This window comes from Tetranychus urticae, chromosome 1 (genome assembly GCF_039701765.1).
Source record: "Tetranychus urticae isolate SD_2017Ah chromosome 1, NJAU_TeUrti_SD_1.0, whole genome shotgun sequence".
NCBI classification, from domain to species: Eukaryota; Metazoa; Arthropoda; class Arachnida; order Trombidiformes; family Tetranychidae; genus Tetranychus; species Tetranychus urticae.
Genome location: NC_142958.1, coordinates 7,184,054 through 7,326,114, shown reverse-complemented (window position 1 = coordinate 7,326,114; position 142,061 = coordinate 7,184,054). Strand labels below are relative to the sequence as shown.

Here is a 142,061-nt window from a genome sequence, read left to right as displayed (position 1 = left end):
GCTCGTGGATAGTTTTCTGGTGGGATAGCTCGTCCAGAGAGAGAGGACGAGCAAGAGAGAGGACGAGAAAGAGAGAGAGGACGAGAAAGAGAGAGAGGACGAGAAAGAGAGAGAGGACGAGAAAGAGAGAGAGGACGAGAAAGAGAGAGAGGACGAGAAAGAGAGAGAGGACGAGAAAGAGAGAGAGGACGAGAAAGAGAGAGAGGACGAGAAAGAGAGAGAGGACGAGAAAGAGAGAGAGGACGAGAAAGAGAGAGAGGACGAGCGAGAGAGAGGACGAGAAAGAGAGAGAGGACGAGAAAGAGAGAGAGGACGAGAAAGAGAGAGAGGACGAGAAAGAGAGAGAGGACGAGAAAGAGAGAGAGGACGAGAAAGAGAGAGAGGACGAGAAAGAGAGAGAGGACGAGAAAGAGAGAGAGGACGAGCGAGAGAGAGAGGACGAGCGAGAGAGAGAGGACGAGAAAGAGAGAGAGGACGAGAAAGAGAGAGAGGACGAGAAAGAGAGAGAGGACGAGAAAGAGAGAGAGGACGAGAAAGAGAGAGAGGACGAGAAAGAGAGAGAGGACGAGAAAGAGAGAGAGGACGAGAAAGAGAGAGAGGACGAGAAAGAGAGAGAGGACGAGAAAGAGAGAGAGGACGAGAAAGAGAGAGAGGACGAGAAAGAGAGAGAGGACGAGAAAGAGAGAGAGGACGAGAAAGAGAGAGAGGACGAGAAAGAGAGAGAGGACGAGAAAGAGAGAGAGGACGAGAAAGAGAGAGAGGACGAGAAAGAGAGAGAGGACGAGAAAGAGAGAGAGGACGAGAAAGAGAGAGAGGACGAGAAAGAGAGAGAGGACGAGAAAGAGAGAGAGGACGAGAAAGAGAGAGAGGACGAGAAAGAGAGAGAGGACGAGAAAGAGAGAGAGGACGAGAAAGAGAGAGAGGACGAGAAAGAGAGAGAGGACGAGAAAGAGAGAGAGGACGAGAAAGAGAGAGAGGACGAGAAAGAGAGAGAGGACGAGAAAGAGAGAGAGGACGAGAAAGAGAGAGAGGACGAGAAAGAGAGAGAGGACGAGAAAGAGAGAGAGGACGAGCGAGAGAGAGGACGAGCGAGAGAGAGGACGAGCGAGAGAGAGGACGAGCGAGAGAGAGGACGAGCGAGAGAGAGGACGAGCGAGAGAGAGGACGAGCGAGAGAGAGGACGAGCGAGAAGATACTGAGGAAGATGAGAGAGGACGAGAGAGGACGAGAAGAGAGAGGACGAGAAAGAGAGAGAGGACGAGAAAGAGAGAGAGGACGAGAAGAGAAGAGAGAGAGGACGAGAAAGAGAGAGAGGACGACAAAGAGAGAGAGGACGACAAAGAGAGAGAGGACGAGAAAGAGAGAGAGGACGAGAAAGAGAGAGAGGACGACAAAGAGAGAGAGGACGAGAAAGAGAGAGAGGACGACAAAGAGAGAGAGGACGAGCGAGAGAGAGAGGACGAGCGAGAGAGAGGACGACAAAGAGAGAGAGGACGAGAAAGAGAGAGGACGAGAAAGAGAGAGAGGACGAGAAAGAGAGAGAGGACGAGCGAGAGAGAGGACGAGCGAGAGAGAGGACGAGCGAGAGAGAGGACGAGCGAGAGAGAGGACGAGCGAGAGAGAGGACGAGCGAGAGAGAGGACGAGCGAGAGAGAGGACGAGCGAGAGAGAGGACGAGCGAGAGAGAGGACGAGCGAGAGAGAGGACGAGCGAGATGATATACCTGAAATTGAATGATGGGATAGTTTTCTGGTGGGATAGCTCGTCCAGAGAGAGGACGAGCAAGAGAGAGGACGAGAAAGAGAGAGAGGACGAGAAAGAGAGAGAGGACGAGAAAGAGAGAGAGGACGAGAAAGAGAGAGAGGACGACAAAGAGAGAGAGGACGACAAAGAGAGAGAGGACGAGAAAGAGAGAGAGGACGAGAAAGAGAGAGAGGACGACAAAGAGAGAGAGGACGAGAAAGAGAGAGAGGACGACAAAGAGAGAGAGGACGAGCGAGAGAGAGAGGACGAGCGAGAGAGAGGACGACAAAGAGAGAGAGGACGAGAAAGAGAGAGGACGAGAAAGAGAGAGAGGACGAGAAAGAGAGAGAGGACGAGCGAGAGAGAGGACGAGCGAGAGAGAGGACGAGCGAGAGAGAGGACGAGCGAGAGAGAGGACGAGCGAGAGAGAGGACGAGCGAGAGAGAGGACGAGCGAGAGAGAGGACGAGCGAGAGAGAGGACGAGCGAGAGAGAGGACGAGCGAGATGATATACCTGAAATTGAATGATGGGATAGTTTTCTGGTGGGATAGCTCGTCCAGAGAGAGAGGACGAGCAAGAGAGAGGACGAGAAAGAGAGAGAGGACGAGAAAGAGAGAGAGGACGAGAAAGAGAGAGAGGACGAGAAAGAGAGAGAGGACGAGAAAGAGAGAGAGGACGAGAAAGAGAGAGAGGACGAGAAAGAGAGAGAGGACGAGAAAGAGAGAGAGGACGAGAAAGAGAGAGAGGACGAGAAAGAGAGAGAGGACGAGAAAGAGAGAGAGGACGAGAAAGAGAGAGAGGACGAGAAAGAGAGAGAGGACGAGCAAGAGAGAGGACGAGAAAGAGAGAGAGGACGAGAAAGAGAGAGAGGACGAGAAAGAGAGAGAGGACGAGAAAGAGAGAGAGGACGAGAAAGAGAGAGAGGACGAGAAAGAGAGAGAGGACGAGAAAGAGAGAGAGGACGAGAAAGAGAGAGAGGACGAGAAAGAGAGAGAGGACGAGAAAGAGAGAGAGGACGAGAAAGAGAGAGAGGACGAGAAAGAGAGAGAGGACGAGAAAGAGAGAGAGGACGAGAAAGAGAGAGAGGACGAGAAAGAGAGAGAGGACGAGAAAGAGAGAGAGGACGAGAAAGAGAGAGAGGACGAGAAAGAGAGAGAGGACGAGAAAGAGAGAGAGGACGAGAAAGAGAGAGAGGACGAGAAAGAGAGAGAGGACGAGAAAGAGAGAGAGGACGAGAAAGAGAGAGAGGACGAGAAAGAGAGAGAGGACGAGAAAGAGAGAGAGGACGAGCGAGAGAGAGGACGAGCGAGAGAGAGGACGAGCGAGAGAGAGGACGAGCGAGAGAGAGGACGAGCGAGAGAGAGGACGAGCGAGATGATATACCTGAAATTGAATGATGGGATAGTTTTCTGGTGGGATAGCTCGTCCAGAGAGAGAGGACGAGCAAGAGAGAGGACGAGCAAGAGAGAGGACGAGAAAGAGAGAGAGGACGAGAAAGAGAGAGAGGACGAGAAAGAGAGAGAGGACGAGCAAGAGAGAGGACGAGAAAGAGAGAGAGGACGAGAAAGAGAGAGAGGACGAGAAAGAGAGAGAGGACGAGAAAGAGAGAGAGGACGAGAAAGAGAGAGAGGACGAGAAAGAGAGAGAGGACGAGAAAGAGAGAGAGGACGAGAAAGAGAGAGAGGACGAGAAAGAGAGAGAGGACGAGAAAGAGAGAGAGGACGAGAAAGAGAGAGAGGACGAGAAAGAGAGAGAGGACGAGAAAGAGAGAGAGGACGAGAAAGAGAGAGAGGACGAGAAAGAGAGAGAGGACGAGAAAGAGAGAGAGGACGAGAAAGAGAGAGAGGACGAGAAAGAGAGAGAGGACGAGAAAGAGAGAGAGGACGAGAAAGAGAGAGAGGACGAGAAAGAGAGAGAGGACGAGAAAGAGAGAGAGGACGAGAAAGAGAGAGAGGACGAGAAAGAGAGAGAGGACGAGAAAGAGAGAGAGGACGAGCGAGAGAGAGGACGAGCGAGAGAGAGGACGAGCGAGAGAGAGGACGAGCGAGAGAGAGGACGAGCGAGAGAGAGGACGAGCGAGATGATATACCTGAAATTGAATGATGGGATAGTTTTCTGGTGGGATAGCTCGTCCAGAGAGAGAGGACGAGCAAGAGAGAGGACGAGCAAGAGAGAGGACGAGAAAGAGAGAGAGGACGAGAAAGAGAGAGAGGACGAGAAAGAGAGAGAGGACGAGCAAGAGAGAGGACGAGAAAGAGAGAGAGGACGAGAAAGAGAGAGAGGACGAGAAAGAGAGAGAGGACGAGAAAGAGAGAGAGGACGAGAAAGAGAGAGAGGACGAGAAAGAGAGAGAGGACGAGAAAGAGAGAGAGGACGAGAAAGAGAGAGAGGACGAGAAAGAGAGAGAGGACGAGAAAGAGAGAGAGGACGAGAAAGAGAGAGAGGACGAGAAAGAGAGAGAGGACGAGAAAGAGAGAGAGGACGAGAAAGAGAGAGAGGACGAGAAAGAGAGAGAGGACGAGAAAGAGAGAGAGGACGAGAAAGAGAGAGAGGACGAGAAAGAGAGAGAGGACGAGAAAGAGAGAGAGGACGAGCGAGAGAGAGGACGAGCGAGAGAGAGGACGAGCGAGAGAGAGGACGAGCGAGAGAGAGGACGAGCGAGAGAGAGGACGAGCGAGATAGAGGACGAGCGAGAGAGAGGACGAGCGAGAGAGAGGACGAGCGAGAGAGAGGACGAGCGAGAGAGAGGACGAGCGAGAGAGAGGACGAGCGAGATGATATACCTGAAATTGAATGATGGGATAGTTTTCTGGTGGGATAGCTCGTCCAGAGAGAGAGGACGAGCAAGAGAGAGGACGAGCAAGAGAGAGGACGAGAAAGAGAGAGAGGACGAGAAAGAGAGAGAGGACGAGAAAGAGAGAGAGGACGAGAAAGAGAGAGAGGACGAGAAAGAGAGAGAGGACGAGAAAGAGAGAGAGGACGAGAAAGAGAGAGAGGACGAGAAAGAGAGAGAGGACGAGAAAGAGAGAGAGGACGAGAAAGAGAGAGAGGACGAGAAAGAGAGAGAGGACGAGAAAGAGAGAGAGGACGAGAAAGAGAGAGAGGACGAGAAAGAGAGAGAGGACGAGAAAGAGAGAGAGGACGAGAAAGAGAGAGAGGACGAGAAAGAGAGAGAGGACGAGAAAGAGAGAGAGGACGAGAAAGAGAGAGAGGACGAGAAAGAGAGAGAGGACGAGAAAGAGAGAGAGGACGAGCGAGAGAGAGGACGAGCGAGAGAGAGGACGAGCGAGAGAGAGGACGAGCGAGAGAGAGGACGAGCGAGAGAGAGGACGAGCGAGATGATATACCTGAAATTGAATGATGGGATAGTTTTCTGGTGGGATAGCTCGTCCAGAGAGAGAGGACGAGCAAGAGAGAGGACGAGCAAGAGAGAGGACGAGAAAGAGAGAGAGGACGAGAAAGAGAGAGAGGACGAGAAAGAGAGAGAGGACGAGCAAGAGAGAGGACGAGAAAGAGAGAGAGGACGAGAAAGAGAGAGAGGACGAGAAAGAGAGAGAGGACGAGAAAGAGAGAGAGGACGAGAAAGAGAGAGAGGACGAGAAAGAGAGAGAGGACGAGAAAGAGAGAGAGGACGAGAAAGAGAGAGAGGACGAGAAAGAGAGAGAGGACGAGAAAGAGAGAGAGGACGAGAAAGAGAGAGAGGACGAGAAAGAGAGAGAGGACGAGAAAGAGAGAGAGGACGAGAAAGAGAGAGAGGACGAGAAAGAGAGAGAGGACGAGAAAGAGAGAGAGGACGAGAAAGAGAGAGAGGACGAGAAAGAGAGAGAGGACGAGAAAGAGAGAGAGGACGAGCGAGAGAGAGGACGAGCGAGAGAGAGGACGAGCGAGAGAGAGGACGAGCGAGAGAGAGGACGAGCGAGAGAGAGGACGAGCGAGAGAGAGGACGAGCGAGATAGAGGACGAGCGAGAGAGAGGACGAGCGAGAGAGAGGACGAGCGAGAGAGAGGACGAGCGAGAGAGAGGACGAGCGAGAGAGAGGACGAGCGAGAGAGAGGACGAGCGAGAGAGAGGACGAGCGAGAGAGAGGACGAGCGAGAGAGAGGACGAGCGAGAGAGAGGACGAGCGAGAGAGAGGACGAGCGAGAGAGAGGACGAGCGAGAGAGAGGACGAGCGAGAGAGAGGACGAGCGAGAGAGAGGACGAGCGAGAGAGAGGACGAGCGATTGGCATAGGATGTTCTATAAGGTATGTGATACCTTCATATTTTTCTTAAGCGTAAACTGCTATAAGAACTGGAATTTCATCTGCTGCACGACTCACTTTATTAAGTGCCATTGTACCAAAGAAAGAAAATAAGGAAGATGATATACCTGAAATTGAATGAAGGGATAGTTTTCTGGTGGGATAGCTCGTCCAGAGAGAGAGGACGAGCAAGAGAGAGGACGAGAAAGAGAGAGAGGACGAGAAAGAGAGAGAGGACGAGAAAGAGAGAGAGGACGAGAAAGAGAGAGAGGACGAGAAAGAGAGAGAGGACGAGAAAGAGAGAGAGGACGAGAAAGAGAGAGGACGAGCGAGAGAGAGGACGAGCGAGAGAGAGGACGAGCGAGAGAGAGGACGAGCGAGAGAGAGGACGAGCGAGAGAGAGGACGAGCGAGAGAGAGGACGAGCGAGAGAGAGGACGAGCGAGAGAGAGGACGAGCGAGAGAGAGGACGAGCGAGAGAGAGGACGAGCGAGAGAGAGGACGAGCGAGAGAGAGGACGAGCGAGAGAGAGGACGAGCGAGAGAGAGGACGAGCGAGAGAGAGGACGAGCGAGAGAGAGGACGAGCGATTGGCATAGGATGTTCTATAAGGTATGTGATACCTTCATATTTTTCTTAAGCGTAAACTGCTATAAGAACTGGAATTTCATCTGCTGCACGACTCACTTTATTAAGTGCCATTGTACCAAAGAAAGAAAATAAGGAAGATGATATACCTGAAATTGAATGATGGGATAGTTTTCTGGTGGGATAGCTCGTCCAGAGAGAGAGGACGAGAAAGAGAGAGAGGACGAGAAAGAGAGAGAGGACGAGAAAGAGAGAGAGGACGAGAAAGAGAGAGAGGACGAGAAAGAGAGAGAGGACGACAAAGAGAGAGAGGACGAGCGAGAGAGAGAGGACGAGAAAGAGAGAGAGGACGAGAAAGAGAGAGAGGACGAGAAAGAGAGAGAGGACGAGAAAGAGAGAGAGGACGAGAAAGAGAGAGAGGACGAGAAAGAGAGAGAGGACGAGAAAGAGAGAGAGGACGAGAAAGAGAGAGAGGACGAGAAAGAGAGAGAGGACGAGAAAGAGAGAGAGGACGAGAAAGAGAGAGAGGACGAGAAAGAGAGAGAGGACGAGAAAGAGAGAGAGGACGAGAAAGAGAGAGAGGACGAGAAAGAGAGAGAGGACGAGAAAGAGAGAGAGGACGAGAAAGAGAGAGAGGACGAGCGAGAGAGAGGACGAGCGAGAGAGAGGACGAGCGAGAGAGAGGACGAGCGAGAGAGAGGACGAGCGAGAGAGAGGACGAGCGAGAGAGAGGACGAGCGAGATGATATACCTGAAATTGAATGATGGGATAGTTTTCTGGTGGGATAGCTCGTCCAGAGAGAGAGGACGAGCAAGAGAGAGGACGAGAAAGAGAGAGAGGACGAGCGAGAGAGAGGACGAGCGAGAGAGAGGACGAGCGAGAGAGAGGACGAGCGAGAGAGAGGACGAGCGAGAGAGAGGACGAGCGAGATGATATACCTGAAATTGAATGATGGGATAGTTTTCTGGTGGGATAGCTCGTCCAGAGAGAGAGGACGAGCAAGAGAGAGGACGAGAAAGAGAGAGAGGACGAGAAAGAGAGAGAGGACGAGAAAGAGAGAGAGGACGAGAAAGAGAGAGAGGACGAGAAAGAGAGAGAGGACGAGAAAGAGAGAGAGGACGAGAAAGAGAGAGAGGACGAGAAAGAGAGAGAGGACGAGAAAGAGAGAGAGGACGAGAAAGAGAGAGAGGACGAGAAAGAGAGAGAGGACGAGAAAGAGAGAGAGGACGAGAAAGAGAGAGAGGACGAGAAAGAGAGAGAGGACGAGAAAGAGAGAGAGGACGAGAAAGAGAGAGAGGACGAGAAAGAGAGAGAGGACGAGAAAGAGAGAGAGGACGAGAAAGAGAGAGAGGACGAGCGAGAGAGAGGACGAGCGAGAGAGAGGACGAGCGAGAGAGAGGACGAGCGAGAGAGAGGACGAGCGAGATGATATACCTGAAATTGAATGATGGGATAGTTTTCTGGTGGGATAGCTCGTCCAGAGAGAGAGGACGAGCAAGAGAGAGGACGAGAAAGAGAGAGAGGACGAGAAAGAGAGAGAGGACGAGAAAGAGAGAGAGGACGAGAAAGAGAGAGAGGACGAGAAAGAGAGAGAGGACGAGAAAGAGAGAGAGGACGAGAAAGAGAGAGAGGACGAGAAAGAGAGAGAGGACGAGAAAGAGAGAGAGGACGAGAAAGAGAGAGAGGACGAGAAAGAGAGAGAGGACGAGCGAGAGAGAGGACGAGAAAGAGAGAGAGGACGAGCGAGAGAGAGGACGAGAAAGAGAGAGAGGACGAGAAAGAGAGAGAGGACGAGAAAGAGAGAGAGGACGAGAAAGAGAGAGAGGACGAGAAAGAGAGAGAGGACGAGAAAGAGAGAGAGGACGAGAAAGAGAGAGAGGACGAGAAAGAGAGAGAGGACGAGAAAGAGAGAGAGGACGAGAAAGAGAGAGAGGACGAGAAAGAGAGAGAGGACGAGAAAGAGAGAGAGGACGAGAAAGAGAGAGAGGACGAGAAAGAGAGAGAGGACGAGAAAGAGAGAGAGGACGAGAAAGAGAGAGAGGACGAGAAAGAGAGAGAGGACGAGAAAGAGAGAGAGGACGAGAAAGAGAGAGAGGACGAGAAAGAGAGAGAGGACGAGAAAGAGAGAGAGGACGAGAAAGAGAGAGAGGACGAGAAAGAGAGAGAGGACGAGAAAGAGAGAGAGGACGAGAAAGAGAGAGAGGACGAGAAAGAGAGAGAGGACGAGAAAGAGAGAGAGGACGAGAAAGAGAGAGAGGACGAGCGAGAGAGAGGACGAGCGAGAGAGAGGACGAGCGAGAGAGAGGACGAGCGAGAGAGAGGACGAGCGAGAGAGAGGACGAGCGAGAGAGAGGACGAGCGAGAGAGAGGACGAGCGAGATGATATACCTGAAATTGAATGATGGGATAGTTTTCTGGTGGGATAGCTCGTCCAGAGAGAGAGGACGAGCAAGAGAGAGGACGAGAAAGAGAGAGAGGACGAGAAAGAGAGAGAGGACGAGAAAGAGAGAGAGGACGAGAAAGAGAGAGAGGACGAGAAAGAGAGAGAGGACGAGAAAGAGAGAGAGGACGAGAAAGAGAGAGAGGACGAGAAAGAGAGAGAGGACGAGAAAGAGAGAGAGGACGAGAAAGAGAGAGAGGACGAGAAAGAGAGAGAGGACGAGAAAGAGAGAGAGGACGAGAAAGAGAGAGAGGACGAGCGAGAGAGAGGACGAGAAAGAGAGAGAGGACGAGAAAGAGAGAGAGGACGAGAAAGAGAGAGAGGACGAGAAAGAGAGAGAGGACGAGAAAGAGAGAGAGGACGAGAAAGAGAGAGAGGACGAGAAAGAGAGAGAGGACGAGAAAGAGAGAGAGGACGAGAAAGAGAGAGGACGAGCGAGAGAGAGGACGAGCGAGAGAGAGGACGAGCGAGAGAGAGGACGAGCGAGAGAGAGGACGAGCGAGAGAGAGGACGAGCGAGAGAGAGGACGAGCGAGAGAGAGGACGAGCGAGAGAGAGGACGAGCGAGAGAGAGGACGAGCGAGAGAGAGGACGAGCGAGAGAGAGGACGAGCGAGAGAGAGGACGAGCGATTGGCATAGGATGTTCTATAAGGTATGTGATACCTTCATATTTTTCTTAAGCGTAAACTGCTATAAGAACTGGAATTTCATCTGCTGCACGACTCACTTTATTAAGTGCCATTGTACCAAAGAAAGAAAATAAGGAAGATGATATACCTGAAATTGAATGATGGGATAGTTTTCTGGTGGGATAGCTCGTCCAGAGAGAGAGGACGAGCAAGAGAGAGGACGAGAAAGAGAGAGAGGACGAGAAAGAGAGAGAGGACGAGAAAGAGAGAGAGGACGAGAAAGAGAGAGAGGACGAGAAAGAGAGAGAGGACGAGAAAGAGAGAGAGGACGAGAAAGAGAGAGAGGACGAGAAAGAGAGAGAGGACGAGAAAGAGAGAGAGGACGAGAAAGAGAGAGAGGACGAGAAAGAGAGAGAGGACGAGAAAGAGAGAGAGGACGAGCGAGAGAGAGGACGAGAAAGAGAGAAAGGACAAGAAAGAGAGAGAGGACGAGAAAGAGAGAGAGGACGAGAAAGAGAGAGAGGACGAGAAAGAGAGAGAGGACGAGAAAGAGAGAGAGGACGAGAAAGAGAGAGAGGACGAGAAAGAGAGAGAGGACGAGAAAGAGAGAGAGGACGAGAAAGAGAGAGAGGACGAGAAAGAGAGAGAGGACGAGAAAGAGAGAGAGGACGAGAAAGAGAGAGAGGACGAGAAAGAGAGAGAGGACGAGAAAGAGAGAGAGGACGAGAAAGAGAGAGAGGACGAGAAAGAGAGAGAGGACGAGAAAGAGAGAGAGGACGAGCGAGAGAGAGGACGAGCGAGAGAGAGGACGAGCGAGAGAGAGGACGAGCGAGAGAGAGGACGAGCGAGAGAGAGGACGAGCGAGATGATATACCTGAAATTGAATGATGGGATAGTTTTCTGGTGGGATAGCTCGTCCAGAGAGAGAGGACGAGCAAGAGAGAGGACGAGCAAGAGAGAGGACGAGAAAGAGAGAGAGGACGAGAAAGAGAGAGAGGACGAGAAAGAGAGAGAGGACGAGAAAGAGAGAGAGGACGAGAAAGAGAGAGAGGACGAGAAAGAGAGAGAGGACGAGAAAGAGAGAGGACGAGCGAGAGAGAGGACGAGCGAGAGAGAGGACGAGCGAGAGAGAGGACGAGCGAGAGAGAGGACGAGCGAGAGAGAGGACGAGCGAGAGAGAGGACGAGCGAGAGAGAGGACGAGCGAGAGAGAGGACGAGCGAGAGAGAGGACGAGCGAGAGAGAGGACGAGCGAGAGAGAGGACGAGCGAGAGAGAGGACGAGCGATTGGCATAGGATGTTCTATAAGGTATGTGATACCTTCATATTTTTCTTAAGCGTAAACTGCTATAAGAACTGGAATTTCATCTGCTGCACGACTCACTTTATTAAGTGCCATTGTACCAAAGAAAGAAAATAAGGAAGATGATATACCTGAAATTGAATGATGGGATAGTTTTCTGGTGGGATAGCTCGTCCAGAGAGAGAGGACGAGCAAGAGAGAGGACGAGAAAGAGAGAGAGGACGAGAAAGAGAGAGAGGACGAGAAAGAGAGAGAGGACGAGAAAGAGAGAGAGGACGAGAAAGAGAGAGAGGACGAGAAAGAGAGAGAGGACGAGAAAGAGAGAGAGGACGAGAAAGAGAGAGAGGACGAGAAAGAGAGAGAGGACGAGAAAGAGAGAGAGGACGAGAAAGAGAGAGAGGACGAGAAAGAGAGAGAGGACGAGAAAGAGAGAGAGGACGAGAAAGAGAGAGAGGACGAGAAAGAGAGAGAGGACGAGAAAGAGAGAGAGGACGAGCGAGAGAGAGGACGAGCGAGAGAGAGGACGAGCGAGAGAGAGGACGAGCGAGAGAGAGGACGAGCGAGAGAGAGGACGAGCGAGATGATATACCTGAAATTGAATGATGGGATAGTTTTCTGGTGGGATAGCTCGTCCAGAGAGAGAGGACGAGCAAGAGAGAGGACGAGAAAGAGAGAGAGGACGAGAAAGAGAGAGAGGACGAGAAAGAGAGAGAGGACGAGAAAGAGAGAGAGGACGAGAAAGAGAGAGAGGACGAGAAAGAGAGAGAGGACGAGAAAGAGAGAGAGGACGAGAAAGAGAGAGAGGACGAGAAAGAGAGAGAGGACGAGAAAGAGAGAGAGGACGAGAAAGAGAGAGAGGACGAGAAAGAGAGAGAGGACGAGAAAGAGAGAGAGGACGAGAAAGAGAGAGAGGACGAGAAAGAGAGAGAGGACGAGAAAGAGAGAGAGGACGAGAAAGAGAGAGAGGACGAGAAAGAGAGAGAGGACGAGAAAGAGAGAGAGGACGAGAAAGAGAGAGAGGACGAGAAAGAGAGAGAGGACGAGAAAGAGAGAGAGGACGAGAAAGAGAGAGAGGACGAGAAAGAGAGAGAGGACGAGCGAGAGAGAGGACGAGCGAGAGAGAGGACGAGCGAGAGAGAGGACGAGCGAGAGAGAGGACGAGCGAGAGAGAGGACGAGCGAGATGATATACCTGAAATTGAATGATGGGATAGTTTTCTGGTGGGATAGCTCGTCCAGAGAGAGAGGACGAGAAAGAGAGAGAGGACGAGAAAGAGAGAGAGGACGAGAAAGAGAGAGAGGACGAGAAAGAGAGAGAGGACGAGAAAGAGAGAGAGGACGACAAAGAGAGAGAGGACGAGAAAGAGAGAGAGGACGAGAAAGAGAGAGAGGACGAGAAAGAGAGAGAGGACGAGAAAGAGAGAGAGGACGAGAAAGAGAGAGAGGACGACAAAGAGAGAGAGGACGAGAAAGAGAGAGAGGACGAGAAAGAGAGAGAGGACGAGAAAGAGAGAGAGGACGAGAAAGAGAGAGAGGACGAGAAAGAGAGAGAGGACGAGAAAGAGAGAGAGGACGAGCGAGAGAGAGGACGAGCGAGAGAGAGGACGAGCGAGAGAGAGGACGAGCGAGAGAGAGGACGAGCGAGAGAGAGGACGAGCGAGAGAGAGGACGAGCGAGAGAGAGGACGAGCGAGAGAGAGGACGAGCGAGAGAGAGGACGAGCGAGAGAGAGGACGAGCGAGAGAGAGGACGAGCGAGAGAGAGGACGAGCGAGAGAGAGGACGAGCGAGAGAGAGGACGAGCGAGAGAGAGGACGAGCGAGAGAGAGGACGAGCGAGAGAGAGGACGAGCGAGAGAGAGGACGAGCGAGAGAGAGGACGAGCGAGAGAGAGGACGAGCGAGAGAGAGGACGAGCGAGAGAGAGGACGAGCGAGAGAGAGGACGAGCGAGAGAGAGGACGAGCGAGAGAGAGGACGAGCGAGAGAGAGGACGAGCGAGAGAGAGGACGAGCGAGAGAGAGGACGAGCGAGAGAGAGGACGAGCGAGAGAGAGGACGAGCGAGAGAGAGGACGAGCGAGAGAGAGGACGAGCGAGAGAGAGGACGAGCGAGAGAGAGGACGAGCGAGAGAGAGGACGAGCGAGAGAGAGGACGAGCGAGAGAGAGGACGAGCGAGAGAGAGGACGAGCGAGAGAGAGGACGAGCGAGAGAGAGGACGAGCGAGAGAGAGGACGAGCGAGAGAGAGGACGAGCGAGAGAGAGGACGAGCGAGAGAGAGGACGAGCGAGAGAGAGGACGAGCGAGAGAGAGGACGAGCGAGAGAGAGGACGAGCGAGAGAGAGGACGAGCGAGAGAGAGGACGAGCGAGAGAGAGGACGAGCGAGAGAGAGGACGAGCGAGAGAGAGGACGAGCGAGAGAGAGGACGAGCGAGAGAGAGGACGAGCGAGAGAGAGGACGAGCGAGAGAGAGGACGAGCGAGAGAGAGGACGAGCGAGAGAGAGGACGAGCGAGAGAGAGGACGAGCGAGAGAGAGGACGAGCGAGAGAGAGGACGAGCGAGAGAGAGGACGAGCGAGAGAGAGGACGAGCGAGAGAGAGGACGAGCGAGAGAGAGGACGAGCGAGAGAGAGGACGAGCGAGAGAGAGGACGAGCGAGAGAGAGGACGAGCGAGAGAGAGGACGAGCGAGAGAGAGGACGAGCGAGAGAGAGGACGAGCGAGAGAGAGGACGAGCGAGAGAGAGGACGAGCGAGAGAGAGGACGAGCGAGAGAGAGGACGAGCGAGAGAGAGGACGAGCGAGAGAGAGGACGAGCGAGAGAGAGGACGAGCGAGAGAGAGGACGAGCGAGAGAGAGGACGAGCGAGAGAGAGGACGAGCGAGAGAGAGGACGAGCGAGAGAGAGGACGAGCGAGAGAGAGGACGAGCGAGAGAGAGGACGAGCGAGAGAGAGGACGAGCGAGAGAGAGGACGAGCGAGAGAGAGGACGAGCGAGAGAGAGGACGAGCGAGAGAGAGGACGAGCGAGAGAGAGGACGAGCGAGAGAGAGGACGAGCGAGAGAGAGGACGAGCGAGAGAGAGGACGAGCGAGAGAGAGGACGAGCGAGAGAGAGGACGAGCGAGAGAGAGGACGAGCGAGAGAGAGGACGAGCGAGAGAGAGGACGAGCGAGAGAGAGGACGAGCGAGAGAGAGGACGAGCGAGAGAGAGGACGAGCGAGAGAGAGGACGAGCGAGAGAGAGGACGAGCGAGAGAGAGGACGAGCGAGAGAGAGGACGAGCGAGAGAGAGGACGAGCGAGAGAGAGGACGAGCGAGAGAGAGGACGAGCGAGAGAGAGGACGAGCGAGAGAGAGGACGAGCGAGAGAGAGGACGAGCGAGAGAGAGGACGAGCGAGAGAGAGGACGAGCGAGAGAGAGGACGAGCGAGAGAGAGGACGAGCGAGAGAGAGGACGAGCGAGAGAGAGGACGAGCGAGAGAGAGGACGAGCGAGAGAGAGGACGAGCGAGATGATATACCTGAAATTGAATGATGGGATAGTTTTCTGGTGGGATAGCTCGTCCAGAGAGAGAGGACGAGCAAGAGAGAGGACGAGAAAGAGAGAGAGGACGAGAAAGAGAGAGAGGACGAGAAAGAGAGAGAGGACGAGAAAGAGAGAGAGGACGAGAAAGAGAGAGAGGACGAGAAAGAGAGAGAGGACGACAAAGAGAGAGAGGACGAGAAAGAGAGAGAGGACGAGAAAGAGAGAGAGGACGAGAAAGAGAGAGAGGACGAGAAAGAGAGAGAGGACGAGAAAGAGAGAGAGGACGAGAAAGAGAGAGAGGACGAGAAAGAGAGAGAGGACGAGAAAGAGAGAGAGAGGACGAGAAAGAGAGAGAGGACGAGAAAGAGAGAGAGGACGACAAAGAGAGAGAGGACGAGCGAGAGAGAGGACGAGCGAGAGAGAGAGGACGAGAAAGAGAGAGAGGACGAGAAAGAGAGAGAGGACGAGAAAGAGAGAGAGAGGACGAGCAAGAGAGAGGACGAGAAAGAGAGAGAGGACGAGCAAGAGAGAGGACGAGAAAGATAGAGAGGACGAGAAAGAGAGAGAGGACGAGAAAGAGAGAGAGGACGAGAAAGAGAGAGAGGACGACAAAGAGAGAGAGGACGAGAAAGAGAGAGAGGACGACAAAGAGAGAGAGGACGACAAAGAGAGAGAGGACGACAAAGAGAGAGAGGACGAGCGAGAGAGAGAGGACGAGCGAGAGAGAGAGGACGAGAAAGAGAGAGAGGACGAGAAAGAGAGAGAGGACGAGAAAGAGAGAGAGGACGAGAAAGAGAGAGAGGACGAGAAAGAAAGAGAGGACGAGAAAGAGAGAGAGGACGACAAAGAGAGAGAGGACGAGCGAGAGAGAGGACGAGCGAGAGAGAGGACGAGCGAGAGAGAGGACGAGCGAGAGAGAGGACGAGCGAGAGAGAGGACGAGCGAGAGAGAGGACGAGCGAGAGAGAGGACGAGCGAGAGAGAGGACGAGCGAGAGAGAGGACGAGCGAGAGAGAGGACGAGCGAGAGAGAGGACGAGCGAGAGAGAGGACGAGCGAGAGAGAGGACGAGCGAGAGAGAGGACGAGCGAGAGAGAGGACGAGCGAGAGAGAGGACGAGCGAGAGAGAGGACGAGCGAGAGAGAGGACGAGCGAGAGAGAGGACGAGCGAGAGAGAGGACGAGCGATTTGCATAGGATGTTCTATAAGGTGTGTGATACCTTCATATTTTTCTTAAGCGTAAACTGCTATAAGAACTGGAATTGCATCTGCTGCACGACTCACTTTATTAAGTGCCATTGTACCAAAGAAAGAAAATAAGGAAGATGATATACCTGAAATTGAATGATGGGATAGTTTTCTGGTGGGATAGCTCGTCCAGAGAGAGAGGACGAGCAAGAGAGAGGACGAGAAAGAGAGAGAGGACGAGCAAGAGAGAGGACGAGAAAGAGAGAGAGGACGAGCAAGAGAGAGGACGAGAAAGAGAGAGAGGACGAGAAAGAGAGAGAGGACGAGAAAGAGAGAGAGGACGAGAAAGAGAGAGAGGACGAGAAAGAGAGAGAGGACGAGAAAGAGAGAGAGGACGAGAAAGAGAGAGAGGACGAGAAAGAGAGAGAGGACGAGAAAGAGAGAGAGGACGAGAAAGAGAGAGAGGACGAGAAAGAGAGAGAGGACGAGAAAGAGAGAGAGGACGAGAAAGAGAGAGAGGACGAGAAAGAGAGAGAGGACGAGAAAGAGAGAGAGGACGAGAAAGAGAGAGAGAGGACGAGAAAGAGAGAGAGGACGAGAAAGAGAGAGAGGACGAGAAAGAGAGAGAGGACGAGAAAGAGAGAGAGGACGAGAAAGAGAGAGAGGACGAGAAAGAGAGAGAGGACGAGAAAGAGAGAGAGAGGACGAGAAAGAGAGAGAGGACGAGAAAGAGAGAGAGGACGAGAAAGAGAGAGAGGACGAGAAAGAGAGAGAGGACGAGAAAGAGAGAGAGGACGAGAAAGAGAGAGAGGACGAGAAAGAGAGAGAGGACGAGAAAGAGAGAGAGGACGAGAAAGAGAGAGAGGACGAGAAAGAGAGAGAGGACGAGAAAGAGAGAGAGGACGAGAAAGAGAGAGAGGACGAGAAAGAGAGAGAGGACGAGAAAGAGAGAGAGGACGAGAAAGAGAGAGAGGACGAGAAAGAGAGAGAGGACGAGAAAGAGAGAGAGGACGAGCGAGAGAGAGGACGAGCGAGAGAGAGGACGAGCGAGAGAGAGGACGAGCGAGAGAGAGGACGAGCGAGATGATATACCTGAAATTGAATGATGGGATAGTTTTCTGGTGGGATAGCTCGTCCAGAGAGAGAGGACGAGCAAGAGAGAGGACGAGAAAGAGAGAGAGGACGAGAAAGAGAGAGAGGACGAGAAAGAAAGAGAGGACGAGAAAGAGAGAGAGGACGACAAAGAGAGAGAGGACGAGCGAGAGAGAGGACGAGAAAGAAAGAGAGGACGAGAAAGAGAGAGGACGAGCGAGAGAGAGGACGAGCGAGAGAGAGGACGAGCGAGAGAGAGGACGAGCGAGAGAGAGGACGAGCGAGAGAGAGGACGAGCGAGAGAGAGGACGAGCGAGAGAGAGGACGAGCGAGAGAGAGGACGAGCGAGAGAGAGGACGAGCGAGAGAGAGGACGAGCGAGAGAGAGGACGAGCGAGAGAGAGGACGAGCGATTTGCATAGGATGTTCTATAAGGTGTGTGATACCTTCATATTTTTCTTAAGCGTAAACTGCTATAAGAACTGGAATTTCATCTGCTGCACGACTCACTTTATTAAGTGCCATTGTACTAAAGAAAGAAAATAAGGAAGATGATATACCTGAAATTGAATGATGGGATAGTTTTCTGGTGGGATAGCTCGTCCAGAGAGAGAGGACGAGCAAGAGAGAGGACGAGAAAGAGAGAGAGGACGAGCAAGAGAGAGGACGAGAAAGAGAGAGAGGACGAGAAAGAGAGAGAGGACGAGAAAGAGAGAGAGGACGAGAAAGAGAGAGAGGACGAGAAAGAGAGAGAGGACGAGAAAGAGAGAGAGGACGAGAAAGAGAGAGAGGACGAGAAAGAGAGAGAGGACGAGAAAGAGAGAGAGGACGAGAAAGAGAGAGAGGACGAGAAAGAGAGAGAGGACGAGAAAGAGAGAGAGGACGAGAAAGAGAGAGAGAGGACGAGAAAGAGAGAGAGGACGAGAAAGAGAGAGAGGACGAGAAAGAGAGAGAGGACGAGAAAGAGAGAGAGGACGAGAAAGAGAGAGAGGACGAGAAAGAGAGAGAGGACGAGAAAGAGAGAGAGGACGAGAAAGAGAGAGAGAGGACGAGAAAGAGAGAGAGGACGAGCGAGAGAGAGGACGAGCGAGAGAGAGGACGAGCGAGATGATATACCTGAAATTGAATGATGGGATAGTTTTCTGGTGGGATAGCTCGTCCAGAGAGAGAGGACGAGCAAGAGAGAGGACGAGAAAGAGAGAGAGGACGAGAAAGAGAGAGAGGACGAGAAAGAAAGAGAGGACGAGAAAGAGAGAGAGGACGACAAAGAGAGAGAGGACGAGCGAGAGAGAGGACGAGAAAGAAAGAGAGGACGAGAAAGAGAGAGGACGAGCGAGAGAGAGGACGAGCGAGAGAGAGGACGAGCGAGAGAGAGGACGAGCGAGAGAGAGGACGAGCGAGAGAGAGGACGAGCGAGAGAGAGGACGAGCGAGAGAGAGGACGAGCGAGAGAGAGGACGAGCGAGAGAGAGGACGAGCGAGAGAGAGGACGAGCGAGAGAGAGGACGAGCGAGAGAGAGGACGAGCGAGAGAGAGGACGAGCGAGAGAGTGGACGAGCGAGAGAGAGGACGAGCGAGAGAGAGGACGAGCGAGAGAGAGGACGAGCGATTTGCATAGGATGTTCTATAAGGTGTGTGATACCTTCATATTTTTCTTAAGCGTAAACTGCTATAAGAACTGGAATTTCATCTGCTGCACGACTCACTTTATTAAGTGCCATTGTACTAAAGAAAGAAAATAAGGAAGATGATATACCTGAAATTGAATGATGGGATAGTTTTCTGGTGGGATAGCTCGTCCAGAGAGAGAGGACGAGCAAGAGAGAGGACGAGAAAGAGAGAGAGGACGAGCAAGAGAGAGGACGAGAAAGAGAGAGAGGACGAGAAAGAGAGAGAGGACGAGAAAGAGAGAGAGGACGAGAAAGAGAGAGAGGACGAGAAAGAGAGAGAGGACGAGAAAGAGAGAGAGGACGAGAAAGAGAGAGAGGACGAGAAAGAGAGAGAGGACGAGAAAGAGAGAGAGGACGAGAAAGAGAGAGAGGACGAGAAAGAGAGAGAGGACGAGAAAGAGAGAGAGGACGAGAAAGAGAGAGAGAGGACGAGAAAGAGAGAGAGGACGAGAAAGAGAGAGAGGACGAGAAAGAGAGAGAGGACGAGAAAGAGAGAGAGGACGAGAAAGAGAGAGAGGACGAGAAAGAGAGAGAGGACGAGAAAGAGAGAGAGGACGAGAAAGAGAGAGAGGACGAGAAAGAGAGAGAGGACGAGAAAGAGAGAGAGGACGAGAAAGAGAGAGAGGACGAGAAAGAGAGAGAGGACGAGAAAGAGAGAGAGGACGAGAAAGAGAGAGAGGACGAGAAAGAGAGAGAGGACGAGAAAGAGAGAGAGGACGAGAAAGAGAGAGAGGACGAGAAAGAGAGAGAGGACGAGAAAGAGAGAGAGGACGAGAAAGAGAGAGAGGACGAGAAAGAGAGAGAGGACGAGAAAGAGAGAGAGGACGAGAAAGAGAGAGAGGACGAGAAAGAGAGAGAGGACGAGAAAGAGAGAGAGGACGAGCGAGAGAGAGGACGAGCGAGATGATATACCTGAAATTGAATGATGGGATAGTTTTCTGGTGGGATAGCTCGTCCAGATAGAGAGGACGAGCAAGAGAGAGGACGAGAAAGAGAGAGAGGACGAGAAAGAGAGAGAGGACGAGAAAGAGAGAGAGGACGAGAAAGAGAGAGAGGACGAGAAAGAGAGAGAGGACGAGAAAGAGAGAGAGGACGAGAAAGAGAGAGAGGACGAGCGAGAGAGAGAGGACGAGCGAGAGAGAGAGGACGAGCGAGAGAGAGGAATGTTCCAGGTTTGTGGAATTTGAAACTACGTTTTCCTCTAACTGTGGGAGAGAGAGGACGAGAAAGAGAGAGAGAGAGAGGACGAGAAAGAGAGAGAGGACGAGAAAGAGAGAGAGGACGAGAAAGAGAGAGAGAGAGAGGACGAGAAAGAGAGAGAGGACGAGCGAGAGAGAGGACGAGCGATTTGCATAGGATGTTCTATAAGGTGTGTGATACCTTCATATTTTTCTTCCAGAGGTTTATCACTATTGATTGAGGCTTCGTAACTATTGTCTGTCAATACAAAACCGTTTCAAAGCCTGCACGTTTAATTCTGGACCATGAAGGCCGAACTGTTGATATTACTGGTAAAGAAGTTACACTGACTCATCGTATGCCCAAATTAAAAGCAAATATTAGAGCTCAAAAAAACAAAAAATTAACCCAACTATTAACTACCCAAGAAGTGTACTGTAAATTTTACGATCCGCGGGTTGAAACCAAATCCACAGTTAGAGGAAAACGTAGTTTCAAATTCCACGAACCTGGAACATTTGAGACTCTTGGGCAGAAAAATCGTACGCAAGCAAAATTGGAAATACTACAAAAAGAAATAGCGTAAACTGCTATAAGAACTGGAATTTCATCTGCTGCACGACTCGCTTTATTAAGTGCCATTGTACCAAAGAAAGAAAATAAGGAAGATGATATACCTGAAATTGAATGATGGGATAGTTTTCTGGTGGGATAGCTCGTCCAGAGAGAGAGGACGAGCAAGAGAGAGGACGAGCGAGAGAGAGAAGACGAGCATGAGAGAGAGGACGAGAAAGAGAGAGAGGAAGAGAAAGAGAGAGAGGACGACAAAGAGAGAGAGGACGACAAAGAGAGAGAGGACGACAAAGAGAGAGAGGACGACAAAGAGAGAGAGGACGACAAAGAGAGAGAGGACGACAAAGAGAGAGAGGACGACAAAGAGAGAGAGGACGAGAAAGAGAGAGAGGACGAGAAAGAGAGAGAGGACGAGAAAGAGAGAGAGGACGAGAAAGAGAGAGAGGACGAGAAAGAGAGAGAGGACGACAAAGAGAGAGAGGACGAGCGAGAGAGAGAGGACGAGCGAGAGAGAGAAGGCGAGCGAGAGAGAGGAATGTTCCAGGTTCGTGGAATTTGAAACTACGTTTTCCTCTAACTGTGGGAGAGAGAGGACGAGAAAGGGAGAGAGGAAGAGCGAGAGAGAGGACGAGAAAGAGAGAGAGGACGAGAAAGAGAGAGAGGACGAGAAAGAGAGAGAGGACGAGAAAGAGAGAGAGGACGAGAAAGAGAGAGAGGACGAGAAAGAAAGAGAGGACGAGAAAGAGAGAGAGGACGAGCGAGAGAGAGGAATGTTCCAGGTTCGTGGAATTTGAAACTACGTTTTCCTCTAACTGTGGGAGAGAGAGGACGAGAAAGAGCGAGAGGAAGAGCAAGAGAGAGGACGAGCAAGCGAGAGGACGAGCAAGAGAGAGGACGAGCGAGAGAGAGGACGAGAAAGAGAGAGGACGAGAAAGAGAGAGGGCGAGAAGGAGAGAGAGAAATGTTCCAGGGACGAGCGAGAGAGAGGACGAGAAAGAGAGAGAGAGGGCGAGAAAGAGAGAGAGAAATGTTCCAGAGACGAGAAAGAGAGAGGGCGAGAAAGAGAGAGAGAAATGTTCCAGAGACGAGAAAGAGAGAGGACGAGAAAGAGAGATAGGACGAGCGAGAGAGAGGACGAGTGAGAGAGAGGGCGAGCCAGAGAGAGAGCGAGAAAGAGAGAGAGGACGAGAAAGAGAGAGGGCGAGAAAGAGAGAAAGAGAAAGAGAGAGGACGAGCGATTTGCATAGGATGTTCTATAAGGTGTGTGATACCTTCATATTTTTCTTCCAGAGGTTTATCACTATTGATTGAGGCTTCGTAACTATTGTCTGTCAATACAAAACCGTTTCAAAGCCTGCACGTTTAATTCTGGACCATGAAGGCCGAACTGTTGATATTACTGGTAAAGAAGTTACACTGACTCATCGTATGCCCAAATTAAAAGCAAATATTAGAGCTCAAAAAAACAAAAAATTAACCCAACTATTAACTACCCAAGAAGTGTACTGTAAATTTTACGATCCGCGGGTTGAAACCAAATCCACAGTTAGAGGAAAACGTAGTTTCAAATTCCACGAACCTGGAACATTTGAGACTCTTGGGCAGAAAAATCGTACGCAAGCAAAATTGGAAATACTACAAAAAGAAATAGCGTAAACTGCTATAAGAACTGGAATTTCATCTGCTGCACGACTCGCTTTATTAAGTGCCATTGTACCAAAGAAAGAAAATAAGGAAGATGATATACCTGAAATTGAATGATGGGATAGTTTTCTGGTGGGATAGCTCGTCCAGAGAGAGAGGACGAGCAAGAGAGAGGACGAGCGAGAGAGAGAAGACGAGCATGAGAGAGAGGACGAGAAAGAGAGAGAGGAAGAGAAAGAGAGAGAGGACGACAAAGAGAGAGAGGACGACAAAGAGAGAGAGGACGACAAAGAGAGAGAGGACGACAAAGAGAGAGAGGACGACAAAGAGAGAGAGGACGACAAAGAGAGAGAGGACGACAAAGAGAGAGAGGACGAGAAAGAGAGAGAGGACGAGAAAGAGAGAGAGGACGAGAAAGAGAGAGAGGACGAGAAAGAGAGAGAGGACGAGAAAGAGAGAGAGGACGACAAAGAGAGAGAGGACGAGCGAGAGAGAGAGGACGAGCGAGAGAGAGAAGGCGAGCGAGAGAGAGGAATGTTCCAGGTTCGTGGAATTTGAAACTACGTTTTCCTCTAACTGTGGGAGAGAGAGGACGAGAAAGGGAGAGAGGAAGAGCGAGAGAGAGGACGAGAAAGAGAGAGAGGACGAGAAAGAGAGAGAGGACGAGAAAGAGAGAGAGGACGAGAAAGAGAGAGAGGACGAGAAAGAGAGAGAGGACGAGAAAGAAAGAGAGGACGAGAAAGAGAGAGAGGACGAGCGAGAGAGAGGAATGTTCCAGGTTCGTGGAATTTGAAACTACGTTTTCCTCTAACTGTGGGAGAGAGAGGACGAGAAAGAGCGAGAGGAAGAGCAAGAGAGAGGACGAGCAAGCGAGAGGACGAGCAAGAGAGAGGACGAGCGAGAGAGAGGACGAGAAAGAGAGAGGACGAGAAAGAGAGAGGGCGAGAAGGAGAGAGAGAAATGTTCCAGGGACGAGCGAGAGAGAGGACGAGAAAGAGAGAGAGAGGGCGAGAAAGAGAGAGAGAAATGTTCCAGAGACGAGAAAGAGAGAGGGCGAGAAAGAGAGAGAGAAATGTTCCAGAGACGAGAAAGAGAGAGGACGAGAAAGAGAGATAGGACGAGCGAGAGAGAGGACGAGTGAGAGAGAGGGCGAGCCAGAGAGAGAGCGAGAAAGAGAGAGAGGACGAGAAAGAGAGAGGGCGAGAAAGAGAGAAAGAGAAAGAGAGAGGACGAGCGATTTGCATAGGATGTTCTATAAGGTGTGTGATACCTTCATATTTTTCTTCCAGAGGTTTATCACTATTGATTGAGGCTTCGTAACTATTGTCTGTCAATACAAAACCGTTTCAAAGCCTGCACGTTTAATTCTGGACCATGAAGGCCGAACTGTTGATATTACTGGTAAAGAAGTTACACTGACTCATCGTATGCCCAAATTAAAAGCAAATATTAGAGCTCAAAAAAACAAAAAATTAACCCAACTATTAACTACCCAAGAAGTGTACTGTAAATTTTACGATCCGCGGGTTGAAACCAAATCCACAGTTAGAGGAAAACGTAGTTTCAAATTCCACGAACCTGGAACATTTGAGACTCTTGGGCAGAAAAATCGTACGCAAGCAAAATTGGAAATACTACAAAAAGAAATAGCGTAAACTGCTATAAGAACTGGAATTTCATCTGCTGCACGACTCGCTTTATTAAGTGCCATTGTACCAAAGAAAGAAAATAAGGAAGATGATATACCTGAAATTGAATGATGGGATAGTTTTCTGGTGGGATAGCTCGTCCAGAGAGAGAGGACGAGCAAGAGAGAGGACGAGCGAGAGAGAGAAGACATGCATGAGAGAGAGGACGAGAAAGAGAGAGAGGAAGAGAGAGAGAGAGAGGACGAGAAAGAGAGAGAGGACGACAAAGAGAGAGAGGACGACAAAGAGAGAGAGGACGACAAAGAGAGAGAGGACGACAAAGAGAGAGAGGACGACAAAGAGAGAGAGGACGACAAAGAGAGAGAGGACGAGAAAGAGAGAGAGGACGAGAAAGAGAGAGAGGACGAGAAAGAGAGAGAGGACGAGAAAGAGAGAGAGGACGACAAAGAGAGAGAGGACGAGCGAGAGAGAGAGGACGAGAAAGAGAGAGAGGACGAGAAAGAGAGAGAGGACGAGAAAGAGAGAGAGGACGAGAAAGAGAGAGAGGACGAGAAAGAGAGAGAGGACGAGCGAGAGAGAGGACGAGCGAGAGAGAGGACGAGCGAGAGAGAGGACGAGCGAGAGAGAGGACGAGCGAGAGAGAGGACGAGCGAGAGAGAGGACGAGCGAGAGAGAGGACGAGCGAGAGAGAGAAGACATGCATGAGAGAGAGGACGAGAAAGAGAGAGAGGAAGAGAGAGAGAGAGAGGACGAGAAAGAGAGAGAGGACGACAAAGAGAGAGAGGACGACAAAGAGAGAGGACGAGCGAGAGAGAGGACGAGCGAGAGAGAGGACGAGCGAGAGAGAGGACGAGCGAGAGAGAGGACGAGCGAGAGAGAGGACGAGCGAGAGAGAGGACGAGCGAGAGAGAGGACGAGCGAGAGAGAGGACGAGCGAGAGAGAGGACGAGCGAGAGAGAGGACGAGCGAGAGAGAGGACGAGCGAGAGAGAGGACGAGCGAGAGAGAGGACGAGCGAGAGAGAGGACGAGCGAGAGAGAGGACGAGCGAGAGAGAGGACGAGCGAGAGAGAGGACGAGCGAGAGAGAGGACGAGCGAGAGAGAGGACGAGCGAGAGAGAGGACGAGCGAGAGAGAGGACGAGCGAGAGAGAGGACGAGCGAGAGAGAGGACGAGCGAGAGAGAGGACGAGCGAGAGAGAGGACGAGCGAGAGAGAGGACGAGCGAGAGAGAGGACGAGCGATTTGCATAGGATGTTCTATAAGGTATGTGATACCTTCATATTTTTCTTAAGCGTAAACTGCTATAAGAACTGGAATTTCATCTGCTGCACGACTCACTTTATTAAGTGCCATTGTACCAAAGAAAGAAAATAAGGAAGATGATATACCTGAAATTGAATGATGGGATAGTTTTCTGGTGGGATAGCTCGTCCAGAGAGAGAGGACGAGCAAGAGAGAGGACGAGAAAGAGAGAGAGGACGAGAAAGAGAGAGAGGACGAGAAAGAGAGAGAGGACGAGAAAGAGAGAGAGGACGAGAAAGAGAGAGAGGACGAGAAAGAGAGAGAGGACGAGAAAGAGAGAGAGGACGAGAAAGAGAGAGAGGACGAGAAAGAGAGAGAGGACGAGAAAGAGAGAGAGGACGAGAAAGAGAGAGAGGACGAGAAAGAGAGAGAGGACGAGAAAGAGAGAGAGGACGAGAAAGAGAGAGAGGACGAGAAAGAGAGAGAGGACGAGAAAGAGAGAGAGGACGAGAAAGAGAGAGAGGACGAGAAAGAGAGAGAGGACGAGAAAGAGAGAGAGGACGAGAAAGAGAGAGAGGACGAGAAAGAGAGAGAGGACGAGAAAGAGAGAGAGGACGAGAAAGAGAGAGAGGACGAGAAAGAGAGAGAGGACGAGAAAGAGAGAGAGGACGAGAAAGAGAGAGAGGACGAGAAAGAGAGAGAGGACGAGAAAGAGAGAGAGGACGAGAAAGAGAGAGAGGACGAGAAAGAGAGAGAGGACGAGAAAGAGAGAGAGGACGAGAAAGAGAGAGAGGACGAGAAAGAGAGAGAGGACGAGAAAGAGAGAGAGGACGAGAAAGAGAGAGAGGACGAGAAAGAGAGAGAGGACGAGAAAGAGAGAGAGGACGAGAAAGAGAGAGAGGACGAGAAAGAGAGAGAGGACGAGAAAGAGAGAGAGGACGAGAAAGAGAGAGAGGACGAGAAAGAGAGAGAGGACGAGAAAGAGAGAGAGGACGAGAAAGAGAGAGAGGACGAGAAAGAGAGAGAGGACGAGAAAGAGAGAGAGGACGAGAAAGAGAGAGAGGACGAGAAAGAGAGAGAGGACGAGAAAGAGAGAGAGGACGAGAAAGAGAGAGAGGACGAGAAAGAGAGAGAGGACGAGAAAGAGAGAGAGGACGAGAAAGAGAGAGAGGACGAGAAAGAGAGAGAGGACGAGAAAGAGAGAGAGGACGAGAAAGAGAGAGAGGACGAGAAAGAGAGAGAGGACGAGAAAGAGAGAGAGGACGAGCGAGAGAGAGGACGAGCGAGAGAGAGGACGAGCGAGAGAGAGGACGAGCGAGAGAGAGGACGAGCGAGAGAGAGGACGAGCGAGAGAGAGGACGAGCGAGAGAGAGGACGAGCGAGAGAGAGGACGAGCGAGAGAGAGGACGAGCGAGAGAGAGGACGAGCGAGAGAGAGGACGAGCGAGAGAGAGGACGAGCGAGAGAGAGGACGAGCGAGAGAGAGGACGAGCGAGAGAGAGGACGAGCGAGAGAGAGGACGAGCGAGAGAGAGGACGAGCGAGAGAGAGGACGAGCGAGAGAGAGGACGAGCGAGAGAGAGGACGAGCGAGAGAGAGGACGAGCGATTGGCATAGGATGTTCTATAAGGTATGAGATACCTTCATATTTTTCTTAAGCGTAAACTGCTATAAGAACTGGAATTTCATCTGCTGCACGACTCACTTTATTAAGTGCCATTGTACCAAAGAAAGAAAATAAGGAAGATGATATACCTAAAATTGAATGATGGGATAGTTTTCTGGTGGGATAGCTCGTCCAGAGAGAGAGGACGAGCAAGAGAGAGGACGAGAAAGAGAGAGAGGACGAGAAAGAGAGAGAGGACGAGAAAGAGAGAGAGGACGAGAAAGAGAGAGAGGACGAGAAAGAGAGAGAGGACGAGAAAGAGAGAGAGGACGAGAAAGAGAGAGAGGACGAGAAAGAGAGAGAGGACGAGAAAGAGAGAGAGGACGAGAAAGAGAGAGAGGACGAGAAAGAGAGAGAGGACGAGAAAGAGAGAGAGGACGAGAAAGAGAGAGAGGACGAGAAAGAGAGAGAGGACGAGCGAGAGAGAGGACGAGAAAGAGAGAGAGGACGAGAAAGAGAGAGAGGACGAGAAAGAGAGAGAGGACGAGAAAGAGAGAGAGGACGAGAAAGAGAGAGAGGACGAGAAAGAGAGAGAGGACGAGAAAGAGAGAGAGGACGAGAAAGAGAGAGAGGACGAGAAAGAGAGAGAGGACGAGAAAGAGAGAGAGGACGAGAAAGAGAGAGAGGACGAGAAAGAGAGAGAGGACGAGAAAGAGAGAGAGGACGAGAAAGAGAGAGGACGAGCGAGATGATATACCTGAAATTGAATGATGGGATAGTTTTCTGGTGGGATAGCTCGTCCAGAGAGAGAGGACGAGCAAGAGAGAGGACGAGAAAGAGAGAGAGGACGAGAAAGAGAGAGAGGACGAGAAAGAGAGAGAGGACGAGAAAGAGAGAGGACGAGCGAGAGAGAGGACGAGCGAGAGAGAGGACGAGCGAGAGAGAGGACGAGCGAGAGAGAGGACGAGCGAGAGAGAGGACGAGCGAGAGAGAGGACGAGCGAGAGAGAGGACGAGCGAGAGAGAGGACGAGCGAGAGAGAGGACGAGCGAGAGAGAGGACGAGCGAGAGAGAGGACGAGCGAGAGAGAGGACGAGCGAGAGAGAGGACGAGCGAGAGAGAGGACGAGCGAGAGAGAGGACGAGCGAGAGAGAGGACGAGCGAGAGAGAGGACGAGCGAGAGAGAGGACGAGCGATTGGCATAGGATGTTCTATAAGGTATGAGATACCTTCATATTTTTCTTAAGCGTAAACTGCTATAAGAACTGGAATTTCATCTGCTGCACGACTCACTTTATTAAGTGCCATTGTACCAAAGAAAGAAAATAAGGAAGATGATATACCTGAAATTGAATGATGGGATAGTTTTCTGGTGGGATAGCTCGTCCAGAGAGAGAGGACGAGCAAGAGAGAGGACGAGAAAGAGAGAGAGGACGAGAAAGAGAGAGAGGACGAGAAAGAGAGAGAGGACGAGAAAGAGAGAGAGGACGAGAAAGAGAGAGAGGACGAGAAAGAGAGAGAGGACGAGAAAGAGAGAGAGGACGAGAAAGAGAGAGAGGACGAGAAAGAGAGAGAGGACGAGAAAGAGAGAGAGGACGAGAAAGAGAGAGAGGACGAGAAAGAGAGAGAGGACGAGAAAGAGAGAGAGGACGAGAAAGAGAGAGAGGACGAGCGAGAGAGAGGACGAGAAAGAGAGAGAGGACGAGAAAGAGAGAGAGGACGAGAAAGAGAGAGAGGACGAGAAAGAGAGAGAGGACGAGAAAGAGAGAGAGGACGAGAAAGAGAGAGAGGACGAGAAAGAGAGAGAGGACGAGAAAGAGAGAGAGGACGAGAAAGAGAGAGAGGACGAGAAAGAGAGAGAGGACGAGAAAGAGAGAGAGGACGAGAAAGAGAGAGAGGACGAGAAAGAGAGAGAGGACGAGAAAGAGAGAGGACGAGCGAGATGATATACCTGAAATTGAATGATGGGATAGTTTTCTGGTGGGATAGCTCGTCCAGAGAGAGAGGACAAGCAAGAGAGAGGACGAGAAAGAGAGAGAGGACGAGAAAGAGAGAGAGGACGAGAAAGAGAGAGAGGACGAGAAAGAGAGAGGACGAGCGAGAGAGAGGACGAGCGAGAGAGAGGACGAGCGAGAGAGAGGACGAGCGAGAGAGAGGACGAGCGAGAGAGAGGACGAGAAAGAGAGAGAGGACGAGAAAGAGAGAGAGGACGAGAAAGAGAGAGAGGACGAGAAAGAGAGAGAGGACGAGAAAGAGAGAGAGGACGAGAAAGAGAGAGAGGACGACAAAGAGAGAGAGGACGAGCGAGAGAGAGAGGACGAGAAAGAGAGAGGACGAGAAAGAGAGAGAGGACGAGAAAGAGAGAGAGGACGAGAAAGAGAGAGAGGACGAGAAAGAGAGAGGACGAGCGAGAGAGAGGACGAGCGAGAGAGAGGACGAGCGAGAGAGAGGACGAGCGAGAGAGAGGACGAGCGAGAGAGAGGACGAGCGAGAGAGAGGACGAGCGAGAGAGAGGACGAGCGAGAGAGAGGACGAGCGAGAGAGAGGACGAGCGAGAGAGAGGACGAGCGAGAGAGAGAACGAGCGAGAGAGAGGACGAGCGAGAGAGAGGACGAGCGAGAGAGAGGACGAGCGAGAGAGAGGACGAGCGAGAGAGAGGACGAGCGAGAGAGAGGACGAGCGAGAGAGAGGACGAGCGAGAGAGAGGACGAGCGAGAGAGAGGACGAGCGAGAGAGAGGACGAGCGAGAGAGAGGACGAGCGAGAGAGAGGACGAGCGAGAGAGAGGACGAGCGAGAGAGAGGACGAGCGAGAGAGAGGACGAGCGAGAGAGAGGACGAGCGAGAGAGAGGACGAGCGAGAGAGAGGACGAGCGAGAGAGAGGACGAGCGAGAGAGAGGACGAGCGAGAGAGAGGACGAGCGAGAGAGAGGACGAGCGAGAGAGAGGACGAGCGAGAGAGAGGACGAGCGAGAGAGAGGACGAGCGAGAGAGAGGACGAGCGAGAAAGAGGACGAGCGAGAGAGAGGACGAGCGAGAGAGAGGACGAGCGAGAGAGAGGACGAGCGAGAGAGAGGACGAGCGAGAGAGAGGACGAGCGAGAGAGAGGACGAGCGAGAGAGAGGACGAGCGAGAGAGAGGACGAGCGAGAGAGAGGACGAGCGAGAGAGAGGACGAGCGAGAGAGAGGACGAGCGAGAGAGAGGACGAGCGATTTGCATAGGATGTTCTATAAGGTATGTGATACCTTCATATTTTTCTTAAGCGTAAACTGCTATAAGAACTGGAATTTCATCTGCTGCACGACTCACTTTATTAAGTGCCATTGTACCAAAGAAAGAAAATAAGGAAGATGATATACCTGAAATTGAATGATGGGATAGTTTTCTGGTGGGATAGCTCGTCCAGAGAGAGAGGACGAGCAAGAGAGAGGACGAGAAAGAGAGAGAGGACGAGAAAGAGAGAGAGGACGAGAAAGAGAGAGAGGACGAGAAAGAGAGAGAGGACGAGAAAGAGAGAGAGGACGAGAAAGAGAGAGAGGACGAGAAAGAGAGAGAGGACGAGAAAGAGAGAGAGGACGAGAAAGAGAGAGAGGACGAGAAAGAGAGAGAGGACGAGAAAGAGAGAGAGGACGAGAAAGAGAGAGAGGACGAGAAAGAGAGAGAGGACGAGAAAGAGAGAGAGGACGAGAAAGAGAGAGAGGACGAGAAAGAGAGAGAGGACGAGAAAGAGAGAGAGGACGAGAAAGAGAGAGAGGACGAGAAAGAGAGAGAGGACGAGAAAGAGAGAGAGGACGAGAAAGAGAGAGAGGACGAGAAAGAGAGAGAGGACGAGAAAGAGAGAGAGGACGAGAAAGAGAGAGAGGACGAGAAAGAGAGAGAGGACGAGAAAGAGAGAGAGGACGAGAAAGAGAGAGAGGACGAGAAAGAGAGAGAGGACGAGAAAGAGAGAGAGGACGAGAAAGAGAGAGAGGACGAGAAAGAGAGAGAGGACGAGAAAGAGAGAGAGGACGAGAAAGAGAGAGAGGACGAGAAAGAGAGAGAGGACGAGAAAGAGAGAGAGGACGAGAAAGAGAGAGAGGACGAGAAAGAGAGAGAGGACGAGAAAGAGAGAGAGGACGAGAAAGAGAGAGAGGACGAGAAAGAGAGAGAGGACGAGAAAGAGAGAGAGGACGAGAAAGAGAGAGAGGACGAGAAAGAGAGAGAGGACGAGAAAGAGAGAGAGGACGAGAAAGAGAGAGAGGACGAGAAAGAGAGAGAGGACGAGAAAGAGAGAGAGGACGAGAAAGAGAGAGAGGACGAGAAAGAGAGAGAGGACGAGAAAGAGAGAGAGGACGAGAAAGAGAGAGAGGACGAGAAAGAGAGAGAGGACGAGAAAGAGAGAGAGGACGAGAAAGAGAGAGAGGACGAGAAAGAGAGAGAGGACGAGAAAGAGAGAGAGGACGAGAAAGAGAGAGAGGACGAGCGAGAGAGAGGACGAGCGAGAGAGAGGACGAGCGAGAGAGAGGACGAGCGAGAGAGAGGACGAGCGAGAGAGAGGACGAGCGAGAGAGAGGACGAGCGAGAGAGAGGACGAGCGAGAGAGAGGACGAGCGAGAGAGAGGACGAGCGAGAGAGAGGACGAGCGAGAGAGAGGACGAGCGAGAGAGAGGACGAGCGAGAGAGAGGACGAGCGAGAGAGAGGACGAGCGAGAGAGAGGACGAGCGAGAGAGAGGACGAGCGAGAGAGAGGACGAGCGAGAGAGAGGACGAGCGATTGGCATAGGATGTTCTATAAGGTATGAGATACCTTCATATTTTTCTTAAGCGTAAACTGCTATAAGAACTGGAATTTCATCTGCTGCACGACTCACTTTATTAAGTGCCATTGTACCAAAGAAAGAAAATAAGGAAGATGATATACCTGAAATTGAATGATGGGATAGTTTTCTGGTGGGATAGCTCGTCCAGAGAGAGAGGACGAGCAAGAGAGAGGACGAGAAAGAGAGAGAGGACGAGAAAGAGAGAGAGGACGAGAAAGAGAGAGAGGACGAGAAAGAGAGAGAGGACGAGAAAGAGAGAGAGGACGAGAAAGAGAGAGAGGACGAGAAAGAGAGAGAGGACGAGAAAGAGAGAGAGGACGAGAAAGAGAGAGAGGACGAGAAAGAGAGAGAGGACGAGAAAGAGAGAGAGGACGAGAAAGAGAGAGAGGACGAGAAAGAGAGAGAGGACGAGAAAGAGAGAGAGGACGAGCGAGAGAGAGGACGAGAAAGAGAGAGAGGACGAGAAAGAGAGAGAGGACGAGAAAGAGAGAGAGGACGAGAAAGAGAGAGAGGACGAGAAAGAGAGAGAGGACGAGAAAGAGAGAGAGGACGAGAAAGAGAGAGAGGACGAGAAAGAGAGAGAGGACGAGAAAGAGAGAGAGGACGAGAAAGAGAGAGAGGACGAGAAAGAGAGAGAGGACGAGAAAGAGAGAGAGGACGAGAAAGAGAGAGAGGACGAGAAAGAGAGAGAGGACGAGAAAGAGAGAGGACGAGCGAGATGATATACCTGAAATTGAATGATGGGATAGTTTTCTGGTGGGATAGCTCGTCCAGAGAGAGAGGACGAGCAAGAGAGAGGACGAGAAAGAGAGAGAGGACGAGAAAGAGAGAGAGGACGAGAAAGAGAGAGAGGACGAGAAAGAGAGAGGACGAGCGAGAGAGAGGACGAGCGAGAGAGAGGACGAGCGAGAGAGAGGACGAGCGAGAGAGAGGACGAGCGAGAGAGAGGACGAGAAAGAGAGAGAGGACGAGAAAGAGAGAGAGGACGAGAAAGAGAGAGAGGACGAGAAAGAGAGAGAGGACGAGAAAGAGAGAGAGGACGACAAAGAGAGAGAGGACGAGCGAGAGAGAGAGGACGAGAAAGAGAGAGGACGAGAAAGAGAGAGAGGACGAGAAAGAGAGAGAGGACGAGAAAGAGAGAGAGGACGAGAAAGAGAGAGGACGAGCGAGAGAGAGGACGAGCGAGAGAGAGGACGAGCGAGAGAGAGGACGAGCGAGAGAGAGGACGAGCGAGAGAGAGGACGAGCGAGAGAGAGGACGAGCGAGAGAGAGGACGAGCGAGAGAGAGGACGAGCGAGAGAGAGGACGAGCGAGAGAGAGGACGAGCGAGAGAGAGGACGAGCGAGAGAGAGGACGAGCGAGAGAGAGAACGAGCGAGAGAGAGGACGAGCGAGAGAGAGGACGAGCGAGAGAGAGGACGAGCGAGAGAGAGGACGAGCGAGAGAGAGGACGAGCGAGAGAGAGGACGAGCGAGAGAGAGGACGAGCGAGAGAGAGGACGAGCGAGAGAGAGGACGAGCGAGAGAGAGGACGAGCGAGAGAGAGGACGAGAAAGAGAGAGAGGACGAGAAAGAGAGAGAGGACGACAAAGAGAGAGAGGACGACAAAGAGAGAGAGGACGAGCGAGAGAGAGAGGACGAGCGAGAGAGAGAGGACGAGCGAGAGAGAGAGGACGAGCGAGAGAGAGGACGAGCGAGAGAGAGGACGAGCGAGAGAGAGGACGAGCGAGATGATATACCTGAAATTGAATGATGGGATAGTTTTCTGGTGGGATAGCTCGTCCAGAGAGAGAGGACGAGCAAGAGAGAGGACGAGAAAGAGAGAGAGGACGAGAAAGAGAGAGAGGACGAGAAAGAGAGAGAGGACGAGAAAGAGAGAGAGGACGACAAAGAGAGAGAGGACGAGCGAGAGAGAGAGGACGAGAAAGAGAGAGAGGACGAGAAAGAGAGAGAGGACGACAAAGAGAGAGAGGACGACAAAGAGAGAGAGGACGACAAAGAGAGAGAGGACGACAAAGAGAGAGAGGACGACAAAGAGAGAGAGGACGACAAAGAGAGAGAGGACGAGCGAGAGAGAGAGGACGAGCGAGAGAGAGAGGACGAGCGAGAGAGAGAGGACGAGCGAGAGAGAGAGGACGAGCGAGAGAGAGAGGACGAGCGAGAGAGAGGACGAGCGAGAGAGAGGACGAGCGAGAGAGAGGACGAGCGAGAGAGAGGACGAGCGAGAGAGAGGACGAGCGAGAGAGAGGACGAGCGAGAGAGAGGACGAGCGAGAGAGAGGACGAGCGAGAGAGAGGACGAGCGAGATGATATACCTGAAATTGAATGATGGGATAGTTTTCTGGTGGGATAGCTCGTCCAGAGAGAGAGGACGAGCAAGAGAGAGGACGAGAAAGAGAGAGAGGACGAGAAAGAGAGAGAGGACGAGAAAGAGAGAGAGGACGAGAAAGAGAGAGAGGACGAGAAAGAGAGAGAGGACGAGAAAGAGAGAGAGGACGAGAAAGAGAGAGAGGACGAGAAAGAGAGAGAGGACGAGAAAGAGAGAGAGGACGAGAAAGAGAGAGAGGACGAGAAAGAGAGAGAGGACGAGAAAGAGAGAGAGGACGAGAAAGAGAGAGAGGACGAGAAAGAGAGAGAGGACGAGAAAGAGAGAGAGGACGAGAAAGAGAGAGAGGACGAGAAAGAGAGAGAGGACGAGAAAGAGAGAGAGGACGAGAAAGAGAGAGAGGACGAGAAAGAGAGAGAGGACGAGAAAGAGAGAGAGGACGAGAAAGAGAGAGAGGACGAGAAAGAGAGAGAGGACGAGAAAGAGAGAGAGGACGAGAAAGAGAGAGAGGACGAGAAAGAGAGAGAGGACGAGAAAGAGAGAGAGGACGAGAAAGAGAGAGAGGACGAGAAAGAGAGAGAGGACGAGCGAGAGAGAGGACGAGCGAGAGAGAGGACGAGCGAGAGAGAGGACGAGCGAGAGAGAGGACGAGCGAGAGAGAGGACGAGCGAGAGAGAGGACGAGCGAGAGAGAGGACGAGCGAGAGAGAGGACGAGCGAGAGAGAGGACGAGCGAGAGAGAGGACGAGCGAGATGATATACCTGAAATTGAATGATGGGATAGTTTTCTGGTGGGATAGCTCGTCCAGAGAGAGAGGACGAGCAAGAGAGAGGACGAGAAAGAGAGAGAGGACGAGAAAGAGAGAGAGGACGAGAAAGAGAGAGAGGACGAGAAAGAGAGAGAGGACGAGAAAGAGAGAGAGGACGAGAAAGAGAGAGAGGACGAGAAAGAGAGAGAGGACGAGAAAGAGAGAGAGGACGAGAAAGAGAGAGAGGACGAGCGAGAGAGAGAGGACGAGCGAGAGAGAGAGGACGAGAAAGAGAGAGGACGAGCGAGAGAGAGGACGAGCGAGAGAGAGGACGAGAAAGAGAGAGAGGACGAGAAAGAGAGAGAGGACGAGAAAGAGAGAGAGGACGAGAAAGAGAGAGGACGAGCGAGAGAGAGGACGAGCGAGAGAGAGGACGAGCGAGAGAGAGGACGAGCGAGAGAGAGGACGAGCGAGAGAGAGGACGAGCGAGAGAGAGGACGAGCGAGAGAGAGGACGAGCGAGAGAGAGGACGAGCGAGAGAGAGGACGAGCGAGAGAGAGGACGAGCGAGAGAGAGGACGAGCGAGATGATATACCTGAAATTGAATGATGGGATAGTTTTCTGGTGGGATAGCTCGTCCAGAGAGAGAGGACGAGCAAGAGAGAGGACGAGAAAGAGAGAGAGGACGAGAAAGAGAGAGAGGACGAGAAAGAGAGAGAGGACGAGAAAGAGAGAGAGGACGAGAAAGAGAGAGAGGACGAGAAAGAGAGAGAGGACGAGAAAGAGAGAGAGGACGAGAAAGAGAGAGAGGACGAGAAAGAGAGAGAGGACGAGAAAGAGAGAGAGGACGAGAAAGAGAGAGAGGACGAGAAAGAGAGAGAGGACGAGAAAGAGAGAGAGGACGAGAAAGAGAGAGAGGACGAGAAAGAGAGAGAGGACGAGAAAGAGAGAGAGGACGAGAAAGAGAGAGAGGACGAGAAAGAGAGAGAGGACGAGAAGAGAGAGAGGACGAGCGAGAGAGAGGACGAGCGAGAGAGAGGACGAGCGAGAGAGAGGACGAGCGAGAGAGAGGACGAGCGAGAGAGAGGACGAGCGAGAGAGAGGACGAGCGAGAGAGAGGACGAGCGAGAGAGAGGACGAGCGAGAGAGAGGACGAGCGAGAGAGAGGACGAGCGAGAGAGAGGACGAGCGAGAGAGAGGACGAGCGAGAGAGAGGACGAGCGAGAGAGAGGACGAGCGAGAGAGAGGACGAGCGAGAGAGAGGACGAGCGAGATGATATACCTGAAATTGAATGATGGGATAGTTTTCTGGTGGGATAGCTCGTCCAGAGAGAGAGGACGAGCAAGAGAGAGGACGAGAAAGAGAGAGAGGACGAGAAAGAGAGAGAGGACGAGAAAGAGAGAGAGGACGAGAAAGAGAGAGAGGACGAGAAAGAGAGAGAGGACGAGAAAGAGAGAGAGGACGAGCGAGAGAGAGGACGAGAAAGAGAGAGAGGACGAGCGAGAGAGAGGACGAGAAAGAGAGAGAGGACGAGAAAGAGAGAGAGGACGAGCGAGAGAGAGGACGAGAAAGAGAGAGAGGACGAGAAAGAGAGAGAGGACGAGAAAGAGAGAGAGGACGAGAAAGAGAGAGAGGACGAGAAAGAGAGAGAGGACGAGAAAGAGAGAGGACGAGCGAGAGAGAGGACGAGCGAGAGAGAGGACGAGCGAGAGAGAGGACGAGCGAGAGAGAGGACGAGCGAGAGAGAGGACGAGCGAGAGAGAGGACGAGCGAGAGAGAGGACGAGCGAGAGAGAGGACGAGCGAGAGAGAGGACGAGCGAGAGAGAGGACGAGCGAGAGAGAGGACGAGCGAGAGAGAGGACGAGCGAGAGAGAGGACGAGCGAGATGATATACCTGAAATTGAATGATGGGATAGTTTTCTGGTGGGATAGCTCGTCCAGAGAGAGAGGACGAGCAAAGAGAGAGAGGACGAGAAAGAGAGAGAGGACGAGAAAGAGAGAGAGGACGAGAAAGAGAGAGAGGACGAGAAAGAGAGAGAGGACGAGAAGAGAGAGAGGACGAGAAAGAGAGAGAGGACGAGAAAGAGAGAGAGGACGAGAAAGAGAGAGAGGACGAGAAAGAGAGAGAGGACGAGCGAGAGAGAGGACGAGCGAGAGAGAGGACGAGCGAGAGAGAGGACGAGCGAGAGAGAGGACGAGCGAGAGAGAGGACGAGCGAGAGAGAGGACGAGCGAGAGAGAGGACGAGCGAGAGAGAGGACGAGCGAGATGATATACCTGAAATTGAATGATGGGATAGTTTTCTGGTGGGATAGCTCGTCCAGAGAGAGAGGACGAGCAAGAGAGAGGACGAGAAAGAGAGAGAGGACGAGAAAGAGAGAGAGGACGAGAAAGAGAGAGAGGACGAGAAAGAGAGAGAGGACGAGAAAGAGAGAGAGGACGAGAAAGAGAGAGAGGACGAGAAAGAGAGAGAGGACGAGAAAGAGAGAGAGGACGAGAAAGAGAGAGAGGACGAGAAAGAGAGAGAGGACGAGAAAGAGAGAGAGGACGAGAAAGAGAGAGAGGACGAGAAAGAGAGAGAGGACGAGAAAGAGAGAGAGGACGAGAAAGAGAGAGAGGACGAGAAAGAGAGAGAGGACGAGAAAGAGAGAGAGGACGAGAAAGAGAGAGAGGACGAGAAAGAGAGAGAGGACGAGAAAGAGAGAGAGGACGAGAAAGAGAGAGAGGACGAGAAAGAGAGAGAGGACGAGAAAGAGAGAGAGGACGAGAAAGAGAGAGAGGACGAGAAAGAGAGAGAGGACGAGAAAGAGAGAGAGGACGAGAAAGAGAGAGAGGACGAGAAAGAGAGAGAGGACGAGAAAGAGAGAGAGGACGAGAAAGAGAGAGAGGACGAGAAAGAGAGAGAGGACGAGAAAGAGAGAGAGGACGAGAAAGAGAGAGAGGACGAGAAAGAGAGAGAGGACGAGAAAGAGAGAGAGGACGAGAAAGAGAGAGAGGACGAGAAAGAGAGAGAGGACGAGAAAGAGAGAGAGGACGAGAAAGAGAGAGAGGACGAGAAAGAGAGAGAGGACGAGAAAGAGAGAGAGGACGAGCGAGAGAGAGGACGAGCGAGAGAGAGGACGAGAAAGAGAGAGAGGACGAGCGAGAGAGAGGACGAGCGAGAGAGAGGACGAGCGAGAGAGAGGACGAGCGAGAGAGAGGACGAGCGAGAGAGAGGACGAGCGAGAGAGAGGACGAGCGAGATGATATACCTGAAATTGAATGATGGGATAGTTTTCTGGTGGGATAGCTCGTCCAGAGAGAGAGGACGAGCGAGAGAGAGGACGAGAAAGAGAGAGAGGACGAGAAAGAGAGAGAGGACGAGAAAGAGAGAGAGGACGAGAAAGAGAGAGAGGACGAGAAAGAGAGAGAGGACGAGAAAGAGAGAGAGGACGAGAAAGAGAGAGAGGACGAGAAAGAGAGAGAGGACGAGAAAGAGAGAGAGGACGAGAAAGAGAGAGAGGACGAGAAAGAGAGAGAGGACGAGAAAGAGAGAGAGGACGAGAAAGAGAGAGAGGACGAGAAAGAGAGAGAGGACGAGAAAGAGAGAGAGGACGAGAAAGAGAGAGAGGACGAGAAAGAGAGAGAGGACGAGAAAGAGAGAGAGGACGAGAAAGAGAGAGAGGACGAGAAAGAGAGAGAGGACGAGAAAGAGAGAGAGGACGAGAAAGAGAGAGAGGACGAGAAAGAGAGAGAGGACGAGAAAGAGAGAGAGGACGAGAAAGAGAGAGAGGACGAGAAAGAGAGAGAGGACGAGAAAGAGAGAGAGGACGAGAAAGAGAGAGAGGACGAGCGAGAGAGAGGACGAGCGAGAGAGAGGACGAGCGAGATGATATACCTGAAATTGAATGATGGGATAGTTTTCTGGTGGGATAGCTCGTCCAGAGAGAGAGGACGAGCAAGAGAGAGGACGAGAAAGAGAGAGAGGACGAGAAAGAGAGAGAGGACGAGAAAGAGAGAGAGGACGAGAAAGAGAGAGAGGACGAGAAAGAGAGAGAGGACGAGAAAGAGAGAGAGGACGAGAAAGAGAGAGAGGACGAGAAAGAGAGAGAGGACGAGAAAGAGAGAGAGGACGAGAAAGAGAGAGAGGACGAGAAAGAGAGAGAGGACGAGAAAGAGAGAGAGGACGAGAAAGAGAGAGAGGACGAGAAAGAGAGAGAGGACGAGAAAGAGAGAGAGGACGAGAAAGAGAGAGAGGACGAGAAAGAGAGAGAGGACGAGAAAGAGAGAGAGGACGAGAAAGAGAGAGAGGACGAGAAAGAGAGAGAGGACGAGAAAGAGAGAGAGGACGAGAAAGAGAGAGAGGACGAGAAAGAGAGAGAGGACGAGAAAGAGAGAGAGGACGAGAAAGAGAGAGAGGACGAGAAAGAGAGAGAGGACGAGAAAGAGAGAGAGGACGAGAAAGAGAGAGAGGACGAGAAAGAGAGAGAGGACGAGAAAGAGAGAGAGGACGAGAAAGAGAGAGAGGACGAGAAAGAGAGAGAGGACGAGAAAGAGAGAGAGGACGAGAAAGAGAGAGAGGACGAGAAAGAGAGAGAGGACGAGAAAGAGAGAGAGGACGAGAAAGAGAGAGAGGACGAGAAAGAGAGAGAGGACGAGAAAGAGAGAGAGGACGAGAAAGAGAGAGAGGACGAGAAAGAGAGAGAGGACGAGAAAGAGAGAGAGGACGAGAAAGAGAGAGAGGACGAGAAAGAGAGAGAGGACGAGAAAGAGAGAGAGGACGAGAAAGAGAGAGAGGACGAGAAAGAGAGAGAGGACGAGAAAGAGAGAGAGGACGAGAAAGAGAGAGAGGACGAGAAAGAGAGAGAGGACGAGAAAGAGAGAGAGGACGAGAAAGAGAGAGAGGACGAGAAAGAGAGAGAGGACGAGAAAGAGAGAGAGGACGAGAAAGAGAGAGAGGACGAGAAAGAGAGAGAGGACGAGAAAGAGAGAGAGGACGAGAAAGAGAGAGAGGACGAGAAAGAGAGAGAGGACGAGAAAGAGAGAGAGGACGAGAAAGAGAGAGAGGACGAGAAAGAGAGAGAGGACGAGAAAGAGAGAGAGGACGAGAAAGAGAGAGAGGACGAGAAAGAGAGAGAGGACGAGAAAGAGAGAGAGGACGAGAAAGAGAGAGAGGACGAGAAAGAGAGAGAGGACGAGAAAGAGAGAGAGGACGAGAAAGAGAGAGAGGACGAGAAAGAGAGAGAGGACGAGAAAGAGAGAGAGGACGAGAAAGAGAGAGAGGACGAGAAAGAGAGAGAGGACGAGAAAGAGAGAGAGGACGAGAAAGAGAGAGAGGACGAGAAAGAGAGAGAGGACGAGAAAGAGAGAGAGGACGAGAAAGAGAGAGAGGACGAGAAAGAGAGAGAGGACGAGAAAGAGAGAGAGGACGAGAAAGAGAGAGAGGACGAGAAAGAGAGAGAGGACGAGAAAGAGAGAGAGGACGAGCGAGAGAGAGGACGAGCGAGAGAGAGGACGAGCGAGAGAGAGGACGAGCGAGATGATATACCTGAAATTGAATGATGGGATAGTTTTCTGGTGGGATAGCTCGTCCAGAGAGAGAGGACGAGCAAGAGAGAGGACGAGAAAGAGAGAGAGGACGAGAAAGAGAGAGAGGACGAGAAAGAGAGAGAGGACGAGAAAGAGAGAGAGGACGAGAAAGAGAGAGAGGACGAGAAAGAGAGAGAGGACGAGAAAGAGAGAGAGGACGAGAAAGAGAGAGAGGACGAGAAAGAGAGAGAGGACGAGAAAGAGAGAGAGGACGAGAAAGAGAGAGAGGACGAGAAAGAGAGAGAGGACGAGAAAGAGAGAGAGGACGAGAAAGAGAGAGAGGACGAGAAAGAGAGAGAGGACGAGAAAGAGAGAGAGGACGAGAAAGAGAGAGAGGACGAGAAAGAGAGAGAGGACGAGAAAGAGAGAGAGGACGAGAAAGAGAGAGAGGACGAGAAAGAGAGAGAGGACGAGAAAGAGAGAGAGGACGAGAAAGAGAGAGAGGACGAGAAAGAGAGAGAGGACGAGAAAGAGAGAGAGGACGAGAAAGAGAGAGAGGACGAGAAAGAGAGAGAGGACGAGAAAGAGAGAGAGGACGAGAAAGAGAGAGAGGACGAGAAAGAGAGAGAGGACGAGAAAGAGAGAGAGGACGAGAAAGAGAGAGAGGACGAGAAAGAGAGAGAGGACGAGAAAGAGAGAGAGGACGAGAAAGAGAGAGAGGACGAGAAAGAGAGAGAGGACGAGAAAGAGAGAGAGGACGAGAAAGAGAGAGAGGACGAGAAAGAGAGAGAGGACGAGAAAGAGAGAGAGGACGAGAAAGAGAGAGAGGACGAGAAAGAGAGAGAGGACGAGAAAGAGAGAGAGGACGAGAAAGAGAGAGAGGACGAGAAAGAGAGAGAGGACGAGAAAGAGAGAGAGGACGAGAAAGAGAGAGAGGACGAGAAAGAGAGAGAGGACGAGAAAGAGAGAGAGGACGAGAAAGAGAGAGAGGACGAGAAAGAGAGAGAGGACGAGAAAGAGAGAGAGGACGAGAAAGAGAGAGAGGACGAGAAAGAGAGAGAGGACGAGAAAGAGAGAGAGGACGAGAAAGAGAGAGAGGACGAGAAAGAGAGAGAGGACGAGAAAGAGAGAGAGGACGAGAAAGAGAGAGAGGACGAGAAAGAGAGAGAGGACGAGAAGAGAGAGAGACGAGAAGAGAGAGAGGACGAGCGAGAGAGAGGACGAGAAAGAGAGAGAGGACGAGCGAGAGAGAGGACGAGAAAGAGAGAGAGGACGAGAAAGAGAGAGAGGACGAGAAAGAGAGAGAGGACGAGAAAGAGAGAGAGGACGAGAAAGAGAGAGAGGACGAGAAAGAGAGAGAGGACGAGAAAGAGAGAGAGGACGAGAAAGAGAGAGAGGACGAGAAAGAGAGAGAGGACGAGAAAGAGAGAGAGGACGAGAAAGAGAGAGAGGACGAGAAAGAGAGAGAGGACGAGAAAGAGAGAGAGGACGAGAAAGAGAGAGAGGACGAGAAAGAGAGAGAGGACGAGAAAGAGAGAGAGGACGAGAAAGAGAGAGAGGACGAGAAAGAGAGAGAGGACGAGAAAGAGAGAGAGGACGAGAAAGAGAGAGAGGACGAGAAAGAGAGAGAGGACGAGAAAGAGAGAGAGGACGAGAAAGAGAGAGAGGACGAGAAAGAGAGAGAGGACGAGAAAGAGAGAGAGGACGAGAAAGAGAGAGAGGACGAGAAAGAGAGAGAGGACGAGCGAGATGATATACCTGAAATTGAATGATGGGATAGTTTTCTGGTGGGATAGCTCGTCCAGAGAGAGAGGACGAGCAAGAGAGAGGACGAGAAAGAGAGAGAGGACGAGAAAGAGAGAGAGGACGAGAAAGAGAGAGAGGACGAGAAAGAGAGAGAGGACGAGAAAGAGAGAGAGGACGAGAAAGAGAGAGAGGACGAGAAAGAGAGAGAGGACGAGAAAGAGAGAGAGGACGAGCGAGAGAGAGGACGAGAAAGAGAGAGAGGACGAGCGAGAGAGAGGACGAGAAAGAGAGAGAGGACGAGAAAGAGAGAGAGGACGAGAAAGAGAGAGAGGACGAGAAAGAGAGAGAGGACGAGAAAGAGAGAGAGGACGAGAAAGAGAGAGAGGACGAGAAAGAGAGAGAGGACGAGAAAGAGAGAGAGGACGAGAAAGAGAGAGAGGACGAGAAAGAGAGAGAGGACGAGAAAGAGAGAGAGGACGAGAAAGAGAGAGAGGACGAGAAAGAGAGAGAGGACGAGCGAGAGAGAGGACGAGAAAGAGAGAGAGGACGAGAAAGAGAGAGAGGACGAGAAAGAGAGAGAGGACGAGAAAGAGAGAGAGGACGAGAAAGAGAGAGAGGACGAGAAAGAGAGAGAGGACGAGAAAGAGAGAGAGGACGAGAAAGAGAGAGAGGACGAGAAAGAGAGAGAGGACGAGAAAGAGAGAGAGGACGAGCGAGATGATATACCTGAAATTGAATGATGGGATAGTTTTCTGGTGGGATAGCTCGTCCAGAGAGAGAGGACGAGCAAGAGAGAGGACGAGAAAGAGAGAGAGGACGAGAAAGAGAGAGAGGACGAGAAAGAGAGAGAGGACGAGAAAGAGAGAGAGGACGAGAAAGAGAGAGAGGACGAGAAAGAGAGAGAGGACGAGAAAGAGAGAGAGGACGAGAAAGAGAGAGAGGACGAGCGAGAGAGAGAGGACGAGCAAGAGAGAGGACGAGAAAGAGAGAGAGGACGAGAAAGAGAGAGAGGACGAGAAAGAGAGAGAGGACGAGAAAGAGAGAGAGGACGAGAAAGAGAGAGAGGACGAGAAAGAGAGAGAGGACGAGAAAGAGAGAGAGGACGAGAAAGAGAGAGAGGACGAGAAAGAGAGAGAGGACGAGAAAGAGAGAGAGGACGAGAAAGAGAGAGAGGACGAGAAAGAGAGAGAGGACGAGAAAGAGAGAGAGGACGAGAAAGAGAGAGAGGACGAGAAAGAGAGAGAGGACGAGCGAGAGAGAGGACGAGAAAGAGAGAGAGGACGAGCGAGAGAGAGGACGAGAAAGAGAGAGAGGACGAGAAAGAGAGAGAGGACGAGAAAGAGAGAGAGGACGAGAAAGAGAGAGAGGACGAGAAAGAGAGAGAGGACGAGAAAGAGAGAGAGGACGAGAAAGAGAGAGAGGACGAGAAAGAGAGAGAGGACGAGAAAGAGAGAGAGGACGAGAAAGAGAGAGAGGACGAGCGAGAGAGAGGACGAGAAAGAGAGAGAGGACGAGAAAGAGAGAGAGGACGAGAAAGAGAGAGAGGACGAGAAAGAGAGAGAGGACGAGCGAGAGAGAGGACGAGAAAGAGAGAGAGGACGAGCGAGAGAGAGGACGAGAAAGAGAGAGAGGACGAGAAAGAGAGAGAGGACGAGAAAGAGAGAGAGGACGAGAAAGAGAGAGAGGACGAGAAAGAGAGAGAGGACGAGAAAGAGAGAGAGGACGAGAAAGAGAGAGAGGACGAGAAAGAGAGAGAGGACGAGAAAGAGAGAGAGGACGAGAAAGAGAGAGAGGACGAGAAAGAGAGAGAGGACGAGAAAGAGAGAGAGGACGAGAAAGAGAGAGAGGACGAGAAAGAGAGAGAGGACGAGAAAGAGAGAGAGGACGAGAAAGAGAGAGAGGACGAGAAAGAGAGAGAGGACGAGAGAGAGAGAGAGGACGAGAAAGAGAGAGAGGACGAGAAAGAGAGAGAGGACGAGAAAGAGAGAGAGGACGAGAAAGAGAGAGAGGACGAGAAAGAGAGAGAGGACGAGAAAGAGAGAGAGGACGAGAAAGAGAGAGAGGACGAGAAAGAGAGAGAGGACGAGAAAGAGAGAGAGGACGAGAAAGAGAGAGAGGACGAGAAAGAGAGAGAGGACGAGAAAGAGAGAGAGGACGAGAGAGAGAGAGAGGACGAGAAAGAGAGAGAGGACGAGAAAGAGAGAGAGGACGAGAGAGAGAGAGAGGACGAGAAAGAGAGAGAGGACGAGCGAGATGATATACCTGAAATTGAATGATGGGATAGTTTTCTGGTGGGATAGCTCGTCCAGAGAGAGAGGACGAGCAAGAGAGAGGACGAGAAAGAGAGAGAGGACGAGAAAGAGAGAGAGGACGAGAAAGAGAGAGAGGACGAGAAAGAGAGAGAGGACGAGAAAGAGAGAGAGGACGAGAAAGAGAGAGAGGACGAGAAAGAGAGAGAGGACGAGAAAGAGAGAGAGGACGAGAAAGAGAGAGAGGACGAGAAAGAGAGAGAGGACGAGAAAGAGAGAGAGGACGAGAAATAGAGAGAGGACGAGAAAGAGAGAGAGGACGAGAAAGAGAGAGAGGACGAGAAAGAGAGAGAGGACGAGAAAGAGAGAGAGGACGAGAAAGAGAGAGAGGACGAGAAAGAGAGAGAGGACGAGAAAGAGAGAGAGGACGAGAAAGAGAGAGAGGACGAGAAAGAGAGAGAGGACGAGAAAGAGAGAGAGGACGAGAAAGAGAGAGAGGACGAGAAAGAGAGAGAGGACGAGAAAGAGAGAGAGGACGAGAAAGAGAGAGAGGACGAGCGAGAGAGAGGACGAGCGAGAGAGAGGACGAGCGAGAGAGAGGACGAGCGAGAGAGAGGACGAGCGAGAGAGAGGACGAGCGAGATGATATACCTGAAATTGAATGATGGGATAGTTTTCTGGTGGGATAGCTCGTCCAGAGAGAGAGGACGAGCAAGAGAGAGGACGAGAAAGAGAGAGAGGACGAGAAAGAGAGAGAGGACGAGAAAGAGAGAGAGGACGAGAAAGAGAGAGAGGACGAGAAAGAGAGAGAGGACGAGAAAGAGAGAGAGGACGAGAAAGAGAGAGAGGACGAGAAAGAGAGAGAGGACGAGAAAGAGAGAGAGGACGAGCGAGAGAGAGAGGACGAGAAAGAGAGAGAGGACGAGAAAGAGAGAGAGGACGAGAAAGAGAGAGAGGACGAGAAAGAGAGAGAGGACGAGAAAGAGAGAGAGGACGAGAAAGAGAGAGAGGACGAGAAAGAGAGAGAGGACGAGAAAGAGAGAGGACGAGCGAGAGAGAGGACGAGCGAGAGAGAGGACGAGCGAGAGAGAGGACGAGCGAGAGAGAGGACGAGCGAGAGAGAGGACGAGCGAGAGAGAGGACGAGCGATTGGCATAGGATGTTCTATAAGGTATGTGATACCTTCATATTTTTCTTAAGCGTAAACTGCTATAAGAACTGGAATTTCATCTGCTGCACGACTCACTTTATTAAGTGCCATTGTACCAAAGAAAGAAAATAAGGAAGATGATATACCTGAAATTGAATGATGGGATAGTTTTCTGGTGGGATAGCTCGTCCAGAGAGAGAGGACGAGCAAGAGAGAGGACGAGAAAGAGAGAGAGGACGAGAAAGAGAGAGAGGACGAGAAAGAGAGAGAGGACGAGAAAGAGAGAGAGGACGAGAAAGAGAGAGAGGACGAGAAAGAGAGAGAGGACGAGAAAGAGAGAGAGGACGAGAAAGAGAGAGAGGACGAGAAAGAGAGAGAGGACGAGAAAGAGAGAGAGGACGAGAAAGAGAGAGAGGACGAGCGAGAGAGAGGACGAGAAAGAGAGAGAGGACGAGAAAGAGAGAGAGGACGAGAAAGAGAGAGAGGACGAGAAAGAGAGAGAGGACGAGAAAGAGAGAGAGGACGAGAAAGAGAGAGAGGACGAGAAAGAGAGAGAGGACGAGAAAGAGAGAGAGGACGAGCGAGAGAGAGAGGACGAGCGAGAGAGAGAGGACGAGAAAGAGAGAGAGGACGAGAAAGAGAGAGAGGACGAGAAAGAGAGAGAGGACGAGAAAGAGAGAGAGGACGAGAAAGAGAGAGAGGACGAGAAAGAGAGAGAGGACGAGAAAGAGAGAGAGGACGAGAAAGAGAGAGAGGACGAGAAAGAGAGAGAGGACGAGAAAGAGAGAGAGGACGAGAAAGAGAGAGAGGACGAGAAAGAGAGAGAGGACGAGAAAGAGAGAGAGGACGAGAAAGAGAGAGAGGACGAGAAAGAGAGAGAGGACGAGAAAGAGAGAGAGGACGAGAAAGAGAGAGAGGACGAGAAAGAGAGAGAGGACGAGAAAGAGAGAGAGGACGAGAAAGAGAGAGAGGACGAGAAAGAGAGAGAGGACGAGAAAGAGAGAGAGGACGAGAAAGAGAGAGAGGACGAGAAAGAGAGAGAGGACGAGAAAGAGAGAGAGGACGAGAAAGAGAGAGAGGACGAGAAAGAGAGAGAGGACGAGAAAGAGAGAGAGGACGAGAAAGAGAGAGAGGACGAGAAAGAGAGAGAGGACGAGAAAGAGAGAGAGGACGAGAAAGAGAGAGAGGACGAGAAAGAGAGAGAGGACGAGAAAGAGAGAGAGGACGAGAAAGAGAGAGAGGACGAGCGAGAGAGAGGACGAGCGAGAGAGAGGACGAGCGAGAGAGAGGACGAGCGAGAGAGAGGACGAGCGAGAGAGAGGACGAGCGAGAGAGAGGACGAGCGAGATGATATACCTGAAATTGAATGATGGGATAGTTTTCTGGTGGGATAGCTCGTCCAGAGAGAGGACGAGCAAGAGAGAGGACGAGAAAGAGAGAGAGGACGAGAAAGAGAGAGAGGACGAGAAAGAGAGAGAGGACGAGAAAGAGAGAGAGGACGAGAAAGAGAGAGAGGACGACAAAGAGAGAGAGGACGACAAAGAGAGAGAGGACGAGAAAGAGAGAGAGGACGAGAAAGAGAGAGAGGACGACAAAGAGAGAGAGGACGAGAAAGAGAGAGAGGACGACAAAGAGAGAGAGGACGAGCGAGAGAGAGAGGACGAGCGAGAGAGAGGACGACAAAGAGAGAGAGGACGAGAAAGAGAGAGGACGAGAAAGAGAGAGAGGACGAGAAAGAGAGAGAGGACGAGCGAGAGAGAGGACGAGCGAGAGAGAGGACGAGCGAGAGAGAGGACGAGCGAGAGAGAGGACGAGCGAGAGAGAGGACGAGCGAGAGAGAGGACGAGCGAGAGAGAGGACGAGCGAGAGAGAGGACGAGCGAGAGAGAGGACGAGCGAGAGAGAGGACGAGCGAGATGATATACCTGAAATTGAATGATGGGATAGTTTTCTGGTGGGATAGCTCGTCCAGAGAGAGGACGAGCAAGAGAGAGGACGAGAAAGAGAGAGAGGACGAGAAAGAGAGAGAGGACGAGAAAGAGAGAGAGGACGAGAAAGAGAGAGAGGACGACAAAGAGAGAGAGGACGACAAAGAGAGAGAGGACGAGAAAGAGAGAGAGGACGAGAAAGAGAGAGAGGACGACAAAGAGAGAGAGGACGAGAAAGAGAGAGAGGACGACAAAGAGAGAGAGGACGAGCGAGAGAGAGAGGACGAGCGAGAGAGAGGACGACAAAGAGAGAGAGGACGAGAAAGAGAGAGGACGAGAAAGAGAGAGAGGACGAGAAAGAGAGAGAGGACGAGCGAGAGAGAGGACGAGCGAGAGAGAGGACGAGCGAGAGAGAGGACGAGCGAGAGAGAGGACGAGCGAGAGAGAGGACGAGCGAGAGAGAGGACGAGCGAGAGAGAGGACGAGCGAGAGAGAGGACGAGCGAGAGAGAGGACGAGCGAGATGATATACCTGAAATTGAATGATGGGATAGTTTTCTGGTGGGATAGCTCGTCCAGAGAGAGAGGACGAGCAAGAGAGAGGACGAGAAAGAGAGAGAGGACGAGAAAGAGAGAGAGGACGAGAAAGAGAGAGAGGACGAGAAAGAGAGAGAGGACGAGAAAGAGAGAGAGGACGAGAAAGAGAGAGAGGACGAGAAAGAGAGAGAGGACGAGAAAGAGAGAGAGGACGAGAAAGAGAGAGAGGACGAGAAAGAGAGAGAGGACGAGAAAGAGAGAGAGGACGAGAAAGAGAGAGAGGACGAGAAAGAGAGAGAGGACGAGCAAGAGAGAGGACGAGAAAGAGAGAGAGGACGAGAAAGAGAGAGAGGACGAGAAAGAGAGAGAGGACGAGAAAGAGAGAGAGGACGAGAAAGAGAGAGAGGACGAGAAAGAGAGAGAGGACGAGAAAGAGAGAGAGGACGAGAAAGAGAGAGAGGACGAGAAAGAGAGAGAGGACGAGAAAGAGAGAGAGGACGAGAAAGAGAGAGAGGACGAGAAAGAGAGAGAGGACGAGAAAGAGAGAGAGGACGAGAAAGAGAGAGAGGACGAGAAAGAGAGAGAGGACGAGAAAGAGAGAGAGGACGAGAAAGAGAGAGAGGACGAGAAAGAGAGAGAGGACGAGAAAGAGAGAGAGGACGAGAAAGAGAGAGAGGACGAGAAAGAGAGAGAGGACGAGAAAGAGAGAGAGGACGAGAAAGAGAGAGAGGACGAGAAAGAGAGAGAGGACGAGAAAGAGAGAGAGGACGAGCGAGAGAGAGGACGAGCGAGAGAGAGGACGAGCGAGAGAGAGGACGAGCGAGAGAGAGGACGAGCGAGAGAGAGGACGAGCGAGATGATATACCTGAAATTGAATGATGGGATAGTTTTCTGGTGGGATAGCTCGTCCAGAGAGAGAGGACGAGCAAGAGAGAGGACGAGCAAGAGAGAGGACGAGAAAGAGAGAGAGGACGAGAAAGAGAGAGAGGACGAGAAAGAGAGAGAGGACGAGCAAGAGAGAGGACGAGAAAGAGAGAGAGGACGAGAAAGAGAGAGAGGACGAGAAAGAGAGAGAGGACGAGAAAGAGAGAGAGGACGAGAAAGAGAGAGAGGACGAGAAAGAGAGAGAGGACGAGAAAGAGAGAGAGGACGAGAAAGAGAGAGAGGACGAGAAAGAGAGAGAGGACGAGAAAGAGAGAGAGGACGAGAAAGAGAGAGAGGACGAGAAAGAGAGAGAGGACGAGAAAGAGAGAGAGGACGAGAAAGAGAGAGAGGACGAGAAAGAGAGAGAGGACGAGAAAGAGAGAGAGGACGAGAAAGAGAGAGAGGACGAGAAAGAGAGAGAGGACGAGAAAGAGAGAGAGGACGAGAAAGAGAGAGAGGACGAGAAAGAGAGAGAGGACGAGAAAGAGAGAGAGGACGAGAAAGAGAGAGAGGACGAGAAAGAGAGAGAGGACGAGCGAGAGAGAGGACGAGCGAGAGAGAGGACGAGCGAGAGAGAGGACGAGCGAGAGAGAGGACGAGCGAGAGAGAGGACGAGCGAGATGATATACCTGAAATTGAATGATGGGATAGTTTTCTGGTGGGATAGCTCGTCCAGAGAGAGAGGACGAGCAAGAGAGAGGACGAGCAAGAGAGAGGACGAGAAAGAGAGAGAGGACGAGAAAGAGAGAGAGGACGAGAAAGAGAGAGAGGACGAGCAAGAGAGAGGACGAGAAAGAGAGAGAGGACGAGAAAGAGAGAGAGGACGAGAAAGAGAGAGAGGACGAGAAAGAGAGAGAGGACGAGAAAGAGAGAGAGGACGAGAAAGAGAGAGAGGACGAGAAAGAGAGAGAGGACGAGAAAGAGAGAGAGGACGAGAAAGAGAGAGAGGACGAGAAAGAGAGAGAGGACGAGAAAGAGAGAGAGGACGAGAAAGAGAGAGAGGACGAGAAAGAGAGAGAGGACGAGAAAGAGAGAGAGGACGAGAAAGAGAGAGAGGACGAGAAAGAGAGAGAGGACGAGAAAGAGAGAGAGGACGAGAAAGAGAGAGAGGACGAGAAAGAGAGAGAGGACGAGCGAGAGAGAGGACGAGCGAGAGAGAGGACGAGCGAGAGAGAGGACGAGCGAGAGAGAGGACGAGCGAGAGAGAGGACGAGCGAGATAGAGGACGAGCGAGAGAGAGGACGAGCGAGAGAGAGGACGAGCGAGAGAGAGGACGAGCGAGAGAGAGGACGAGCGAGAGAGAGGACGAGCGAGATGATATACCTGAAATTGAATGATGGGATAGTTTTCTGGTGGGATAGCTCGTCCAGAGAGAGAGCGAGCAAGAGAGAGGACGAGAAAGAGAGAGAGGACGAGAAAGAGAGAGAGGACGAGAAAGAGAGAGAGGACGAGAAAGAGAGAGAGGACGAGAAAGAGAGAGAGGACGAGAAAGAGAGAGAGGACGAGAAAGAGAGAGAGGACGAGAAAGAGAGAGAGGACGAGAAAGAGAGAGAGGACGAGAAAGAGAGAGAGGACGAGAAAGAGAGAGAGGACGAGAAAGAGAGAGAGGACGAGAAAGAGAGAGAGGACGAGAAAGAGAGAGAGGACGAGAAAGAGAGAGAGGACGAGAAAGAGAGAGAGGACGAGAAAGAGAGAGAGGACGAGAAAGAGAGAGAGGACGAGAAAGAGAGAGAGGACGAGAAAGAGAGAGAGGACGAGAAAGAGAGAGAGGACGAGCGAGAGAGAGGACGAGCGAGAGAGAGGACGAGCGAGAGAGAGGACGAGCGAGAGAGAGGACGAGCGAGAGAGAGGACGAGCGAGATGATATACCTGAAATTGAATGATGGGATAGTTTTCTGGTGGGATAGCTCGTCCAGAGAGAGAGGACGAGCAAGAGAGAGGACGAGCAAGAGAGAGGACGAGAAAGAGAGAGAGGACGAGAAAGAGAGAGAGGACGAGAAAGAGAGAGAGGACGAGCAAGAGAGAGGACGAGAAAGAGAGAGAGGACGAGAAAGAGAGAGAGGACGAGAAAGAGAGAGAGGACGAGAAAGAGAGAGAGGACGAGAAAGAGAGAGAGGACGAGAAAGAGAGAGAGGACGAGAAAGAGAGAGAGGACGAGAAAGAGAGAGAGGACGAGAAAGAGAGAGAGGACGAGAAAGAGAGAGAGGACGAGAAAGAGAGAGAGGACGAGAAAGAGAGAGAGGACGAGAAAGAGAGAGAGGACGAGAAAGAGAGAGAGGACGAGAAAGAGAGAGAGGACGAGAAAGAGAGAGAGGACGAGAAAGAGAGAGAGGACGAGAAAGAGAGAGAGGACGAGAAAGAGAGAGAGGACGAGAAAGAGAGAGAGGACGAGCGAGAGAGAGGACGAGCGAGAGAGAGGACGAGCGAGAGAGAGGACGAGCGAGAGAGAGGACGAGCGAGAGAGAGGACGAGCGAGAGAGAGGACGAGCGAGATAGAGGACGAGCGAGAGAGAGGACGAGCGAGAGAGAGGACGAGCGAGAGAGAGGACGAGCGAGAGAGAGGACGAGCGAGAGAGAGGACGAGCGAGAGAGAGGACGAGCGAGAGAGAGGACGAGCGAGAGAGAGGACGAGCGAGAGAGAGGACGAGCGAGAGAGAGGACGAGCGAGAGAGAGGACGAGCGAGAGAGAGGACGAGCGAGAGAGAGGACGAGCGAGAGAGAGGACGAGCGAGAGAGAGGACGAGCGAGAGAGAGGACGAGCGATTGGCATAGGATGTTCTATAAGGTATGTGATACCTTCATATTTTTCTTAAGCGTAAACTGCTATAAGAACTGGAATTTCATCTGCTGCACGACTCACTTTATTAAGTGCCATTGTACCAAAGAAAGAAAATAAGGAAGATGATATACCTGAAATTGAATGAAGGGATAGTTTTCTGGTGGGATAGCTCGTCCAGAGAGAGAGGACGAGCAAGAGAGAGGACGAGAAAGAGAGAGAGGACGAGAAAGAGAGAGAGGACGAGAAAGAGAGAGAGGACGAGAAAGAGAGAGAGGACGAGAAAGAGAGAGAGGACGAGAAAGAGAGAGAGGACGAGAAAGAGAGAGGACGAGCGAGAGAGAGGACGAGCGAGAGAGAGGACGAGCGAGAGAGAGGACGAGCGAGAGAGAGGACGAGCGAGAGAGAGGACGAGCGAGAGAGAGGACGAGCGAGAGAGAGGACGAGCGAGAGAGAGGACGAGCGAGAGAGAGGACGAGCGAGAGAGAGGACGAGCGAGAGAGAGGACGAGCGAGAGAGAGGACGAGCGAGAGAGAGGACGAGCGATTGGCATAGGATGTTCTATAAGGTATGTGATACCTTCATATTTTTCTTAAGCGTAAACTGCTATAAGAACTGGAATTTCATCTGCTGCACGACTCACTTTATTAAGTGCCATTGTACCAAAGAAAGAAAATAAGGAAGATGATATACCTGAAATTGAATGATGGGATAGTTTTCTGGTGGGATAGCTCGTCCAGAGAGAGAGGACGAGAAAGAGAGAGAGGACGAGAAAGAGAGAGAGGACGAGAAAGAGAGAGAGGACGAGAAAGAGAGAGAGGACGAGAAAGAGAGAGAGGACGACAAAGAGAGAGAGGACGAGCGAGAGAGAGAGGACGAGAAAGAGAGAGAGGACGAGAAAGAGAGAGAGGACGAGAAAGAGAGAGAGGACGAGAAAGAGAGAGAGGACGAGAAAGAGAGAGAGGACGAGAAAGAGAGAGAGGACGAGAAAGAGAGAGAGGACGAGAAAGAGAGAGAGGACGAGAAAGAGAGAGAGGACGAGAAAGAGAGAGAGGACGAGAAAGAGAGAGAGGACGAGAAAGAGAGAGAGGACGAGAAAGAGAGAGAGGACGAGAAAGAGAGAGAGGACGAGAAAGAGAGAGAGGACGAGAAAGAGAGAGAGGACGAGAAAGAGAGAGAGGACGAGCGAGAGAGAGGACGAGCGAGAGAGAGGACGAGCGAGAGAGAGGACGAGCGAGAGAGAGGACGAGCGAGAGAGAGGACGAGCGAGAGAGAGGACGAGCGAGATGATATACCTGAAATTGAATGATGGGATAGTTTTCTGGTGGGATAGCTCGTCCAGAGAGAGAGGACGAGCAAGAGAGAGGACGAGAAAGAGAGAGAGGACGAGCGAGAGAGAGGACGAGCGAGAGAGAGGACGAGCGAGAGAGAGGACGAGCGAGAGAGAGGACGAGCGAGAGAGAGGACGAGCGAGATGATATACCTGAAATTGAATGATGGGATAGTTTTCTGGTGGGATAGCTCGTCCAGAGAGAGAGGACGAGCAAGAGAGAGGACGAGAAAGAGAGAGAGGACGAGAAAGAGAGAGAGGACGAGAAAGAGAGAGAGGACGAGAAAGAGAGAGAGGACGAGAAAGAGAGAGAGGACGAGAAAGAGAGAGAGGACGAGAAAGAGAGAGAGGACGAGAAAGAGAGAGAGGACGAGAAAGAGAGAGAGGACGAGAAAGAGAGAGAGGACGAGAAAGAGAGAGAGGACGAGAAAGAGAGAGAGGACGAGAAAGAGAGAGAGGACGAGAAAGAGAGAGAGGACGAGAAAGAGAGAGAGGACGAGAAAGAGAGAGAGGACGAGAAAGAGAGAGAGGACGAGAAAGAGAGAGAGGACGAGAAAGAGAGAGAGGACGAGCGAGAGAGAGGACGAGCGAGAGAGAGGACGAGCGAGAGAGAGGACGAGCGAGAGAGAGGACGAGCGAGATGATATACCTGAAATTGAATGATGGGATAGTTTTCTGGTGGGATAGCTCGTCCAGAGAGAGAGGACGAGCAAGAGAGAGGACGAGAAAGAGAGAGAGGACGAGAAAGAGAGAGAGGACGAGAAAGAGAGAGAGGACGAGAAAGAGAGAGAGGACGAGAAAGAGAGAGAGGACGAGAAAGAGAGAGAGGACGAGAAAGAGAGAGAGGACGAGAAAGAGAGAGAGGACGAGAAAGAGAGAGAGGACGAGAAAGAGAGAGAGGACGAGAAAGAGAGAGAGGACGAGCGAGAGAGAGGACGAGAAAGAGAGAGAGGACGAGCGAGAGAGAGGACGAGAAAGAGAGAGAGGACGAGAAAGAGAGAGAGGACGAGAAAGAGAGAGAGGACGAGAAAGAGAGAGAGGACGAGAAAGAGAGAGAGGACGAGAAAGAGAGAGAGGACGAGAAAGAGAGAGAGGACGAGAAAGAGAGAGAGGACGAGAAAGAGAGAGAGGACGAGAAAGAGAGAGAGGACGAGAAAGAGAGAGAGGACGAGAAAGAGAGAGAGGACGAGAAAGAGAGAGAGGACGAGAAAGAGAGAGAGGACGAGAAAGAGAGAGAGGACGAGAAAGAGAGAGAGGACGAGAAAGAGAGAGAGGACGAGAAAGAGAGAGAGGACGAGAAAGAGAGAGAGGACGAGAAAGAGAGAGAGGACGAGAAAGAGAGAGAGGACGAGAAAGAGAGAGAGGACGAGAAAGAGAGAGAGGACGAGAAAGAGAGAGAGGACGAGAAAGAGAGAGAGGACGAGAAAGAGAGAGAGGACGAGAAAGAGAGAGAGGACGAGAAAGAGAGAGAGGACGAGCGAGAGAGAGGACGAGCGAGAGAGAGGACGAGCGAGAGAGAGGACGAGCGAGAGAGAGGACGAGCGAGAGAGAGGACGAGCGAGAGAGAGGACGAGCGAGAGAGAGGACGAGCGAGATGATATACCTGAAATTGAATGATGGGATAGTTTTCTGGTGGGATAGCTCGTCCAGAGAGAGAGGACGAGCAAGAGAGAGGACGAGAAAGAGAGAGAGGACGAGAAAGAGAGAGAGGACGAGAAAGAGAGAGAGGACGAGAAAGAGAGAGAGGACGAGAAAGAGAGAGAGGACGAGAAAGAGAGAGAGGACGAGAAAGAGAGAGAGGACGAGAAAGAGAGAGAGGACGAGAAAGAGAGAGAGGACGAGAAAGAGAGAGAGGACGAGAAAGAGAGAGAGGACGAGAAAGAGAGAGAGGACGAGAAAGAGAGAGAGGACGAGCGAGAGAGAGGACGAGAAAGAGAGAGAGGACGAGAAAGAGAGAGAGGACGAGAAAGAGAGAGAGGACGAGAAAGAGAGAGAGGACGAGAAAGAGAGAGAGGACGAGAAAGAGAGAGAGGACGAGAAAGAGAGAGAGGACGAGAAAGAGAGAGAGGACGAGAAAGAGAGAGGACGAGCGAGAGAGAGGACGAGCGAGAGAGAGGACGAGCGAGAGAGAGGACGAGCGAGAGAGAGGACGAGCGAGAGAGAGGACGAGCGAGAGAGAGGACGAGCGAGAGAGAGGACGAGCGAGAGAGAGGACGAGCGAGAGAGAGGACGAGCGAGAGAGAGGACGAGCGAGAGAGAGGACGAGCGAGAGAGAGGACGAGCGATTGGCATAGGATGTTCTATAAGGTATGTGATACCTTCATATTTTTCTTAAGCGTAAACTGCTATAAGAACTGGAATTTCATCTGCTGCACGACTCACTTTATTAAGTGCCATTGTACCAAAGAAAGAAAATAAGGAAGATGATATACCTGAAATTGAATGATGGGATAGTTTTCTGGTGGGATAGCTCGTCCAGAGAGAGAGGACGAGCAAGAGAGAGGACGAGAAAGAGAGAGAGGACGAGAAAGAGAGAGAGGACGAGAAAGAGAGAGAGGACGAGAAAGAGAGAGAGGACGAGAAAGAGAGAGAGGACGAGAAAGAGAGAGAGGACGAGAAAGAGAGAGAGGACGAGAAAGAGAGAGAGGACGAGAAAGAGAGAGAGGACGAGAAAGAGAGAGAGGACGAGAAAGAGAGAGAGGACGAGAAAGAGAGAGAGGACGAGCGAGAGAGAGGACGAGAAAGAGAGAAAGGACAAGAAAGAGAGAGAGGACGAGAAAGAGAGAGAGGACGAGAAAGAGAGAGAGGACGAGAAAGAGAGAGAGGACGAGAAAGAGAGAGAGGACGAGAAAGAGAGAGAGGACGAGAAAGAGAGAGAGGACGAGAAAGAGAGAGAGGACGAGAAAGAGAGAGAGGACGAGAAAGAGAGAGAGGACGAGAAAGAGAGAGAGGACGAGAAAGAGAGAGAGGACGAGAAAGAGAGAGAGGACGAGAAAGAGAGAGAGGACGAGAAAGAGAGAGAGGACGAGAAAGAGAGAGAGGACGAGAAAGAGAGAGAGGACGAGCGAGAGAGAGGACGAGCGAGAGAGAGGACGAGCGAGAGAGAGGACGAGCGAGAGAGAGGACGAGCGAGAGAGAGGACGAGCGAGATGATATACCTGAAATTGAATGATGGGATAGTTTTCTGGTGGGATAGCTCGTCCAGAGAGAGAGGACGAGCAAGAGAGAGGACGAGCAAGAGAGAGGACGAGAAAGAGAGAGAGGACGAGAAAGAGAGAGAGGACGAGAAAGAGAGAGAGGACGAGAAAGAGAGAGAGGACGAGAAAGAGAGAGAGGACGAGAAAGAGAGAGAGGACGAGAAAGAGAGAGGACGAGCGAGAGAGAGGACGAGCGAGAGAGAGGACGAGCGAGAGAGAGGACGAGCGAGAGAGAGGACGAGCGAGAGAGAGGACGAGCGAGAGAGAGGACGAGCGAGAGAGAGGACGAGCGAGAGAGAGGACGAGCGAGAGAGAGGACGAGCGAGAGAGAGGACGAGCGAGAGAGAGGACGAGCGAGAGAGAGGACGAGCGATTGGCATAGGATGTTCTATAAGGTATGTGATACCTTCATATTTTTCTTAAGCGTAAACTGCTATAAGAACTGGAATTTCATCTGCTGCACGACTCACTTTATTAAGTGCCATTGTACCAAAGAAAGAAAATAAGGAAGATGATATACCTGAAATTGAATGATGGGATAGTTTTCTGGTGGGATAGCTCGTCCAGAGAGAGAGGACGAGCAAGAGAGAGGACGAGAAAGAGAGAGAGGACGAGAAAGAGAGAGAGGACGAGAAAGAGAGAGAGGACGAGAAAGAGAGAGAGGACGAGAAAGAGAGAGAGGACGAGAAAGAGAGAGAGGACGAGAAAGAGAGAGAGGACGAGAAAGAGAGAGAGGACGAGAAAGAGAGAGAGGACGAGAAAGAGAGAGAGGACGAGAAAGAGAGAGAGGACGAGAAAGAGAGAGAGGACGAGAAAGAGAGAGAGGACGAGAAAGAGAGAGAGGACGAGAAAGAGAGAGAGGACGAGAAAGAGAGAGAGGACGAGCGAGAGAGAGGACGAGCGAGAGAGAGGACGAGCGAGAGAGAGGACGAGCGAGAGAGAGGACGAGCGAGAGAGAGGACGAGCGAGATGATATACCTGAAATTGAATGATGGGATAGTTTTCTGGTGGGATAGCTCGTCCAGAGAGAGAGGACGAGCAAGAGAGAGGACGAGAAAGAGAGAGAGGACGAGAAAGAGAGAGAGGACGAGAAAGAGAGAGAGGACGAGAAAGAGAGAGAGGACGAGAAAGAGAGAGAGGACGAGAAAGAGAGAGAGGACGAGAAAGAGAGAGAGGACGAGAAAGAGAGAGAGGACGAGAAAGAGAGAGAGGACGAGAAAGAGAGAGAGGACGAGAAAGAGAGAGAGGACGAGAAAGAGAGAGAGGACGAGAAAGAGAGAGAGGACGAGAAAGAGAGAGAGGACGAGAAAGAGAGAGAGGACGAGAAAGAGAGAGAGGACGAGAAAGAGAGAGAGGACGAGAAAGAGAGAGAGGACGAGAAAGAGAGAGAGGACGAGAAAGAGAGAGAGGACGAGAAAGAGAGAGAGGACGAGAAAGAGAGAGAGGACGAGAAAGAGAGAGAGGACGAGAAAGAGAGAGAGGACGAGCGAGAGAGAGGACGAGCGAGAGAGAGGACGAGCGAGAGAGAGGACGAGCGAGAGAGAGGACGAGCGAGAGAGAGGACGAGCGAGATGATATACCTGAAATTGAATGATGGGATAGTTTTCTGGTGGGATAGCTCGTCCAGAGAGAGAGGACGAGAAAGAGAGAGAGGACGAGAAAGAGAGAGAGGACGAGAAAGAGAGAGAGGACGAGAAAGAGAGAGAGGACGAGAAAGAGAGAGAGGACGACAAAGAGAGAGAGGACGAGAAAGAGAGAGAGGACGAGAAAGAGAGAGAGGACGAGAAAGAGAGAGAGGACGAGAAAGAGAGAGAGGACGAGAAAGAGAGAGAGGACGACAAAGAGAGAGAGGACGAGAAAGAGAGAGAGGACGAGAAAGAGAGAGAGGACGAGAAAGAGAGAGAGGACGAGAAAGAGAGAGAGGACGAGAAAGAGAGAGAGGACGAGAAAGAGAGAGAGGACGAGCGAGAGAGAGGACGAGCGAGAGAGAGGACGAGCGAGAGAGAGGACGAGCGAGAGAGAGGACGAGCGAGAGAGAGGACGAGCGAGAGAGAGGACGAGCGAGAGAGAGGACGAGCGAGAGAGAGGACGAGCGAGAGAGAGGACGAGCGAGAGAGAGGACGAGCGAGAGAGAGGACGAGCGAGAGAGAGGACGAGCGAGAGAGAGGACGAGCGAGAGAGAGGACGAGCGAGAGAGAGGACGAGCGAGAGAGAGGACGAGCGAGAGAGAGGACGAGCGAGAGAGAGGACGAGCGAGAGAGAGGACGAGCGAGAGAGAGGACGAGCGAGAGAGAGGACGAGCGAGAGAGAGGACGAGCGAGAGAGAGGACGAGCGAGAGAGAGGACGAGCGAGAGAGAGGACGAGCGAGAGAGAGGACGAGCGAGAGAGAGGACGAGCGAGAGAGAGGACGAGCGAGAGAGAGGACGAGCGAGAGAGAGGACGAGCGAGAGAGAGGACGAGCGAGAGAGAGGACGAGCGAGAGAGAGGACGAGCGAGAGAGAGGACGAGCGAGAGAGAGGACGAGCGAGAGAGAGGACGAGCGAGAGAGAGGACGAGCGAGAGAGAGGACGAGCGAGAGAGAGGACGAGCGAGAGAGAGGACGAGCGAGAGAGAGGACGAGCGAGAGAGAGGACGAGCGAGAGAGAGGACGAGCGAGAGAGAGGACGAGCGAGAGAGAGGACGAGCGAGAGAGAGGACGAGCGAGAGAGAGGACGAGCGAGAGAGAGGACGAGCGAGAGAGAGGACGAGCGAGAGAGAGGACGAGCGAGAGAGAGGACGAGCGAGAGAGAGGACGAGCGAGAGAGAGGACGAGCGAGAGAGAGGACGAGCGAGAGAGAGGACGAGCGAGAGAGAGGACGAGCGAGAGAGAGGACGAGCGAGAGAGAGGACGAGCGAGAGAGAGGACGAGCGAGAGAGAGGACGAGCGAGAGAGAGGACGAGCGAGAGAGAGGACGAGCGAGAGAGAGGACGAGCGAGAGAGAGGACGAGCGAGAGAGAGGACGAGCGAGAGAGAGGACGAGCGAGAGAGAGGACGAGCGAGAGAGAGGACGAGCGAGAGAGAGGACGAGCGAGAGAGAGGACGAGCGAGAGAGAGGACGAGCGAGAGAGAGGACGAGCGAGAGAGAGGACGAGCGAGAGAGAGGACGAGCGAGAGAGAGGACGAGCGAGAGAGAGGACGAGCGAGAGAGAGGACGAGCGAGAGAGAGGACGAGCGAGAGAGAGGACGAGCGAGAGAGAGGACGAGCGAGAGAGAGGACGAGCGAGAGAGAGGACGAGCGAGAGAGAGGACGAGCGAGAGAGAGGACGAGCGAGAGAGAGGACGAGCGAGAGAGAGGACGAGCGAGAGAGAGGACGAGCGAGAGAGAGGACGAGCGAGAGAGAGGACGAGCGAGAGAGAGGACGAGCGAGAGAGAGGACGAGCGAGAGAGAGGACGAGCGAGAGAGAGGACGAGCGAGAGAGAGGACGAGCGAGAGAGAGGACGAGCGAGAGAGAGGACGAGCGAGAGAGAGGACGAGCGAGAGAGAGGACGAGCGAGAGAGAGGACGAGCGAGAGAGAGGACGAGCGAGAGAGAGGACGAGCGAGAGAGAGGACGAGCGAGAGAGAGGACGAGCGAGAGAGAGGACGAGCGAGAGAGAGGACGAGCGAGAGAGAGGACGAGCGAGAGAGAGGACGAGCGAGAGAGAGGACGAGCGAGAGAGAGGACGAGCGAGAGAGAGGACGAGCGAGAGAGAGGACGAGCGAGAGAGAGGACGAGCGAGAGAGAGGACGAGCGAGAGAGAGGACGAGCGAGAGAGAGGACGAGCGAGAGAGAGGACGAGCGAGAGAGAGGACGAGCGAGAGAGAGGACGAGCGAGAGAGAGGACGAGCGAGAGAGAGGACGAGCGAGAGAGAGGACGAGCGAGAGAGAGGACGAGCGAGATGATATACCTGAAATTGAATGATGGGATAGTTTTCTGGTGGGATAGCTCGTCCAGAGAGAGAGGACGAGCAAGAGAGAGGACGAGAAAGAGAGAGAGGACGAGAAAGAGAGAGAGGACGAGAAAGAGAGAGAGGACGAGAAAGAGAGAGAGGACGAGAAAGAGAGAGAGGACGAGAAAGAGAGAGAGGACGACAAAGAGAGAGAGGACGAGAAAGAGAGAGAGGACGAGAAAGAGAGAGAGGACGAGAAAGAGAGAGAGGACGAGAAAGAGAGAGAGGACGAGAAAGAGAGAGAGGACGAGAAAGAGAGAGAGGACGAGAAAGAGAGAGAGGACGAGAAAGAGAGAGAGAGGACGAGAAAGAGAGAGAGGACGAGAAAGAGAGAGAGGACGACAAAGAGAGAGAGGACGAGCGAGAGAGAGGACGAGCGAGAGAGAGAGGACGAGAAAGAGAGAGAGGACGAGAAAGAGAGAGAGGACGAGAAAGAGAGAGAGAGGACGAGCAAGAGAGAGGACGAGAAAGAGAGAGAGGACGAGCAAGAGAGAGGACGAGAAAGATAGAGAGGACGAGAAAGAGAGAGAGGACGAGAAAGAGAGAGAGGACGAGAAAGAGAGAGAGGACGACAAAGAGAGAGAGGACGAGAAAGAGAGAGAGGACGACAAAGAGAGAGAGGACGACAAAGAGAGAGAGGACGACAAAGAGAGAGAGGACGAGCGAGAGAGAGAGGACGAGCGAGAGAGAGAGGACGAGAAAGAGAGAGAGGACGAGAAAGAGAGAGAGGACGAGAAAGAGAGAGAGGACGAGAAAGAAAGAGAGGACGAGAAAGAGAGAGAGGACGACAAAGAGAGAGAGGACGAGCGAGAGAGAGGACGAGCGAGAGAGAGGACGAGCGAGAGAGAGGACGAGCGAGAGAGAGGACGAGCGAGAGAGAGGACGAGCGAGAGAGAGGACGAGCGAGAGAGAGGACGAGCGAGAGAGAGGACGAGCGAGAGAGAGGACGAGCGAGAGAGAGGACGAGCGAGAGAGAGGACGAGCGAGAGAGAGGACGAGCGAGAGAGAGGACGAGCGAGAGAGAGGACGAGCGAGAGAGAGGACGAGCGAGAGAGAGGACGAGCGAGAGAGAGGACGAGCGAGAGAGAGGACGAGCGAGAGAGAGGACGAGCGAGAGAGAGGACGAGCGATTTGCATAGGATGTTCTATAAGGTGTGTGATACCTTCATATTTTTCTTAAGCGTAAACTGCTATAAGAACTGGAATTGCATCTGCTGCACGACTCACTTTATTAAGTGCCATTGTACCAAAGAAAGAAAATAAGGAAGATGATATACCTGAAATTGAATGATGGGATAGTTTTCTGGTGGGATAGCTCGTCCAGAGAGAGAGGACGAGCAAGAGAGAGGACGAGAAAGAGAGAGAGGACGAGCAAGAGAGAGGACGAGAAAGAGAGAGAGGACGAGCAAGAGAGAGGACGAGAAAGAGAGAGAGGACGAGAAAGAGAGAGAGGACGAGAAAGAGAGAGAGGACGAGAAAGAGAGAGAGGACGAGAAAGAGAGAGAGGACGAGAAAGAGAGAGAGGACGAGAAAGAGAGAGAGGACGAGAAAGAGAGAGAGGACGAGAAAGAGAGAGAGGACGAGAAAGAGAGAGAGGACGAGAAAGAGAGAGAGGACGAGAAAGAGAGAGAGGACGAGAAAGAGAGAGAGGACGAGAAAGAGAGAGAGGACGAGAAAGAGAGAGAGGACGAGAAAGAGAGAGAGAGGACGAGAAAGAGAGAGAGGACGAGAAAGAGAGAGAGGACGAGAAAGAGAGAGAGGACGAGAAAGAGAGAGAGGACGAGAAAGAGAGAGAGGACGAGAAAGAGAGAGAGGACGAGAAAGAGAGAGAGAGGACGAGAAAGAGAGAGAGGACGAGAAAGAGAGAGAGGACGAGAAAGAGAGAGAGGACGAGAAAGAGAGAGAGGACGAGAAAGAGAGAGAGGACGAGAAAGAGAGAGAGGACGAGAAAGAGAGAGAGGACGAGAAAGAGAGAGAGGACGAGAAAGAGAGAGAGGACGAGAAAGAGAGAGAGGACGAGAAAGAGAGAGAGGACGAGAAAGAGAGAGAGGACGAGAAAGAGAGAGAGGACGAGAAAGAGAGAGAGGACGAGAAAGAGAGAGAGGACGAGAAAGAGAGAGAGGACGAGAAAGAGAGAGAGGACGAGCGAGAGAGAGGACGAGCGAGAGAGAGGACGAGCGAGAGAGAGGACGAGCGAGAGAGAGGACGAGCGAGATGATATACCTGAAATTGAATGATGGGATAGTTTTCTGGTGGGATAGCTCGTCCAGAGAGAGAGGACGAGCAAGAGAGAGGACGAGAAAGAGAGAGAGGACGAGAAAGAGAGAGAGGACGAGAAAGAAAGAGAGGACGAGAAAGAGAGAGAGGACGACAAAGAGAGAGAGGACGAGCGAGAGAGAGGACGAGAAAGAAAGAGAGGACGAGAAAGAGAGAGGACGAGCGAGAGAGAGGACGAGCGAGAGAGAGGACGAGCGAGAGAGAGGACGAGCGAGAGAGAGGACGAGCGAGAGAGAGGACGAGCGAGAGAGAGGACGAGCGAGAGAGAGGACGAGCGAGAGAGAGGACGAGCGAGAGAGAGGACGAGCGAGAGAGAGGACGAGCGAGAGAGAGGACGAGCGAGAGAGAGGACGAGCGATTTGCATAGGATGTTCTATAAGGTGTGTGATACCTTCATATTTTTCTTAAGCGTAAACTGCTATAAGAACTGGAATTTCATCTGCTGCACGACTCACTTTATTAAGTGCCATTGTACTAAAGAAAGAAAATAAGGAAGATGATATACCTGAAATTGAATGATGGGATAGTTTTCTGGTGGGATAGCTCGTCCAGAGAGAGAGGACGAGCAAGAGAGAGGACGAGAAAGAGAGAGAGGACGAGCAAGAGAGAGGACGAGAAAGAGAGAGAGGACGAGAAAGAGAGAGAGGACGAGAAAGAGAGAGAGGACGAGAAAGAGAGAGAGGACGAGAAAGAGAGAGAGGACGAGAAAGAGAGAGAGGACGAGAAAGAGAGAGAGGACGAGAAAGAGAGAGAGGACGAGAAAGAGAGAGAGGACGAGAAAGAGAGAGAGGACGAGAAAGAGAGAGAGGACGAGAAAGAGAGAGAGGACGAGAAAGAGAGAGAGAGGACGAGAAAGAGAGAGAGGACGAGAAAGAGAGAGAGGACGAGAAAGAGAGAGAGGACGAGAAAGAGAGAGAGGACGAGAAAGAGAGAGAGGACGAGAAAGAGAGAGAGGACGAGAAAGAGAGAGAGGACGAGAAAGAGAGAGAGAGGACGAGAAAGAGAGAGAGGACGAGCGAGAGAGAGGACGAGCGAGAGAGAGGACGAGCGAGATGATATACCTGAAATTGAATGATGGGATAGTTTTCTGGTGGGATAGCTCGTCCAGAGAGAGAGGACGAGCAAGAGAGAGGACGAGAAAGAGAGAGAGGACGAGAAAGAGAGAGAGGACGAGAAAGAAAGAGAGGACGAGAAAGAGAGAGAGGACGACAAAGAGAGAGAGGACGAGCGAGAGAGAGGACGAGAAAGAAAGAGAGGACGAGAAAGAGAGAGGACGAGCGAGAGAGAGGACGAGCGAGAGAGAGGACGAGCGAGAGAGAGGACGAGCGAGAGAGAGGACGAGCGAGAGAGAGGACGAGCGAGAGAGAGGACGAGCGAGAGAGAGGACGAGCGAGAGAGAGGACGAGCGAGAGAGAGGACGAGCGAGAGAGAGGACGAGCGAGAGAGAGGACGAGCGAGAGAGAGGACGAGCGAGAGAGAGGACGAGCGAGAGAGTGGACGAGCGAGAGAGAGGACGAGCGAGAGAGAGGACGAGCGAGAGAGAGGACGAGCGATTTGCATAGGATGTTCTATAAGGTGTGTGATACCTTCATATTTTTCTTAAGCGTAAACTGCTATAAGAACTGGAATTTCATCTGCTGCACGACTCACTTTATTAAGTGCCATTGTACTAAAGAAAGAAAATAAGGAAGATGATATACCTGAAATTGAATGATGGGATAGTTTTCTGGTGGGATAGCTCGTCCAGAGAGAGAGGACGAGCAAGAGAGAGGACGAGAAAGAGAGAGAGGACGAGCAAGAGAGAGGACGAGAAAGAGAGAGAGGACGAGAAAGAGAGAGAGGACGAGAAAGAGAGAGAGGACGAGAAAGAGAGAGAGGACGAGAAAGAGAGAGAGGACGAGAAAGAGAGAGAGGACGAGAAAGAGAGAGAGGACGAGAAAGAGAGAGAGGACGAGAAAGAGAGAGAGGACGAGAAAGAGAGAGAGGACGAGAAAGAGAGAGAGGACGAGAAAGAGAGAGAGGACGAGAAAGAGAGAGAGAGGACGAGAAAGAGAGAGAGGACGAGAAAGAGAGAGAGGACGAGAAAGAGAGAGAGGACGAGAAAGAGAGAGAGGACGAGAAAGAGAGAGAGGACGAGAAAGAGAGAGAGGACGAGAAAGAGAGAGAGGACGAGAAAGAGAGAGAGGACGAGAAAGAGAGAGAGGACGAGAAAGAGAGAGAGGACGAGAAAGAGAGAGAGGACGAGAAAGAGAGAGAGGACGAGAAAGAGAGAGAGGACGAGAAAGAGAGAGAGGACGAGAAAGAGAGAGAGGACGAGAAAGAGAGAGAGGACGAGAAAGAGAGAGAGGACGAGAAAGAGAGAGAGGACGAGAAAGAGAGAGAGGACGAGAAAGAGAGAGAGGACGAGAAAGAGAGAGAGGACGAGAAAGAGAGAGAGGACGAGAAAGAGAGAGAGGACGAGAAAGAGAGAGAGGACGAGAAAGAGAGAGAGGACGAGCGAGAGAGAGGACGAGCGAGATGATATACCTGAAATTGAATGATGGGATAGTTTTCTGGTGGGATAGCTCGTCCAGATAGAGAGGACGAGCAAGAGAGAGGACGAGAAAGAGAGAGAGGACGAGAAAGAGAGAGAGGACGAGAAAGAGAGAGAGGACGAGAAAGAGAGAGAGGACGAGAAAGAGAGAGAGGACGAGAAAGAGAGAGAGGACGAGAAAGAGAGAGAGGACGAGCGAGAGAGAGAGGACGAGCGAGAGAGAGAGGACGAGCGAGAGAGAGGAATGTTCCAGGTTTGTGGAATTTGAAACTACGTTTTCCTCTAACTGTGGGAGAGAGAGGACGAGAAAGAGAGAGAGGAAGAGCTAGAGAGAGGACGAGAAAGAGAGAGAGGACGAGAAAGAGAGAGAGGACGAGCGAAAGAGAGGACGAGCGAGAGAGAGGACGAGCGAGAGAGAGGACGAGCGATTTGCATAGGATGTTCTATAAGGTGTGTGATACCTTCATATTTTTCTTCCAGAGGTTTATCACTATTGATTGAGGCTTCGTAACTATTGTCTGTCAATACAAAACCGTTTCAAAGCCTGCACGTTTAATTCTGGACCATGAAGGCCGAACTGTTGATATTACTGGTAAAGAAGTTACACTGACTCATCGTATGCCCAAATTAAAAGCAAATATTAGAGCTCAAAAAAACAAAAAATTAACCCAACTATTAACTACCCAAGAAGTGTACTGTAAATTTTACGATCCGCGGGTTGAAACCAAATCCACAGTTAGAGGAAAACGTAGTTTCAAATTCCACGAACCTGGAACATTTGAGACTCTTGGGCAGAAAAATCGTACGCAAGCAAAATTGGAAATACTACAAAAAGAAATAGCGTAAACTGCTATAAGAACTGGAATTTCATCTGCTGCACGACTCGCTTTATTAAGTGCCATTGTACCAAAGAAAGAAAATAAGGAAGATGATATACCTGAAATTGAATGATGGGATAGTTTTCTGGTGGGATAGCTCGTCCAGAGAGAGAGGACGAGCAAGAGAGAGGACGAGCGAGAGAGGGGACGAGCGAGAGAGAGGACGAGCGATTTGCATAGGATGTTCTATAAGGTGTGTGATACCTTCATATTTTTCTTCCAGAGGTTTATCACTATTGATTGAGGCTTCGTAACTATTGTCTGTCAATACAAAACCGTTTCAAAGCCTGCACGTTTAATTCTGGACCATGAAGGCCGAACTGTTGATATTACTGGTAAAGAAGTTACACTGACTCATCGTATGCCCAAATTAAAAGCAAATATTAGAGCTCAAAAAAACAAAAAATTAACCCAACTATTAACTACCCAAGAAGTGTACTGTAAATTTTACGATCCGCGGGTTGAAACCAAATCCACAGTTAGAGGAAAACGTAGTTTCAAATTCCACGAACCTGGAACATTTGAGACTCTTGGGCAGAAAAATCGTACGCAAGCAAAATTGGAAATACTACAAAAAGAAATAGCTATCCATACAGACTTTTCCCTGTACTATTTCCTCGGACCGAGCCAACAACCTTTTTGGTAGTCTATAACCATGGCGCGAACCAAACAGCAAATGAAGCCTCCTCAAAAGGCTCGTAAATCAGTTACTCCATGGAAAGATTTGAAACGTAAATTTGAAACTAAAAGGGGCAAAGGCTCCGGTAAAGGCCTCGCACCTGCTGAAGCAGCGGATACTGGTGTAAAAAGGAGACATCGATATCGACCTGGCACAGTTGCTTTAAGAAAAATCCGACGATACCAAAAGCGTACAGAGTTATTGGTGCCCAGACTACCATTCCAGCGTTTGGTTCTTGAAATTGCTCATCATTTTGAATACGAGGAACTCAAATTTCAATCAGCTGCTCTCAGTGCTCTTCAAGAAGCTGCAGAGGCCTATCTTGTCCGTCTTTTTGAGGACACACAGCTTTGTGCAATTCATGCTAAAAGAATAACCATCATGGCTAGGGACATGCAATTAGCACTGCGCATTAGAGGTGAACAAATCGGCTAAACGACGATAATTTGTTGTACAAGGGATTTCTGTAAAGTTTTGTTTCATTTTCATATTCACACAACAAACTGAGGGGTATCTTTTCTGATCTCAACCATCGAATTGACTTCCAAGACTTATTTTTCAAATGCCAAAAAGACTATCAGTTACTCGCAAAACTCCAATCCATCGATCAATTAATAGTACCACCGCTTAAACAGCTATTTTCAACAAAATGGTCAAGTTTTCAATCCCTAATCAAATCTTCACTATGCCTTCTGTTTCTCCATTCACCATCATGGTCTACAACTTCACTAGACTTGCTCTAGCTACTTCTCCTATATCAAAAATGAATGAATCTCGGCCATTAAATGCAGAGTTTTCTTCAATCAAATTTTTTCTATCCGAGAGTTATGTATCGGACAAGTCAGAAGACTCCACTAAACGTGATACTTCAAGACAATTTATAAGGATTTGAAGCAATCATTATAGAACCTTAACTTATCCTTAATTTATCCATCTAATTTAACAAGTCGACTTGGACAAACTAATTTAACAACATTGTCGAATGAAAGATAGCATTGAACATTTGGATTGTAATCACAGATGATCGGCAAAGTAACTTTAGGCCTTTTTAATTGATCGATAGATTTTCATTACATTGATTTTTAGATAACACTCACGTTTTGTAAGTCAACATGTTGTAATCCAAACGATAGATAATATCGTCTTGTATCAAATTTTTTAAATACAAATTACATCATAATCTGTCATTATTATTTGTTGTTTCATTTCCATCTAAAATACAATAATATAGCAGTAAATGTTTATCGTTTCAATTTACAGCTCTGCTTTTTTTCGCTACATTTTTAATTAACATCTTAATTAATTTGTAACATTGTTAAAGAAAAACAGGGCTATTCTGCATATTACGAAATGCATAATAAAAAATACAGTAGTCATTAGACTTAAGTTAACAAAAGTCGATATTTTTTTCATAGTCGCCATCTAACAAGAAATAAAAGTACCTTTAAGATCGAATTTAGTTTTGTCCATTTCTCTATTGTCTAGTTTCTCTGAAAACTAATTTTTACCGAGATGGCGACACCTGAAAATTAACTTAACTCTGGCACTATTTTGTTAACTTAAGTCGGTAAGAGTAAGGTTTTACGGACTAAGGAGGGGCAACATTGGACATTTAAATTGAGATCCAATCAGGTCAATCTTTTAAAATTAAGTCTAAGGTTAATCTTAGGTATAATCATGATTGAACTAATTGTTAACTAGATCTACTGCAAACAGTGTAGTCTGAGCTTTTGATATGCAATTTCAAATATTTTTAATTTTATTTGTGTTGATGCTGTCGAAAGACGTTTTTATTTAAAAAAGAGTGCAGGTAAAAAACTCGGGCATTCGAGAAAAGTGTTGAGCCTTGGTAGGTTTGTAACAGTAAAAAATTTAGTACATTAGAGCTATTAAATAATATCTCAGATTGTAGTCAAAGTTGAGACTTCGATCGCTTTTGAAAGAAATTAATTTTTACCCGTTTTTGCCCATTTGTTTCAATTTGTGCAGAAATGTGATAATGGCGCCCTCTATTGATATAAAATATCCCCAAATTTTGGGACTGGGTCAATCTTTTCCAAAAACTATACAGTAAATTTCGACCCCTATAGGAACCTATTCTGAAGATTGCATAAAAATCGGGATTATTATTCTTGAGTTATCGTTCCACGAAAAAACGCGAATTCACCTCATATGTCTTCGCTTCGCTCAGACAATTACTAATATTACAGCAAATCCATGAATACTGAAAGAGGAGATGAGAAAATTCTGGTTAATCATTAATTTCAGATAAAAAACATTCATTATTAATTTTACCATTGGTTAGCGAAAGTGTGTGATTTTTAAGTCCCGCCTTAGTCCGTAAAACCTTACTCTTACCCTTAAGTCTAATGACTACTGTATAAAAAAAATCTTTTGAAGATATGGACTCAACACTTGCTGTTCAACAATTGATTCAACAATCAATTAAAAGGGATCCTAGATTTATAGATGAGATACTCAAGCCACCGGAGGGTCAAGATGAAGGTACCTGGAAATATGAGCATCTTCGCCAATTTTGTATGGATTTGAATAAACTAGCAGTCAAATTACAAACGGAATGTCTTCCTAGTGCATGTGTTCAAATGACAGCTACAGAACAATGGATATTTTTGTGTGCAGCTCACAAAACACCAAAAGAATGTCCTGCTATTGATTATACAAGACACACTCTGGATGGAGCTTCTTGTCTTTTAAACAATACAAAATATTTTCCATCAAGAGTAACAATGAAAGAATCTTCTGTCAGTAAATTAGGCTCTGTATGTCGACGAGTCTATCGAATCTTTGGTCATGCATATTTCCACCATCGCTCAATATTTGATGAGTTTGAAAATAGCAGCCATTTATGTAAAAGATTCACCATATTCGTTACTAAATATAATTTGATGTCAAAGGAACATTTGATTGTTCCAATACTTAAACCCGAATCGGAAACTGCAACAGCTACTGAAGAAAGTGAAGCCTGATCTCACAATGGTGCTGATTTTTAGATGATTGGTTTTGCTGGTTCAGTTGCCATTATCAGTATCAATTAGTCAATAATTTGAATAAATACACAACGAAAACAAATTCATTTTGCTTTGGTTCCAAAACATTAGAGTTAGAGTTATAGACAACAGTCTAGTTCTATAAAAATCGAATTATTTCTTTGATAAATTATTGTTGTTTATTAGTCAGTACAACTCCAATCGGCATATTCTGGCTTCAACACCTAACTGACGTTTCTTTATTTAAAAAAATCTACAAAACCCAAAACGAACTCATTTTCACTGAAAATTATTTTATAAATTATTATTTCGTAAATGATTCTTTAATTTATTGCTACGATTATAATCTCAATAAGTATCATTGATTAAAAGTAGTGAGATAATGTTATGCGTTAGATTTTCCTCAACTTAATGTTTGATTCTCAAAATTTGTTAATATGATCTAATTCAGAAAATTTATTTATTAAAAGATTTTAAAAACCCTTGAATTCAGCTTCAGATATTTTTACTGTATTCGTGATTTTTTTATTACGAACTTACTTTGACAAGAAACAAAACTATTAAAAATTGCAATAAAATTAGCTCCAATCAGTTGAACACTGAACAGATCACACACAGTTGTTACGGAATCAATCATTGAAATGAGTTATGATTGTTGAGAAAATATTTGTAACAAATTTATTTTACAATTTCAAAATAAGGGTTTAACAAAATATCAATAAAAATTTATAATTATTTCACATTTTAGTTTCTGTTATCGTTATTGGTTAGCGTGCTTGAGGTTCTCAAGACTTTTGTATTTTGATTGCGAGTTGAAATTTTTTTAAATTTCAGCATTATGCTGATTCAATTTTAATTTTTGTGACTCCAAGTCAGAAAGATATCTCATTTTACGTAATGATATTCATGAATTTGACCAGGGTTCAGATCTTTTAATTTGTCCTTTCTGTCTTAACTGTAGCTTTCTTCATTGATTTGTTCTTCGGCATATCTTTGCTTGTTTCTTTCAATTTGCGTTTCTGTCCATGAGCCTTTCCAGTGGAATTATTGGCTTTAACAACTTCACTCTTTGGGTTTTTTGTTTTTCGGTTAAATTTTTTAGAGGGACGAGTATTTTTTTCTGTTTTAATAACAGAACTTTTGACTAGCTTATTCTTCATTACTTTTCCCAAACGGGAAGCTTTGTTGAATCTTTCTCTCTTCCTGGCACTACCGGTAAGCTTTTTTGGTCCATCCTTATCAACTGAATCACTCTTTAAGTCAGCTTGGCTGTTACCAGTCGTTGAATCACATTTATCATTATTATTCCCAAGATTTTTAGCAGACTTTGTCTTATTTTTCTTAGGTTTTATGCTCTTTTTAGGCTTTTCTGAATTTGTTTTCTCAACTTCAAGAGAAACATCAGCTTTATCATCTACATCGCTGTTTTCAGGCTTAGGAGGAGAAGAATCATCTTCAGCTTTTTTCTTTGCTTCTTTAGTTTTCTTTTGCTCAATATTTCTAATTTCGATCTGACGTCTCATTTTTTTAGCCTTTTCTTTCAATGATCGTTGACTAGCAAATTCAGCTTTAATGGAAGTAACGGCCACTTCCTTTGCGTCTTTGTTTTCAATTTCTTCAGGTCCAGATGAGGAGTCATCACTAGCTTCAGCTAAATCTTTATCGTCTATATCCATGCTACCAAGTTGTTGATGAAAGAAATTTGGAATATCAAGCAATTAAATTACCTAGAAATAGTAGAAGAAAACTGATGTAAATTGAAAATGTTGATTTTGATCAGAATTCAATTATAAGAAAAAATTGAACAGCAAAATAGCACTAGCGATAGGACATCGATCCAAATCGAGAAATTGTTGAACACGTTAGTACAAAATAATAATTTAACAGAACAAATGCTTCAAATTAGTTGACATTCAAAGGTTAATTGTCACAAAAAATAGCAAATGTAACATGTGAGACTCAAACGGAAAGCGCATTCAATATCCATAGTAACGAATGTAAACACTTATTATCCAATGAGATTGACACAACACAGCCAGCTGTTGATTAGTGAATCTAACTCTATTCAATGAACAATATTCATCTTAACGTGTCTATTTAATTTCAATCAATGATTAACATCTTCTAATGAAGCAATCAAATCATGATAAATCCTGAATCCCTGGATTTGTCCTATATTGATCTAATTAAACCTTATATTTAGCTTAATCTGTTTTCTAAGATTACAAGCCAACAAGTTTTTTTTTACCTTTAGTGGTTGCTTTTCCTTCTCATTAAGAAAATGGATGCTAAACATGATGTTCTCAAGTTTATCTTTAAAGAAGATGGTAAGTACTTATGATTCTTTAGCTTATACAGCTAATTAATGCTTGTTACCTTTTCAGAGTGTATTGATCCTGATCTCTCAGAGGACTATATTGACAAGTTATGCTCGATTGGTATTCATAGTTTAGCCAGGGAACCGGCTCGATTATTGGATGAAAAATGTCGGCTAGAAGATGCTATGAAGGATGAAGCTTTCAAAAATTATCCGTGTTTCTTGGAAGCTCATAAGCTCGGCAAAGACGTCAAACAAGAGGTAAACAGGCAATCATCTGTTTAAATGCTTCTCATCTCATCTCGATTTGTAATTTATTTAGTTTTAATCTCGTTTTATTCATCCAGGTTCTAGGAATTGAAGATAAATTAGACAAATTTATTGATAAAATACCATTCTTCCAAAGAAAGCTTTCAGGATTCTCTGATGAAGCCAAAGACATTACTAAAAGGTAAAAAATGCCTTTTAAGTTGTTATATCTATTGATTAATCCCTTAATACATTGTCTTGTGATTCCATACCGTTTCAAGATGGAGGCAAGCATCTTTAATGTTATCCAAACATAATCAGCTGTTAGGGTTCCTTGAAATACCCCAATTAATGGATTCTTGTGTGCGGAAAGGTTACTACGATGAGGCTTTACAATTATACTCGTACATTCAACGAATTGACCGACTCCACGGTAAAGATGCTCCTCTGATTCAGGTAAAAAATTTCAAGTTATTATCCAAAGACCTGAACATTTCTTAATGTCTCTTTTTTTCTTTTGTAATTAGACAATATCAAACGAGTTGTCCCAGTGCAAGGAATTGATGATTAACCAGCTGCTCAAAGAGTTATATGGGGACATACAATTGCCTGTTGCCCTCAAAATTATTGGTTATTTAAGACGTATCAATGTTTATGATGAAACTGAGTTGAGGATAAAATTTCTCTATGTAAGCTATTCAATTCCATTTCTCTAAATTGACAATATATTCAGCTAGAGTAATACAATTATCATCTAATCTATAATAATCTCTTGTTTTTTTTAATAAGGCTCGAGATGCTTGGTTAAAAAATCTGGTTAAAGAAGTGACAGTCACGAATCCTCTTGCGTACATGGGAAAATTAATAGAAATATATCGGATCAACTTATTTAATACAGTTACACAATATAGAGCTTTATTTGCGGACGATGATATTGTTTCGCTCTCATCATCTTCTAAACAAATCTCAGGTCAAGAAACCTCGAATGACTCTGATCACCGTGATTTCGGTGATACAACAATATTAACAAGCTGGATATCCAACAAGATTGACTTGTTTCTTAGTCAACTCCAAGATACATTAGATAAATGTCTAGCAGCTGAATATTCTTCACTCTATCCAATTGAAAATTTATTCGACCCTTGTTTTTATTTTGGCCTTTCGATGAACCGAATAGGAGCAGATTGTAGACCAGATATTTCTCTAATTTTCCAGCGGGTTATTCTGACAAAATTTACTCAATCAGTTGAAACAGCTATAGATAAATTTGAAGCAAATTTGGAAAACTTTTCTCTATCTTCGGTTAATTTAATGACTAGCTCGTCGTCATCTCCTGCCATCTCATCACTATCTTCAGCATCCGAAACGTTAACTTCAGAATCCAAAACTGATTACGAGCCGCCATCCGTGATTCTCACCTTTCCTCCTTTAGCCAATCTTTGCAATGATCTTCTTGAAGCTTTTAATCAAGCCAGAAAATTGATTCCACTGTCTATAATCGCAAAATTTAGAGATATATTGAATCAATCTTTGATCAGATCAACGCGAATCCTAATCAATTATCACAAGTAAGTCTAAAACATATTTGAGATTTTTCTCATTAAACTCAAGACATTTTTCATACTTTTATGATAATTCTCATTTTTCTGATTGATTAATCAAACCTTTTTCTTAAACATCATTTTCAGAACTGAATCAACATCAAGCAATACAAACCCAGAAGCTGATCTTCTCAAAAAAATGGTTCAAGTTTACGTCCATCATTTGGTGCCTCACATTCAAAAGTGTTTAACCGCTTTGGTACCGGTCCAGCAGTTAGCTAAAAGTCTTGGACTTTCTGTTCTTGAATTTAATCGATTGAGAAAAACACGAAAAGATGTTTCCATTTCAGACTTGGATGTCGACGCAATAAAGGAACTAATTGATCATCTCTTGGTTTAAATAAGCAATGATTTGTTTTGCCAAAACTGACCTGTATTCAAATCGATAGATGCCTTTACTCGACGCCATTCACTATTTATTGAATAAATGTTTGCTAATCAACAAAATCAGTAAAGTCACCAAGATAAATTAATTTCGATTTCCAGCCCATAATCTACTGATAATACTAACAGTAGTAATTATATCGGTAAAAGACAATTTTATTTCTCACAATTATTACCAATTATCTTTATTATTGACTGTTACAAATTTTTATCAACTTGGTATCACTTGCCGTATACCAACAATAAAATCAACTTGTGAATACATTTGACTACCTTGTGATTTAGCAATCCAATTTAACAAATGAAGACAACTTGCAGCCTCTTGATTACCAACAACCAATTATTAATGTATTTCACTCATAATTATTGGATAAAACGATTCAAATCTCAGACTGATTAACAATTCCGCCATTAGACTGATTCCAGAAGAAATGAATTGTTTTTTATTCTCATGTATCAAGTGTAAACATCAATTTATTTACCATTGACAGTAACTAATTATTAAATCACAAAATATCTTTCAAAACCCAAGATCTGAATTGATCTTAAGCCAGAACCAAACAATCGACTGATTATGCTGAAAAAAAAGATGATTGAAATTTAACCAATCAAGGAGGACGTCAGAAGTTGCCTATTTTCAGATCACTTTCAAACTAATTTTTCTTATGTATTTTTTTATGCTGAGTTCAATAATATAAATAATTTTTTTGTCAGAGTTACCGTTCGAAAGATATATACGAAAAAAACAAAGGAATTTAAGGATAGAGGAACGTAAAAGATTCATGAATAAGAGTTAGAATTATGTTATCTAGATTTGTTTTTTATATAATTCAGTGTTCTTGATCATATATTTGTAATAAAAAACTAGAAAAAATGGTGCAAAATACCCAAACATTTAAAAGTTAGATCATTCGCATTTCGACATTTGTTTTAACCATGTTCCAGGTAGGGACGCACAATGATATTCACATTTTAGACATAATCAGCTATGCTGATTTCATATTTAAAATAATAAAGACAAAAAAATGGTGCAAAATAAGTCAAAGGTAAGAAAAACTATTACGAGTTTGTTCGGGTCGATTTCTGTCCATGTTCCAGGTAGGGACGCACCATGATATTCATATTATAGACATAATCAGCTATGCTGATTTCATATTTAAAATAAAAATGACAAAAAAATGGTGCAAAATGAGTTAAACATCGACAACAAAAATTTGAAACAGTTCTAGTCTTTTTTGACTTATTTTGCACCATTTTTTTGTCACTTTTATTTTAAATATGAAATCAGCATAGCTGATTATGTCTATAATATGAATATCATGGTGCGTCTCTACCTGGAACATGGACAGAAATCGACCCGAACAAACTCGAAATAGTTTACCTCACCTTTGACTTATTTTGCACCATTTTTTCGACTTTTTTATTTTAAATATGAAATCAGCATAGCTGATTATAACTATTATATGAATATCATGGTGCGTCCCTACCTGGAACATGGTTAAAACAAATGTCGAAATGCGAATCATCTAACTTTTAAATGTTTGGGTATTTTGCACCATTTTTTCTAGTTTTTTATTACAAATATATGATCAAGAACACTGAATTATATAAAAAACAAATCTAGATAACATAATTCTAACTCTTATTCATGAATCTTTTACGTTCCTCTATCCTTAAATTCCTTTGTTTTTTTCGTATATATCTTTCGAACGGTAACTCTGACAAAAAAATTATTTATATTATTGAACTCAGCATAAAAAAATACATAAGAAAAATTAGTTTGAAAGTGTTCTGCATTTGGGCACTTTTCCCTATTCATTTTGACATCCTCCTTTGTAGGCTTCAATGAATCAATTAATGATTTCCAAGGACTATACAATAAACAACGGCAAACAATCACTTTCATTAATCGCTCCATAGATTATTGTTTACAATCATTTCCTCATCTTCTGCATCAATAATAAATTGTTATCATCAATCAATAATTAAACCTAAACTATAACCTTTCCAGAATCAATCAAATCTTGATTGGAATCAATGGAAATCATTGTTACAGAAAACGGGTTCAACTGAATACAAAGATGTTTGCGTTAATTAACAAGTCAATGGCAGTTTTTTTGATGAAATTAAATTCCAATCAAAGCTTGAGGTTAACGTATTGATGCTCCAGTTAAGGTACGATTCTGATGAACAAAAATGTCCCCTGAAAATAGTTGAATGACTCAATATGTTCAGCTGGATGACAAGCAAAATGAATCCAACACGAAATGACCGAAACTTGTGTTTAATCAAGAATCAATGTCTGATAATGAGACCAGAGTTTATGCAGGAAAATTATCAAATTATTTGTAAACTAACTTACCATGAAAATGAATTAATGAAGCTCACAGTAAATGTTGAACCTTGAATAAAAATGATTTATCATGTAAAGGGTAAATATTATTTGTATTTTATTCCTTAACTCTTGATTCACTTTTGCACGGTAAATAGTAAAATTATGAAATTATGATTTATTGATAATAATCAATGGTGACTTGTCCATGGTGATAATATTGTTATCAACAATCTTAACTTCATGCTCAGGTTAATATGAAAGTTGATTAAATAACGCTGATCTTTAACCATTTTTTTGCCATTTAATTTGAGCCAATTGTTTTACCAGTCAATCAACTGGTTAATGACAACAATTGCGTGAATAGTTATTTCAATTTTTATTTTAATTTTGCGTTGTTTAATGTTGGTAATGAAGCATTTGCTGTCAATGTCAACGATTTCAATGTTTAATTGTTTGAGAATGTAAAAAAGAACAACAATGATAATCATTTTGGGGTTACATTGAACCAGAATCGGGTGTTTACTGTCTTTTGGTGTGACGACAATTTATTAATTTTAATGGATTGTCAGGAAAGATCAGAGAGCTAACAGTTTTAATTTAATCAACAAATATAATAATCAGCATCAAATTAACTGTAGACTTATACAAATGGTTATAATTGTCACCCAAATGGGTAAACCAGATTATTTAGAAATTCAAATTCACTTAGAAACCAGGAAAATATTTAATCAACAATTAAATAATTTGCCATCTTGAGGTAAACAGAAGAGCTTTTTTTAGGTTTGAATTCAATGTTGGAATCAATATTAACCAGAAAAATTTTTGCCTCAACTATTTCTGGTTCATTTACTTGTAACTTTGATGTAATTTGGGTTTTCTCATCGCTCTAATCAACATTGTATTGATTAACATTTAGTAATTGAATGAAAAGTCCATTAAGTCAATAATCAGGATAAAATTACCACCAGAATGATCAAATTTGCTTCAAGTTTGACCTTACAATGAGATTACCAGTTATTAATATACCTGAAAATGGTGTGTTGATTGGTCAAGACATAATGATTTGTATGTCTTGCTGGGTAATCAATGAGAGTTACAAATGATTTGGACAATTTGGATAAAAATAGGCGACGAATTGGGAGTAAATTGTTGGTTTAAAATGTTTTTGATTTGTACAGTTGAACAAATGAGAGGAAATTGATTGGTAAAAACAAAACACATAAACAGGAAAATAATGCCGATTTGATTCTTATGTTAATTGTTTACCATTGGTTGTTATCTATCAATTGAATTGAACAACTGATTTATCCTGTTGAAGGATAAATTAGACTGAAAGAGTTCAAAGGCCTTTTGGGTAATGACATTGTGAAAAGACAAAACAAAACAATCAATTTGATGATTGTTTGCTGTTCATCTTTCATCAACTTGGATAAACCTAAGAGAGTCAACATCATATCCTAGGTCATTGGTAATCAACTAAATCTAGAATTGACTATTTAACGGAGGAAATTAATTTTCAAGGGAAATAACAAAGTTTTATCCTAATTTAAATCAGATTAGGTGTGTGTATCTACTGAAATTTAAACTGCAAGTTTACTGGTTTGGGTTAAATTTTGGTTGAGTTGGGTAACGTTAGTTGATGGCAAATGACTTGACAATGTATTGGGTTGTTTCATTGCGTCTACAGTTGATATCAATGGTAAACATTATTTTTTGTTCAGTTTTGGATAAGTCATCGATAGTTAACTTTTCAGTCAACAAGTGAGATAATCTTGCGTTGAAAACAATGAAGCAGCTTCAAGATGTTAATAGTTGTAATCTTAATGACAAAAGGTGCGTTTGGATTTGAATAGAGGTTTAATGCTGCGATTAAAATAGGTGTAAGCTGATCAAGAAACAACCAATGAAGTTTATCAGTTTCTGTGTTTAAATAGCTTTTTACTGACAAATGAGTGAGAAAATAAATGCATAAGAGTGATGTTGATGAGACTTTAATTGATGCTGTAGATGAGGATAATAAGAAGCTGATTGTGGAAGAAGAAGCAACGAGATTAAGATTTATAAATTGAAGCTTTATCAAATCATGAACATTATTCACATTTATGACAGATAGACAGAGGAAGAAAAGAGAGGAATCGGTAGACAGAGAGAAAAGTGAGAGAGAGAAGAACAGGATGACAAGAAAGAGAAGGAAGAGAGAGAGGGAGAGAGACAAAAAGGGAAAATTTTCATATCACAATTTGTCTTACTTTGCCTTAATGATCGTTAGTTTCTGTTGATTAACTTTCACTGTAGCTGCTCATTTCCATTAATTTTCAATGAAAAGTGACTTGTAAATACAAACTCTAATCCAATTTATCATTTTATCTAGTTTTCCTTTGTATTTGTTCCTTGGTCTACAATTATTCAGTTAACTTGAATTCAATCAGACGATATTCACCAACAAAAAAATAGCTACACCAATAGGCAACTGGAAACATGAAAATGCTGATACACAGATCTTGTTACGCCAAGTGAACCATTACCGATTAAAATATACACTTAATGATGATTATGGTGGTAAAAGTGTTGCTTTAGATGATTTGGATCATGTTGTCGGTGGTATAGATGATGATTCTGTTGTTATTGATGATGATGATCAACTCAGTTGTTAATTAGTTAACCATTAGAATTCCTGGTTTACAGAATAAGAGATGAAAAACAATCTAAATCAGGTAAGAAATACATTCTTTTTCCTTGGAACAAGCTTTTGTTTGTTTTAACCCTACTTACTCATTTACCTCCATTTTTGTTGCTGACTTTTACATAACAACCGGTCTCTTGTTAATGTCTTTATTTAACTTATTTTCACCACAACCAATTATAATTTGTTTAAAAATGATGATTTTAAAAATTGAAACACTTCACTTAATTAATTATACGCTTTTGTTGTAAATGTATTTAACTATTTAGATTACCGACAAGTTGAATTGCTATTACGGTTAAAAAGTTGAAAGACCAGAAAACCAGATTTTGTTTTAAACTGTGAGTTAACCTGTTGCCATGTCTACAGAAAATCAAATTTACCCTTTCAAACGGTTTTACAGTTTAACCAATGATAATCGTTGGCCATGGTAAATTATTCATCATAATGGTTAACATCGTTCTGGATTAAAGTTGCTTATTTTTACCTTTCAACAAATTTAATTGCCAAAGATTAAAACGTATAAATTGTTACCTACTTGGCCTTTTGATTTTTCGGGTTTACAAGCTATCGTTGTTTTATCATCACAGTATCGGCTCTTCATTAAATCCATCTTCAATCTTTAATAATCAAAACAATCATCGTCTTTATTCCAGTGCAAAATACCTACACTTTATCAACATCAACTTTGGTTAATCACCATTGAAATATGTAACACAGGCAAAAGATTATCGTTATCTATTGGATTAATTAAGTGTATTTCAGTGAAACCGTTTCTTTGATCTCTTGGTTTTATCCCAGGTAATTCTGTTTTTACCTTTTGTTGTTACTACTACTAGTTCTTTCACCTAAATCTTTCCATGTTAATTTGGTTCTATTGGCTCACCTTGATTGTTATTAGAGTGAAACAAAAATATCCATCGTTAATCCATCATTGTGCGGATGCCTTTAATTGTACACAAGGGAATTAAAGGCAATTAATTAACATGATGACGATCTCATTATCAATTTGGATTAACTCGATTCCACACAAGTCATCGTCATCATCATCACCTTTACCATTACCTCCACCTTCATCATCATTTACACCATCTTCATCATTACCTTTACCATTATTTAAAGTAAAATCTTCACTAACATCCTATTTAACATCATATTTAACGTTAATTTGGTTAATTATTTTACCAACTGTGATTCAGTGTACGGAAACAGATGACATGAATTGTGTTCCCTTCATCAATAGACTTACTTTTTGCTCAACAACCAAAAGAGATGATATTTATTATCAAATTGAAGTTCCAACAACAGGTTATCAGACTAATTTCAGTTTAATAGGTGAGCTAATCAAGTAATTTAACCATCTAGCTATTAATAGTGACATTGTTGATGAAAGGCCTGTGTAAATTAACGCCATAATCAACTTTAAATCCTGCAAAACAATTGATATTCATTGAAAACCCATTTTCAAATGCCATTTACCAGAAAAAAAGAGTGAACCCAAAAAGAGAAAAAACAAATCAATTTAAAGTAATCACAATTATTAACACCAGTCATAACACCATAAACCAAATTAAAAAGTAAACAATTGAGATTATTCCATCTAAATATTAACAATTGATCTAAATAATAAATTGATTTTCATTCACTTTGATTAAATGCAAGCATTAGTTTTGCATGTTCAAGTAAACAAGGAAACCTCAAGTACAAACCTTGCAAAAACATTTGTTAACAATAAAGATTGACAATTAAGAACCCAAAATGAAACAATAATTACCATAAATTATGATCATTATGAGTTGCAACAATTAACTTACCATTAAGCAAACATCTAATGACCATTGAAAACCTAACCAAAACCCTGTTAACATCATCAACAACTTGATTGTGAACCAGAACAACATAACCAAAACCAGACAATTTATTCCTCTCTTTTTTTCGGGTGAAATTGATTACAATTAACATTATGCTTATCCCATCATTTTAACCATTTCACATGATCTTCTTGATTGTTACTTGTTTTTAGTAGACAATTTAGGTTTTAGTTTCCAAATTTTTTTGTTTTGTCTTTCAAATCAATCTCCCAACAATCATTAATAACGTTAAAAAGCAAGAAATAGCAATTGGTTAAATTGTCTTCTGTCAAACAAAATGTACATAATAAATCAGTACAATTACATGAGAGAATCAGTTAAACATTGAATTGTTCACAATTGTCATATTGTTTAAATTGTCACTTTATTTACCTTTAGGAAGAAATGATTTGTCAATAATTAATTCAATTTTGTTAACCAATTATTTAGTTAACCAAACATCCAAATGAAAAACTGAATCCATGGAAGCGTAAACATAATACAGTTGAACTGAAAATTGTTGAACTTGATCATCAATCATTAAACTTTGATTCTGTTCACTTGAACCTCACCTTGCACCATTATTATGATTGATTCACTAAACAATTGGTTAATTAATTTGAAGCCAAAAAATTAATAAAACACAACCTTAATGGCAATGCAGCCAATAGTGAGATAATTAAAAATGTCACTTCAATATTTAAAAAATGAATAAACTGACGGAATAATTTTGATAGCAAATAAGTGCATCAACAATTAATGAACAATTGATCAACACAATTTATGTATGTTGGTAAAAATAGTTACAATTATCCCTTGAAATGGCAACTATTTACTCGCAATCTAATTAGTAATTACTGTTCAATTAAATGTAATCAAGGTTTTTACCAATAATTGTGATTCCTTGTGATCTTCATTGATATTAATAACAAATGAAATTGAGAAGCGAAATGAAGAGACAATCTTATTATTGATAATTGTTACCATAATAATGGTGATATCCCAATGTTAATTAACATTTATCACAGTTACTAATTACCTTGAACAACTCATGTTTAATGAGTTTCAATTCCAAGTCTTTTATGCTCTCCTCAAGCTTAGTCAACTTGATTAACCATTGAGATTATTTATGATTAACTTGCTTTTTTATTGACCTTTTTGTTTCCTCCAGATTTTGATGTGGACTCGTTTGACTTGAAAAATGATCGAGTTGTATTTAAACCGATAATCAATTTAAGGCCCAAAGTTTATCGGGTAACCATTTTGGCGACTCAAGTAAAGACTGGCAATCTGCTGGTTGGACCCAATTGTATGATATTGGAGATTGAATTGAATGACCTGCACTGTAATTATGTTGGCCATTGTACTGTTGTGGTCTCTGTTTTGGCCAGTTTTTGTTTAATTTTGTTAACAGCTCTTTCAGTTTCCCTAATCATTTTGCGTCGTAAAAAGCCATTGTCGTTAATTTTGAGGAAGGTTAAAATTCCAGACGACGATTCCTATTCAAATAGCCATCAATCAGAATCAGGGTAAGTCATCACAAGGAGATTATCTTGCAAAATGATATCAATTTAGTAACAATGAAACCCAAAAAACATTTTTTCTAAACAAATCAATTGACTCTGACAAAAAAAAAGATTAATTCTTGACATTTCTTCAGAAGATTCAAGATTTAGGTTTTCTCCTGAAAAAATCATGATAATAACAAACTAAAAGCAGCTTGAAAACATGGAAATAGCCATTCACCTATTATACTGAACTTGAAATCTCAAATTCATCAAATGTTTTGAATGTAAATCGAAATCTTTTTGAAGAATTTCATTTTCTGTCTCGTTTTCCTTTTCTTTCAAACATTTCGTTTTCTCAGTCTGTTTCATGATGTCACTCATCCTGACTCTGAAGAGATTCAATTGAATATTAAAAGTAGTTTATCGATGATTTTAAAACATTACAATGACAATTTTAAACTCATTAAAAGGCAACCTTTGTTCATTCAAAGTTGTTTTTTTGCATTTCATTCTGAATCAGTTAGTCAGGAGAATCAGAATTAGTTTGATACAAAAAATGATCTTTTATTCATTACATGAAAATAGAATGAAAAAAATTGACAAAAAAATGAATCATTAACTTGCACAGATGTGTAATGTGATTCAATGAAAGTGCATTTGTTCAACAGGTTTTATTTGCTCTTAATGGTTGTTTATGAAATCTGATGTAATTTATTTAATTAAATTCATATTCTTCCACAATCAAATGTCACCAAGAAACTTTCAGTTCAACTCTTTCAGTCTTGATGATAATTGAATTTTCAAGTACTCTTTACACTCGCAATCAACTGAATTGCAAATCAACCGTCAATGAAATCAATCAATATTTGCTTTGTTTGTACAATTGTTTTATTCCCATTGACTTAACATTGATAATTGTGATCAAAAGAAATGTAAACCTAAATATTGAAAAAGATTTGTTGAAAACATTCAGACTTTCAGGCTTTTTGCACCAAAAAAATGGATATTTATTGCTGTTCAGTCGATCAATGAATAATGTAATTTTTATCAACAATTTAGTTTTAATTTACACAAAAGTGTCAAGTTAATCAATGGATGATAAATGTCACTTAGCATAATTAACATGTTTAATGAGCAACATGAATTCACTTAAACCAGTCACTGGTTAAATAGTAAAGTCACTTTTTATGTGTTGCTCAGGATACAGATTAATAATCAATGATTCTGATTTTCAGAAGGACATTAATTTCCATGAATAATAATTCAATTGCTGTCTAACATCGTAAATATTCAACAGATTTATCTCGACTTAATTACAAACAATTGAATATCCAATTAATCAATTTTGAAATTAAAATTTGATCAATCTTGATGTTAACCAGGAAAAGATGCTTTTTTTGCAATTCAATCCCAAAGAGACCAGTTTGGGTTAATTTTAACTTTAATAAGATGTAATTGCACACAAAAATTGATCAATTATTGAATGTAAACCATTTAAATGTATAAATAAGTGAAAGGTTAATTTTAAATTAATTTCATTGGAAAATTTAAACTCAAATCCTTTTAGATTGATGAATATTTCATTGCGTCTATCGAAGTAAATAATTGTTTCAAGCATTTCTGGTTTAAATGGTTTTTCCATTTCCACCAATAAATGTATTAACAGTTGAATTCAATTTTCAGGTTCAGGAAGATTATTTTTCTAAATTTGATTGAGTTCAAGTTGACAATTGAACAAAACTGAATAACTGAGTTGACTTTAAATTATCATTTTAATCGTTTAACTTCATTGTTATCCAAATAAACTCACAAGGTTTACACAATTAATGATACATTGACTGAACTGGAAATTAATTGCTTTTCTTGTTTTCCCTTTTTTTACCCAGCAGTGATCAAAACTTAATCATACCTCGAAAGGCATCGAGTGTGGCGGCTGACATTGCCAATGGTACCATAACCAGGCCAATCTTTTCACCACCGGATGGTCTTTTGATGCCACGAAAGTCGTCTTTGAAGCAAAGTCGAATCGAAGTGATTCCAGTGAAAGATGATCCATTGAAAGCTCTTGAAGCAGGCATTGAAAATGCAGGTTACCAGGAATCGGAAGCCTCTAGAAGAGCCTCAATCATTCCCGAAGTTGAAGAACCAGAGGATAAAAAGGATTCGCTAGCGCCTGATCTTGGTGCCGAGAATCGAAGGAAATCAATAGTGACTTTTAGTGATAAAACGGAGGTTATCAGGATAGCCAAATGATCTTGAAGCCATTCATTAAGGCATCCATCCATAGTCATCATTATTCATCAACAACCATTAACCCAATTTTTCTAGGAAACCCTTTTTCCTAAACACTTTTATTAATATCGATTAATAATGCCAATCATTTTAATTATAATTTAATCACACTTTAAAAATATGTGATTGTAGTCAATTTGTCTTTTGTTCACAGCTTTTCAAGCTTTTTTGATTAATGGAACCAGCGTTTAGTCATTGATCAACCATTGTTGATCTATTTTTCTATCTGAATATATTTTCAATTCAATTCATGGATTAAATTATATTGTGAAACGATCTCAAATGCCTTTGAATGGTCCATTAATATTTTGTGAATGACAACATTGAGCAAAAGTGACCAGAATTGCTTTCAAAAAAGATCAATTTTTTGTGTTTTTTATTCAAATCCATTTTTTGATTTTTACATAACAATATACAATCAAATCAAATTTAGCGGAGTCAAAAATTATACATTTATATTTAACATTAACATTTGATTTTCACATGTAAATTGATTGCTGGAATTAGAAAAGAGAGAAAAAGTAATTTGTAAATTCCCTTCCAATTGTAGACAATGTTGTTTACCATTCCAATGGGCCGCATTAATGAAACGTTTTTCAAAAGTGGAATCACTCGAATCACTTTTGGAAAAGGTTTCATACAATTAACAAGATAAGAGTCTATTACATTCACAATTAGCACCATGATTAGACTTGGAATCGTTTTGATTATTGTGATTATTATTGTTATTATTATTGTGAACAATTGATTGGCTGTTGGTCAATGAATTACCATTAGCATGGCCATTATTTTGTCCATTGAAAGTACTGTTATTGTTATCACTATTATCACCATTAATGGTGTTTCCATTTATTAACACTCCTCTAAAAACATTGTTTAATATTAAAGGTGATGTCGAGTCACTTGATTGCTGTAATAAATAGCCATTTGACTGTTTACTTGGATTAAGGTTTAACTTTGTCTCAGGATAACCTTTAATTGGATTATTACAGGTTGGATAATCTGGATCGTCTAAATTGTTACGTTGGTGAAGCTCAATTTGATTGGATGATTGGACGGGTGTGCGACGGTAATGAGTTGTACCATGTTGGAAACCATTTGAGGATAAATCAGTTTTCACATTGTAACTCAATTGTTTTTTCAAACGATTCCGGGAAAAGAAGCAAAAAATGGACGCAAAGTAACTCCTGAACCTGGAAAATGGCGAGAAAAATGGAAACAAACAATTAAAATTTATTACACCAATTATTCAATTGATTTTAAAGTTCAAAATTATTTTTAAACTGAATTCAATCTAAAAATATCAACACAATATGTGAACAAATTAGCCGTTATTTAACAACTATAGTGTTGCTTAAATTGCCTTTGTTTAATACTGGGAATCAACTAAATTGATTAATTTAATCACTTTTCCTCTGTTATTTAAGTTGAATCACGAGAAAAACAAAGCTATCAACCTTAATTCAAATACAATTGTATAATGTTACAACGTAATTTTCAAAGTTATTTTTGAATCTGTCTAAACAGATTTGATTGTGAAAGTTGATCAAAAATAGCTAACTTTCATCATTGAAATGGGCAATTAAATAAGCTTGATTACGCGACGAATAAAGGCAATTAAAAATTGCCTTTTACTTTGACTTGCACCAGATTAACCCAGATTGCCTTTTGTGCCTTCTGTTTAAAACCAAAAGTAAATCTAGTAAATTGGAGTCGTCTGAAAATCAGTTGAAACATTATTCAAAAAATAAGCAAAAAATTGATGAAAAGTAAACATAAAATATCATCTGAAATGCTATCCAGCAACCAGAATGTTGCCTGAATTTCCCTGGAAACCCATTTCAATAACAAATACTTGAACAATAAATATCAATTGTTTAGATGTAAAAATATGATAAAAAGTCATAACTACGTATTAACTAATACAACAATAACAGACGGACAAGGTTTCAAACCAAGCTTCAAAAAGATAGCATCATAAGGAATTTTGATTAAAGGCGAATTAAAGAAATGAACGAAACACCTTCAATAGATCTTATTTAAAAGCTAGAGACAGATTAGTGACTTGGGATTAGAGGCTATCTTTTTGCGGCGCAGTGTAATCCATTGATGCAAAGCTTCAAGTAAAGGAAATGTTGATACTTGTTAACTCTTGTAAAATAGATTAGTATTAATAGTTTAAGTTTTGATCAATGGTTGGAGTAAATTAACTTAAAAATGTTTTGAGTTTTGACAATTTTGAATGATTTACCTTTTGTTCATCCAATAATAAACCAATGGATTGTACATTGAATTGGACATTGCCAGCCAATATGAGAAAAGGTAAATATGTTGAATGATGACTGATTGATTAATATGTGGATAATGATATGAATAGAGGAAGTAAGCATGATAAGGTAGCCAACAGATAGCAAAAAGCACAACCAAAGCGATCAACATTCGAGCCACTTTTTGCTTTGAACGAATCGATTCTCGTTGAATGTCAGTTTCCTCGCCAATCCCTTTGCTGCCCCAAAGAACTCGAGACATCAAGGAATAAGTAATTATCAATGAAATCATGGGTATCACATAGGTTATCGCCAAAAAGGTCAAATTATATCTAGAAAGAAAAAGACAAATAAAACATTTCGTTAGTCACGAAAAATCATAAATTTTAAACATCAAAAACATTTCATTGGGAATCGGGAAAAGAATCAAAATCAAAACCTTTAAAAAATGAAAACCAATTTCTTGCTAAAATGACAAAACAATTTGCTAATTACAATTTACAAACTATCAAACTTTCACCATTTTCATCACAAATCTTTCATGAGAGATTCATGGAAAACGTTAATTTCTTAATGTCCAACGGAATCGTAGCATTACCTGCTATTAAGAATGTTACTTTGCAACTATAAATAACATAGTATGGATTAAATATTAACTGGGAAGGAATAATATAATCACAATTGTAATGTTTTAGGAGTCAAACAAGATTTCTGGTTTTTGAACAATTGTCTGACCAAAAGAGCATTATCATTATCATTATCATCGTTTCTATTATTAACATTATTATTACCATTTTTTTCCAATGTAAAGGTAAACCTAATGTAAGATTTTGTTTAGAAACACCTTTTTTTAGCAATACTTGACTGGTATAAAAGGGTAACAAAAAGATGAAAATAGTTTTTACTCATTCTTCTCATTTCTTATTGTATCTTTAATGATATAATAAATGGGAAAGAGACTGCTTGCAGTGAATTTTATTTCATCGTTTTTGATTTCTCTTCATGTGTTTATATCTATTTTTTGTTTTGTTTTTAACTTTTTTTCTTCTTTCGATATTCAATTGTGTTCCATTGACTGTAAAATATTACAATGGGTTTCAATTTAAATCACAATTGGGAATCGATAAACAATCAAAATGTTGAATGTAATATTAATTTTCTTGTCTTTCACTGACAAAAAACTCATAGGATTCAAATAACAGCACAAGAGGCAAAATTGACAGTAAACAGTTATTTAGAGTTTAAATTATGTACATAATCAATTGATTATTGTTCTTGTTGGCAATTTATAAATATATTGTTGACTTGATTTTGCCCATTATCTTTATACTTTTATCATCAAAACATGTAGCAAAAGGAGAAAGCAAAATATTTTTAATAACAACTTAAAACTAACATTTACATAGAACGAGGAAAAAGGGTTAAAAATTGTATTATAAATCAACTGGGAGAAGAACAAGAAAAGTTCAGCCTTTTTATCAATTCAATAAGATTGTTGATTAGCTGAATGTTTTCCTCTTTGAAACAAAGTTTATGAATTAAGAGCATTTCATTGGGAGTAAACAAGAAAAGGAGAAAACCCAGAAAATGAATTTTCCGTTTACAGTTTTAATGGTTTGTTGACCATTATGATGGTCATCAATTTAATCAAATGATAAGCTCAATCAATCAGTTTTTTCCCCTCAATCTTAATCTTCTTACAACTCCCAGTGCTGAGCATTTTTAAACTTGACAGAATCCAAATCCCGATTTAGCTAACCAAAAGAGTTAATATCAGTTAAATGTAATTTTTTATCCTTCATCTTTATCAAGTTATCAACTGAGTTGCAATTTTTCTCATGTTCATCCAGACAGCTTTAGATTAAAAGAATTGCAACTTTTCTTATTCATTGTTAATATACTGTAAATGGAACAGAAAAAAGAGCGAAACATTTTTTCCTCATTTTCCTCATCACATTGATGAAAACAGTTCACTGAATTAACTGGTAATAATATTATCATGAAGAAAGTAACCGGCTTTCATTGTTTATCCTCATTCAACTCTGTAACCTAATTCCTATCAAAGGAAAACCATGTTAATATCGAGCTTATGTTCAGTCTGAGTTGAAAGTCAATGGACTATTTATCCTGGTGAATGTTTGGCAAAAGAGTAAAGATTTCAATGTAAAGAAAACTTTTCATGTTATTTGTAAATGAATGTAAAATGCAATTCTTGATTTACCAACAATTTTCACTTAAAAACTATCAAAGAATCTTTATTCAGGTTTGGGTGAAATTTCACTTCAATATATTGATTCAAATTGTTTCATTGAAATCTTTCAACACTTTCAAGGTGCGCTTTACAGCTTACAACAGCTAATGATAAGACGATTTACAGACGATTGTATTTACCATCATTAACCTTTTTTTTGGGGTTTTTTTTCTTCTTCATCTAGAAAAAGCTCTTTTCGTGAATTGAAAAATATTCAGACTTTCAGAGATTCAAGATTGATTGGAATGGAGATTCATCATGTGGAAAGTTTGTTTCTATTCATGTTTCCAGTAACAATCTTTTCTCTCAATTTTATTACATTTCCATTTTATTGATGATCTTTTTGCCTACTTCAAATATGATCATTTAGAGTTAACTTTATCATTCAGTGAAATTGAATCACCATGAACAATTGGAAAAGAGGCGATGAGAATGTTTTCGCTTTTCGTTATTCACTTTCAAGTGGGTTAAAGCAGATTGATTATGGTTTAATTGGTGATCAACAGTGTAATCCAGTGTAAAGTTCATGTCATGTTGTCTCTCAGATTTTCAGTGAAAAGTGTTCAAAAACATGCAACATTAAGAGGGGAAAAGATGCTCCAATCCATCAATTAACCTTATAATTATAAAATAATTTACCTCTGAAAGCATAATCAGTGTAAGTTTAAGCTTAAGTTGAAAATTTGCTCAAGATATGGAAACAGTTTTTCAAGCTTAAATGATGAGATAAACTGACAGGAAAGATTCAGACTTGGTAGATGAAGAGTTAACATAATCTATATGAAAATGTTTCAAACCATATTTTACTTTCCCTTTTTTTACTTTTCAGTGAATCATTAATTTTTTGTTTTTCATTTCCATGCTTAACCAATTGTTTCATTAAATTACTCTCATGATAAAGTGTAGTTATATTTTTACATGGTAATACGGAATTTCAATTAATCAACAATATTCTTGATCAATACTTTTCTCTTGGTTTCTTTTCTTGTTTGCACTTCACAGCATTTCTAATAACATTGTATTTTCATCTCAAATGAAAAAGCTAAATCACTAATGTAATTATTAATAGATAGAAACCTCGACTGGCGAAGCTAAAAAGCCATTTTGGTGAAAGTATAATATGAGAATTTGGGAAAAATGATTTCACTTGAATGAGCTAACAGAATACTGAATCAATAATTTAGATTAGATGAAGCAGAAATTGCAACGATTCAAGTGGCTTAAAGGTTTTTGATAACATTGTTAACAGACTGGAAATGGACAGTTAAAATAAAGAAATCACAGTTTTCAAAGGTCAAGAGTAATCTGACAAAGAGATTAAGTAAAGTCCAAGATTGGATAACAAACTTCATTTTTAAACACTTGAAACGTTCATGATTCAAAACTTGAGTCCAAATTGTGAAAACCATTTAAGGATAGTTTATCGTCTGGCAGCTATGAAAGAGACTCAAATGATTCGTTCATTGTAACATTTTTAAATGCTATTTTATAACCTCAAATCTCGCAATTTTACTTTACTAAGTGTGATATGATTTAGCCTGAAAAGATTCGGATTCCTAATGAAAAACCATAGTCAGAATGCAAAAATCACAAGTTGAAATCTTTAGCTTTTGTCACTTTGATAATATTCATTTTGTAATGAAAAAATCGTTTCTTTTCACATAAAATTTTTCATTCGAGTTGAACCTTGATGAACATTTGTTGATTGAATGGGCATAAAACTGGTTGCATTTGTTGCATTAAGATATTTCTCTGATGGACAATCTTTGACAAAATTGAGTTCGAAAGTGAAACTTCGATATCCTTCTGTACAGTTGAGGCACCAGATTTTTTCACCAACTCCACTCTTTACACCTAGTTCGATCATGGCTTACAGGCTTGGAAATTTTCCTTAGAATCCTTTTAGTTTGGATACAATTTACACGAAAATTTGATACTTTCTACTTATATTATTGTATTGTATAGATTACTTGTTTAACTTGAATTAAATTTCACGATTGCAAAAGAATCAACCCTTTGAAATGAAAAAAGTCTCTTTGATAGATTTTGAGTTTCCACTTATTTTATAATTGAGAAAAATCTCTTTAAATTAATCGCATGAAGGCGTTATTTGATGATTGTGTTTTTTCAATTATAAAATAAGTGCAAGTCGAGTTTAAATAATTGCAACAAAAAGATAAATATTTATTCCAAGATTGATATCTATTCTAAATTAGTCTTCTAAACGGACTTTTCAAAACATTTGCCAATCCTATGCAAAAATTGATAGAAATAGGTTAAGATGAGTTGAAATAATTGAACGTTCGCAACCTCAAAAAGTCCTAGAAGCTGCGTGCTGAATAAAACTGAGCCACCAAACTGAGCAAAAAGCCTTGACTCATTAAAGGAGTTGAAAAAATTATCCAAAAAATGAACAGAAAGTTGGAGTAAAAACTCCGACTAATCAGTAAAGAAGTGCCATTTTGCATTTACAATGAAAATTGGTAACTTTTAGTTGGGAAAATCTAGCGACAAAAAACTGAATTATTAGGTTGTCCGCTAACCGACGACCCATTTTTGAATTGACCTCTAGAGTGAACAAATGGCCCTGCCTATGTGTATTTGGTACTATTTGGTAGGTGATAGTCAAACACAAAATTCTAAAAAAAATTTTGAGCAAAAATCAGTGACTTTGTTTATTAAATTTAAACTAATAGCAAAAATGAAAAATTTGATTTCGCTAAAAAATGAAGGAGAGAAAAAAAATCCCATGTATTTTATGGCTTTTTTTGACTTTCACAGAAATTGTGATAATTTGCCATGCAAATTAATTTAACTAGATCACTGATCCCATCGAAAATTTTTTGTCAGAATTCTAGTTTAACTTTTCAATCATCGAATAATACCAATAACTTGTCAAAAATGCCATCCGTTCACCCTGCAGGTCAATTCAAAAATGGGTCGTAGGTTACCGGACAACCTAATACTTCAACATTTCCAAGCACAAATTCATTGAATATACAATGGAGTTAATTTTAAAGTATGTCTTCATATTCTTCAATCCAAATCAAGTCACCGTGAAGATGATTCCATGATTTATAAACTATCCTTCGTTTTCTCAGTGGAAGATGGCTTTCATCAATGTTATCTGTTTGAGCTGAACTTTCTTCCGACTGATCTCTGCATTGATTGTCGGTTGTGTGCTGGAGTCAACCATATGATACTACTTATGGCATCGCAATTAAACATCAAAATTGAGGACTTCGCTAACTTTTCATGCTGATTTCTGGTAGCTAAATAACTAGGATTTTTTTTGTATAAAGCAATGTATTTACCAATCGATTTTACGATTCAATTGAGTAGTTTTTTGACATCAGTTTAAGGTTGCTTTGTGTCAAATTGAAGCTACATTAAATCAATATTTGTCCAAGCTATTATCCATTATAATCATTTAAAATTTGAACTCAATGTTTACTGGTTAAATAAAGGTTGTGATTGTTAATTGTTGATTTGAAAGACACACACACAAAGAGTCGATCAGATATTGATACACAATTGTTAGGTGAGGCTACATTGTTCAATTGTAAGCAAATACAATGTAAAAAATGGCAATTTGCCCAATTGTGCAATTGATAGTTGACGTTGATAATGACCTTCATGGACATGAAAATGGACGGATAACAGTTTAAAAAAGATTGCGATGTAACGTGCGGTTAACTTAATAAAGCTGATTGGATTGGATAAACAATCAAAGTTACACAAACACAAATAGACACACACACACACACAACACACAAATGAAAGATACTTGAGGAAAGTTGGAAGAAACTTTGACCAGAATATATCGTTATTGTCATCATCATTGCAAACTATCATTATCATTAACATTATCAATTGATTTTGTTCACTGAAAATTATCATTATCGTCATCACCAAGTAGGAGTAAATGTACGAGACAGAATAACGAAAATACTGTTGATAAAATTGTGTTATTTGATAGCAGATTTTACTCCCTATGAAGACACATTGAGAAATGTTATTTTTGCTTCGTTTTCCCTGCCTTTACTGTTGGCTTTTTTGCTTGACCATTCAACAACAAACATTATTCCCAATAGATATTAGGAATGCTCATTAAATTAAGTCAATTGGAAACAATCAGAACAGATTATTGAGTCAATGAAGGAGGAAGAAGAAGGTACAGAGAAAAAAATGTAAAAATCAACTTGAATATGAACATGATGAGAAATGAGAAGAGAAATGATAAAATGAAACTTCATTTGTCAAACATTATGATGACAAGAATCTATCTTGAATTAACCAATGGCGATGATAATCGGTAAACAACTAAACACTCGATTGGGATTGCATCAAAATAATTAACTATCAAAATGATTTGCTTAAAAGCAATCAATCAATTTTTGTTTCAAGTTCACTGTTAGATATTTATAGCTTCTGATTGTCATGAGATAAGCTATTTAATTCCCAGGTTTAGGCTATTTGACAATTTTGTATTTTACTTGAGGCTGTAGTTCAAGTAATGTCCATCAAGTCCTTTGTTAGTATTTACATTGACACTAAATAATACAAATAAAAAGGCAACAATCAAATCAGAGAGTCAAATGCTTCAGGCAAATGCATTGCCATTGTTTTTCATCCTTTTGGGTCCATTTGGGTCATTTTTCACACTTTAGTTTGCATTTAGGTAAATCAGTGAAAAATTGTTTTCTCCTGTTCAGTCTCTGGTTTGGTTAACCGGTTCATTACTTAACTTGGGTTATATCTAATGGCTACATTTGATAGTTACTCAAGTTTTAGTCTATTAAATATCAATCATCGGCATTTTGTGTTGGTGTTTTAGGAAACTCAACTCAGATAATCCTCTTAAAATGATTCCATCTTTAAATAATATTGCTAATAAACTATTTTTACGCATATTTATTTTTTTTAATATATTGAAATGATGAGAAGCACTTGGATCCATGATATCTCTTCGAAATCATTATTATACAGTTGAAGGAGCAAACAGTAATGAAAAATGCCAGAATTTTGTTAACAACAAAACAATCAGGAATCAACTAGAGTTATGGGAAGCTAAAGCGTTAAAGTTAACTTTAATTCTGAATAAACATCTTGGTCTTTCTTTTTAACACATAAATTGCTGTAAATAATTACAATCATCATGTATAATCATCACTTTAAAAGACTTTAATCCTCTTTTAACAAGGCTTTTACTGGGTGAAATTACTTTTTATAATTAAAGGAAAGGTTGGAAATGTTGGAATAAAAATATAGATAACAAATTTCAGATTGTATGACAATTTTGTTAAAAGGGATTGATTGAGGAATTGTAAACTGATCTTTCAGGTTCATCATTGATATTGCTTTACTTTGGTTGTAATTGATAATAATGAACAAAAAACTATTACAATAAAACATGTGATCCACAGATAGAAAGGTTGTTTAAAAAATTATTACAAAGTAAAGATCGGATAACAATTTAGACTCTGAATCTTGCAATAGCTAATAAACTAAAGTCTTGATATCTATGTTTAATGGTATTAGAAAGAGTAATTAGCTGTTAGTTCTGTTGGTTTCAATTAGGCTGTGCTTTTATTGGGAGTAAAACAAATCGTGAACATTAAAGATACTCCATGGGTTGTTAAGGTTATTGATTGATGGTGATTAATGGGTTAAAATGTGCATAAAAACTACTCACAGGTAATCTAATGTTGATTGTCCAGCATAACCATCAGGCCAAACTAAAATACAGACCACTCGATAGCCTCCATCTTGAAAGGGTATGGTAAACAGTTCAGAGTAAAGTAAATTAGGAAGTGATAATAAAGCTGCTAAACTCCAGACCATGATTATAATCAGCATAACTTGATGTTTGGTCATCCGAGGTTTCAGTGGATGGACAACAGCAATATACCTTTGATTAATTAACCAATTAATTAATCATCATTAAAAGAGATAGCGAGAAGAAGAGGAGGAAAAGGAAGAGAAACAAGAAAAGAAAAAAAAAATAGAATGAAATCATTGAAAAGGTAACACGAGTACCTTAGCTTTGAGTTGAAAATATTTAATCAATCAAACCTGTAGTCGCCTTATAATTAAAAATTCATCACCTCATCATGTGATGAGAACATTAATTCAAGTCAACATTAATTAATTTGATTAATATACTAGTGATGATGACCTTACCCCAGTTTTAGACATTTCAAATGATTGACAAAATGTAAAATCCCAAAGAGTAGACATTCAGGGTGTGATAAGTAACCGTGTAAAACAAAAAAAACTGGTAAATTTGGGTTCACTTTATAAATAAGTATACATTTGTCAATAAATTGAACTACACATTTTAAAATTGATTAACTAGGCACTTTGACATTTCAACATTAATTATAATCAAAAGGGAGACACAAATTGAATATGTAAATCAATTAAAGAGGATCAATTTTTGGAGATTGATTAAAAATAACTGTCGCACAACCGGTGCATTGATCAAACTTTTAAATGTCGCCATCTCCCGATTAAAATGTGATTAGAAAAGAAAGTGATTAATTCTCTTTCTTTTCTTAAAATTAGGGGAAAACAATGATTGCCCCTTCAACCAGAAAATTGGTAAAGATGGCGCCAAATTGGTTTAACCGGGAAACATGTGTTGAAATTAAGTGTTGATAGTTGATTAATTTCTAGTTTTAATGTTGAACATTTCCATGATCATCTTTAATGTTTCAATTTAGCTGTGAATAATTGATTGATCCAGTTAAATACAATTTAGCCATCTTTATTAATCAATAACTTACAAAATAACAATTTATCTCATATTCATGGATATTCATATCTTCCAATAGGATTTATGGTTTCCTTTTGTATTTCACTTTTCCATTTCTTACGGTTTTTCTTCCTGTTTTTTTCCCATCAAAATGGCCTCTCTTCACCATTATCATCATCATAATCATCATCGTCTTCAACGTCTTCCTTTTTTTCATCTTATAAAATAATTGTATCTTTACCTTACTCCTTTTTTTTGATTTGTTCAAGACTTCTAATATATCATCACTGTCTTTCATTATGCATCTCTTTTGAGTTGCTTTTTTTCAAAAGGCTGTCCTTCATCATCATAATCATCATTTCAAACATCCTCATTGTTTAACTCAATTCATCTCAGGCTTGTAGAGATAAAACGACCTTTTCTTCATTCTGCTTGTGATGAAGAGTAAAAATAACATGATACAAGTTTTTTTTCTGTATCTCTCTTCGTCTTTTGCTTCTTAATCCTCATCACCATCATCAATATAATAACAACCTTGAAATATAATGGAACTTAAATGTTACAGTGAAACAAAAAAAAACAGGAGCAAAAAGATTCAAAAAATAATGGAAAACAATTCAAATGACAATTTGTTTGTAGAAGTTGTTGATAGTAGTGCAAAACAATCAACATTAATACAATAATACAAATTGAAAAGTGTTGGCCGATGATAATAGAATTGAAAAGTTAATGAGAAAACAAGTGAACGGCGTAAATCAATAATTGGATGATTTTTGCTGGTAACCAATATGCTCGAGAAAAAATTTAATAACAAGATCACTTGATAATGTTGTTGCATTTTTGCAAAATTAAATTTTGTCCTGATAAATTTATAAGCTTCAACCTTGCAATTATAAAGTGTTTTGAAAAGATTATTCAAATCTAGAAATAATAAAAAAAATGATCATCGAAAATGTAATTATAATGCATTCAAGAACTTTTTAATTTAATTTCTGTTGCTGTATCGAGGTTGCCATTTTCAAAGACATCAAATACAAAATTATAAACATCTTAACTTTGTTTATCAAAGTATAATGGAAAAAGCGAACCAGGTTAGCGATCTCTATCAACAGTTAAATTGTCTTTCAAGTCGATGGTAAAGGATAATTGATTAAAAAAGGATTAATATTAAGAAAATAATCTAAACGACATCAAAATTGGTTAATGGATTGTTTGCCGCGAACTCAATCTTAGCTGATAATTGGGATTGGAAATGAAGTTTCTATCGACCGTAACCGTATCCACCATATCCTCGTCGGTATCCACCGTATCCACCACCATATCCACTACCGTAGCCACCACCGTAGCCACCACCGTAGGGTCGGCCATAACCACCGCTGTAATTAACAGAAAAGACAATCAATTAGTCAAGAATATGGACAAGGTTGGATTCATTTTGGATTTGGATGTATGGACTAAAGTGCCAAGCGAAATGTTGAAAAGAAGATGGATTGAAGATGAATCACTTCACCAAGACATTTCAAATGTTGTCAATTCACCTGTCTATCAACAATTTTGTTTTCAAAATATTGAGTAATCTAGTTTTTGAAAACTGGCAAGGGATTTAATCCAACCAAGATGGAGTTGATTTGGATGAAAAATAAAAGGATTAAATGACTTACCCGTAACCACCACCGAGGAAACCAGCTTCAACCATGGGGACTCCGATGTATAAACAGATAGCAATGACTGCCAAAACGAGTGTAACCATTGAATTCATGTTGATTGGTTTTTGTTTTTTGTTTGAACAAAAAATTGAAAAAGCAAAAAGTAAAGACTGTGTTCAGAGATTTGAATGAACTAAACAAGCAAGAACTGTTGAATGAAAAATGTCTCTTTTCGATTTACCTTAAATACTGTAAATTTGACACACACAAAAGGAAGCCCAAGAGGAGATTTCCTGTGACGAAGCAAGCCAAAAAAAAGTCAACTTACACACTCACTACATCCCACTAGATGTATGTAATAAATGCATCTATTTACAGGATCCTCAGGTAATAATGGAAAAGGATTTCCTTTCCTGATCATCATCATCTTGTTCTTATCATGAAAAGTAAAAAACAGTGATGATACAAAATTGAATACACACATTGATTAATATAATCAAAAAAATCTCTTTCTCCAAAAAAAACTAGGTTCAAGATTAAAACGGATGGAAGAGTGAACAAAAAACATTTCTTGCTTTCATATTCGTAATCTGGTTTCCATTCTGGTATTCCCGTAAGCCTGATGAGATCGGAAATGTGTGGATTAGAATGCTAAACCTGAAAGTAAATGATTATCAGGATGTACAAGAGTGTTAAGTCATGGAGATGAAACTGCTATTCTGTTTCCTGAAATCCTGAAATTTCATCTATCAAAAGTGGACACCAGATATTTGTTAAAACACAACATTTTCCTGCAGATTGATTAACTTATTGTGGATGGAAAAAAAATATGTCTTTTTTTCCATTGTTTGGTTTGTGACCCTTTCTCAATAACCAAATTGAATCAAGGCAACATTATTAATTAGTGTGCTTCTATTTTCTGCCGTGTGTTTAATCAATTGACTTGATTCAATTATACTTGTCTTTCAATCTCTAAATCTAATCATCGTTGCCAAATAATAATGTGTTCAACTGTAATTTATTCACATGCAAAAAGCAAAGAAAAAATAATGTTGACTTTTCATAACAACTGATACTGTCATCAAGTCAACCTGGTCCTTGCTCATCAATCTCATCTTTTTGATTGATACCTATTTATCATTATATATAAATATCCCTGATTAACTTGTTTAATCAATGGTAAATGAAAGTTGACCAGAAAATTCGCTTCCCAGTCAAATGTCCAGATCAGTTTAACCAGACAAGCAGAAAAATTGGCTCCAGTTGATTGCAAGGAACAATTAAAGTTGGCCAAATATTCACCTTTTTTACCAACATCTTTAAAGCCAAATATTAAATCCAATTGTTCAATCCCTTCAGAACAATCAACGTACAAAGCTGATCAAAAGTCCAGCAAATTATAAATGCTTTTATTGGCAATTAAATTAAGTGTTGTATAGATAAGTGGAAAGTAAATTGTTATTACTGACAGTTTCATCATCAACACAATCATCATCTTAAGAGTTGTTCAAAGTTGCTGTTGTAGCAGTTAAAAAAACAGTTCAACTCCAGTTACCAAACACAGTTGTAATTGAATTAAGAGTATCAATGCGTTAGCTAATAGCTGATTGTAACACTGAAATATTGCTATTTATAAAAGAGACGAAAATTTCAATCTCTAATTTCTGGGTTAAAAAACAAGCTTAAAAATGTTTTCACCACAAATTGTTGACTTAATCAATTTACTCTTTCCATTGTGAGTTAATTAGATTTAGTTATTTTGTCCCTTGATCCAGCAACGAAAAGCCAACTTAACCTGAAATCAAAGATGAATTGAAAAACATTGGCAACAAAATTAGATACAATTTATTAGGGGGTCTCACGCAAATCGAACCAAATTTGTTATTTTACTGAATTCGATCTGATTATTGTATTGAGATGAATTTCGGTAATCAGTATCTCAAGTAATTCAAATATTTTTTGCAATTAACAAAAATTAAATATCTCAATTAGTTTAAGAGATATTTAAATGCAATTAAAAAAGACAAAAAATCAAAAATCAAAAACGAGCTGTATTTTGAAAAATGGTCAAAGGGGGGACCCTATGCATGAACTGTATTTTTTATTAAAATCAATGTTATTCAATGGGACATGTAAATTTTTGTGATTTTTTAATTACATTAAAATATCTCTTAAACTAATTGAGATATTTAATTTTTGTTAATTGCAAAAAACATTTGAACTACTTGAAATACTGATTACCGAAATTCATCTCAATACGATAATCAGATCAAATTCAGTAAAATAACAAATTTGGTTCGATTTGCGTGAGACCCCCTAATACAAAAATGTCATGTAAATGTCATTTTTGATTAATATTTAATCAATTAGCAATTCCCTAATTGCACCATTTTGCCTGATCAACATTCATTTAATTATACGGAAGTTACAGATTAATGTGAAGATGAATAAATTAGCAAGATAATTAAAAGCTTAATTAACCTGTAATCATCAAGACATTGTATTGACTGGAGAGGCCAAAAAGGACAAATTTGATGAGGACAAATTATAATTGATTCACGTTTCCAATTGAAAAACAATGTTTAATTGTGACAATTAGAATCTTTTTTTCTCTCTCTTTCAAGTTGACATTTGAAGTGAAAATATTTAATTTGTTGGATCCATCAGAAGTTGTTTTCAAACTGTTTCAATTAAACAATTGGAGTGACTAATCTTAATAACTGGTTTGGGTTAAACCTTTTCAAATAAAACAAATTGATAGAACCCAAAAAAAACAGTGAAAAACCATTTACTATGAGTTTTACAATTGTAATGGCAACAAATGCAAACAAATGACAGTTACATTCAGGACAAGACAAAAAAAGAAGCAAATTGTGAAGATTTTTTTCAGGCTTCAGTTTTATCATCAGTGAATCATTCTGGAATCAGTTCAAGGTTAAATCATGATTCAAATGTTGTTATCACTGAATCGATAACAATGTGACAAAATCATTTCTGAATTGTTTGTTATATTGTTATAAAAGGCAAAGACAAGCAAAGCCTGGACCAAAGGACAGAGAGAAGGAAAACAAAAATGGATCTTTATTTCATTTCTTGTTCTCATTATTGAATAATTGATTGAATTAAGGTTCAATTGTCAAGGAATGATATTTCCATGTTTATCTTTTCATTTGACCCAAGTTTCATCAGATTAAATAAATGATTATATCATAACAGAGTGTACATGTTGAAGTGTACATCATACAAGTTATGTGCACTTGTTTGATTATCCTTATGGAAATGGGTTCAATGGTAATCAACCCGATTCCAAGTTAAAACCCATTTATTTATCACGTTCAGCTAATAGGTTAACAAACCAAAAACTGGTCAATGCTTGATGGACATCATTGTATTACAAGATAAGGCAATAGCCAATATCGATGACAGTCTTGATGATTAAAAGTTAATTTGACTCTAATAACCAGTTTCCTAGGATAAGTCAAAGACTTTCATCAAATTGAGATGAACGTTTCGCTTTATTTTTGTGACAACAGAGTTGAAGTCTGAAGTTCAGACTCTGAAGGTTGATTATGATTGTTCATCATTGGTTCAAATCTTGAAATATGAGTTAACATTGAATGTTGCAAAAAACTGGTTAAATTAGCTTTTGCCAATTTGATCGCTAATCGTTTAAGCTGCCTTTTGTTCAGCGTGATTGTCATCGGATTATTTTGCATTATTGAGATAAAGTTGATTAACAGTTGAAGTTTATTGATCCGATTGATAATTTTTGCTGAATTGTAAGTTGATCCAAATAAATTTAAACTCTTGGATAACATTTTGTTCATTGTGCATTTATCATTGAACCTAAATCTTTATACTTTCACCCTTTTCCAACTCAGCAAATTATCGATTTATGTCAACTTTTCTATTATTCCGCTAATGAGTTTTTGAAAGAGAATCGATAATTGGAAGTCAGCAAGTTACAAGCATTTTGGCAAGCTCAAACTTCAATTGATTTGAATAATTTCACTTGACAAACTGTTACAACTCAAATCAATTTGATTGCAATAAATTTTCATGCAACTTTTAAAACTTTAGTCTGTCAAAAGATGATTAAACGAAATGGTAAATTGAAGCATTTACTGATTTAGAAATTACAATTTCTCAGTCAACTTCCCCAAATTGCTAGTCAATTCAGTCACTTTATCTCGATCGATTGAGAACAGTTCCTAAAGTCGAAAGCTAAAAGCATCAACTTCGATCTTTAAAGCGTCTAAACATCAATCAATTCACAACCAGAACTGACGATTGGAAGAAAAGTTCACAGAAAAGTTTCACTGAACTTTTGCCTCAACATTTCTTAATTAGTTGAGCCTTTCAGTTGCTTTCATTAGCAATAAGTACTAATCAAAGCGAAACAGTTTTGATAAAATTTTCAGGTTAACATTGGAAACAATTTTCACGATCTTCCAAAAGCTTTAAGCAGTTTAACAGTCAAAGTAAACAATTTGAAATATTAAGTTTTTTAATTGCAATTTATGGTTATTGTTGAAGGAATGAACAGTAAAATGTGAGAAAAGTTGAAGAAGATTGAAATGAAAAAAAGATGAAAAAGTTTAGATGAAATTGAGGGCAAGGATATTAGGAAGTGAAAACATGATTGATGAAATTGAAAGGTTAGTGTACATTGAATATTGGAAACATGAATAACTTATTTAATGAACCTGAAAAGTGTCTGACAAGATCAATGTGAACATAACGTCCACACAGTTTTTCATCTTTAACTCGGCCACTGAACAGTTTAATTATCCAAAAATGGACTCTAGACATAAAGTGTCAGTTTTGCAGTTCGGCGGAAAGTTATGTCAGAATTGACTGAAATTTTGATGAATCAAGTAAATTGATATAACGTTTCAATTTCGACTTCAAAGGATTGATGCCAGCGAAAATTAAAGCGAAAAAATTGCATGATTATTCAACACTTGCAGGAAAAGTCGAACAAGGAAGAGAAAAAAAACGAAGAAAAAAAATGATGTTGATGGATTAATAAGACGATGATGCAAATGTTGAATAAATATTCCTTGGCCGAGCATTCCATGAAATTAGCTTTAAATTCAACTCCAAAGGACAACATTTACCAGGGAAACGGATAAACATTGAACTTTTGGAAAATGAACAATTTCATCTTTTATGAGAATAACATTGAGAGTGATTCTTGTGAATTATAAACATGATTGAGAGTTGAATGTTTCACAACAAAATATATTGTTGAAATGCAATCTCGGATAACATGGTAACGATAATATTCTGGATGTGATGAAGCAAAAAACAAGAGAAAAAAGAAGCAAAAATATTCTGTCATTTCGATTGTCTTCTATCAAGATGAATTGATGAAACTGTGAACACACTTGTGATTGCAAGCCTAATTCTGTCCCATGAACATGGAGAAACTTTTGATTGATGGCTTCGAATTTCTTCCGTTTCTTTCATTCCAACAAAACTACAATTTTCATAACACATTCAATCAGATGCAAGATTGTTTCTGTTTCACTTCAGAGTTGAATTCAAAATTCACAAATGATTATCCAATGATGACATTAACGAACTTTTTCCCCTTCTTCAAACTCGAATTCATTTCGTACAATTTTCAGTTCCACCGACAATTGAATCATTTTTCAATTTACAAGTGATAATCTTTTCAATATCCTTTTCAATCGCAAACAATTCAATAATAAAATGCTGAGAATAAGAAAGTGATATTTGAATAATTTATGTTAAAATTTGGAGTAAATTGTATAAAATATAATTTAAATAATAATTTGTATTTTGTTGAAATAATTTGCTCAAAATTTCCTTTCGCTTTGACATTATTTGGGTTCTCATGCATAAGAATCGTAATTGTATAAATTGTTATTTAATGTCAAATGTTTTCACGTAACTGTAGACCTTTGTGATTCCCTGTTAAATGTAAAAATATATTTTCTTACAAATTATGTTTCACTTTAATTGCTGATTTAAGTTATTCATTAAAAACAATTGTATATCAATTTCATTTTAGATTCATTCTCATATCAAGATTGCTTTAATAATGAGCATCCAAATGATTGACTTGAAAGTCGCTTAAAAGCAAAAATGAAAGCTTTTCAGAGTAAAATTTAACCCAAATTTGATCAATCATTTCAACTGTTGATTGTTGAGTTTAATTTCATTTCTGTTTCTTGTCTGTTTCAAGTCTATTGTCGAGTTATTTTACATCATTGTTGTGGTAAGAATATGATTGGAGTTTAATAATGACATTGTCTAAGCTTCTATTTTGTTGAGGTTAATCAAGATCCCAAAGATTATCTCATAAGCTGTGAATAACTTGCTATAATTTTGAGGATTTTTCAAAATAAAATATCTTTTCATCTATAAATACATTTATTATTAAAGCTGCTTTCAGTGTTTGCTGGATGCTTTTACGATGTAAAATGCTTTTATCTTGTTGTTGACTTGAAGCTTAATGTTAGACAAATATTTTCTTGCTGAAACGTGGTTTAACCGAAATTGAGTTGAATTCAGTTTCCAAGCTAATTGTTGAAATAGGTTTCTTCTTAGTGTAGGTGCAAGGTAGCAATTGAGAGGAAAAAAATGATACAAAAGTTGGAATGAAGAAGAATCTGCAAAAAAGCAAATTTTCTTCGTCAAAAGAACCAGTTTCAAGATTTACTAATTTTTATTCATTGAAATGATAACTCAATATTTGATTTGCACCATTGGAAACTTTGTATTACCTTCAAGTGTAAATGATTAAAAGAAAACATTAATTCGACTTTTTTGACACTTTTTTCTTCTCTGTTGACATTTTCATAACCATTCACACCTACGTAACCCATTTTGCAGGTAATACTAAAAATAATTCATTGTTAATCATGAGAAGAATCTTTGAAATTGAAAAAGGTTCAGGAAACCTCTAAGTTGATATTGAAAGGAAAATCAAAATTGATCAAATCATCAAAATTAACGTAAAATTAGTTTCCAAAAAAGTCAAAGACATAAGGCAAAGTTGACTAAGATTGATTATTCAGACTAATTGACTTCATTGTTATCGCCTTTAAACAGAGCAAAAATGAAGCCAAACGTGAAAGTTATTCAATATTTTGTAGTCGATTGTTGATCCTTTTTTTGCATAAATTGATTGGACAGTCCAGCGACAGTTAAAAGTTCAGAGCTGAGATTAATTCTGAATTTGGTGAATGGTGTTAAGATTGAGTTAATTAGATGAAAAGTGAACCTGGATAAGAGACTCTTTAATATGAACTGGGAATTGCAATATAAAATGTAAATGAAATGAGCAAAGGAAAAAAGTGTTTTAAAATTTTGTGATTCACACTTTTTTGTTCACCTTTCTGTTGGGATAAAAGTTTCATTATTTTCAATTTAACTGAATAAATTGTGCTCAAAGAGTGAAAAATGATTGATAATCAAATGTGTCTCTGTCACATTCATTTCATTCATTTAACCTTTTCTTCATTTCGTTTCACTTTCACTCCAGTTTTCAATCCTTTTTTTCATTCCAGGTTCCTGTTATCAAATTCAATTTCAACTTGAGCTCAAATTTTAATTGTCTATCATTTTCCGATTCCCTAGTTGATTATCATTATAACGCTTTCTGGTTTATCAATTATTTAGGAAATTATTTTTTGCAGCTCAATTATTTTCGTTACTTTTGCCATCACTTAATTTTTTGTCAACTCAATGGGAAGAAAAGGCTTCACCTAGTTTCCATCAATCCATAAGATTATTCAAAAGGATTGTTGAACATTGCTGAGGATCAGTTAAATGGTTCATTTGATGAATGTGCTGTGGAATTAATCAGCCTGATTAAATATGCTAATTGTTGAGATGCATTTAGTTATATTTCAACATTTGACAAACACAGTTGTACAGTTGAACATGTTTAAAACTTACAATGTATTCAAAGGAAGACAACTTGAAATGATATTCATTTACTTTCGATTTACTTTGTTCATCTAATGAAAGACAAAACTCATTATTGCAACAAACATTGTATCTAAGCCAAAATTTTGTCAGTTAAAAGCCTCAAGTTATAATGCGGCTACAAGTTTGCCTGTCGAGTTACGAGTCGAGACGTTGAGGGTGCGTGAAAATGAAGTCCATTTGTGCTTTGTTATCACCTTGATATGACTGATCAAAGCGACTGCACCTATCCTTAGTTTAAACATTATTAATACTAAATTGTTTGAATATGGTTAAGCAAAATATAATTTAAAGAACAGCATTCATTCAGTAGAACTTTCATTAGAAGACCAAATCATCGCAATTCTTCAACTCAACACTGTCTTCCATTATTATTTTTGTATTCTTGATTGTAACTTCACCCTAAATTAAAGATTTGACTGAAAATTTTCTTATTTATTAATGTAAAGATGTCATAAAATATTAGTTGAAGTAAAAAGACACAATTGTCACTTTTATGCACTAATTTGCCTAAAATAATACAAACACGGAAAAACTGATGGGCGAAAACGGGTAAATATCAATTTGACGCAAATTCAGACTCTGTTAGTTTGTAGGGAATTGAAAGCTGAGTTTCTTCGTGCGATTTAAAAGTTTCTCTGATCTCCAGTTTTCGAAAAAATCGCGTTCAAAGTTGAAACTTAAATAGCTATTTGTACAGAAATGGAAGTGATTTTTTTCATGAAACTTCATTGCCTTGATGTAAATTTTGATGGTGAACTAGAAAATGGTCTTATAAAGAGAAATAAAGTTTTCTGTTTTTGTACAACTTCGATTCTTCGATTTTCTCTCAAACCGATCTCATTCTTTGATCGCACATGTTAGAGAGCTGAAACTTATTTTTCATTCCTAAAATTGGTTCACACATATCATGGAAGTAATACTTTCTCGCATTTCTCAACAGTTTTCTCAATCTCGGACATTGACCAGAAAACTTTGAGGCTCAATATTTCGAGAATGGCTTCACTTGCAATCGTTATTCTTCCATCAAACATTAGATTTCATTTTAGTCTATGGTAAATTGAAAACCCAGATCATTCAAAAAACTAGGAAAAGAGTTATAACATTGTATTGCTCAGGTTGCCAGATTTGATACCAGATTAACAAAGTTAAAACGTTACTTATGATGTGTTAGAACAAAATTCAATATTATATGAATTAGCTAAGCTTTATTCGGTTTTCAGTCATAGCATGTTAGAGCTGATGGAGAAATCTAATGTTTGGTGGAAGAATGACGATTTTAGGTGAAGCCATTCTCGAAATATTGAGCATCGAAATTTTCTGGTCAATGTCCAAAATCGAGAAAATTGTTGATGAATTGGAGAAATTATTACTATCATGATGTGTGTAAACAATTTTTATGGATGAAGAATGAGTTTCAGCTCTCTAGCATGCACGGTCAAAGAATGAGATCGGTTTGAGAGAAAATCGAAGAATCGAAGTTGGACAAAAACATAAAACTTTATTTCTCATAATAAGACCATTTTCTGGTTTACCATCAAAAATAACATAGCGCAATGAAGTTTCATGAAAAAATCTCCTTCCATTATTGTACAAAAAGCTATTTAAGTTTCAACTTTGAACGCGATTTTTTCGAAAACTGGAGATCAGAGACACTTTTAAATCGCACGAAGAAACTCAGCTTTCAATTCCCTACAAACTAACAGAATGCAAACTCGAAAGAAATTGATATTTACCCGTTTTTGCCCATTTCTCTTTCACTTTTTGTGTTATTTTGTGCAAATTAGTGCATAAAAGTGACAATTGTGTCTTTTTAGTAACAAACTGAATAAGCATTTAATTTTATAACGCATTTAACTTAATTAATACAATGTTATGACTTTAATTGCGTATCTTGGAATTATCTTAACATGAAAATCGATGAAAGAATCATAAGAGCTATCGTTACGAAGTATTGAGGCTCCAAGTTCTGAGCATATTAGCCAAAATTAAGAGAACCGTCAATAGATCGGAGAAACTGTTTGGTCATTCATGTTTATTAGCTATTTGTGTCGCTAAAAATAAGTTTAAACTCTTCTACTTTTTATTCACTCGAAATAAAAGCTTTAACCAAAAATCGTAGTAACTTGATGTACACGAGCCGGAAATTTTATCTCTTGCAATCAGTCCATTTTCTGGTTAACTGTTGCAAATTACATTAGAAAAATAAATTTTATAGAATCTAAATCTAAACATAATTGTACAGAAATTGGTTAAAGTTTAAACTTTCAACGCGATTTCATCGAAAACTACCGACCATAAAAGTTGTTCGATTGGTTAAATGGTTTATTTTTATGTCCACAAACCCATTGGAGTCTCAAATTTATACTTGAAATTGGCTTTTGCATTGATTCCTTTGATTTGATATGAATGTGGGTGAAAATATTCTGACTCAAAAAAGGTTCAATAAAGTTTTGTGGAAAGGATTGACTTTGCAACCTTTAAAATCACTCAGTTATTCAAAATTCATTTTTGGTTTTACGAATACTTCGAACTCTAACCAACAAATTTCTTGTTTCCTTTTATGGTTTGAATCTTTATTCTTATAACTTTACATTCTCTGAACGATCAGACTCTTCAGGAGTTTCACCTCATAATTTCAGTTCTTCATCTTACATTTTATTGATATTAACTGAACAGTGACATTATCATGTGCAGAGTTTTGTCACACTGTTTTGTCACGTCAAACAATTAATTGGAACAAATTTTTCCATCATTTTTCAGATAATTTTTCATTCCAATTGTCACAAATAATTCTGTGGTTTGTTGGGATTTTTGTTTTACATTTTGCTATCCTTTTGTGAGAAGCAAGTTGAATGAAAAGTCTTATTATCAATGAGTAAATTTCACCCATTATGTTGATATTCAACTTTAATAACAATTGAATTAGATGACAAAACTTGGTAAATTCAAAATCTTTTATTTATGAGTTTAAAGGTTATCAGCTTTTGTTATTGGCTTTTATAAAAGGAAACCAACTAATCTGTTAAATATCAAGTTAATAATTCAACGACTTGTTGTATACATTTTTGACTATAAAATTGATTCAACCATTAATCAATGAACAGTGAATTTTTCATTCAAACTCTATCGAGTTCAAGTTGACAACTTTGTTATATTTTTGGGAAAACAGAGTCAGAAAATGGATGAAATTTGAATAATTGAATTTTGACAGTTAAAGCCATGATAAATCTGATGATAACTTGATGCTAATATGCCACAATTGATATTAGATAAGAAAATTAACAGCTTTTCGAATAAAGAGTTTCAGAATTTTAAGCCTTTTCAATGCGTTTTCATGGGAATAAACTGTTGATAGAAGCAAAGAAAACTGTGAATCGATTAAAATGAAATTTCAAGGAAAGTAAATCAATATTCGGTTCTAAGAATTAGAATTGAAAGACTGCAAGAACATGATTGACCATGTTAATGATCATCAGATTCTTAAAGTGTTTAAACGTTCATCTTTTTGCAAAAATTTTCTGTTCTATTCTGAGTTCAACTTTTTCCAAATTGAGAAAGGAGTTATTTAAAGTAACATTGGCAGTACAAGTGTGAATATAAAAAGTTAAATGATATTTAAAAGGTTAAAATTCAAAGCTGAATCAAACTGATAGCTCAATAGAAAGCAATAACATTTTGATTTTGACGTCAAACACTTTAAACCAAAATCCCGACGGATTTTGTGATGAAAAAGAGTAAAAAATTGAACAAAAAAGCAGCAAAAAAACATTTTTGTCACAACAATTGTTCAGCCAACGAAAGTTGGTGAAATGCAAAGAGTGACGAAAAAAAAAGAAAGATTGAAAAGACAAGATTGATTGATTGAAATTAATTTACTCATTTCAATATTGACTTCAATTACAAACCAAGAATATCAAGTTCATCATTAGTTTCTGCTCATTCCTAACTCAAAGTTGACCCAAAATGATCTAACGGAAATGTTAACAAAAGTTGATGATTAAACAGAAAAGAGTTTGAAACAAGTTGAAGAAAATTTGGAGAGTGAAAACAATTTAATGATTTCCATGATTATTGTGCCCAGTTTAGTAGGGCACATTAATGGGCACACAAATTTTCATAACTGTTAACCAGTTTCACTGATTCTTTTGACAGAAGTTCTTGATTCGGAATGAATAGCTGGATATTGAAGTGGAGAGGGATAACAATGGAAAGGCAACAATGGGCGCACTGAGAAAAGGATAAACATTGGAAACAAGGAATGGAAAAGAGAGTAAAAAGTAAAGTTGAAAATAATGTCAACAGAGGAATAAGGAAAGCTGGACAAGCAAACAAAATGGTCAACAAAAATATAATAATATCTATAACAATAATTTGAAAAAAAACGGATCAATTTATTATCGCTTTCATTTCAATAATATTGCCAACAATATTTACTCCCAGAATGGCGAGTCACATGTTGCCAAGTAAACGTTGTGACAAGTCACTGTTATAACTAATTTATATACCATGAAAATTGTGAAACAACAGAGTGCAAGTGTCACTCCTTCATCATCTTCATTCCCATCTTCATTCTCATCCCTGTTCTCATCTTTATCATCTTATTATTGCTTGAGCAGAAGAAACGGTTTTCCCTTTTCTTTCCTCTCTTTTCCTATTCTTTTGAGCATTTTAATCTTGAACATTCAACATGACATTTAACTGGGAATGATAATGTTCACATGGAATGATATGATGCAAGGTGTACTTTGTTTGACTTTATTCAGGTTAAGGTTAACAATTAACTTCTTTATTCGTTGTTAAGTAAATGATGGTTAATTTACGACTATTGCTTCAACCCTTCTTCATAGTTATTCATTTTACTTGTGTTACAGAGTTGATTTGGTTACATGTTTTACTTTGTCAACCAAAAGCAACACCAAAAAACTCAATTAGCATGAGAAGCTTTAATCAAGTTACTTTAATAATCATCAATGGATCATCAGGTTAACAATCATCTGAATCTTTTGTATCAACTCGAGCAAGGTAATGCTTTTCAACTCAATTTATCATTGAATGCTTTCATCAGGCAAAAAAGAGGTTGAAAAAGATTTTCATTTTTACTCTTTTATAACCATTTTGCAGCATTTAATGTCTTATATGATCAATTGACAATTATCTAATGATAGGGAATGGATGAAAATGAGATGAAATTGTTTTCGATTGCTATTTATTTCTCTCTCTTTTTCATCAAAAGTTCCAGTTATTCAATTAGTCGCAATTGAAGATTAACTGTAATGATGGACTTGGGAACATGTGAGGACAAACGGCAGATTAATACGGAAATTAATCATAAGGGTAATTGAAATGATTTGCCATGATTTATGATTATTCAATGGAAACTGTCTTTGGATGAAATAATGAGAATTTTTTCCAGAAAGTCGAGAATCAAAATTTTCAAGTTTGGAGGTAAATTTATTCAATTTTGTTGCCTTTTGCTTTTTGGGTCAACATTTTGTTTTCAATTTTGATTGTTCTGATGTTTCATGATAAGAATTGAACTGAAAAACAAAGTTTAATCTAAACTCTTTACGGTTTCTTTCCTTTTTCAATTTAAATTGGTTTTGTTGTTGACAAAATCAAAGCTATAAGCTCATTAATATAAATTCAGATTACATGAAAAATTTTTACATTCAAATTGAATCTTGTCCAGATTGTGTGTTGAACATTGTATTGTTAGGATAATTGGATTGAAAGCAGTTGATTAAATTGCTTTCCTCTTCATCTAATCCTTCATCTTTTCAATTGATCGTGAAATCTCACGATAGCCTTTGCCTGTGAAAAACAATCTTTCAAACTAATCAATCTTTTCACTTTTCAAATGCATGATGGAAAATTTCACAACAAAATTTTGAGAAAATCTCAAGAAACTTCTCAAGACAATTCAACACTCAACTCAAGTTTAATTTAAATTCTCGATGATTCAAGTTTAACCAAAATCGAGAGTAAAATTTGCAAGTAAAGGCTGAAAATGTTGAGAAAATTACTCAACTTTTAACAGAATTTTCATCTTTTTTTTCATATTCCAACATATTCCGTTGGGAAAATGTGAAACGAAAATATTCTTGAATCTGAATTCTGTATTTTGATACAATAGCATTGGCCAACATGAATGTTGATCATTGATTTGTATTGTTCACTAGTTGATTAGATTCCTTAATTCCAGTTATTTCTTCTTTTCTTTTGGCTTCTTTCATCTCGGTGAATCAATCAATACCAGTTGAATCCCATGTAATTTGAATATTGAATACAAAAGTCATGAACAATGATAAATTGCATTATTGCTATTTGGCGCAGTTGCATGTTAATAACTGTGAGTGTCAACAGAAATAATTATCTTCATTTGAGAAGTAAATTGATGACATGAAATGTAATATAATCTTGGAATGTATCACAAATGATGTAAATCAGCAACTAAATTGTGGACATTTTTGCCTTCTTTTTGGCTTCCATTAACATTGTCGATCATTTTCAAGTTCATTTGTGTGAAACTGTGATTCTCATGTTTAGACCTGTGAATCCGATTATCTTTTAGTCTACAGCTTTTGATGGTTGCTCATTGTCACTGGTCAATGTAAATGGACATTTGCTTCTCAAGGATCAATAATTAACATATTTCAACTTCTGGTCTTCATCAACTATTCATTGGTCGCTATTGATTATACATCAAAACTGTTGATGTTAGCCTTTTGTTTAACTTGCATATTGAAAATGGTTTCAAACTCTTTCCCATGTTTCCCTCAATTTCTTTAATGTATTGAAATAATGATTACAACTCAGTCAATTATTCAGATTATCATTGAATAAGTTTCTCCCTTTAATACAATTAAATAATAGATTAAGATTTCTTAATTTCCAATTCAACTTGGAATCTCTATTTTGCTACATTTGGTTAAATTGTTCAAAATGTTATTCCTAATGTTTGTCAATGACTTTCTTGCCTCCTAATGTTGAGCCAAGAAAGTAAATGTATATTAATGGATAAATATCTGAAATCTTGAATGTTTCAATTCGCAAGTTGAACAAACAAGACGTTTTACCTCGACTTTATTGGTTCCAGCTTGCCTTTGGCTAGACAAAACTGGCAAAAGTCTTTAAACCAACGAAAAAATTATGACTGAAATGAGTTTATCAGAATCAAATTAACTCTACTTATTAAACCTAAATGAAGTGCTATTTATGACAATAACAAGTCTGAGAATTGTGATTCAAAATCAAATCTCATTGTTTTAAAGGAACCTCAGCCACAAGATTATTAACTTTGAATATGAGGATGAAAAATGGGTGCAAAGAAGGCGATTAAAGGCTGCAAAATGTTGCCCATTGAGTGAAAAATAAATGAAAAACTAAAGCTAACGCATTAATACTAATATTGCAAAGCATGAAAAATGGTTATTATTAATAACAATGGGATGAAATGGCAATAACAGGTTCAAGATTAAGACGTTAAGCTTGTAGGGAATGATGTTGATTGAAACGATTGGAATGATTGGAAGGAAAGATAAACATGGAAACAAAAAAATGTCGACAAAATTACCTGAAGAAAAGCCTTCAGGTTATGAGGCATTTTCATTGCTCGAAAAATGATTGATCATTATCCTTTCAGGTAATATTTTTAATGAAAATAAAAACTCCAAGAAGATGGCAAAAGGACTGAAAAAAGAAGTAAAAGTTTCATCATTTCCAGACAATATGATTGTCCAAATTGAAACATAAAACGCTCAGGTTTTACCAATGAGATGAAAATGCGTTTTACTTGCAAAAATGTCATTATATTGGCTTTTCAGGTGTTTATTGGTGAAATCAAATTCAATGAAATGTTAAACTTTTACCGAAAAACAAAACAAAGCATAAATATGCTAATCGTGGTAATGAATGAAATTGGTTTTGATTGAATTTCGTTTCAATGGCAATCTCAATGATAGCTTGACAAGGATGAGACTAAAGGTAGATGTCAATGGGTTAAAGGTTTTCAACTTTTGAAATCAATATCTTGTTCCATGAGATTTTGAAGCTCGTGAGGAGGCAATCATTTTTGGATTTTTAATATCAATTTTCTGCAAGTGTTAACAGTTAGATGAGTGTCATTTCATTTTGTTCACGTTTGACTCTTGTTTTGTTTTTTGGCTTTTTGCGCCTTCAAAAAGGCAAGAAAAGCAAAATGTCTCAACTTTTTTGTTTTCCTTTTTCCTATTCTTGTCTATTTGTCTTTCTCATGGTGCTAAACTCCATCATCATGATGATGATTGTTACGATAACATTTGAAATACCAAATGCTAAGTACAGTTGAAGAAGAAAACATTTTGCAACAATTTATCTTGAGATTTGGGTTTAACTTTAGTTTCGCGTTAAAGTTTAACTTTGCCCATTAACTTTAATGTAAAGCTTTTTCACTAATATTCATTAATAATGGCTATAACTTATTTTAAATCGATTCTTTGTTTGGGCTTTTTGTTTGCCTATCAAAGTGCCCATCATCATCGCTGTTTATCTTGTAGTTTATCCGATTTTTAATTGACTTTGAACTCGAAATTCGAATGCAATTCGTTGAGACGATTAAAACAATTTAAAAGTTTATCGTATTCAATTCTGTTGACTTTGGAGTTTTGGAGATTTTGAATAAATGTTGCTGGAAAAGTCATTTTATTTCGATGTAAATATTCAGAATCGGTCAACTTTTGGATAATTTTGTTTCCTCGAAACTCGAAAATAAAATCTTTGAATGCAATTCTCATCAAAACATTTGTAAGACGTTTTTAAAGCAATCGTATTCCTATTCAATGTTACTCTCAAGTTGTTTGGCGATTTGAAGTTTTGGAGGAAAAGGTGTGCACAAAGTCGAAAGAATGTTTTTATTGGGGAAATTATGGATCATTTCGATGTCGATGTTCAGTATCTATCGAAATATGAACATTTTTCTTTTTTCAAAACTCGCAATGAAATCACGCAATTTGTTTACTTCGAAATCCTTTTCAGACAATCTCTTAATTTTCAAATTTTGGTTTTCTTCTTTCTCGTTTCCATGAAAATCTTCGGTAAAATTTAGAAATGTTTTTTCTCAAAACTCTAGAAACTTGAATGTGTTAGATTCAAAATTAATCTGGAAACGCTTAATTTTTGATTTTAAACTTTTTTCTACTCATTTTGGGATATTTATTCAAAGCTTTTCAAATCTCACCATGAGCCAAGCATCAATTTGGATTTTTGGTAAAATGAAATGCAACAAAATTTGACTAAATTTGATAGAAAATGTGTTTTTATCAAAATTTAAATTCTTGAAACACAATTTGTAAATTGAAAGATTTAGGTTAAAAGTTGTGTGCAAATGTACAAAATGTGCAAATACTTGAAGAAATAATTTAGCGTCAAGTAACCATTCAACAGAAGATTTTAAACATTGCACGTTCGATGAATGCTGTTGATAATGGATTTTGTGATTTCCAGACTCATGACTGCGCAATTTTCAAGGTAATCAGAATTTATTCATCCATAATACCATTCAAGTGTTTTAGCAATAAATTTAAATTCAATTTCAATTGAGACAACATTTTCAGTGGCGATTCTCACACATCAAGAATAGAAGTTTTACCAAAAAAATAAATTTAATGAACCATCGCCATGATCGTCTGAGCCATGAACTTTTCATGAGCTTCCATTTACATCTTGGTTCCATGAAGTAACCAAGAAATGTGTTGAAAGGTTAACTTTACTCAGGTCGTAGGTGAAGCTAAATTTACCTTTATGTCAAGAGCCATTAAACAAGCTTGTTATGAGTTGATGAAAGGACAAAATTCAAAGATATCTTCACTCATCACACCAAAAGTAAATTATTAAGGCTCATAAACTGAACCCATTTACCAGTAAAGGCGTAAAACCTTTCAAGTCTTGCTCATTATTTTTCAATTATTATTGTAGCACTTGTCAAATAATTAGATAACTACTGAGATTATGATTTTGATTTAACCAGATTTTATTATATTTTAATTCAAAAATATTAAAGTCAATTGAAAAGGTTAACATTTACTAGAATCAAAGGTTTAACATAATATGTAAAATGATAATCGGATTGAAACATTTGACTAAATCCATCTTTTGAGACTCGATTTGAAACTGATAAAATTTTATTTCTTTTCAAAAGATTGTCAGATTTTCACATTTCATCCAGTTTGAGTTTCCATCATCGAGTTATTTTGCACCATTAATGTGACAAAAGGCTGATAATTTTGAGGATATCAATGGTTAAGTCGATGCAATCTGAATAGGCATTTCCATTGAGCTTTACAAATTTGATTTAACTGCTAATGACCAGCGGTCTAAATGGACTTATCGATCTGCTTTGAGTTTACTGTTTGCTGGAAAATGTTTACTTTATTACGATTCAATTGATCTGACTAATCTCAGGCTTAGCGGTTAATCTTTCTTGTGATTAAATGATTTATTAACTTGAAATGTTTAGAGAAGCGGTGAAATGAGATTGAATTAATGAAGGTAAGAGTTGGTTTCCAAATGAATGGGAAATTAATAAATGATCAACATTGTTGTTCACAACACTGTTAGCAAAACAATTATATAATGTAATTACATGAGCAATGATTGGGAATACATCATTAGTCTGATGACGATAATGATGATTGTTTACCACAGAGAATGGATTAAAGATCATTAACAAGACGGAAATAATTTCATCGGAAATGTTATTCATATTGCAAAGTAAAGGCGAAAAGCGAGGAAAATAAATGTTATGTAAAAGCAAAATTTGTTAACTACTCGAGAGAATACCTTTTTTGTGTTCGGTAATTTCAATTAAAATGTTGATTAAACCGTTTTTCAGGTTGATTAACAGGGTAAACATACACTTGAGGTATCAATCAATGAGAGAGTTACAACAAGAATAATACATCAATCGGTAAAGATTATCAAATTAATGACAGAATCAAGAATCTGTCAAAAATATTGCAAGCATTGATGAATTGTTGTGAACATTGGAACGGAAAAGATGAATTGCAAGATTTTCAGCAAATGATTAAGACTTTTTTTCAAGCGCACATTAAGTGGCTTGAATTTGTGTCAAGTAAAGTTTGTAAGTCAAAGTGTCTAGAGTCGAGTGTAGTCTAATACTGGGAGTAAAGTTTACCTTTTAGTTTATTTGGTTAGACTGGTTTGAGGCTTACCTGTCAATGGATGTTGCTGTAATGGTGAATACAGATGAGGCGACTGTTACATTGGCAATGAAGTTGTTAATCTTACAATAGGTTTGACCGAAAGGCCAGTGAGAGTGAAGCATGTAAACAAAATTAAAGACACCATTGAAAGTGGCCATAATGAGATCGGCAATGGTCAAATTGAGAAGGAAAACATTGGTCACTGTTCTCATTTTCCGGTGACCAGTGACAATCCAGATGACTGTCGTGTTTCCCACCATGGCAACCAGTATCATTAGTCCAAAGACAATGGACCAAATGACTTGGACCACAAGTTCGGGTACAAATTTACTGCTTCCAGCTGAAGCTGAAGAGGCAGAGGATGAAGTAAAAGATGAACCTGAGATGGATGAGGACACGGACGAGGCAAAGGCAAAGGATGGGTCGGTAACCAGTGAATCATTGTACAGAGTTAAAAGGCTTTCCAGGTCAGATTTGTTGAGAAAGGTTATTAAATCGATGCACTCAAAGGATGATGATGATGATGATGATGAAAAGGGTGATGAAGATTCAGATGAACTTGATAGAGATGATGAAGACACTTGGGTATTCTCGAATGCACATAAACTTTTCCAATCTTTAACAATTGGAATCATTGATGAATTGATTAGTAATTCCATTGCTTTTTCTGCTGTACAAAAGTTCAACAATTTATTCCAATTTTTATCTTTTCTCAATTGATTGTGTGTTTAATCGTTAACTTTCAAATCCAGTTTAAATGATCAATTGTCACCTATTGTTAAATTGATCAAATTTGATTGTCACTTATGAGGTTCAAGTATAAAATTGGTCAACATAAAGAGTAGACATTTTAAGATGATTTTTGCAGTGAAAAAGGGAAACATTTCATGATAATGTTACAGATGAAAATGAAAATGATGAAAATTGTTATTACGTTTGATGAGTAATGGTAATGGTTAAGTTGTTAAAATAAAGTATTTGACAATCTTTAATGAAGTGTGACTTTACTCTGTTAATTTGAGACTTCAAATGAAGTTGAAGAAAATGAAAGAAACTGAAAGTTCTGTTAATCATGGAAACATGCGCATGAATAAGGATAAAGATGATCATCATGATGATGAGTGTGTTGAAGTCGATTGAAGAAGGAGCAAAAAGTTGTATCTAATAGAAACTAAAATCTTGGTTTTTCCTGTCTTTTCATCTTAATTTTGTCTTCTTATATATTCTTGTTCATCATCAACATTTTCATCATGATTCTGTTCATTGTAGAACTTGATGTCTTTTTTAGTAACAGAATGAAATATTATTGATAACCTTGAAATTGAAAAAAAAGGTTTAATCAACCTGATTAAATGTTCATTTGACATTATACAATTAACTTGGTTTGCGTCTTTTGCTTTTGACAATTTCAAGATTTACTCTCAATTAGAGTCAATCATCTATCGGTTTATTATAATAGACTCAATTGTCATCATAACATTGTGTCTAATTGTACACATTATTTGAGCTTATCAAAATTCAATTGTTGGTCCAAGTCTTTGTTATAACATTGTTGAAGCCATTTCTTTTTGTTTCCATGATCAACATGAATTTAATGTTCCAATTTGGCTGATTCCAGGTAATACCTTGGTGTATAAAGTATAACATTAATACATTGTGAATATTTTGCCATCCATAATAGATCCAACAGTTAGATTTTTCAATTTTAGATCTTTTTTTTGCGATGAAAGGAGAATCAACTTTGGGCTTTTCCTTTTTTCCCACATTGGATTCACAATTAACCAAGACAGGTTTTAATTAAGTTAATTAATTGCTTTGTTACATTTGGTCGTGAGCTTGAGGGAACCTTCGCTTCTGGGATAACCTTGTTTACAGTTTATTGTTTTAATCCAATCCTGGTATGAAAGTTGAATACTAAATGAAATGAAAGTAAAAAAAGGTTACCATTGAACTGAAAGTGTTCATATTTGAATTACTTACTTGAAAGCAAAATGAAATATGAAATGAATGTGGGAATCTTTTTTGTTCACATGTTTTTGTTTACCAGCAAACATTTTCATACATCTTTTGGGTTTTCATTAACATCTCAATTGTCCTCTTGCTTTCTTAACATCACGATGCTAATGGTCCTAATGTTATTATCCATAGATTTTGATAAGATATGTTTTGTTTACTTGAACCGGTTCGGTAACATTGTTCATCGACTGATCCATAGTTTTAATTGATATAGATGTGTATAGTCTGCAAGTTGAAACCTTTTCCCATTACTTTTCATGTTACATTTCGCCTTTTTGGTTGATCATTGTTTTGCAAATTGTTTCACTCAATTTAACCAAATCAATTACAAAATAATTTAAGTTGACAATATATTCCAGTTTATCTTGCATTGTAATTTGCTTGGTAATTTGTTGAATTGCATTTTTGCTCCGTGATATGATGTGAACTTGTGTTTGGGTTTCATGGTCAATTAACTTTTGTCAGCAACGATTTGTCTCTTCAAATAAATTAAAATTGACTTGGAAATTCTATTAACCATAGAAATACAGATTGCGAGGCAAGATTAATAATCGACTGTTAAAGGTTTAGCATTTCTGTTTAACCATTCAATATTGGGCCTTGATTGTTGATGATGAGCCTGTTAAGGGTAAAACAAACAGAGAAAAAGAAGACAAAATGATTACATGAACAAACATTGAAATCTATTTTACTCAATTACAATGATTAAGTACACTAAACATAAAAATGACAACAATATGAACAAAAAAATAAAGCAAGAAAAAGGTCATTTACCCATAGCACAGTGAAATGCGATACACTCAATTTAAGCAGTTTCATCTTGAATTTCTTGTTTCTCATCTGCTTGCAATCAGGTTAATAATCGATGTACATGTAGATCAGCAATCACAATGGCCTATCATCATCAATTAAGGTCCAACCAGAAAAAGAGTTGACAAATCTGGATAAACACATTGGGTTAAGAACCAGGCACAAGAATAACTGGAAAACAAAATAAATTACAAGATTACATTTTCATGGCAATAATTTTTTTTCATATTCAATTCTTCAATTAATAATATTGTTATTACCCTGATCAATGGTGGCTAATGATGTTTAGATGTTCAAATAGACTAATCATCTCCATGTTAATGGTATTCACCAATTCCAGCATTATTGATGATAATGTTCAACCATTGCAATCATTGTTACCCATTATAATACCAAGCCAGTCAGATTTATCGTTACTCTAGCCATCCTATAGAAGTAATAATAATATGATTAGCAAAAACAAAAATCCAGCTTGTCTTTACATGTAAAACTGTAAATTATTATTAAAAATACATACCATTTGGGTCCTACTTGATCATTAGGCTTTTTTTTGCCTCTGAAATTCACTATAATGCCCATGCTACAGAAATGATATCTTTTGAGCTTCCATTTGCCCATCTAGGCTTTTCACTTTAATCAATTAATGACCATAATCTGGTTGTTATTCATATCGATTATGAGTTACATGGTCCTAATGGGTTATGATAACAGTTATAATTGTTATTCAAACAAATCACGTAATATAAGCTTTTGTTAACATCTCTTTAAATCTTTATCTTTGTCCATTGCTTGGTGTTGTTGCATTAGATATTTGATTTTCATTAATTAGTAATCTTCCAAGTTTCCATCTTGATGGTTCCTCGTCTCTCTTGGCCTTTGACTTTCCAGGTTTTGTTCATACTTTTGAGTAAACTGAAACAGAGTTGAAGTAAAAATCACAAGAAATAGATTAGCTTCTATTTGGTTCACAGATGATAAAGGTTTAAAGGAGAAACGAATAGCTAAATAAATAAGTTAACCAAGCCCTTGAGATGAACAGAAGGACTAAAATTACCAAAATTAACCTTTTTGATAGCTAAATCAATGGATTGAGTTGTGTTAAATGCAGACAGAGCGTAACACAGAAAACAAGAGGCTATCCTTAAATTAACTTTACATTAACGTTAGTTTGATAACTGAGATTTAACATGTTAAATAGAAAATAAGAATTATTCATTGATTCACAGTAAAAAAAATAATGGAATAACATGCAAAATCAAAATAAAAAATGATAAAATTAATGATTAATTAATTAAACAAGATCAGATCAAGTCAAGATTTTATACTTTATTTTATTGCATGTTAATCTTATGAAGAAACCGCCAAAATCAGAAACCACTATCAAAGAGTTTAACGCCATCTTCTGACAATGATTAAATCTATTTGAATCTTAAAAATTGTACAGAAAAGTATTGTGAGTTCATCAAGAAGCACTCAAGTTTTCACTCTAGCACATCGAGTGACATATCGTAATAAGATAAGCGTTTTCGTTATTTGCAATTAACTTCAAAGGAGCTAATTTCACCATTGAAAAGCAATGGCAAAACCATGAAATTCAGAAGCAACAGAAACAACTGTTAGCCCACTGTTAACAGACTGTTAGACCAAAACAAGTGTCCGTTATCCAAATTAACAACTGCGTTCATCATACTTTGGAAAACCGAAGGACTATTCCAGCTAGACCTGAGAAGATCGCTGTTTTTTAGGATTGATCCGACCCTCGGATCGTTAGACAAAACTTCGATTCAGGATCGAGCTTTAATCGATCCCATACGATCTTTTTTCAAAATTTTTGGTTGGTTGATATTCAACCAAAACTTTCATATTTAAGAGTTTCAAATTAGTTTTTATTACTTCTGTTCTATCAATTAGGTTTCACAATAGCGGTACAGAATACCAAGTAATTCATAATTAGATGAATTAGCACAAATTTCTTCGGTTACATATACTATAGTAATTTTATTTTCAGGCCATCGTAAATATTGAAAATTAAATTGAAATCATTATCTGGACAACAAAAAGTTGTAACTTAACACTCGCTAGTTTCAGTGTGAATGGCGTTTCTTTTATGAAACACTTCTAATAAAGAGATTGCAGGATCGGCGATTTTAAATCTCGATCTTCGGATCGAAAAAAATTAAAAGATCGAGTCCAAGATCGAAACGTAGGTCGATCCAAGATGGATTTCAAAATGTTTTTATTATAAGTTATAACGCAGCTAGAAAAGATTTATTTTGGCCAACTTTACACTATATTAGACGTAATTATGGCAGTTCAACATGTGTCTGTTGTTTTCAGGAAGCACCTAAAGTGGTGAGTGAATCTTTGGATCACAGCTTTGCAGTGGAGATAAGAAACCTACGCCTCGGAACCAGGTCTAGTAGGAGCTACTGGCGTTACGAACACATCAACCGTCTCATCACATGCATTGACAAAAAAGCGGTTAATGGTTTTATAAGAAGAGTCGAGACTGGTCGTAACGAATTGATGACATAGATAGTTCCCTATGAAGATAATAAAAGGATCTTGAGAAAAAAATCAATCTCCAGTTCGCTTTTATTAATCATTTTGACCTCTGGTTGAAAAAGAACTTCGCTTTTTCAGCTTGATTCGCTCCATAGGAGATTAGTTTTCTACGGGTTTACATGGGCTTTCTTTAAACTCGCTTTCATTTTGATATGTCCATACCAACGAGGTTACTTGCCTCGTAAGTAGCAAATGGATGCAGCCCTTTATCTTTTACAACTTTGCAACTCTTCAACCACTGAGCTTGCAATGCTACCTTTGCAGAAATTCAATCAAATCAACTTTCGTGAAGAAAAGCTACAATTAACATTAAGAAAGACTTATTGATTGTAAAACAGATCACCATGTTAAAGACAACATTTGTCTTGATTGTGTATAAAAATGGACTAAATTAAATAACTGAGCAGCCAAATAGATCAGAATGAAGTGAACACAATTAAATTGAACAAATATAAGGCTACAATTGTATGATAACCCGAATTGATTCAGTTATATAAGTTCATGGGAAAATGATTCAACTAATAAACAAATGGACTTCATTTCAACCATAATATCGTTTAATGAATTAAAGTTGATTATTCAGTGGCAAAAAGTTAATAAGGTTAACCGTATGGATCAAAGGCTAGTTAGCATAAGTTAACCAACACACACAATTTTAATCAAATAATAAATATAATTAAAAAAGTACAATTAAACACACACACATAAATGGTCATTACTATTTGAAACTTGAATCAACATTAAAACACAAAAAGCAACAAGTAAAGCAAATGAAATTAAGAGCCCAAAAAATGAACAGTTTAATGATTAATATTGCCTGTTGAATAGAAAGAAAAGTCAATTAAGATTGTTAATAAGATAATTGTTGTACAGTTAATTAACAAAAGGGTCCAATAAGGTGTAAGAACAAAAGATGCTAAAAAGGTGCAAAACTGGTAACAATTGATCATTTATTGTCAGTCGACAGTCGAGTGAAAGCAACCAAACCCAACTTAACCAACGCACCAGAAACGCATTCATATTTCATGTTATGACCTGAACATCTTTCACTAGATGCTGAATAATTCGTTGTCATCGGTGAATATTGAAAATGATTAAAATGCATGAGAATGGGAAAAGGTCAAGAAAAGTTGGCCGATATTGTTTAGATCAACATGGAAAGTTTAAAATGTTTACTGGAATCGAACTGAACTTGTGACGAAATCAGATTTTAATCAATTTTGATTCAAACTCAGTTTTCAATTTAAGTTCTTAATTTAGTCTGTTTACTGTTATGTGGTGAAGTGCAATTTGTTTGTGCAAAAAAGCGAAGCGTTCATTTGAATGAATTTGTTCACATTTCGTTCTTGATCTCGTTGACTTCAAGTCTTGTTGTATTTAATTTTGATTATAAGAGTTGGTTTTGTTGATAAACTGGTTACAGTCTTGGAATGATTTTAAATTAACTTTGACCAATTAGATCTTGTTACAGGTCAAGTAATCAGATGATGATTAGAGCGAATAGAGAAACAATTAAGCAATTAGATTGAAGATTAAATAATCACACAATTAGTCTGATAATAAGTTTTCCTTGTCACCTGAATACCAAGCTTGTTGATCTTAGTAACAAAAGTAAACCTTTAAAAAGCCGTTAATCAATTTCAAGATTTGAATAGTCGGCAAAGGTAGGACATTGAATTGAAATAATCAACTGAATGGTGTTCAAGTTAATTGAAAAGTTGAAGCCGAGTTTAAATTGGAAAGATTAACACAAAATTGACTTTTGAATAAATTGATTAACATCAATAGGAACATCTTGAAATGAAGAAAACGTTGAATGGCAATTTAATTTCAATACTAAATGTACTTTGATCAATTTGATAGCAATTACTGTTTCGATTGCTCAAACAATTGTTTCAATATGTAAATCACTTCCTTTTGATCAAGGTTTTCATGTTCAGTTAGTAGTCAAGCTCATGGTTTCAAATAATGTCAAAGTCAAATTTTTTCATCATTTTTGATTATTTTGACGAAACAACTATTTTAATCAAAATTAAGATAAACTTGATAAAGGTTCGTTTGATTATTTTGCATTGTGATTGGGACAAGTTGATAAATCAATGATAAAACTTGAAATGATTGTATTGACTTACAAAGAGTAAAGTAGGAAGAGACAGCAATTTGGAAGGTAAAGACAAAAGTGTTGCCTTATCCCACCGGAGGGCACAAATTGCAAGAAAATCAAGAAAAAGTCTTTTGCTTCAATCAAATTTCTTTAATTTGCGGCGCTTAATTTAACAATATTTTTATAATTTTACTTTATTAAAACACCTTCATTCAATTTTCCAATTAGCCCCCTCCAGTGGGATAAGGCAACACTTTTGTCTTTACCTTCCAAATTGCTGTCTCTTCTACCTTACTCTTTGTTGACTTATCATTTTGCGCAATTGTTGATAATTAATCTTGGTTTTGTTCAGTAAAACATTTCATTTTTCACTTTTACATCGAGCCATAATGTAACGTCTGTTTATTCACATGTTTAAAGATGGTTGGTCTGACTAATTGTAAGTTAATTATTCATGACTACATTATTATTGTGACAAAAATGTTGATAAACTTGAAACAACTGTATTGATTGATCATCTTGAATAATTGATTACCTAAAGTTTAATCCTGAAAAATCTTTCATTTACATAACAGTGAAAATATCGCCAGTCCAAGTTAATCGAGCAAGTATTGACTAGGTTGACTTAGTCTGTCAAGTCAACAAGTTATTCGAGTGAAAAAGATTGAATGAAATTGAAATGATCTTGTCCGCTTACCCTGCAGTTTAAAGGAGAAACAAGGCTGTTTTAATGATGGGAATAATGGCTCAGTCACATGCGAAGAGATAAAGCCTTTACAAAGCCTCCTAATCGGTATGTCTAAGCTTTCTAAGAGTCAGCTGGTTCAACTGATCGACTAGCGTCGGTCTAGTAGTTTCTTGCATTTGCCGTTTGTCCAAAAGCTTGATTGCTTTTTAAGGCTTAATTTTACTTTTTGAGATGAGTATATGGCACCCACTACATTATCTGAAACCTGAAACATTCATTCCATAAGAACATTTACTTTCAAACAAACTTGATTAACAACGATAAGAATTTCTTATTCGTTCTTAAGAAAAGTCCAGTCTTTATCAGGTCTAAGCATTCTGATGTCATTTCTTTCCTTTCTTTCATGTAAAACGCTCATTTATCGACATACGGCGTCATCTGAATATTCAAATAAAATATCAAATGAAGCGATAAAAATTTGCCCGACAACAATATTCATATTGAACATCACTTTACTGCATTACCGTACAAATGAATCAATTTTGAACATCTGTTAACATTTCATGTTTAACCATTTACACAAGCCTTCAGCTCATTTAGATTCAATTGATTTGATCGATAAACTAATAAATGGCTGAATCTTCCTGACTGGTTCATTAATGGTTGTTTCAGCTTTCAATTTTGACAATCAAAAATTGGTCAAAAAAGTCTGTGACCAGACAGTGCAAGTGATCGTCCAAGTTTAATGGACGTTTCAATTTAAAGTCAACTTATAGTTGGTCATACCAATGGTAGATGGCGTTGTTGTCAAGTGAGTTTTTTGTTGGCCTTTTTTTTGCAAAACCAGTGATTCCAAGAAAAATCAGTTTGAAAAAGTTGTTAACAATTAGTTTCTTGGTTGGCTGTATGTTGGTCTGAGCAGCAAAAATTTGTTGTTTAGTGTGTGTTGTTTGTTTTGTTTATCATCTTCTTCTCTTCTCTACCTTTTTGTTTTTTCCTGGGTTTCCTTAAATTTTGTTCACCAGTTTCTTACCAACCAATTTGACCAGAGATTTTTATACTCAACAAGTTTCCTTGTTATGTTGCTGTGTTTTCCATGGATAACTCAACTGATTCAGAGCAACCACCACCGCCACCACCTCGACATTCATCTAAACTAACACCACCACCATTGCCACCTAAATCTAATTGTTGGATAACAACAACAACAACAACAACCAGCCCATCTTTACCTTTACAAGCCGAGACAAGTAAAAAAAATGATCTCAAGGCGATACAGAAAAAGGCTCTTCTCGAGTTTTACCTTAAACACAAAAAGAAACAGCAAGAGCAACAAAAACAACACTCATCAACATCCCTTCATCAACAAAATCAGCCCAATCAATGTAAACCCGAATACACCAAATCTTTTTCCTGTAGCAACATTTTCCATCCAAAGGTAAGCTTCAATTTTCTTTGTCCACTCTCAACACTCTATGTCTTGTTGCTATCGCTTATTCCACATCTTACCAGCTCTTTCTTACTTTTTTCATTTTCCCTTCTCTTTCCTCTTTCTTTAGCCTCTCTTTCCCTTCTTTCCTCTTTCAATTTAGTTTCTTATATTTTCCTCTTCTTCCCTTTCTTTGGCCTCTCTTTCTCTCTCTCTTCTCTTCCTCTCTTCATTACAACTTTGCTTTCTCTTTACCAATGTTACTGATTTGTTTATCATACTTTACAACTTTTGGTAACTTGAGTTTTTTTGTGAGTTTAGTTAAAAGATAACCTTAAGCTAATGTCTGTAAGAAGGAAGAAGAAGAAGTAAAAAGAAAAGAGATTTTCTTGTACATTTTCCATTCTCTTCTTGACTTTACTTTCATTCACTCATCATCATTATTATATTCATGATTCAAATCAATTAAAGGTTCAATAGAATTGAACATTTATGCATTGCAGATGAAGAAGGGAGGAAGAAGACAAGAGAAGAAACAAGCCAAAGAATAAGAATGAGTCTCTAATGTTACACAGACAAAACAATGGCTAAAAATTGTGGTTAAAATGTTGGTGAACAAAAAAAAGGTTACACAAAAATGTTGTACCTTTTAATGTGTATTCCTACCGAGTATGAAAACTACAGAAGACATTGAGAGAATTTAATATTTCCTATCGATTCTGCATGTTGATCCATCATTCATTTCTTTATACATTTCATTATTCATTTTGCAATCCATGTAAATAGCAATTTACCCATTTTTGTCACCTTTTCCCCTTCCCAATAAAAACACTGAACACCCAAAAAAAGGTACAAAACAAAACTAGGAAAAAATAGAAAAGTTAAACTCAAAGGTTTATCGTAAATACCGAGGAAAGAAATTTCCTAGATTGTGAATAAAGAACATTTCCTTTTCTTCTCAGGAACTTTTTTCCCTTCTAATAACATTGAAAGATTTCTCAGGAGCGCATATTCTTAGTTCACAGAATCGATTCGTTGCACTTTATTGATAGCATGTTGCGCGATATCCTTTGCCTTCTCACTCACACTTCCTCTTCTTACCTTATCATCATAACTCTCTTCCCTCTCTCTCTTTTATCATCATCTATCATCCTGTGTACATTGAGTTTCACTTTCATTGTTGCCTTTGCCTTCCATAGACACACAGAGTACAAACATCAATATTAACATGAAAAAACATCAACAGCAACAGTAACAACAAGATGAACATGAAATGCTCTTGAAACTCACATTTTTTCCCAGTCTTTCCAGTCTTCTTGTTCAAATATCCACTTTGATTACCTTTTTTATTTATCGTATTGTTCATCATTGAACCATCGAGTTTTCACTCGAAACTCTAGTAAAAAAAATCGAAAGCTTATTAAGCTCCACTTTCAGGTACTCTGTTAATGCCAATTGACACAACAAATTTGTCTATTTCAATCACCTCAGTGTCCTTTAAGGATAATATTTTCATCATCTTTTTGTGATAACAACAACAACAAATCAACTTCAACTACTTTAATACTACAACCTGTTAATTCAATTTATAAAATCTTCTTTCATCTTCATCTTCTTCTTCTGCTTATTCTTCAATTTTGCTTTTCTCTCCTCATATCTATCATGCTTTACCATTCACCCAGATTTATTCAATTCAACCATCAATGTGCATAAATGTGCTCATGTGTTTACGTGAAATATCTTGATAACAAGATTGCAAGCAAGCAAAAAGAAACACTTTTCTCAATCGAAAAGAAGAAGAAAAAAAGAAAAATAGTTCGAAGAAGAGAAAAAAAAGAAGAAAAAATGAGAATATTTTCTATTCTAAATTGAAAAGCATTTCAACTTTAAAAGTGAATCTTACCTTTTACCTTTTATCCTGGTTCCATTGCCAATCTCGACCCTCTAATATCGCCTTTTATACATAACATGATATCTTATTTGATCATTGCCTTTACATGTGGCTGGTGTTTATATTGGTTCTTGTATAACTCACTTTTTGTCCCAAATCCTCGACTAACCAACAATTTGATGCCCAAATCTATTCGCAAAGCTACCATTATAAAAAAGGTTCGCATATCTCTCTCTCTCTTTATAACATTTGTAACCCATCTTTAAATGTTAATTATCAACTTTACCTGACCAAAAAACTCAATCCACCCAAACTCCCACTTCTAATCAACATTCAATTCCCATTGTCTGCAAATGACACATTAATTAGAACCCAACTCTGCACACACAACACACACACGTACATCCAACACGACCATTAACCGAACTCAACATTTTCCCACAATTTTTCTCATCATCATATAAATATGTTTACTTATTATTTTTGCTGGTTCTTCAATGAATTGATCAAACTGGTCAATGTTGAAGCTACAAGGAAGATGAAAAAAAAAAGTAATATAAGAATGAAAAATTGAAATGAACAAAAAAGTAAGGTGAAGTTGGACTAACGATTTAAGTTTAAATTGTTCATCTATTTTTTACCAGCTTAATCAAACACAAAACAACTCTATTGTTTACTTTGATTCACTTTCCTTTTATTTTTCTCTATTTTATCCTTCTCATCATCGGTATCATCATCAGTATCATCATTTGCCATTTTCATCTGATTCCTTTAAAAGGTGATTAACTGATGAAATGAGAAATGAGTCGAAGAAAAATTTACGACCCAGTAACGTACAGATGACGATGATACCGATAATGATGATGATATAATCCTCTCTCTTCTTTGTCTTCCCACCATTTCAGGTTTAAATGTTATTATAAATACTTGAAGACTTTCTTCTCATCTTTCCTCCCATTAATTTCATTATTTCATCTCCAACATCATCATCATTATCATTTTTCACTATCACTTTTACTCCATTTTTTTGTAGCTAATGTTTTGATATAAATAAGTACTTTTTGCCTCATTTTTTAATCTTTTTTTCCGCTTGCAAACATATTGTTGTAAACCATTTTTCATTGAATAAGCAAAAGTCATGTTTTGCTCTAATTTTATTGAGCTTGACCAGATTTACTGGCATTCCAATTGCATTCTTTTGCCATGAACATTTTCCTTTCTCCCCTGACTTTTCATCTTTCAGTTTCACCAACCTTTTCACATTACCTTTTCATCAACATCTCGTATTCATTGGGATTACTGGTAAAGCCTCATCTGAACCTCTTTCAACTATTCATTTCTATTCATCTTCTAAACGATATTAATATCCAGTAAATTCAGTTCTATTTCCATGATTTTCTCCTCATAACTAGTCAACTCTCAATGTTTATCACCTTCTTCTCCTGCAAGTTGTGATTTCAATTCACATCTAATTATTGACAAAATGCTCTTGTGAAAGTTCATTGTTTCCAAACTATTGCAAACCATAAATCATTAGCAGAACCAATTGATTTACAATTGACTTTCTCATGATCAACAATCATGATATCACTAGTAAAGCTTTCTTTAATTTTCAATTTTATACTTGCCATGATTTGGTAAAAAGAAAAATCAGTTTTTTTCCAAAATAAAACGAGAAACGAAAAAAAAAACAAAATCATTTTTACCTTCAACTTGCCATCTCAAGTCCTATGCATAGTCATTTCAATTTCAACTTTTGTTCCCAATAATAACAGGTTACATGGTTGATCATTGGTCAATATTGATCAATCCATTCATGATCTGATTACATTTCAACTTGAAGCTTTTCATGATTCAATCTTTTTCCATCAAGAAGAAAAAAAACGAAATTTTCCTTTCCATTTAATAATCATTTAAAAAAGCATTGAAAACTATTATAAAAATGTTAACTGACAGTTTTTCTGGTCATTTTTGGCAATTATTATTTCTACTGATTATCATGATTAGCCTAGAATTTATTTATTCTGTATATCAATTACATTCTGAAGAATGAATAAGAGAAGAAGAAGAAGAAGAAGCAAATGATGTTAATTTCATCATATTCTTGTTTAACCTTTTCATGATGATTTCATGTGCATCAGGGTATCTTGATTAGTCTGGCTCATTGAATCTCACATGTCATCCCATGCTGGTCAAAAGATCACTCCTTATCTGATTCCTTAGGGATTATTTTCTCTCTTCAATTTCCTCTTCTTCTTCTTCATCTTCAACATTTCTTTTTTATCCATCACATTTGTTTCATCTGTCCTTCATCCTACACAAATACTCAACCTACCAATCTTAGCCCCAAAAAAAACGAAAGATGATAAAAGGATCAATTTCTCTTCTCTTTTCATCTTCTTCTTTCATCCCAAGATGAACCACAAAAAAGCAACTCTCACCTACTGTTATCTTCATTTGATAAACCATAAGGTTTTCAATTTGATTCAAGATTAGCTGCATTTTCCAGGGCGTTTTAATTTCCCATTTTATAACAATTTTTATATAAATGTTATTTAAAAAGCTTTTTGTCTGTGAAGATTTAAGGTTTGTTGTAAAAAAATGATTGAATATTATGAATGTAAGAAGAGACACAAACGTTTCAAGGAAGACGGTGAAGTAAACAAGAAGAAAACAATTTTCATCTTTTCAATCTTGCTTTCTCTTTTCAAGATGAAGATGAACTCGAAGAGAGAGAGAGAAGGAAAAAAATGTCCAATTCATCTTTTCCTATTTACAAGTCACATACATTTTCTCCTTTTCATCCTCATCTTTTCTGGCTTGTCATGAACACCAATCCACCTTTTCATCCATGAATCTCATCTTGCCTCACATTTCACTGGATATCATTATTTTACTATCTTTTCATCTATTTTCTTGTTTATCTCACTTTTGTGTATTTTATTTAGCTTTTTTTTGCTCCTCTCTTTTGCTATTTCATTTTCATCTTTTCTTCTTCTTCTTTTTATCATCATCACCATCATCATAAATGCACACAAAGCGGGAAGCCTCTTTGCTGTATTTACTGTGAATAAATTGCCTTTTACATCTTTTACTAGTTTACTGATTTCATCTTCATCTTGTTGATCATTCTTTTACCTTTTCTACTTTTTTCTTCATCTTCATCTTCTTCTCTTCCTTTTCTTCTTATTGATGCAACACAAGCAAAAGCACAAAATCACATTTTGATTGACACCTTGTCCGTATTGTTATTGTTTTTGTTTACAGGCTTCATCGAGCAAGGTCGAATTAGTTGTATCCAATCCATCAAATGGCTTCACTAATACGTCAGAATCGTTCAACTGTTTACCTTCAGCCTCATCTCGAAACCATACTGGATTGACCGCCAACAACAACCATTGTTCAACATCAACTGCAACATCTTCATCTTTAACCATTTTATCTTCACTTGTTTCCGTCAATCCACCTAAACTGCACACTGGTAACGGTTTTGTTTGTGGTAATAATGGTAGTAATTGCTTATCACCCACATCAAAATCAACCTCACCTTCGACATCAACCACAACTACATCATCATCATCATCATCATCATCCTCTTCATCTGCATCATCTTCACCGCCGCCTTTGCCACCATTGCCATTGAAAAGCCATATTGGCTGTTTACTGATGCCACCACAACAACCTCCGTCTGCTCAACAAGCAACTAACTCAGAAACACTAGTAGCACCAAAAACAGTAAATGGTTTAAAATATTCACCACCGCCTTTACCTGCAACTTCAATGCACCTTCAACAGCAACAAATTACCAATAGTCAACCACTCCCAACTAAATCATGTTCATCATCATTTCCAGCAACCTTGACAACTTGTCAACTTGTTGAAACTGAATTGAACCATCATGTAAACTTTACCAATTCAAGTTCATCTCCTTTGTCTTCTTCCTCTGTACCCTTAGTCGCTTTACCCGCTTTACACTCAAAGACACCGTCAAACGCCTCTTCAAATACCCTAGACTCTGAAAGTTGTTTTACTGGGCCTGGTTCAAGTGGAACCTTAACCTCAAACTGTTCATCGTCTAGTGGCATTGGCAGTAGCAACACTAGCAGTAGCAGTGAAAGCACAACCAGTAGCAACAGCAGTGATAGTAGTAGCAATGGTCATTCAGGTCATCCGGCTGATCCGTTGCTTTTAAATGCAATAACAAATGATCACTTAACCGATACTCAAATGGAATCTCTATCCTCTTTTCCCAACTACCCACCACCTCCACCTCCACCACTTGCTCCTCTCACTCTCAACCCTTGTCCTTCACCTGCACCTCCACTGCCTCCACCACCTTCATCGACAACCTCTTCCTCTGTTGGATCTCATTCAATGAAAGTCAGAGTTTCTGGTTCCTTTACTGGTCCTCAACCTGATGATACTTTCACCATGTCCAGGGTAACTAATTTTTGCTCACCAACAACTGATTCCCTTTCAACTTGTTCATACCAAAGACCAGTGTCCATTGGTGCAATTGAGTCAATATCAACAGGCACACCTTCAATGGTCCGTGTTCACAGTTCAAACCAGCACAATTATCACAATGGTCAAAGTCACCATGCACATCATCATCATCATCACCATCAGCCAAATCATCAACATCATGAACCGATTCGGTTGAGCAACAATTGTGCTTCGGAAAATGGCGTCTCATGTAACCAACCACTTTTCAATGGGGGAAGAGATGCTACTCTCAAGTCTAGTGGTGCACATTTAAGTAATTCAAGTAATTGTTATAACACCATGATTGCTAGTGGATTAACCTCATCATCATCACCATTATCAACAACAACAATCACAACAACAACCCATAAACACAATGCCTTATCCGATAACACGGTTTCGCTGAGTGATTCCAGACAATATCAAGCCAATGGTATGGTTAACTGGCGATCATCTTCACCAACAAATCAAGTCAAGAATGAGATGAATAAAGTGAATGGCAATTCATTGTGTGATTTACGGTCAACTGATGCTAATAAACTCTCTGAATCGTGGTCCCTCCGTCAACCGGGATCAACCTCAATGGGACAATATCAAGCAACTCCCATTGATCCAAATTGTACCTCAACCAGCACCATGAGCACAACCTCCTCTTCCTTTTCATTCCCCTTTCCCTCGGCGCCATTCAATAAATGCGTAAAACGATCCATTGCATCTGATGAGGTTCAACGGGTTAATGATGATGATGATATTAATAGTAAAAATGTAATCAATGAAAATTGTGTTCTCAATTCAACCATTAAATTGATAAGGCAATCAAATGAGTGCAAAGAAAGTGATGAATCAAATGTAATTGGACGAGGTGAAGCCATTGGCAGCAGTTCAACGGCAAGCTCAGATGGTTACAGCAGTGGTTCACTGTCACCCACATCATCACCTTCCTCCCTTGAACTGGCCCTTGATCGTCCCTACATAGTCCATTCAATGTGTGGACAAGCAATCTTGTCCAATTCCAGTGAAGCCATTCCAAAGTTGACTGAACACCTTGACTGCCTACGAGCCGAGTACAGCCAAATGCAAAGTGAGATACAAACCAACGAGTCCATCGGTGCAAGTCTAGTTGAAAGGTTAACCCAGGCTGGTCTAACGTGGCAAGAGACTGAAAAGATATCCATCCATTTAGAGGAGATTGAAAAGATAACTCGACTTTTACTCTCCCTGTCTACTCGATTAAAATCAATTGAAGCCGATATCAACAGTAAAAATGTTTCCTCACCCCTAGGTGGTAACCCTTCCGGTTCAACCCATAACAATAATAATAATGTTGGTTGTGAAAAGCTTGTCAGTTCCTCCTTATTTTCATCATCCTCATCTACATCATGTTCATCAGCTTTATACTTCAACAAGCAAAGTTTAACATCATCTTCATCATCTGGATGTCTTGTTACTTCCATCCATAATAATAATCATAACAATAATAATAATAATAATAACATTAATGCTAATGCTAATAATAATAATAACCATCACCCATTACCGTCATCTGCATCATCTTCATCATTGCTGTTATCATCGCATCCATCATCATCTTTAGCTGCGAGTGCCTCAGTCTTTTCGGACAATAGGATTGATAATAGATGCAATAAGAACGTCAATCCTGAATTGGAATCTCTCCTATTGAAACGTAACAAATTATTGGCACAATTGGAGGAAGCAATTGCATTGAAGGAATCGATTGATCGTACAAGTCAAACCATATCGGATAAAATAATAGTTAAATATTTTAAACAATCAAGTCAAGATGTTGACTCTTTCGTTAGATTTATTCAATTAAAGTCTAAACTTATTGTTGAGGAAAAGGAATTGATTGACAAGATAGAAATTAAAGAAAGACAATTACTTAATCTAACCAATGCCACTTGAAGAGAGAGAGAAACCAATTGCCATCATCTTCCAATGCAAAAATGCATTCTTTTCCTTCTCATCCTTTTCTCATCCTTTTCCTCATCCTTCATCTTTCCATCTTTCCCTCCTAACCCTTTCCATTCAACACTCATCTTGTTACAACAAGAAAGCAAAAGGTTAGATAATTTATACTAAACTTTTAACTCGATGTAAAATGTGAACATTTTAAATAATGAAAAGTTTCAAACAAAAAAAAGATTCCAAATCATTTATGCTAATACTGAGAAATTGATTCCAACAGATGAAAAAAGTCTATGGAAGACTAATGATGAAGGGATAAATTGAATCGTGTTCATGTTGCAAGTGTATCAAGATAAATGTCCAATGAATCGTTATTAATATGATTGTACAGAGTAAACCATTTAAACTTGGCACGCATCTTCACACGGATTAATTGATCAATGTTTGTATTTTTAATAACAATAATACTTGTGTGTGTTTATTCAAACATCAAAAGCAATCAAAAAATCATCCAACATCCAAACAAACCAATTCAAAACCACACAATTTTCATCACGCAACAATCAACAAAACGATGAACCATTTCGGTTTCTACTTCTTCTTCCTCTTCATCTTGATCATCTTTATTTCCTTTACTTTTACACTTTCTTATCTTCATCTTGCTTCATCTCTTTCTTTCTTCTTCTTCACCCTTTTTCTTGATATAATACAATGGAGAGGAACCAAAAGGAGAAACAGATTGACATGGTTGATTAGTTTGTTCATCATTCACTTTTCAAGATACAACAATCATCCTGATAATGCACCAATAACAGGACTCATCAAGATGAAGATGAAGATGATAGATAATAAGATGAAACAAAAAAAAAGGTAACAACAAAACAAAACCAAACTACGAGATGAAAGTGATTTTGAAAAGGCGTTGGAGTGGATTGAAGAGTAACAAATGATTTGATTGTTGTTTGTGAATAAATTATTGAAAAACTTTTCTTTCTTTATGCCAACAATTAGTAATTTGATTATCAACAATTGATAACAATTAACGGTAAGTAGAGTCATGTGTGACCAAACTTCAACTATTCAAACTTTTGATTGGAAAAACGATTTTCAACAAAACAATTCATTTTCAGATTTTAAACAATCAATCAAACTGTAAGTTTTGTCTGTTTTAAAACATTGAACACTTAATGTTTACCTTTCACCGAAACTTCAGAGTTTATCTTATATTTCAATTGGCCATTTCAAGCACTCAATTACAATAGAAAAGTCAGCTTTTGAAGAACATTTCTAAAATTTAATTTTCGACTTTCTAATCGATTCAGCTTCTCTTGAGTCAATTTTTCTTCTATCACTTTCAGTAAATAAGTGCCTTTGAACATCGCCTCAGAACGTTTCAACTTTTCTTGAAATTCTAGTTCGAAGTGAGCTCAGTTCGTCGAGTTTCCTGTGTACACCTGAAGTTGACTAATCTAATCAACTGGGTCCATCTTTTGTCAGCCAATTATTTAGAAAATGATTTTTGTAATTTTGGGTTTTTCGATAATTCAATTCAATTTCATCGCTTGAATTTTCATTGGTCAAGATTGTTTGAAAATAAATGTTCATTTTCTGTTCCAATTTCATCTTTTTCCATGTTGAATATTTAAAGAAAGTAAATTTATTCAGTTCACATTTAAAGTGAAAAGTGTTTTGATTGAAAGTCACCATCAGGCAAATTGCATGAAAAGGTGAACAAAATGTTGACCAACAAAAAACGAAATGAAATTGATTACTCAAATTGTTGCAAAGTGACTTTAATCAGCGCAAAAAGTTGACAAATTTAGCCTCATTTTGCGATTCTTTTTCAATACTTGATGTTGTCCATGAATTGAAGGACCAAATGAGTAGCCAAATGTTGAACAAACAGACAAATGAATAACATTGAATGAACCCAATTTTATGGAAACCATTATCATGATAAACAGATTACAATCATGTTCATCTCAATTCAATGGACCAAAAATAAATTACCGTTTTTCCTCTCAAACCTATTCTCCAATCAAATGCAACACCTAATGAAAGTAACAACAAAACAAGATTGTCTTTTTACAAACAAATGGTAACTTGCAACGATTAAACGAGAAGAAAAAAGGAAATAATTTGCTAATACTGAAGCTGAACATCATCATCATCATCATCATGATAAAATTGATTAATATCGAGTGAAGAATAACGATGAAACGAGAAAAAAATGGATTCATTAATAATCGCCATTCTAATCTAGAGCTTTCCTCTGTTCAACCCTTCTTGATACACTAATAGTGTTGATGATTCCCATCATCATCAACCAACCATGTAACCAATTTCATGAGAATAATTGAATATTACATTAAATAACTCACATGATGCTTCATTATCTGATTAATTATATTAGACACTTTTACTTTCAATCTTCCTAATTACGATGATCAGTTGAAACACTTGTTTACACAAATCATCAATAACCAGATTAATCCTGATCAACATGACAACATTTTCCAGGAACCCAAAAAACAATCTAAAAAATGAAACGAGACAGAAAATTGAAAGTTGATATTCCCTTGTAATACAACATGTCATTCAATATGAATAATTAATTTTGTTAATTGTTTGCAATTTAATTTTCTTTTCATCTTTTTCTCAACCATTTTCAGCTCATCTCAATCAATCATTAAACTATTATTACTTTTATTCATATTAACATTCATTTTGAATGTTGAACCATTTTACATTTACATGTTAACTTACCGTTTGTGAGGTTTGCTGTTCAATTGATTGTTCAATGGTCAATACGTGAGGGTGACAACAATCAATAACATTATTATGTGAATTGGGTCGATATGTTGATATATTTTTAACTAAACATCAATAACAATTTGAATGGTCGATTGGAAAAAATTGTTTGATTCATTTTCAACAAAATGGAAATTCACTTTGTCCTGGACTCTACGACAATTGTTTCCGGCCATTAGTTGATTTAACCAATTTAACTTTGTAATTACACAAGAATTAACTTGATTTATCATGAAACTCATCATATCATTTGTTTCTTCCGTAAAGGAAGTAGAAATGGTATTAACTCTCATCTTTCAACTCTTTTCTTTTTCTTTCCATTTTCTCTTCAATTCATTGGGAATCATTGTTGTTCCCATTGTTACCTGTAACTATTAACCGAAACGGATTCACCATTAACCATTCAATTTGATTCATTAATTTGAATCAACTGCTCAACATTAGTTTGAACACATTCCAATTGCTCATCCAAAGTCGCAAGAAAAGGCAATTTCAATGTTGAACCAATATTTTGCTCATCAACTCTTCTCTTCACATTTTTCATTTCATTATTGATCATTTATATTCACCTAATTGTTTCACTCATTTTAGATTCAATTTTTAGTCTCAAAAAATTGTAAATCAAAAGTAAATCTTGTTCAGTTTCCAATCAACAGTTGCTGTTGAATTGAACTAAAAATATCTTGTCATTATTTTACTTGGCAATTGTTGAGCTTAGCCTAAGCTTTTCTCATAATTTAAATGCAAAATGAAATGGTTCATTGATACAGAAAATCTGAAATACAAAAAACATGAAAATCCAAAGTTAATGGAGCTTTCATTTTTATAATAATACATTTATTACAAAAGACAGTTTATCAAAAAATGTTTAAGCCTTTCAACCTTTGCATTTGATTTGCTTCATCAATTGAAGGCAACCTTTAATTGCAACTCAAATTTCATCCGTAATCAGGTTTAGTCAATGACAATCATAATTAGAGGTTTGGACAGAAGAGTAAAATTGCAGTTTCAAATGTCCGAGTTTAAGTCGGTTTAAATTGAGCAAAAAATGAATCATTTTTTTCGAAACTTCAATAAATTCCAAGTGATTTCACTCCCAGGTCAATTCTGAATCACTGAGAAGTTTCATTTCGAGTTTCTCTTTTTTCCAACTTTTATCTTTTCTCAACTTTGGTAATATTTTCATATTCATTATCATGAAAAGTTGTAATCTTTTGAAGAGTTTCAGGAAACTCTAGATCAGCTTTGAAATGCTGATCAATTTGATCATTGCTCAAGTTTTTTCCAACTTTTATCTTGAATATTTAAGAATTTATTTTTTCTGCTAAAAGATCTTAAAATATGTAAAGTTTTTCCTGAATATTTTTTCGATTTTCATCTTTTCTTTTCCTTCAATGCTCAACTTATTCACATTGACTTATAACTTGATGCTTGGGAAGAATTGCAAGAATTGAAAAATGAAAATAATCATGAAACTGTTTGAACTGGCAGGAAAATTGTTATTACCAGTAATGATATTATTTTGTCAGTTTCCATTATTATTATTGCCTTTCATTGGCAAACATTATTACCATGTGAACATCATTAAGTCACAAATTATTATTGGTAAAACTGTGCAAAAGGTTTCAAGAAAGTTTCAAGAAAAAATGTTCACATTCATTTATCAATCACAACTGATCCAAATCATCCAATGATTATTATTCTGTGAATTTTTTTCCCTTAATTCACTTTGATCATCAATGTATGAAGGTGGAAAATTTATCATGAAAATACCTTTTTGCAGTTTAAATTCATTCAATGAGAATGGTGAAAATGTTCAAAGGTGAAACAAAGTATACAAAAGTCAAGCTCAAAAGTAATATTGAGAAAAGTGGAAAAATGTTTGCAATGAGAAGCATTTCAAGTATAAAAAAATATTTATACAAAAAAATGATAAAAATGTGAAATTCGCTTCCTGATACAAGCGGTAATGAACTTGAATGACAAAAGGTTGAATCAATTGTTTATTTTCAGAATAAAACTCAAATCTCGAAATTGAAATGACAAGAAGCTCGAAATTTGCCGAAAATTCATGTTCTAATCAAATTGCAAGGAGTCTCAGCCTTCTGTCTCTCTTCACTTACAGCTTTTGGTAGGCCTTTGCCTTTTCCTAAATTGAACCGGGCATTTCTCATCATTTTGTGCATATTTTCAGCCATAACTCACGAACGATTGATGCTACAGACCTCAGACTAAAATTATGAACTTTCGCAGATTAAAGAAACATAAGTTCGAACGCCCATTCAAGTTCGTTATTTGACCTCTAATTGATATTTCAGAGTCATTTACAAAATTTTAAATGCAAATTTCAACTTTGAGCTCAATGTTAATTGTGAGATAGTAATTATTGTCGATAACCGCTATTTTCTAATAGACTAATGGACAAGCTCTTTACAATCCGGCAAAGATCCAACTCTTGATTCTTAAGGATTTTTTGCTTTTACATTTCGCTCAAAAGACTTTTGCCCAGTTGCCTTTCGCTCATTTGACCATTGCTCAAATGATTTTAGCTGGGCCCAGATAAAAGTCTACTTCCGTAAATCGGGAAGTTCAGCTAAAAGATACGTTTTCTTTTGACTATTACTCAGGTCATTTTGCGGGATTAGCTTCAACATTTTTATGTGGTTTCCATCACAAATCACGATAATTTGAGAGCTACTGATCACAGACTGTTGATACTTCGTGATGAAAATTTTCCTAGGCTGAAAATTGCGAAATGACTTTTAAATTACTTCTAAAGTAACTCAGAGCGATTTTTGATGACCTAGTATGACCTTGACCTTGAAATATGACATCAGCAAAACTTCCATAGACACAATCTTAGGTCGATTGGACAGCCAGAAGCAGAGTAATAGCCAAAATAAATTGTCCCTTTCAGCTGGATTGTCATGTAGTGTTAACACTTACAGCTGTCAAAATTAGCATAGGCTTTGTTGGACAAACTAAATTTTATTCATGAGAAAGTCTGAAGCAGCTTACTTAAGCACAAAAACTGACCAGGATACAGTCGACATTTGATCAAAGGCTGAAAATAATGTAAAAGCTCAATCTTTTCCGTCTCAAGTTTCTATTTCTTCAACTGTCTATTTTAGTCTCTTTTTTATCAGTTTTTCCTGAGTATCTGAATTGGGTTCTAAAACGAAAAATATTTTACTTACATTACTGACATTGGCTTAATTTGTATTACCAAGTAGAGTCTTTACTTTTGACTGTTTTAAGTGCCGTCCTTTGACCCAACACCATCTCTGGCCCTTGGTGCGTTATCTTTGATTGTGACTAAGATTGAATAAAGTAAAAGTTGCTCATAAAGTCTGAATAGTTTTCAATTCAAAGATTTGAACTTCTTTACATCATTCTTTGTTACTCTATAACCTTTTCGTACTCACAGAATTTGAAGATAAATTTGATCAATTGTTGAAGACAGGAACAAAGTGAACACGAAAAAGGGCAAAATTTTCATTTTCAACTGAATACCAGGGAAAATTATCTCTCAATTTCAATTGTATTCATCTTGTTCATTCTCATTATTAGCATAATAAGGTTTAATAAGTGAGACAATACATAATGATTATCGAACAAGAAAATGAAACAAAAAAGTTCTCAACATTTACTACCTAAAATTATATGTATCATTAACATCAGAGGAAAAAAGAAATATTTTATCAATTTCTATGAAATGATATCATTTGAACCTGAATAATTAACTTTACTAAATCACCTCACGAACATTTCTTTATTGCTCTCTTCCTTCCTCTTGAAACAATATCACCATTATCATCAGAAACATCATCTATAACATCATCAGAATCCATTCAAGACAATGATGGGCAAACACCTTAACGATGTCGTTATCTTATCGTCTCACCATTCAACTGGTTCATTATTGAAGTTTGAATAATGATGACTCCAGAAACAAATAAATATCATTTTTAATCATCTTTTTATTTCTTTTTTTTCATCACTTTAAAATCTTTTGTGATATTTTGCGCTCATTTTTTTCCAGCCTTTCTTCAGTTTCATTGAGTTTTCCAACTTTTTTTGTTGAGCAACTTTTCCTATTGAAATATTTGCAGCTTTTATTTAGATTAATTTTGATCCAAAATCGTGCTTCCATGTTCATTTTCATCTTTCGACTTTTCCTTTTCACTTTTCACATTTTCATCACTAATGAATTTCAAGATGAATTTTATTGTTTTCAGGAAGAGACATTCACAATATTTGATTCACTTTTTGCTCTCTACTTTATCGTCTTTCAAATGTCTCATCTTTTATTTGAAATGCATTTTCATTATCATTAAGAAATGTTTTCTTGTTTAATAGCTAATTCGTGGGATTGTTGCAAAATGAAGGCAAAATATTTACCAAATGAACTTATTGAATCTTTACTGAATATTATCTATAATGATGTTTGTCATTTCTCAATGAAATATTGTTGTTGGATCGGATATTAAACATGAAAAGAGTAAGTCATTTCATACTGGAAAACATTCACAGGTTCACTGGAAGTAGATCAGTACTGGTAGATGAGTGATGATGGACTTTATGCTTACGCTTTAGGTGAGTGTTTTCAGCAACCTCAGGACTTGAGCGAGATCGGAACGCTAACACCAAGGTGTAGTTACAACATATGAAGGTTAGCAATCTCATCGCTTACGTTAATCATTAGGCTGCTTGAAAAAGTATTACCGGTCTCACCACGATATATTTATGTTGCGATTGTTTATGGATTATTGTTCTCTACTGACTATAAGGAAGAGTATGAGCTCTAAGGTTCTCGATAATGACATACAACGTTCAGGAAGAGTATCAAGTAGAGGTGGTAAAAGGATTCTAAAAAAATCTGATGACTGTAGCAATGAGGTTTGTTGGACTATTTTTCTTACTGGATTTCATGCAGCTCAAACACTGAAAATTGTCTTCGATTTTCTCATCGGTAAGATTGTTTTCTGACATTCGATAAGTTGCTGTTGATGGTAATGGAGATGATGAATTCGCATAAAGATTCATCTTCAAATTGAATACACTGCAAACTCTGTAGTAAAAATTGCCAGAACAAACTGTAGATCCAAACTTCACTTCAGTCGATGCTGTCAGTGAAGATGATTAGGAATCCTTGAATAGCAAAGGTCTTTAAATTTT

General features: G+C 40.7%; 6 protein-coding genes and 4 long non-coding RNA genes across 22 annotated transcripts; 6 read left to right on the top strand and 4 right to left on the bottom strand.

Moving 5' to 3' along the window:
- Positions 1-65,771: 65,771 nt before the first annotated feature.
- On the top strand, positions 65,772-67,037 carry LOC149094469 (histone H3, embryonic-like). The gene has a single exon (XM_089266348.1). It carries the CDS (start codon positions 65,824-65,826, stop codon positions 66,280-66,282), a length of 459 nt encoding a protein of 152 aa, XP_089122474.1. The 5' UTR covers positions 65,772-65,823; the 3' UTR covers positions 66,283-67,037.
- A 1,203-nt stretch (positions 67,038-68,240) lies between these two features.
- On the top strand, positions 68,241-69,243 carry LOC149094468 (MOB-like protein phocein). The gene has a single exon (XM_089269024.1). The coding sequence runs from the start codon at positions 68,250-68,252 to the stop codon at positions 68,832-68,834; it is 585 nt and encodes a 194-aa protein (XP_089125150.1). The 5' UTR covers positions 68,241-68,249; the 3' UTR covers positions 68,835-69,243.
- A 1,672-nt stretch (positions 69,244-70,915) lies between these two features.
- Positions 70,916-73,469, top strand: LOC149094467 (conserved oligomeric Golgi complex subunit 8-like). The gene is made up of 7 exons (XM_089268997.1): positions 70,916-71,182; positions 71,240-71,433; positions 71,520-71,623; positions 71,703-71,877; positions 71,949-72,110; positions 72,211-72,989; positions 73,110-73,469. Exons 1-7 carry the CDS (start codon positions 71,137-71,139, stop codon positions 73,360-73,362), a joined length of 1,713 nt encoding a protein of 570 aa, XP_089125123.1. The 5' UTR covers positions 70,916-71,136; the 3' UTR covers positions 73,363-73,469.
- A 4,247-nt stretch (positions 73,470-77,716) lies between these two features.
- Positions 77,717-78,723, bottom strand: LOC107367297 (uncharacterized). The gene is made up of 2 exons (XR_001569859.2): positions 78,514-78,723; positions 77,717-78,415 (listed from the first exon to the last, which is right to left on the bottom strand). It is a non-coding gene; the product is annotated as an uncharacterized LOC107367297 (long non-coding RNA).
- On the top strand, positions 78,312-84,350 carry LOC107367296 (uncharacterized). 7 transcript variants are annotated; one of them, XM_089268865.1, is made up of 6 exons: positions 78,312-78,455; positions 78,694-78,765; positions 78,828-79,225; positions 79,624-79,759; positions 81,446-81,803; positions 83,672-84,350. In XM_089268865.1, exons 4-6 carry the CDS (start codon positions 79,642-79,644, stop codon positions 84,033-84,035), a joined length of 840 nt encoding a protein of 279 aa, XP_089124991.1. In that variant the 5' UTR covers positions 78,312-78,455; positions 78,694-78,765; positions 78,828-79,225; positions 79,624-79,641; the 3' UTR covers positions 84,036-84,350. The 7 variants fall into 7 exon arrangements, with proteins under 7 accessions (XP_089124991.1, XP_089124922.1, XP_015790475.2 ...); XM_089268796.1 differs by having other exon boundaries at positions 79,326-79,759; XM_015934989.3 differs by having other exon boundaries at positions 79,326-79,759; positions 83,669-84,350.
- Positions 84,351-84,417: 67 nt separating this feature from the next.
- Positions 84,418-117,184, bottom strand: LOC107367295 (tachykinin-like peptides receptor 86C). The gene is made up of 4 exons (XM_015934988.3): positions 116,168-117,184; positions 94,288-94,503; positions 86,326-86,673; positions 84,418-85,267 (listed from the first exon to the last, which is right to left on the bottom strand). Exons 1-4 carry the CDS (start codon positions 116,815-116,817, stop codon positions 84,718-84,720), a joined length of 1,764 nt encoding a protein of 587 aa, XP_015790474.2. The 5' UTR covers positions 116,818-117,184; the 3' UTR covers positions 84,418-84,717.
- On the bottom strand, positions 96,308-97,202 carry LOC112539411 (uncharacterized). Its single transcript, XR_003083247.2, has 2 exons — positions 97,011-97,202; positions 96,308-96,725 (listed from the first exon to the last, which is right to left on the bottom strand). It is a non-coding gene; the product is annotated as an uncharacterized LOC112539411 (long non-coding RNA).
- On the top strand, positions 97,244-98,481 carry LOC107367298 (uncharacterized). Its single transcript, XR_001569860.3, has 2 exons — positions 97,244-97,382; positions 97,524-98,481. It is a non-coding gene; the product is annotated as an uncharacterized LOC107367298 (long non-coding RNA).
- A 289-nt stretch (positions 117,185-117,473) lies between the features above and the next one.
- LOC107367403 (uncharacterized) lies at positions 117,474-120,324 on the bottom strand. 2 transcript variants are annotated; one of them, XR_003083248.2, is made up of 6 exons: positions 120,039-120,324; positions 119,502-119,896; positions 119,245-119,411; positions 118,949-119,155; positions 118,139-118,793; positions 117,474-118,072 (listed from the first exon to the last, which is right to left on the bottom strand). It is a non-coding gene; the product is annotated as an uncharacterized LOC107367403 (long non-coding RNA). The 2 variants fall into 2 exon arrangements; XR_001569886.3 differs by having other exon boundaries at positions 120,049-120,322.
- A 3,636-nt stretch (positions 120,325-123,960) lies between these two features.
- Positions 123,961-134,248, top strand: LOC107367351 (uncharacterized). Of its 6 annotated transcripts, none has more exons than XM_089266755.1 (5): positions 123,961-124,092; positions 124,229-124,446; positions 124,942-125,152; positions 125,367-125,779; positions 130,929-134,248. In XM_089266755.1, the coding sequence occupies exons 4-5, from the start codon at positions 125,438-125,440 to the stop codon at positions 134,067-134,069; spliced, it is 3,483 nt and encodes a 1,160-aa protein (XP_089122881.1). In that variant the 5' UTR covers positions 123,961-124,092; positions 124,229-124,446; positions 124,942-125,152; positions 125,367-125,437; the 3' UTR covers positions 134,070-134,248. The 6 variants fall into 6 exon arrangements, with proteins under 6 accessions (XP_089122881.1, XP_015790528.2, XP_015790531.2 ...); XM_015935042.3 differs by having other exon boundaries at positions 124,810-125,152; XM_015935045.3 differs by lacking the exon at positions 124,942-125,152.
- The last annotated feature ends 7,813 nt before the right edge of the window (positions 134,249-142,061 follow it).

Coding starts and splice junctions, on each gene's coding strand:
- LOC149094469 (XM_089266348.1), top strand. CDS start 65,824: ATGGCGCGAACCAAACAGCAAATGAAGCCTCCTCAAAAGGCTCGTAAA.
- LOC149094468 (XM_089269024.1), top strand. CDS start 68,250: ATGGACTCAACACTTGCTGTTCAACAATTGATTCAACAATCAATTAAA.
- LOC149094467 (XM_089268997.1), top strand. CDS start 71,137: ATGGATGCTAAACATGATGTTCTCAAGTTTATCTTTAAAGAAGATG. Junction 71,183..71,239: donor GTTTATCTTTAAAGAAGATG/GTAAGTACTTAT, acceptor TTACCTTTTCAG/AGTGTATTGATCCTGATCTC. Junction 71,624..71,702: donor GCCAAAGACATTACTAAAAG/GTAAAAAATGCC, acceptor TACCGTTTCAAG/ATGGAGGCAAGCATCTTTAA.
- LOC107367296 (XM_015934989.3), top strand. CDS start 79,411: ATGATGACGATCTCATTATCAATTTGGATTAACTCGATTCCACACAAG. Junction 79,760..81,445: donor GACTAATTTCAGTTTAATAG/GTGAGCTAATCA, acceptor TGTTTCCTCCAG/ATTTTGATGTGGACTCGTTT. Junction 81,804..83,668: donor AGCCATCAATCAGAATCAGG/GTAAGTCATCAC, acceptor TTTTTTACCCAG/CAGTGATCAAAACTTAATCA.
- LOC107367295 (XM_015934988.3), bottom strand. CDS start 116,817: ATGGAATTACTAATCAATTCATCAATGATTCCAATTGTTAAAGATTGG. Junction 86,674..94,287: donor CAATCAACATTAGATTACCT/GTGAGTAGTTTT, acceptor TTTTCTTTCTAG/ATATAATTTGACCTTTTTGG. Junction 85,268..86,325: donor TATTATTGGATGAACAAAAG/GTAAATCATTCA, acceptor GCCATTTTCCAG/GTTCAGGAGTTACTTTGCGT.
- LOC107367351 (XM_015935045.3), top strand. CDS start 125,438: ATGGATAACTCAACTGATTCAGAGCAACCACCACCGCCACCACCTCGA. Junction 125,780..130,928: donor GCAACATTTTCCATCCAAAG/GTAAGCTTCAAT, acceptor TTTTGTTTACAG/GCTTCATCGAGCAAGGTCGA.